The following is a 144,179-nucleotide window of genomic DNA, read 5'->3' as shown; positions in this document are numbered from 1 at the left end:
TAGATTGATTTTAATTTAATGAATTTAATTAAAATTGAATTGAGTGAGAGATTTAAAGTTTTGCATCTAACTAAAATCCAACCCAAATCACATGTGCAAGTCTAATAGACGTGTGATTACAAAAAAAAGTAAAATTTTATAAAAGCTAGAAAAATTTAATACAAGCAAGATTTACTCTCAATACATTAGCAATGAAATTAAGAACTACATCAAAGAGGCATAAAGAATAATGAAGATCAAGCTCAAGTTTCGCTAAGGCATCAACAACTTGATTCGACGCACGTAAAACATGAATCCAACTCACTTTCTGTAAAATTGGATCTGGAATACTAGCTAGTTTACCCATTTTATAAAAGGTTGGTGTGTCAATTTGCATAATTAATTTTAAAATACAAAATATATAAATAAATAAAAGAAAAATTATAATACTTCAAAAAGCAAAAGAAAATAGAAATGAGAGTATTTTTTATCCATAAAAATTGAATTTATGTTTATAATAGTTTATACAAGTTGTTAAATAAACTGGTTTAGACTTCTTAGTAACATAAGCACATGAACGTATAACGGTAGAAATTAAAAAAATGAAATTCAAATTTATGTTAGAGTTTTTAGCTAGAAACTTAAATTGAGAAATAAAAAAAAAAGTCCACGAGTCAAAAGGTTATGAGTCAGTTAATTGAATTGAAAATATCTCGTAAGATTATTAATAGAATAGCTAAGAAATAAAAATGATATATTAATTATTTTCATTATAAAACTCTCTCCTCCTCTCTCTATATATAATATTTTATTTTAAAAAATTAAAATTAGGATAAATTGGTAGATATTTATAACTTTGCTTAATCCTCAATTTTTTGATCCCTTTTAATCATGAACTTTGGGTCGTTGCATCTATTAACTATGACAAGGCTAGTCTTGTCTTCTGATATTTATCTTTAGATTTTTATAAATAAAAAAATTTTATTATCAATAAATTATTATTAAATAAGACCTACCTAAAACAAATGGTTAACTTCAATGAATTTTAATCAATAATAAAAATGTATTCAGAAAAATATATTCTTTAACATTTCTCATAATCTTTACACTAGGCCAATATCATAATTGAGCCCATAATTTAGAAGTTAACAATTATATCCTTGTGTTTGTGATTAGTGTTGAGTGGCATCACATAATCCTCATGTTTTTTTCACAGAGTATACTCGTGCTTCATTTTCGTACATCTATTTTCATTTTAATTTTTTTTTTGGCATTTTCTCTTTGTTTCTTTCTTATCGTAACGTCTATCACACATCGATTAATCCTTTCTGTCTGACTTTTCCTCAATGAAGTATATATACCCAAATAGATTTAAAAAAGAAAACAATTTCCTTTTCTCTCTTAACACCAAAATCCTAAAAAATATATAATAACACAACTAACAAACCACACAGCGCAGCCTCCTCAGTCTCATCATTCAGAAAGCATATAGCTAGCTAGAACTGTCTGGTAGACCAACCAGTCAAAACCATTCTCTTCCGTTTCAAAACCCTATTTCTCTCTCTCTCTCTGAGCATTTCTTACCACCTGAAAGTCATACACCTTTTTAAAATCTCTTTCTCTCCTATACGCAACACACACACATCTGCAGGTCTATACTTAATTTCTTTACCTTCTCTTCTCTTCTCTCCTTGGAAGTTCCCTTTGCCTTATTTTCTCTCTTCTTTTTCATTGGGAATAAATAAAAGGTTTGATTTTCGGCTCAGATCCACGCCAACACTCATTTTCATTGCCTATTTACACTTCACCAAAACTCAGAAGCCAATTTTTTTTCCCACTTCTGGGTAAGTATTTTGAAGGAAGATAGATATGGTTCCAGAGGAGTAACCGAAAGCCTGCTGTTTCAAAAACCCTGTTGGGAAAACAATGACTGCGCCACTAGACACTGGCCTTCAAAGCATGTTGCAGGCTGCGGTGCAATCTGTTCACTGGACTTACAGCCTCTTCTGGCAACTTTGTCCACAGCAAGTGTACGTTTAGTAGTTATTAGTTCACTTTATACACACAAGTTGTCTCATATGATAATGATTCATTAATTAATTACTCTTCTAATTAATGTTTCCTAATTAGTTTCTGTAACCGACACATGTATGCCTATGAGTGTGAGAGTGACACTTGTAACAAATTAAATTTTAAGGTCATATAATTATATGTTATATTGATTTAGGATTCTGGTTTGGGGTGATGGTTACTACAATGGAGCAATTAAGACACGGAAGACGGTGCAACCAATGGAGGTGAGTGCTGAGGAGGCTTCTCTCCAAAGAAGTCAGCAACTTAGAGAACTTTATGAATCATTGTCCGTCGGAGAGACAAATCCGCCGACTCGCCGGCCTTGTGCTGCCTTGTCGCCGGAGGACTTAACAGAATCTGAATGGTTCTATTTGATGTGTGTCTCATTCTCCTTTCCTCCTGGTGTTGGGTAAGTCATGATTCATTATTTCTCATAAAGCTTTTATTGTCTTTACTTAGAAATCTAATTTAACTTTAACTTTATTGGTTCTTTAAGACTTCTTTTTAAATATGAACTATATTCGATGCCATGAATTTTTCTTTCTGATAGGCCATTTTTCTAGATATGTATAGTTTCAGTCCATAATTCAAGTTTCCCTTTGAAGGTAAGTGGAACGGTAGCTTTAGCAAAGGGTGGATAGAAATATTAGAGTCCCCCTTAGTGAAAGAGAAAGGGAGAGGCTAGCTAACGTGACTTGTGAATTTAAATGCAACAATATATAGCAGCTGAAAAAATTTAATACCTTTCCATTTGTGCTAACTTAGCTTTTGCAAACAAGCGCCTTTCTTACTTTGTTTAGAGAAAATTAAAGACGTTAAATCATTTTCTCATAAAGAGCTTTGGCTAGAAGTTATCAATGCAATTTCCCTCAGTGAGAAGTGCATTTTGGTGAGGCATGCAGACTGGCGCAGAGGCTTCAGTGAGTGTAGTTTAAATGCAATATGAGTAGCTTCTAATTTATGAAGTGTCGGTAGGAAGCAAGATATATATACAAACTGAAAAAAAATGCTGATAACATTTTCTTTAATACCCTCTCTATTATTTACAGAAATTTATTTAAATTTACAAATTTGTGAATAAAATATTTTAATAAATAAATAAGAATTAATACTCGTGTCCTTCAATAAAATCTTTTAATAAATCCTAACACATTTGAATCAATAAAAAAGTTTTTATTCAAAATATTTTATAAAAGAGATGTTACTAAAAAGGACGTTTTAGTGTGGATTCTATATTGAAAGGAATTTGTTGACAACAGACGGTAAAACATTTCGCAATTTCACTCTGTTGGAAGTTTTTCACGTATATATGGCATCAATTTGTCTCTGCCAAAAGGTAGCAGAGGGACTTAAACTTCTTCTTCCAAGATTCGAGTGTTTCTCATATTCTTCTTCCAGGAGTAAATGAAGCGCAGTTAAATTACGTAAATCTGTCAAACTGACAACATTTATATTGAGAGTTATGTTAGAATGTGTTGGGGAATATATCAGGCCATTCTGTCAAAATAGAATTTGCTGAGCTGGTCAAGTATTTAGTTGCGCATTAATTATATGCATGAAGAAAAGTGCTGCTAGATGGAATTGCCTATTTTGAGAAACTAGACAAATTAATGCCTTCAAAACTTATAGCAAATATAGCTGCAAAAAAATGCCACTACTGCTTGCTAGCATCCTGCATTCGGAAGCTTTCGCAATCACAGTTCCATCTTCCTTTCCTTCTCCCTCCTCTAGGATCAAACTTTTTTCGCCATAATATTTTCATTTGGGAAAAATAAATACTAGGTGACTTGATTATTTTCTGTTTTTATTTTTAAATAAAAGTGAAATATGTTTGCTTAAAATTTAGAAAATATTTTCTCCGAACATATTTTAAAAAATAGGTCTAAAACTGAAAATAACAAATTAACATTTTTATTTTTTTTAAGAAATAAAAATACGATAACATTTTAGAGTATTTTTTTATATTTATTTTCTAAATCTTAAAAGTTTTAAAATAAAAATTATTTTCAAAATAAACACTCAAATCAAACCCAGGGACACCTTTAGAAATCCGTTTTTGGTTGATTGATGTTTCGTCTATAGCTTCCTAGTTTCTCCCAAATTGATGATACCGTTTTCGCACCCATCAAGGGGATATACAACATCAATTGGTCCTGATATAAGATGGGTGCATGTTCCTACCAAATATTGCAGCAAGCTATTTAGTTGTCAATTATGCAAGGGTAGGCTGTGAATTTAGGCTGGTCTATACACACACACACAAAGCTATAAATGATAGCGTTGCTTATCTATATATATATTCTGTAAGAGACGCTATTGTTGGGAGAAGGACAAATAAAAAGTTTAGTAGAGCTTAGTGGAGTAGGACTATATTAGGAATGTAATAATAGTGCAATAACTTAATGGCACTATCGGATTATGTGGGATTTAAATTATTTCATGTTAACGTAACAATGTTATACTTTCTCTGAACCAAAACTTATGATATTTAAAGTTACTGTGCACAATTTAAGAAATATTTAATATTATTCACAAGCTACGTATTTAATTTAAAATATCTTCATTTAATGTTTATGATGAGAGTAATTTTTAAATCTAGGCTATGTCAAATAGAGATATAACGTGGAAGAAAATAATTATTAAGACTCAGAATCTTTAAAACATCAAAATTTTAAAAGAAAAAGAAAATAAGAAGAAGCTAAAACATCAAGAGTTTAATTTGACCGCAGGAAGTATATCTTATACGAGAGAAATATATAAAAACTAAATGAGTGAACTACATATAGACAATTGTAGATATCACTATAATTGTTTTTTTTTTTTTTTTATCTTTGTCTAATATTATAATAGGACATTATTGTGTTCCTTTTTAACATATCAGGATCTTCATCTGTCTGCACGAAGCAAATCATTATTTGTGATTGCTTAGATTTTATACAATTATCGGAAATTTTGGTAACATACTTTTAATAATTGTTTCTTTATTTTTGGTTTAAAAAAAAACAATTTAATAGTTTTGATAGTTTAAGTATTGAATTTTTAAAAATAAATAATCCTTGGTGAAATGATAAAGTGTGTAAAAGAGTAAAATTTACAATGAAATTACTTAGGTTACAAATAAGTGTGTCAAGAGAGCCGCTAAGATACTCTTGGTGCAAATAATGTTGCGATAGAGGCAATTTTTAATTCTAGTTTGATTTCAATAGTACTTGTAGTAGTTTAGTTATTGCAGCATAGGATTTGCGAAAATGATTGGATTTTTTTGTGTTTGACACATTTTACTGAATTTCACCACAAGGTTGCCTGGAAAGGCATATGCCAGGAGGCAGCATCTATGGCTCACTGGTGCAAACGAGGTGGACAGCAAAACATTTTCACGAGCTATTCTAGCCAAGGTGTTTTTTCAGTTACATTTACGTATAATTTTTGTAATTAAAAAAATATATTCACTCAATAACTTCTTACACGTAAAAACAAGTGTAAACACGTAAAAAATTATTTATGTGAAATAAAATATTTTGATTATTCAAAGGAATTGATCTGAAAATTTTCACATGTAAAGGAAGTTACAAAAGGTGGTTTTTCTTTTGGATTTATTAACTGACATGAAGGTTAATTGTTGATTAATTTATTTACTAACTTGTATTCCCTGTGGTTTCCTGTTGCAACATTTTCCACGGCTAGAGTGCTCGTATACAGGTAACCAACCATTCTTTCTTTTTCATTGGTGTTTTTTTTTTTACACATTTCTTTTAAAATCCATTCAAGTTTAGCTAATATAAGACAGAAAAGAATTATCAAAATAATAAATAAATATTTTATTTTTATATAAAATGATGGATTTGTGATTTGTGCCATACGAATTGCAGACCGTGGTGTGCATTCCTTTATTGGATGGCGTCGTTGAATTTGGGACAACAGATAAGGTAACCAACTAGTCCTCACTTTGATCACCTCGTGAATCCTAAAACCCTAAACCCTAAGGATATGTAGCAATGTGAACCTAACCTAATCACCGTGCCTTTTGTCTTATATATGTTAATTTTTGTTGCTTAGGTTCAAGAAGATCTTAGCTTCATCCAACACGTGAAGACTTTTTTCATAGACCATCTCATCCCTCTCAGGCCAAAGCCTGCCCTATCGGAGCACTCAACCTCCAACCCTACCTCCTCCGACCACATCCCCACAGTCATGTACACCATGGTGGACCCACCTGCCGCCAAGTGCAACCTAAATGATGACATGGATGAGGATATTGAAGAGGAAGAGGAGGAGGAAGAAGAGGACGAGGTGGAATCCGGTTCCGAAGATGAAACTGGAGACGGTATTGCCTGCCAAACTTTGAGACCATCAACGGTGGCAGAGCCCAGCGAGCTGATGCAGCTGGAGATGCCAGAGGACATTCGACTCGGGTCGCCGAACGATGGATCAAACAACCTGGACTCAGACTTTCATTTGCTTGCGGTGAGCCAGGGTGGCAATGAGGCAAGGCAGGCTGAGTCAACTCGAAGGTGGAGCTCAAGTCAAGAACCCATGCAAGTTCAACTACCGACTTCAGGTAAACTGATAGTTATTTAGTTTGACATTAGACACATACACACAAATTATATTTGGCTTCATATAACATAACAACTAGCAGAGCCACTCCATCAACCCATCAAACTTTCAACACCTAAGAAATACGGTATAGCATACAGTAAGTTTATTAAATTTGAAAAACGAATTGTAGCTTCTAGCTATGTAGGCCATTGAAGTAACTACATGACCACACTATGTAGATGACTGACTAGGAAGAAATTATTAGATAGTGCACATTAATATAATATACTATAGTTGGAAATTTTAACGCATTCATGTAGTTAGCTATATAATGATGATCATCTAATGAATATCATACGAATCATATTTTAACTCATAGGTGAGACTTAAAATAAAAAAGTCAAAATATGAACTGTTCAATCTTCATTAACTGTCCAGATTTGTGACTGTGTAATTGCCTGAATCCACTAAATCCAATTCCAATAATCTTACACTTGGTAATAATTTCTGACTAACTAGGGCATGTGGTCCATCCTAATAAATTTGAGGTCTTGGACCATTTGGTGGGGGTCCTCATCTAAAGTTCGAAACCATCCAATTGAGTTTAATGCTGAGCCACCGAAGGTAGACACTTCCTGACCACTTCCCCCGCACAGTATATATGTACGTAAACACACTTTCATGCTCCCCATGCAAATATGTCAGAATCACGATAAAGATGCTTTACGCCATGTCCATGTACACACGTAAAGACTGTGACAACAGAAAGAGAAGAGAAAGTGATAGATAAAAAGAAGACAGAAAAAACAAGGGGTATATGGTGAGTGTTAAAAAAAAAGATAGAAAATGATCGTATTAAAATGTTATAATAATAGCAAAACTAAAGACAAACAAATAGTTTTAGTAAATATTAATTATATATTTTCATCATGTGTATACTGTGATCCTAAATGAAAGGGAAAAAAAACCGACGTAATACTCGTTAAATAATAATTGTTTGAGTATCTTCTCTAGGTAGGAGCCTTGTCTAACTTAGAATTAATTAATTGCCGATAAGTATATATTGTCTGGCATAGGCAGAAGAAGGGGAAAGATTGATCCGGTGTGTCGAAAACAGAAGAGTAAGAAAAAAAAACATTGCTTATTGAATAGATGCATGTGTGTATAGATAAGCATTGTCTGGATCAAAAATTCCAAAAATCAACCAACCTAAGCATTCGACAAGTTGGAAGATAAATCCAAAACATCGTAGATATTATAACCTCAACAGAAAATGACAAATAAGAGAAGATGTACAAAATCTTCTTTTTATTTTCTGTTTGAGGGAAAATACATATCTATGTTTTTAGCCGATACCGCTACTTCAAAACACCACAAAATCTCGGACGGAATTTAAAAAAAAAAATAATTTTAGACATATTTTTTAGATGTATAATTAATTAGAAGTCCTGATTTATTAAATCAACTTTTATTACACTTCGTTATACATCTACTAAAAAAAATAGGGAAATGTTTCATGAACAACAGAAATGGACAACAAATTAGTTTTTAGATATATTTTCGAGATGTGTATATAGACTGTAGTAAAAGATAAATAAATGGATAAAAGTTAAAATAGCTATATATAAATGCTATCTTCTATAACAAATAATAAAACAATGAAATAATAGTTCATTTTACTCAAAATAATGATATTTAAATATACCCTTTAATTAAAAATATCTCATCAATATCTATTTTTTTAATTTCTCTTTTCATATTATCTCATATCGCATATCATATCCTACATTTTTCTATAACATTTTTTCATCTCAATAAGTGCCAATTATGTATTCTCACTTTTTATTATTTTTTATTTCTAAAATTATTTTATATGGCGTGTAAGGGAGTGTTATTAAACCTTGCATGAACAAAACATTTTTTTTACTTATAAATACATCTATAAAAAAATTAAGAGTTTAATAATGATACATTGACAATATAAATAGAATATTATTCAATTAAAAACTACCAATTTATATATCTTTTAAGACAATTTGATTAAAGTTCACAAATTTATCCTAAATATTGATTTCTAATTGGACTACAATATAATTTTTTTACATTGGCAGTATAATTTTTTTCTCAAAGATTAATTATATAACAAAAAAGAGAAATATAATTAGAAGACTTGACCCAAGAGGACACTCACTACTCTCAAACGGTGTCCAACATCCTTACTTTGAATATAATTAATAATTTTAATATGTTTACATGCATATATCTTTACTTTGAAGCCCTTCATCCATTAGAAGACTTGACCCAAGAGGACACTCACTACTCTCAAACGGTGTCCAACATCCTCCAAAACCAGACCACACGGTGGCTCGCCTCACCCTCCTCCATTGGCTACAACACATACTCCACGCATTCGGCATTCGCAAAATGGAGCAGCCGCGCCAGCCACCACTTCCACCCGGCGGCGGACGGCACCAGCCAGTGGCTCCTCAAGTACATCCTCTTCACGGTCCCGCACCTCCACGCCAAGAACCCCGGCGAGAGTTCTCCCCATACCGCGGCGGACACCAAGCTCCGCGGCAAGGGGACGCCGCAGGACGAGCTCAGTGCGAACCACGTGCTGGCCGAGCGCCGCCGCCGCGAGAAGCTGAATGAGAGGTTCATAATCCTGCGGTCGCTGGTCCCCTTCGTGACCAAAATGGACAAGGCGTCGATATTGGGAGACACCATCGAGTACGTGAAGCAGTTGCGGCGGAAGATCCAGGAGCTCGAGGCGCGTAACCGCTTAACGGAGGAGCGTTCCAAGCTCCCAGAGGTAATTTTAGAATTAACGATGATACTTAGATACAGGTTTGCATTAAAATATTATGCCTGTTATTAAGATATTTTGATTGAAAACCACCGCAAATAGCACTTTTTTCAAGCAGTGTTCTTTAATTAGAGTTTCTCAACATAATTTTTTAATGCAAATATTTTTTGTACAAATTATATGAAACTATAAGAGCGTGTTTGGTTTTACAATACGGTCACCACCCATCGATTATTTTTTCACGGTAAGAGCAAAGCAACTTTTTTGTTGTTCTGATTTTTCAATTATTCACCTTGATTTTGGAAATTAAAATCAAAGCTCATTGATCATTCTGTATCATTTTTATAAACAAAATATCAACATTGATTTATTTTAAAACAATTTATCGGTATGTGTTTGTTTTGATCATTGATCGATTAATAAATTTAAGAAAAACATAACAGGTATCATATTCTCTTTAAATTTGTTGATCAATCAGAGATAATTTTGACTGATTAATGGTTAAAATAAACTTATTGACAATTATTTTAAAACAAACTCGTATTAATATTTTGTTTATAAAAATATCCAAACTAATCAATTAACCTAAAATTCGATTATGCTTGGTATCTAAACATACACTAATTCTAACCACATAATAACAGTACAAATACTACTTACAGAATTATACCTAATTAAGTTTTGTCCTTTTAGAATTTAAGTTAGGGTGAATCTCGTCAAAAGTTAACCTAGGGTGTCCCACTTATATATATATATATATATATATATATATATATATATATATATATATATATATATATATATATAATTATTCATTTAATTTTATACTAATATAATTTTTATGTTTTAGTTTCCACGCTAAGGGACTAATAAAATGAAAAAATATATAAAACCTAAATGAGTAGTTTTTAAGTGTTAAAACAAAAACATAAATATTATACATGTAGGAGCAAATGAATGATTAAACTTATATATATTATTTTGACCACAACACTCTTGAATGTGAAATCTCTAACAGGTAGCAGTTCAGAGGACGAGTAGCAGTTCGAGCAAGGAGCAACAGAGGAGTGGGGTGACGATGATGGAAAAGAGGAAGGTGAGGATCGTGGAAGGGGTAGCGGCGAAGGCAAAGGCAGTGGAAGTTGAGGCCACCACGTCGGTGCAAGTTTCGATCATAGAGAGCGACGCGCTGTTGGAGATTGAGTGTCGTCACAGAGAAGGGTTACTTCTGGACGTGATGCAGATGCTGAGGGAGGTGAGGATAGAGGTTATAGGGGTGCAGTCTTCGCTTAACAATGGGGTGTTCGTGGCGGAGTTGAGGGCTAAGGTGAAGGAGCATGCAAACGGGAAGAAGGTCAGCATTGTGGAAGTGAAGAGGGCACTTAACCAAATTATACCCCATGCCGTTGACTAATACGATTCTAATTTGGGCTTTGCACAAAGAGGGGGTGCATGCATCAATTTTCATGGCTTGCTTTATGGATGAATATTCCAAGTAGAATTAACTGGCTATTTCTCTTGCAAGCCACACTATATGTACGTCCAATCACAATGGCTTGATGCATGTGTATCTATGATTCAAGCCAGATGTGAAGCCTAGTAAATAAACCCATAAGTGTTGTCAGGAAGGCTGATTAAGTAAAAAGAAACTAGGGAACAGTAGTGTTGTCTTTAGAGTTTTAGTAGATTAATTAAAATAGTTGACATTCTATAGTTTTAGTGTAGTAATTATGTAATGATCGATGTAGTTAAGAACAATTGAAATTAATATAGAAAAAAGTATGTATAATTTGAAAATTATTTGTCATTAGTTGGATATTGCGGAATGTTTTTTAAAAAAAACTCATCGTTCTTTAAATATGTGTTTTTTTTTTAAAGTATGAACATAATGATGAAATAAAAATAAATTTTAAATAATTCGTACAATTAACTATAAATTAAATAAGATTCAAAATCAACATATAATATGTCTAGTAGGTGTCTATTATTCTTTATCCAACTCATAAATAGTGTTTCTTTTTAGTCCAGGCTAGGTGACACATAGGCCTTTAAGCTAATTATTGGTGGACTACTTTGTTATACTCCTAGCTTGAAGAGCGGGGTGAGGCCACATGCAAGGATTTTGATGCATCAGTTAGTCAACTTTTTGGAATTGTTTTTATATTTTCGCAAAGACCTTTCCAAAAGTATATATATAAAAAAACAGTGTATTCTAGAATAGGGTTAACTTTTAAACCTCTATTTTGTTCTCAATCCCATTTGCGGCTCCACGCTTTCTTTCATGCATTAGGGTGCTTTGGCGGTTGTGTAAGGTGGTGGCAGCAGTGATGTTTGGGTCACGGTGATATTGAGTGGAGGAAAGCCTTGCCTGGGAGAGACATGAGTATTTGTGTCGGTTCGGGTCCTTTGGGGGTGCAGGAAGTAAAAGCCGTCATAATATAATGTCTAATCATTTTGGTTTGAATTGATGGGCTTTCATGGGCTTCGCCCATTAGTTTTGGGGCATCTGCTCGGGACACCCAGCATTTTTGAGTATCTTTAGTTATAAATAATAGGTTTCATTTTTCATTTTTCTAGTACCTTTTTTTTCTCGTAAAATCTAACTCCTTTAGTGTAATTTTCTTCCCTTAGCTTCCGTTAGCCTCCTATTTTGAGCATTTGTTGTCTCTGATGGTGTACGTGTGTTATTTATGAATATATGATGAAATTGGGTGATTTTTCATCATCGAAGAAAAAAAGATGCATAATTTTTTAAAAAAAACATACAGATTGGTTCATACGAATTGCTGATCCGTAGTTTTTTTTTTAAAAAAATAAAATTGTAAATATATTTTTTTATTCGTTTTGTAGTGTAATTTTTTTAATAGTTTTAGCAATTTTATAAATACGGATTTTAAATTTTAATTTTAAAAAAAATTTCATAGATTGATGATCCATATGAGTTACATGAATACGGATCAACAACCCGTATGAATTATAAAAAAAAGCTCATACGGATCGGCGATCCGTATGAGTCATATGAATCGTCGATCCGTATTTAAAGAAAAGGTGAAGGACATTTTAGCCCTTTCACCTTTGTTGTTGGGTGTCCCAACAAAAATGCTGAGTGCCCAAAGCAACTGCCTAGTTTTGAGATTGTTTCCTTCCTTGAGTTGCATAAAGGCACCTGCCTAGTTTTGATATTGTTTCCTTCCTCGAGTTGCATAAAGGGGTTAAGAATAATTATTGGCTCTCGATTTTTATAATAATATTTATTTGGCCTATGAAAAATATATTTAATGAATGTTTGTTTTTTAATTGAATTTTCTAAATGCTTCAATTTGGTATGGCAAACTATTGTACGATTATAGGTTTATGCTTGAATTTGGTATGACTAACTATATAGTAAGCTTTTATTGGGAGAAACAAAACTTATTGTGGTGATTTGTACATTTGGAGGATTAGTCTTTTAACTTTTTGGATGTGAGAATATTTTATTTTCAATAAAAAAAAGGACTATAGATTTATTTGGATTGAACAATTGATTTTTGATATAGGCTATATTTAAGGTTCATTTCCAGTTTTTTTTAATCCTAAAAGGATATATTTGGTTAATAGATCTAAGGTTTATTTCCATTACTTTGTTGATTCTAATGTTCATATATTTCGATTATACTTGAGTCCAGTATTAGTTCCATGTTTTAAAACTTGATGGCCTCTTTATTTATTTCTTTTTTAAATTTAAACTGTGCAATTCGGCCTTAAACTTGATGGTTATTGCATCTCCCTTCTCTTGATTGTTGGAAAACTCAAACTTTGCTTTCTATTTAATTCAAGTCTACCTTTTCTTTTTGTAGTTAGTCAAGTGTGAGCATAGAGAAGGGGTCCCCTACCCCGAGTGATTTGTTCTTAGATACTCTCGATCCTTGCACTTGAATTTGAATGGAATTTATACACTTGCCAAGTCCAACCATCAAGTACCCTTACAAAAAAAAAAAAAGGTATAAAAGGAACAATACTACTGAAATTACTGTATACTTACTGTAATATCAATGAGAACCACTGAATATAACTATATTAATACTGAAGCAGGCAATTACAAACAAGACCCTCTTGACTCTTGAGAGTTGAGACTTAGGTTGCTAATAATCTATTATTGCAAAACTACACCTATACATTATCAAAGAATCTAACAGAACAGCTAGCAGTAAATTAATTGCACTTTTAAACCATCTCAGCATTCAGCATAAAGCATGGTTTTCATTTTTTATTTTATTTATATGCACGGTCCTATGTTAACTCCCCTATGTGTGCTTCTCAAATTTAATTTTTCTCTTTGAAAATGAGAAGCTTGCTAGTAAGTCCATTCCTTTGGGAGAAATATCTCTGGAGAAGAACATTCGTTTTGAGAAATAAAACGACATTGCTTGGACGCATCTTTCTGATCACTTTTCTTTTCTGTTGAATTATTATTGTATGCTTCTCTGCATCTCGGGTTATATCTCTGAACTGCAGCCAGATAAAAGGTCAGGGTAATTAACTTTTCTGTCAACAATATCACATGTAAAAAGCTTAAATTTATAAGGGTATTGGCTGTACCAAATATTTAAAACTTCAGGATACTTATAAAATTATAATTAAATATATAAAATTTGAATGAATATATGAAATTCAATTCAATGAATTAAAGGTTGGATTTAAGACCTTGCGGGGGTGAAATCAGCACACCTAATGCTTGCACATTAAGATTTAGAGCTTGAACAACTCGAGCTGGAAGGAGGATAGGAGCACAGGCTGCAAGATAATTACAACTGTAAGGTGTATATATAAATCCAAATTCTACATGTTTGCGGATGATTGGTCAAGCAAAAAGCAGAACTTGACAAAAACTTTGACTGTGGCCATGTTTCAAGTTATAATAGAAGACATATTATATATAGAAGATACATTTGCTCTTAAAACATAGATTTTGGAATATGCATACGTAATAATCAGTAATTACCATTCAGTAATACAAATTCTTGATGGATGCAGAGTCTATTATTACGTCATTTGTATGCCAAAAATCTTTAGACAACAGAAAATATATGTGATTCAAATAATTGAACTTCCGCGCAAGTTCTCAGCTCTAGGGTACAATTGAGCATTTAATTTGTGTAGGCATTTAATGTATGTGCATAAAGAAATAAAAAAACTATATGCATCATGATTACATAATTGTTTACACGAGTTTCAATATTTCCCAGACATGCATGCTTGAGAAAAATAACACAATTCATTTTTCATGCAGGAATTGGTGCTAGGCACATATGTTCTCCTACCTGGCCTCTTGCTTGGTTGAAAGTTTGTGCCTGCTCTTTGGGGTAAAAATACGCCAGTGCCACATGATCTATGCCCGGATCCTAAGAAAATAGCTCGCATTCCAGGTCCACCATTGGTGGCAAGTTTTGGCCTTTGATACGCAGATTTTGAGTACTGGAGAGGACATTTCAGTAAAAGAAGAAACTATTAGGTATAAGTGAATGTATAAAGACCTAATTAACAAAATGTGAATACCGTATCTCTTTTTTTTTTCTTCTTTTAAATGTTTCATTCGATCCTGTTTCTTGTTACAATTCTAAACTATGTTTCTCTTCACTCATCTTGTATACAGTCACACACACACCTCTCAAAACACTCCAAATTCCATACCAGATTGAGCCCGTGCATCCTAACATATATCTAATTTAATGTTATTACGTTGCATGCTTCAGAACCTTTCTGATGTAAGCCACTAAAGTTATGTGCTTGTGTAGGTATGCCTAATTTTTTTTAGTATCTTTTATGTTTTTCTTTATGACTTGGTTAAAAAGAATAAAATCCAACTAATTTTGGGAAAGAAATTAAATTGCAAAAGGCGTATTCTTTCTGTTTCCAGTAATAATTTACTTTCTGCATCTATAATAGACCCCCAAGAAAAAGGAGCCTATAATGCTAAATCTTCAAAAATCATATGGAATTGGACAAATGCCCTGAATATGAGGATAACGTATGATTAATCAGAATGTCACTAGCTCGTGGGACAAGTGGAATATGTCCTCTTACACGTCTTTTAAAGTACCACACTACAACCTAATCAATGGTTAAGCCTACTAGCTAATCTGCCTAATCATATCCTTCATTCCTTCAATTCATACCTGCATTTTCCTACCAAACTCTTACACACACAGACACAAAAGAAATAAAAAAAAAAAAAAAAAGTATCATGTTGGAGTCTTTGTCTCTTGAACCTCGTAAGCCACAAGCAGAGATGTGTTGAATGGATGCAATTAAATAAAGCAGTACCTGTGATTTTGGTTCTCCAGGTGATTTATGATGACGCTTCTGATGCATTTGCTGATGGTTTTGGAGCTTTTGGTGGCGGTTCCTCAAACATACCTGCACATAAATTGAACCACATATAACCCAATTCAATAGCAGTCAAATTACTAGAAAGTACACTATAAACTATAAATAAAATCCAAAAAGAGAAGCAAGCCACGCATGATTAACTTAAATGTTAACTAATGTACTTAGTGCATTAGTTAAGAAACTTAAAATAAAAAGAATTTTATTGAAATGTGTAAAATTACGTCTTGACATGACTTTTTTATGCTCTTGGGTGATTAGAAAGTCATAGCCATAGAATAATCTCGCAAAATAATGTCAACCAAGGTCTGTTTTGAGAGCTTTTCTACTCAAATAAAGAGTTTTTTCCATAGAAAAACTCTCACGGGTAGCAAAAGAACTTTTAGCCTAGTATCTAAAGAGAAAGAGAAGAGAAAAGATGACCTTAGTGTCGCATGCCTCGTCCAGAACATGAGAGGGTAACCATAGCATTCCTTCTTCAAAACCAACTTGACCATCATCATGAATAGCAGCCATAGTCAGAGAGAGAGAGAAAAAGTTATTGTTGTTGATTTCGAAGACAGTTTAGTTGGTACCTTATTCTGGAACGGTTGAGACTAGACAGGTTTTTAAAGCTCCAACTTCTAACCTGCAACATAACTATAGTATAGACACTTACTACGTGGTGTTAGTGGGGTGAGAATCTCTAGTTTATTCCTACGCTCCTCAGACAGCGCGTGCGTTGTGCATGCTGTTCTCTGCTACCACCGAACCTTAAACGACGATGTCGTTTACTTGCGCGTACCGTTAACGTCCTCTTGGCGTTGGGGTCTTTGGTGATTTCATAACAACATTGGGACTCGACGTTGTTGGCTACTTGGCATGGTTATTCGTGGGTGTGGGTTGGATTCGGTAAACCCCTCCATGTATCTCTAGTTGTTGTTGTTGCAGTTCTCGTGTGTTTTTTGTCACACTATCTCCTCGGACCTTTCTAAATAATTTAATTTTGAATCTCAGCTTGTTATTTTGGTTATCAACCTGTATTTGATTTAGAAGATGGAAACAGAAATGATAAAATTGTAAGTAAATTTTTTAATTAAAATAGAAAGTAAAAAAATATAAGTTTTATAGAAAAGGTATAATTTTTTTCAGTATTATTTCTCTCTTTGAAACCAAACAAAATATAAAAGATGCATCTAATCATCCCAATTTGAGTTATCAAAAAAGTGTACAACACAGACAATGATTAATAAACTAGGAACAAAAGCAAAATAGTATGAAAGAAGGTATTCGTATGTTATCTAAGTTTTCTGTACGTATGCGGATGCTCCCAACTAACTTTCTAAACCACCATACTAAATTCTCCCAACGTTATGAAATTAATGCATGAAGCAATTGTCTAAGCTGCAATAATAGTAACTAACGAAGTGACAATTCTCTGCTTTGTTTTCCTTTCCTTTTACATTTTTTGCACTTCTTTTTGTAGTTGTCATTTTATTTTCCACCAAAGTTGGCGAAATGGGTTTTTTTTTAATGTTTTTTGCTTAATTAGAATATCATTATTAAGCCATGTCTTATTTAATTAAGAGCAAATTATTTATCCACTAATATATTATTATTTAATCATAAATTATTATATATGATAAATTTATTAATTTTTATGATAATTAGAATAAAAATCATGTCAAGAATCATTTCTTATTAGGTAATGATGTAAACTTTTTTACATTAAGAGTACACAAAATATAAATACAAAATATATTTAATGTATTTAAATTTCAAACTAAGATACATAGACACGTATAAATATAAATAATTGTTAAAGTCCTCTAAAAAAAGGTAATTGTTAAAGAATATAGGTAATCTCGCCAAAATAAAAGCTATATAACGACCCTAGCTGGCTAGCTTCACGAAAACATTAAATACTTCTGGTGCCATAATAACGTAACTAATTAAATGTTCATTGCGGATTAGGCAAGTTAGAAGGAGACGATAAATTGATGATAACACGTGTATTCAATCATAGGAAAGTATATGATAATTGTAGTAATATTACAAACGGGATTTGTGTGAAGCAGGTAATTAGAAAAGTTTATACATGAAAATTTTGAAAATCTATCATCACGCTAATATGCTGTGTAGTGTGGATAATGGTTGGTGTACTTGAGTCGATTAAGTTTGAGTTTCTTGGGTACGTATGTCCAAAAAAAAACATATATTCACACACCAAATCGGGAAAAATAGCGAGCTATCCAGAATCAAGATTTAGGTGAACAAAACCCTCATCCTTGGTTGGTTGAGAGATTATGCAAGTAATTGCAAATTTACAACACCACCAAATCTATAAACGAAATAGTATACCTACACAAAGAAAAATTAACTGAAAAACTGTATTAAATATGGTAATTGGGAAATGTACGTCATCCACTGCATATTTGAGAATCAATGAAACCAACTTCAGCGTGCAGAAATGTTGGCAAACTTAACCAACTTCCAAGAATTTCTGAAGCTTCCAAATTGGAATGAAACGAGGATCAGTAACGGGATGCCCTATAACCAAAAAGAAAATGGAACTAACACAATGAAAAATACTTTTGGTATGGGACACTTCTGACGTCCTTTATTAGGACATACATATAATTAATAAAAATATATAAAAATTTATAATTTAATTAAATCAATTTTATCCAAATTGCTTAGATAAATTCACATAAGTAAAATGATCATATTCACTTCACTACTATTAAATAAAACTTATTAAAAATATTTTTAGTTCAAAAAAAATATCATCCAAGTTTACAAAATGACTCAAGTTAAGCAGCGGGATAAAATAAAGTAAAATATATGTTTGAGATATTGTGCAATTAAAACTGAAATTCATATCCCAATGTCACATCCTACCAGAGCATTGTGTTCTACCATCTCTAATACGAGATCTTTGAAGACATTCACTTGGTTATCTGTTCCACAAATATAAGGTTCGAGATCATCATAGGATCCAAATAGAAACAACACATAAGAGAGTGAGTTATCGCACCTCTAAATAAAATAGAGGTAAACAAATACATAAACAAAATATATTATAAAAATATTTATCACATGATTCAACTTAATACAATCCACGTCAATTCACCATTTTATCATTTAAAACTTTTTTTTCAATCAACAATCACATTACATATGAATCACACACTTGATTCATGACGTAACAACACTCATCAATTTCATAATAAACAATTCACAAACGTTATTTAACCATTATACTAAAACTTAAGCTCATATGTAATGTGATACCATGTTAGAAAAATAATACCAGGGCACTAAAGATTATATAACAAGACATGACACACAATGAGTATGTGAGGTTACTCTCACTAAGTAAAATCATAAGATGACCAATCAGGATAACTTTATTTTATTTTTATGAGAATGTTCCAACGAGATCAACATAGGATTAAAGGAGTATTCAACTCAAGTGTATTTACCCTCAATGCCTAGATTTCGAAGAATCCGTTAGGGCCTCACCTTTTTGATTCAGGTTCAATTCCTAAAATAACTTTTTGCACGCAAACACTGCTCATGAATTATACAATACTCACAACCTCACACTTATTTTCAAACACGTTTAACACATTATGTTACAATTTAACATCTTTTGTTCCTAACCGGAACCCTACACTTTTCTTTTAACACCTCGCGTGTTGTGCTACAATTTAACACGTGAGGTTCTTAACTTGAAACCCTACACTTTCCTTTTAACACATTACGCATAAATATTTTTCTCAAGGTAAACACTAGTTGTGTTATTGTATAATTCACAACTTATAACATAAGTATTATCATATCAAGTATTAACCACACAACTATTCACAATCATATCTCATGTTCATAATTTTAATATCTCATCATATCACAACTCCCTATCACATGTTTACGTGTATCTCACACATTAATACATATTCAATTTATTTTTTACACACAATTTTGTGATCCCAATATAACAATCAATTACGCTAATCTAGTAGATCTTGACTAAAACACAAACAAATTATATAAAAATGTTTCTCACAACATGGAGAGTAAAACCCCTCAAACAATTTCACATAATCATATTAAAATCTAAGTAATTAAAATCATAGGTCAAAAATATGAAAATATTAAAAACACTCAACAACCAACACACATCAAAAGATCAATTAATCCGTCAAACACAACAATCTTATAATTATAATTATGCAGAAAGAATTACAATACAATAAATATCCAAAAATAAATTTCAATTTAATTTTCTAAAGATTTCTACACATGTTCATTCTAACTCCAATTATAATAAATGCATTCCTTTAAACGGACTCATGTGTGTAATCCGGAAATGATACTAACGTCTTAGTTGTTTCCTAAGATTCTTCAACCTTTTCCTCAACCATTGATAAGGATAACCAACAACTCTTATGCTCCTTCAGTGTGAGCTTGTTCCTCAATGATTTTGAATGCTTCTTGTACTAATGTTTGATCCGGACTCCATTTTGTCACACTAGAAATAGCTTTACTAAAATAATCCAGAAAATTTTCCACACCCTTCCTTTTCAAATACTCCCATGTAGAGTAACAAGGAATGACACCCTTTTGCACTGTCTGGGAATCAACAAAAGCAAAGATTTAAAATAAGATTAAAAACACTATTTTTTTTCTCCCAAAGAAACATTAACTAAACAGTTAAGAAGAACATTTTAAAACTTCTAAAAATTAAGACACGTCTGCTCTGAACTTTTTGGTCTCTTTTTCTTCGTTTCCCGCTTTGATACAATGGTAGGCCCCTCTAGCGCCGGCGGCCGTAGGGAAGTTAGAATCGCCGTCGTGGGCGACGGAGCCTTTCCCCAAGTCCGTTCCGCCCGTGCTGCCCCCTACTCGCTTGCCCCATAATCTCTTCCCCGATTCCGTTCCTCTTACCCTCATTGAGTCACCTTCCAGGTCCCTACCACACTTGCATTCCATCACCATTGAAGAAACTAAACCAAAATAAATAACAAAAATCGTATTCCTTTTCCGAAACAACTGGTTAATCAAAGATAAGCCCTAGATTTAACTGAAATAGTATGATTCAATTTTTTTTGACCTAAAACCTACGTGCGAACCTTCTTGACTGAATTACCACTTTCGTCGAGACACCCGCATTGCTTTACTGTTTTTGTAGCTCTCGAATTTTATTTGAGTAAGGACGTGTGTTTTGTTGTGTTTTTAGCTTGGCAAAACAAGGCGCGCGCAATGAAGAATTGAAGCGAGCTGATGCGGTGGTTTTAACCTATGCTTGTGATGAACCGGTGAGCTTTGAGCGTGTGATTACTTACTGGCTCCCTGAATTGCAGAAGTTGGAGGTTGGTTTTGCTTCTTGTTTTTAGTTACTGGCATTTTTGTTGGTTCTGTTCCTTGTTCTGCTACCAAAAGAACCTGCAAGATAAAAAAAAAACAACAACCAGAAAACAGAAAACAAACACAGCAGAGCAAGAACCCAAAGATTTACGTGGTTCGACAATGTGCCTACATCCACCGTAAAATGCAGCTCATCATCATCACATTGATCATGAAATTATAAGTTCAATACAAGCAGCTTTGATCTCTCTTGGCTTCTTTCTTTTCAAAACCTCTCTCAATCACCTAGCTCACTATCTCCTTTATGAACTCTCTGAATTTTCTGCAACTCCTCAGTTTTTCAGCCAGCCCTCCATGAATTACACGATCAAACATATATACACTCTAGATGCTAGTCCTAGGAACAAAGACTATACTTTGGTGCCAAAACTAATTCAGTTATGACAGCACCACAAGAAACCTTCCCGCTTGTGCCTTTAGTGATTTTGAGTCACATACCACAATTTTCAGTTTAGTAATAACGAAGTGTGAATTGAACTGCACCTGTGATTGTTTATCGTGACGCAGGTGAAGGTGCCTGTGATTGTGGTTGGTTGCAAGCTTGACCTGCGGGATGAAAACCAGCTAGTGAGCTTAGAGAGTCTCACCACTCATATAATGAAACATTTCATTGAAGTTGTCACCTGTGTTGAGTGCTCTGCAGCTACACTTTATCAGGTGTGTTGGTTTGCTGCATCATTGTTACTTGCTCATGCTCAAGATTTTAAATTGTGTTCAGGGGTGCGGTTTCATTTTGTTTCTTGATATTGTGGGAAATTGTAGACAAATGTGGCCTATGTTGTCACAATTGCAGTGGTGGACACCCCTAAAACCTCTCAACATTGTGGGTGAAATTGCAGACGCAAACGTTTTTTAAAACCTTGGTCATGCTTATCTATTGTTTAGCCTTGCAAATTTTAAGTTTATAGTTAGTCTGTTATAAGGTTACAAAACAATGTCAAAATGCACGAGTGGATTGTATTTTTGTTGTTTTAAAGATCACTCATTCATGTGTTTTTCTTAGAGCACCAGTCATTATAATAATCCTAAGAAACTTGAGCATTTATGCGATAGTGCAACTGTTTTGCTCTAGGCATATAAGGATATCTTCTTGATGATGTTGGAGTTATAATTTGACTCCCTATTTTGTAAAACTCAGGTGCCTTATATTTAATTATTAATTTTGATTATTTTTAGGTCCCTCAAGTTTTTTATTTTGCCCAAAAAGAAGTACTGCATCCAGTAGATCCATTGTTTGATTATAAAAGGCATGCTTTAACAGATCCATGTGTGAGGGCATTAAGAAGAATATTTGTTCTTTGTGATCATGACATGGATGGTGCCCTCAATGATGAAGAACTAAACGAGTTTCTGGTTTTTGATAAACTACTCTCCCAACCATTTTTTTTTCAATATATACTTTGAATATTTAGTTAGTTTTATCCCCTTTAGTTTTGATAATGCATATATCAACAGGTTAGATGCTTCAGTGCACCATTGCAGCCTTCTGAAATAGCAGAAGTCAAAACAATTGTAGAGCAGAAAGTACCTGAAGGAGTCAACTCTATTGGTCTTACATTTCCAGGGTTTATTTATGTCCATAATATGTTTCTAAAGAAAGGGCAAACAGAGACATTGTGGGCTGTTCTAAGAAAGTTTGGATACGATAATGATTTAAAACTCTGGGATGATTTCCTTCCAGTTCCATCTAAGCAGGCTTCTGATCAGGTCGTGCTTTTTTTTTCTTTCTTGGTTTTGGCTGTTTATGAAGTTCCATTTTGGTCTTCTTGTTTGATTTAGTTGGAAGAGGTTCGAGTACTGGACCAACCATTCAATTGTTGTAATCTCTATACTTGTATTTACCATAACAGAAATTTCTGTAATTGTTAAATGAGGAAAACTAAAATGTTACATATGGGTTGTACTTATTTTATTAATATTAGCCATTACTTACTAATTCTATGTTTTCTCAATGTTGATTGATGATTGCCAAAAACCAAACAAGTAGGAAATGTTAGCTGACAGCTGTGAACTACTCAGATCACTAGGATTGGAGATTACATATTTGTTCTAAAATATAACTCTTATATGATGTGTGGTATTCATTGCCTTTGTATAAGTATGGCAGTTTGGATTTCAATTAGTTTACAACTAGTACCTGATGTATTATAATATTCTTCCTTTTTGCTCATTGTTGAATTGAAAAGAGGATGCAAATATTTAATGGTATAGTTTAATGATGCATGCCTTCTCAATCAGATGATCATTTTCATAGAATCATTAGACATAGTTTCTCTTTTTAGTTTTTACCAAGCATTACATTTCCCCTTGTTTTAGGGCATCAAGTCTTAGAAAACATTTTTGTAAAAGTGTTTTATCATTTGTGGTTGTTGTATAACTTGTAAATGATATGCATGGATTTACTGTCTTTAGACATTATCTTGCTGAGTTTGGAGCTGACAGGTGAAGCTGTAGAGTTTCTTAATGGTATCTTTCGGTTGTTAGATACAGATAAAGTATGTATAACTTTTTTGGATTATCTTGACCACTACTAGGTGCTTTAAACATCCCCTTTAGGTGGCTTTCCAATTTCCATGCATAACAGCAATATACTTTTTCTAATTTTCTTTTTGGAAACTTGATGCTTTTCTAGGATCGATCCCTACGACCTGCTGAAGTTGATAAGCTATTTGATACTGCTCCAGAAAGGTGACCTTTCCCTTAATAGTATCATCCTCATTTTATGTTTATTCTGCATAGTTGTACTTTCTTACCTTGATGAAGTAGTCTAGAACTTGTTGACTACCTCTAACGGCTTGACTTATTGCTTCAGTCAGTAGAGGAGAGCTTTAGATAACTTCCTAGGTTCAAAACTTAATAACATACTAATAGGACCCTTGAGGACATAATGATATACAAACTTGGTTTAGCAGCAGAATAAAAGTAATTGCATATGTTGAGTGGGTAAGAGTATTTATGGAATTTTTCAGGTAGTTAGAGTTGTAGGAGCAAGGCAAAGGCTTCTCTTAAATAGTAGGAGGGGGATCCTTTCCAAATGTTAACGTTAAGGAACCAAGCTGTTGCTCTGTTGTCAAAGGGGAAAATCTTGGAAGGAGAATTCTCCTTTTGTCTGTAAAGATTCAGCTATCATTGACAGTCTCTATTGAATCTTTCCTCTTCCATACTATCTCTCAGATATCTCATTCATGGGTTCCTAACACATACTGCAATAAGAACTGCCTGAATAATATACTGGTTGTGCATCTGGAGAATTACTTGTTTTTTTGTTAAATATTGTGGTTAATTTATAAACAACTTTCTTCTTGAACTTGCTAAAGTTACCCCTTTATATGTGTGTGTTGTTTTGGGGGATTTTGTGCAATTCCGCATGAGGTTTTGTAAATATAGTGTTTCATAACTTCTATGGGAGATGGACAAGAATTAACTCAAAATTACTGGAGGAAAAGGAAGGGGAAAATATGTTGAGTTAAATATGAAACAAATAGTTTTATAGGCTAATGGTAATGTATGCTTGAATTCAACTAAGTTCTTAAGCTATTGTCATTGTTCACGTCACCTTGGTTGGTAATGCTTAAATAATAATGATGAGAGCTTAGGGCTGGTAAGTTCTTCTTTTATTTAATTCATCAACTCAAGTTATGCAGGGTTCATTTTCGCTTTTATTAACATTCATTTGATCCAGTCCTTTGGGCTTGTTAGCGTCTTGTTTTTATTGATTGTGAGCAAGGTTTTAAATTGTGATTGCGGTTTCTTCATGATCTGATGTTTTGGGAAATTGCAACCACAATTGAGGTTGCAGTAACTCCAAAAAACCTTAATGTTGCAGTCAAAATCACCATCACAGACCTTTTTTAAAAACATGACTGTGAGTATGGTTATAGCATTTCATACCGGTGTTGTTATAACTGCTTGAAAATCTCTCTTACTTTGGGGGAATGGATTGTTTCAGTTACTGAGAAATCTAAACATAAAAAAATGTGATGCTTACTTTTTTTAGTTGCGATTACTTGAAAACAATTAGAGTAATGCGTTGATTTGTTTGTCTTTTTCTTGGCAAATACCATTGCTCTTGATGGTTATTGATGCAGCATGTCAAAAAGTTGATGTTACCCCATAATTTCTTTAATTTATAATTGATATAAATCTATCCATGATTCATTTAAGAAAAATTCATCCATTAACCATATTTTAAGGATAAATATTCAACCCATCCATTTAAAGTATATTGTATTTTAAAAAAAATATTTTTATAAAATAAAATTTAATATTCATACACATTCTTGTACATGTGTAGAGTCAAGGCCACGACAGACTCTACATTCATTGGCAATGATATAACCCATCTCAATCCAAGAATTTGCCAATCCACCATGAAATGATATAATCCATTTGTTGTTCTTTGAAAATGACTTATGTGCTCTAATATTGAAGAAATAAAACTTTCAGATATGAGAGTTCCACCCTAGTCACTATGGAAGCATTGGTCCAACTGACATGTATGAAGGAATCCAATGTTGGACTTATTGGGTCACTAGCAATTCATGTGAGGATTGGTAGTTAGGGGCCAATGGAAAGTCCAATTTATGAAATCTGGTAGATAAAAAATAATTCACATGCTTTATTTATCACCAAGTAGAGATGAATACTATATGGTAGCAACAGAAAATTCTTTGGCATATAAATTGAGATATTCAGGAGGAACAAGTTTTTTGTTAACTTTCTCGTATGGGATTTGGCAAGCCTTGCTTGAGGAGATGTATGGAATAAATGTTCCAACAATGAATGCTTTCTATGTAAAGTAGTGGTAGAAATAATTTCTAGTAGTTCATTCTCTCGTGTTTCCCCCAATTAGTGAATACAACATCATACACATGTTGAAATAAATCTATAGCAGTCTCTCTCAGTTTTTCCACCTAAAGTTATGCATCTCAAATTTTTTACTTGTTTTTTGAATTTCAGTCCATGGAACGATGCTCCATATAAGGATGCAGCAGAGAAGACTGATATGGGCTATATCTCTCTGAACGGATTTCTGTCTCAGGTGGATATTTTATTGCTTTCCTTTATTCTTCAATCTTGACTCTTGGATAAATCTCTGAAATGATTTCTGTTTCCCAATTCTAATTGTCAGCATTATTTATTTCTATGGTCTATAATGGTTTTTTCCTTGTTAGTAATAGTGAACAGATTGTGAGGTTGAGAGTTGAGATAGGCCCTGAGTCATAATTTACCCAGTTCCTGGAATAGTTTCACAATGATTATTATAATCAGAACAAGGACAGATACAATAACATGTTGTCTTCTCATCCAATTATAGAATCGACATGTCTATCAGACTATCACCATCAGTTACGTTCATTTAATTGCTTGGAAAGATACATCAAAGGAAGTTACATATTGGTTACTATCATTCAGTTTAGAAAACTCCTTTGTGGTTGGGCATTGTATTCCATCTGTTACCCTCGACAAACTATTCCCTTGTGGTTCCTTGCAGGACCTCCCTTTCATTCCTTTGTGAAATGAAACAGAGAATATATATATATATATATATATATATTCTCTGTTTCATTTCATCTTTTGGAAGGGATGGATTGTTGTTCCCTCTAGCCATTTAACTTGGGTTCCTTCGTTTATATTTTGTATTTCAGGCAAATTGAAAAGAATTGTGCATATTCACAATTGTTCACATTTAGTTGGAAATTGTTTTTTTATTGATATATCTTTTAAATTGTTTCTTGTTATGGGCCCTCAAGACATTACTTGAACCACAACGTAGCTTGGCTAATTTGATTGACATTGGATATAACGGCAATCCTACTGCAGCACTCCGTGTCACTCATAGAAGATCAGTAGATCACAAGAAGCAAACAACAGAAAAAAATGTGTTCCAATGCTATGTTTTTGGTTCTAAACATGCTGGGAAATCTGCTTTGCTGTATTCATTACCTGGGAAGGTATGCTTCTGAACCAATCATCATAGTCAATGTGTCTGAGTATATTTTGCTTCCTTTTCTTTTAATCTATATCAGCATGTAAAATTTGATATACTCACTGTTTATCGCTGTCTTCCTCCTAAACATCAATTAACTCTTTCATTTTCGTAGGCCTTTATCAAATAATTATACTCCCAACAACAGTTGAGCAGTATGCGGCAAATGTCATTGAACTAAAAGGGGTGAGGGTGATAATATGCTATGATGAGAAAACATGATTATCATTTTAATGATTTTGTAAACAATATTATCTCCCTCTCACGTTTTATCTCAATATACTCTATTGCTGATTACTATAGGAAGGTCCATATGTGGTGGAAGTTAAGTGGGTACAAGAAGCATTCTATATACTCATAATCCTGATGTTTGCTATATAGGTAACTAGGAAAATTCTCATATTGCACGAGATACCTGAGGATGGACTATTGCAATTTTTGTCAAATCAGGATTGTTTGGCTGCATGTGATGTAGCTGTTTTCTGCGGGACATGTATTTTTTATATTGCACTGGTTGTTTAAGGTGAGGCTATCTTCTCTAGCAAACTTCATCTTAAACTATTAAAGTGAATCTAATGTATTAGATAAGTTTATCTTGGATAAGTATTTGTGCCTTTTCAGCTTCCTAAGAAAAATTTTGAAGAGAAAAAAAGCAATTATTTTTTCATAAATAATCTCAACCAAACATACATTATCAGATTTTGTGGTTTTACTACTGGATGTTTTATGTTGGGTCCATGGATGGAATAAATTTCCCCAGTCTAAGTAGTATGTCTTAATTCTTTGTTTTGTAGTACAACTATTTCCTGCACTTTGTTCCCGTGTCAATATTTAAAATGTTTGTTCCCTGTTTTCCAGCTCAGATGAATCTTCATGGAAGAAATCCAGAGATTTGCTTGAGAAGGTTGTTAGACAAGGAGAACTAACTGGTTATAGAACCCCTTGCCTCCTTATCGCTGCTAAGGATGATTTAGCTCCATTCCCAAGGACAGTACTAGATTCGGTTAAGGTAATGCGTTTTCAGCTCATGATTACCATATAGTTGCATACATGATAATTATAATGTTCTAGCTACACCTATGAGTTCCGTATTTTATCATCTCTTTATCTTTATGTATAGGTTACTCAGGCACTGGGAGTATTCACGTAAGTATGAAGTTAGGTGATTCAAGTAATGTGTATAATAAAATTGTTAATGCTGCAGAACACCCTCATTTGAGCATTCCAGAACTCAGACTGCACAGAGAAAGAAGCAACACCACCAGCTTCTTCACCACTCTCTTATTTTTGCCTTAGGTGCGTTTATTTTATCTACCTCTCACCGGAACTTGACAGATTGACGCATACACTACGAACTTGCACAATATTCATTTTTCCATTGCAAGTGTTTAACTTTTAAATAACTTTGTATCTCGAATTTACAGTTGGGGCTGCTATGGCAGTTGCCGGTTTGACAGCTTGTCGTGTGCGTGCAGTGAAGAAGAATACTACTGCTTAACAATCAAACGACCGTTATACAATTTGATGTATAGTAATTAAGAATCACATTCATTGTTGTTGTAAGATTGCTTTAAAAGGCCTTCTTTAATATGATTTATATCTATTTTTTTAGTTTTCAATTGGGTTTTCATTGTGGACACTTTAATCAGATCAAACCATTTCAAGCCCTGTTATTTTCTTATTTTCATTTTTTCCCCTCCCAACGCCCCCTTTGGAAAATCAATGTTTGGAGGAAGGCGAGGAAACATAAAAGCCAGCTCCAGGTATTTAACAACTTTCCTCTCACAAATGGTTCATGTGAAATGAGTTTTTCCAATAAACTCTCTGCTTTTCTTTCTTTATTTTTTCCTATTATGTATATTAATGATATTTTTTTCTGCTTACTTTCTTTTTCTTTTTTCCCTTTGGGGTGTGGCACTAATTCTTGGGCAGAACAATATAGTTAGATTTTATGGAGTAATTAGGATTTTTCACCTCGTGTGTAGATTGTAGAACAATATAGTCGGATGCAAATGATGGGTGTTTCTGTAGTTCAGCATGGACACGACAGTCTGATCAATTCAGTTGGCTCTCTCGCTCGTTACCAATACTTGAACTAGGATGAAAGTCAATAAATTTCTAGCTCGAAGTGTTTATCTAAGATTGAGTAATGTTTGTTTCACAAACCACAAACTACTCAAACTTTATGCATGAAGTAATTTTGGAAAAAAAAACACGTAAATTAATTTTCATGTGATGATAACTTTCATATATAGACACAAACTGGGGAAATGTTTTTATAGTTTATACATTCATTCAATAATAGATTTTTTTAATAATTACTTTCTAAAAAAACACGTAAATTAATATTTTATGATGATTTTTAATTAGTTATGTAAGATTAATTTCCATATATACTATTTAATGTCTTTATATAGAATATCAAATTAATTAATCTAACCGTAGAATTGAAAGTTAATATTTTTTTTATCATACTATATTTTCATGTATAGTATATTATATATCATTTAAAATATTAGTAAATGTTTATTACTAGATAACAAACGAGTAAATATTTAATTTATATAAAATGATATGTATAAAATTATCCAATAGTTGGATTGGTTAATTTATGTTTATTCAATATCAACTTAAATGGTGTTCCTTGCACATAGTAAGAAGACTTTTATTATGATAGTGAGAACAATGAATCATAATTATTAGATCAAATTATGAAAGATTAAGATTTGAGAGTCAAACCACTTTTTCAAGTAATCATATGAATTAATTTTTAATTTTAGTCATTCATATATAATTGTATGATACAAATTTATTTCTTTTGTTCTCATAAATACTCTTTTTATTTGACACGTTCTGGTATCATATATTAAAAAAACATTATTATTCAATAATAGATTGTTAAATATCATAAGTTTTTGTAATAATTACTTTAAAAATCATATCTTCAGCCAAGTGTATCAAAATTGAACTCTTTCTAAAACAAAAATATCATGCTTCTAAAAAGGAGCTTAAGAAAGGTAATTTATTTTGTAAAATGAAAAATTATCATGGTCCAGAATTTGCCAAGCTAAAAACCCTGCATTGAAGGACAGCTTTCTGCAAACTTGTGAGATTGTTGTAGATAGTTAAAGATCAACGGTCAATTACGCTTCTTCTTCTTTTTTCTCCTTTAATATATAGGTATATTAGAGCATGAAAGTAAACCTATGTGGTCAAAATATATTACCGAAAGTGAATTCCCCAATGATAGATGCGAAGAATTTTAAGAACTAGACAACAGGTTGATGTGGAAAGATAGCAAGCGATATCTATAATAGTTTGAAAGAGTTAAACTACAAGATCATATTGACGTCCCCCATATCCAAAGAGTTCATCCGGTCGGGTTCAAAATTATCTGTCCTCTACAAGCTAGAGTGTGTAACTGACTTGAATTTGTCCTCACCTCGTAATTTCATGCGGGTTTTCTTAATTACCGTTCTATTTCACAGTACAATGCTCACTGAATACATAATAAAATTACAAATGCACTGTATTTAAGCATTTACTTGTTCTTTTTGTGTCTAAACTACATGTATTTTTTTAAAAGAAACAATTTTATTTGAATCAAATAGAAGACAAAACTCTCTCTCTAAATATTTAATACATCTGCATAGAACTTGAAGTTGAAATCTCTTATTAAAACATTTACTTGTTTTATTCATGCATGATAATAATGCACTGTATCATGCTAATGTTTCCATCCATTTAAAAATAAATGCTACAAGTGGGTTCAATCATTCTTCATATTAAGAAGGATATGATGGGATGGGAGCCTCGGTTGGCTGCGGAAAACGATCCCTTTCCTATTTTGTTAAGGTGCTGCATAAAGACAGTTGGAAGAAAACGATAATAATCCAGATGAAAATCTCCACAAGCCACCCCGGGCTTTCGACACGTAGCATATAATTTCATTTTCTGTACTAGTTTGTACCAGTCCCCTGATCGAGTTGAATATGGAATTAGTGCTGTATGTTCAGTTATGTTTCTGTGCATCTTTTATAAAAGCGAGTGGTCCACATAATTCAACTCTCCCCATGAGTACTCACTTGCGGAGAATCTAGCAGCAGAAGAGCACCAAACAGACAAGATAAAAGGGCTTTGAGTCTATCAGGAAAATTTGATGTCTAGTTTAGGTAGTAAGCCTATTTTTGGCAAGAGAAAGTGGGCTTGTGTTTCAGCATGTTTTGAACCCTTTGAGTGGAACTTTTTTAAGTACCCAAATGCTTGCTGATGCCAATTCCTTGTGCCTAGGCCATTTATTTATGATTTAGCTTGAATTAGGGCAAAAACACAATCAGACCACCGATATCATCAAGTTTATAGAGCATGCAAATTAGATCCGTAGAAGTCTAAGCACTGTCCATAGATGATGGGAGACAAGAGGGGCGGGGCTTTCTTGTATTGTTCTTCCTTTGTTACTTTTTACCTTACATTGAAAAGTGTCAAATTTGATTTCCTTATGTACATTGACTAGTGGGCCACATATGTTGATTGAGAGATCAAAGTGAATCCAATAAAAACGCTTTTTTTTCTACCATAAAAAAACTCCTTTTCCTTATTTTTTATTTACACTTTTTAATTACAAAATTATCACTTTATTTTCAATATGTTTCTTGTTTTCAAATATTTGTAGAGAAAAATATTGAAAACAACAACTACAAATATTTGTAGTATTTTTTTTTTGTTTTCTCTATTTACTGTACAAATATTTGAAAACAGGAAATTGATTAAAACAAGATGACTAATTTTGTCATTAAAAAGAAAAAACAGAACCTAGAATGTGGAAAATTACATACATCACATAATAACGTTGGTAGTATTTACAGGACTTAGAAATGAACTGGATTCTTGACACACAGCCCCTGGCCTCACTATTACCCTGTATTGATGACTTGATGTAGTGATAAGGCTCCAAACCAAAATACTATACTCTTATCGTAGGTACCTTATATTTGGGTGTTGATTTCGGTCAATAATTATACTTTTTATTGTTCCAAATATAAGCAAAAAAAATTGTCTTAGGTGTTGGTGTTAAATAAAAATAAATTTTAACGAATTCTATCTTATTTAATGAAATTATTTTTAAAATTTCTTTCATTTAATAGAGACTTTATTTTTAATAATTTTTTTATTTTTGATATCAAGTTTCATGAAAAATTAATTCAAGAAAAAATATTTTTAAATAAATTAATACATTAACTAACTTTTTAATTAGTGTAAGTTAATTTTCTGTTTTTTTATTTACATTCGACATCGGAAGGAATATCTTTATACTAATGTGATCCATGCTATAGGTTGGGCCTTAAGCCCAATCCGTATTACTAATTTTAGAAGGATGATTTATCTTTTATCACCTTTTCTAATCTTATCAATGGATGAATTTTGTCAATCGAGAATATTACTATATGGGTATTTTGATGGTGGTAGGGCCTTAATGGATACCCTTTTAGATTCTTTAGTTGGCATCAATTTGTCATCCACTGAGAAAAGGAAAAGAGCCTGTCACCTTACGGGTTATTATATTAGTCAAATTGTTCATCTTATACTAAGCTCCCCAAAGTAATAGCAAATAACAATAAAATCTTAAAAAAGGAAAACAAATAAAGCGATCCTGAGCATCATGTTGCAGCCTAAGAAGCGTCGGATACTTTAAAATAATTTATAATAATTTAAATATTATGTTCAATTAATTAAATTAGATCCTTGATTCTTTAAAAGATTGCTGAGTTAATATCATATACACATCATATCAGATGCTTGTAAAAATGATTTTAAATGTTTTATTTTTAAAAAAAAGATTGTATAGATACAAGTAAAATACTACCATGATCATATAAATTTTTATTATATGTATAATATTTAATGTTAATTTATGAAACATCGTTTTCTTTATTTTAATTTAGAAGTTACAATTTTTGTTGTATCTTGTCGTATTATATCCTACATGTGGACGTGTGGTCGGATTAGTTTTCCCAACTAGCTGGCAAGGGTAGGGTAGGCATACGCATGCCTCCATGCAAAATTCAGATTAGGATAATTAAGGATATATCTCAAATTTTAATTGTCTTAAAACACAATTAGTTTTTTTCTGTGGATTATTCTGTTTCTTCCTCAATCCATGCATGATAGAGCTAAAGATGGGATCCAAAACAGTTATCAATAACACCAACTTGTCATTAAAATTAATTAATTCCCACCAACTTAGGCTAAAGATGGGATCCAATTAATACAGTTTTGTATTTGGTAGTGGTTAAAAATCTCGATCACCACCACCAACTTAGGCTTTGTATGATCGATCCCTGCTTCATGGACCCTGTTCTTGCACAGTATATATATAATGGTTCTGATCTTATTCCTTTCTCTTATCATAGCTTATTGTTATGTGGTCTCCTCACATAATTATATGGCTTTAAAAATGCTAGGAATAGTCTTGCCTACTCCTCTTATATTGGCCATGCATTCAGCTTAATCAACAAACCAGCTACTTGGGGATATGTCTTGGAGATGTTTGGTGTAATGGATTTGATCTAAATCAATTTTGGAACTGAAACGAATTCAATGCTGACCTCTAGGGCACTTAAAACCCCTGAAGAAATCACATAGCCAAACAAAATGTGGATTAGGCCTAGCTATGACATGGATCCAACAATAGGATTGATATAAAAGGAGTGAAAGGACTGCTAGTATGCACGTATGGTTAGGGTACACGTGTCAAACAAGGAGAAAAGGTGAAGTGCCATAAAATCCAGAGTGATAAGAGAGGAAGAAGACACTTAATCATATACTACTCTTATTCTTGTTTAGAAGAGTTAAATTTAAAATAATGTATATTTTTTTTATAAGATTCAATCTATTTTTTTATTAATTATTATTATATTAAAAATATCTCTCATTAAAAGAAGAGAAAAATATATTGACAAATAATTAGAAAAAAGATAAAAAATAATGATTAGGATAATTTTAAAAAAAAGTTATAAATTTAAGATAAATTTATTATTATCAATTAAATTAATTATTTTTTAATCTTAAAGAAATAAATAATTAGATTTTATATATAAAAATGAATGGAGTATACTGGTAAGGTGGGGGATACTACAATTTTTGGGTTTTGGAATGAGGACTTAATTACTCAAGGTACATTTGGAATAATATATATTAGTAGTTGATAGATAAGATATCCATGTGTCATGACTCATTCGTGTTCAAGCGGTTCTCCTTAACCCCATTCAGACATCATGTTTTGTGTGCCTCTTATTATCCACACACGGATAAGATATGCATGTGTCATCACTATTTTATATGTTATATATTGATAATTATTATAAATAACTGTTTGCATTTTCTTAATTTTATGTGAAAGACTGATTATGATAGCACTAGAGGACAAATGGATAGCATGCCCAATATGATGTAGAAAACAAAAATTTATGTCAACAATTATACGTAATCTCAGCCAAAGGATACTCCTTACTTTTTAGCAAACTTACAACAAATTTCAAATATTTTTATGAATCTTTTTATTACCTTTTTGTCCTTTCTGTTGTTGCCTATGATTGGAAATATCATAAAAAGGAAATAACTGTGCAATGACATAACAATAAGAATTTCATTAAAAATCATTTTAATATGTTCTTAATAGTAGAAATTTTCTAGTTTTCTCTATTAGAATGTGTTGCCAAAATGATGGCAGTGGTACATATTTTTTATTCAAAGTAAAAAAACACTTGTATACACAATCATATACATGATAGTACATTCTGAAAAAATATTAATTAATTGACATTATGAAATTCTGTATAATTTATAATACTGCACACATGCTAATACAAATATTATGGTAGTTGATTTCACTGAGGTCTATAAGTCCCACATTCTCCTTCAGTCTCCTTAACCTTCTAATTAATTCTTCAAAGGAATTAAGGTCATCACTAACAAATGATGTTTTTGAAGAATATTTTTCTTTGATTCAGACATTATACTTGCTCTCCATGAGCAATCATCTAAATGCACATACCAAAACGGTTAAATTTACTTCTAATTGCATTATCTACTTCTAATTCTACAAATTAAAAATAAAGGATACAAAATATAATGGTTTACAAAAAATAGAGAACACAACTAAATATTCGAAAGCTTAATCAGTTTGTCCATGCATTGCACGAGCTCTAATACTAGTTATTCACACAGACAACAAAGAAAACTCCACCTTATAAGGCTAAGATATCCATTATCTATTAATAGACACAAATTTTGGATGGAGATGAAGATGTATCGAGAGCAACATGTGTGATCCATGTCTCTAAAGGACTCAGAAGCCACATGAGAAAATACCATTTTTTGTATTTATTTTCTAGCAAAAAGTTTCCAATTTTGCGCAAATTGTCACTGAGGGTTGTGGTTTAATTTGTTGAGTAAACTTATTGATGAGTAAGGTTGATTTGAACGGAAAAGTAGGCATCTTTCATTTTAAATTGTGTTTGGTATGTAAGAATAATATGGAAAGGAAAGAAAGAGAATGGAAAAATATAAAAGAGACATTCTTTTGTTGGGCAAAAAAGAAATGGTGTAGAAATTTTAAAATAAGAGTAAGGTTCACATGTTTTAACTTTTAACGCCTCTAAAGTGTTTGGAAATAAGAAGAAATAAGTATTCTACAACAACTTTTTCCATCTTGCCCTCGTCTTGCTTAGGCAACTCATGATAAGTTACTTTTGGTACGAAAATGTTTTATGAACATTCAAAATATTATCCAACATCTAGATGTGTGTGTGTGCAAAATTGTTTATGCTTGTAAGCATAATAAATTGTGCTTACATACATAATCAATTATGTTTTCAAACATATTTTTCATATATGAATTGAAAGAAAAATATTTTAATGTATTAAAATTATAAAGAAGGCATGGAATTAGTTAATATAACATTTTTAAAACATGTGTCTAAAATTTCAAATATATATATATAAATGAATTTAAATAAAAACTTAAGAATATTTTTTTAAAAAAATATAGCCATTTTTAAAATTAAAAAGTAAAATTCAATGTTTTAAAATCAATTGATTGAAAATATTAGTAGTTAGTACAACTAATATTTAAATAATATTATCTATGAAAATTTATTGTTTGATATTTTCAACTTTTGATCGACTTAAAAAAGACATAGGTATCAGATTTAGGGGCTGTTTCATTTATTAAAAAAATTATTATTAGTTTCACTTTTAGATACCAAAGTCTTACCTTATTTTTACTTTATTTTATAATTTTAAGAGTTTATAAAGAAAACTTAAAAAAATATATTTTTATTGTTTCACTTTTTTACTGTTTCTTATATAAAGTTTAGAAAATAAGAAACAAATCAAATTGAAAATAAAGTAATTTTTTAATTAAAATAAATATAAGTTTTTCTAAAATCAAACAACCTATTATCTTTTTAAGTAATAGTCAAATAAAGTCCTCTTCAAAATAGTCTCATATAAAATTTGTCTAGAATCAACTCATTTCTTGATTAAATAAAATAAGAAATAAGAAAATCAAAGATTTTTACAATCATCCATGATAGATGATCGTAGATAATTTTTACTTTTTTTTTAGTCAGAATAAATATGTTTTTACTAAAAAAAACAAGCCAATCAAATTGCACACTATTTGGTTGTTCTATCTTTTTCTCTTTTAGACAACTAGATTGAGGAGATCCCTTTCCAAATGGACCAAATGATAGCTGATGATGTACTTAATGTTTTTTCTTTGCTGCAATAAAATTCAGCAATTCCTAGTAAAAAAAAAAAGGAAGTCATAGGTTAATAAAAGAGTATTAGAAAATCATTTAATATATATAATTATTAATTACATAATTATGAAACTAATTATTTTTATAAAAAAAATTTATTAAAAGAATTCAAATGTGATTATAAATCTATTTTTAGTAGGAATGTTCATAAACTAATTTATTAAAACAAAGGTTGAAAATACCGATTAAAAAACCAAAATTTTATTGAGTTTGATCAAATTTGGGATCTGAATTTAAAAACTGATTTAATTTAATTAAAATCGAATTTATGCAAACATATAGATTTTTATTTATGAATTTATGATATTTCTCTTATTTATATTTTTATTTATTATACCTATTTATGAAATATATATTTAATTAAAGATATTATTTGAGTAACTATTTGAATAAAGGTATATAAATATAATTATCAAGTTGTATAAATTTACTTTTAATAGTCCATATCTGAAAAATTATCCTATTATTAGTTATATCATCACTTTTTTTTTACAAAGTTATATAATAACTTATAGATGGGATATTTGGTATTTTTATTTTTTTAAAAGAATTTATTTTTTGTTATTTTTTATTATTATGTTGATTACATAGCTTGTTATTTATTTAATACTTTTTTTTATAAAGGACTAAAATTGAAAACAATTTCATCCAAACAGTTTTAAATTGGATTTGATTATTAGAGTGAATTTAAATTTTAAAACACATTTATCGGACGATGGATTGAAAAAATTGAAGTGATTAAATCAAATGATTTTTTTTTTCCTTCTAGTTCAATTCAGTAACAAGAGCGAGTACCCCTCAATTTTAGATATAAACCAAAATAAAAGATACTATTTAAAAATAACCCTTAATATTGTATTAACTTTTAGAGTTATAAAATATGAATATTTTAAGACAAATTTAGAGGACACTTATGAAACCCAAAGAGAAATATTCAATCCGCACCCATGAAAAATGACGCTGCCAAGATTGCAAGCAACATTGTCCTGTCATTTGATTTGATTTAGTGGATGTGTGTTTTTCAGTTATAAATAAACCTTTGGAATAAAATAAAGTTTGAAATATTTAGATCTTTCTTCTTACAAAATTAAATTTGTGAACAATTATTTACTTGAGAATTCATATAGCGTATTTTAAACTGAAATTCAAACATCACCTAATTACTAGTTACTGGATGCAGATTCTCAAACGGTAGACGACAAGAAAACCAAATAATCGATCGTGGTATATGTACATCTATAAATACATATTGAACTCAATAATTCGATGAGCATAAATTTGTCCACACAGAATCAATCTGTCACATATATAATATACCTGCTAAGTGCTAAGTCCTTAATTACCTTAATTTATAGACCCTGGAGATTTAGTTTATCATTTGTACTGAGCGTGGCGAAGCCAAGTTAGGGAATCATACAAAACAAGGGGATCAAATACGTCATTACCACCCTGGCAATGCTTTTAGAAGTTTCTTTACCTAGTTATATGGAAATATTTGCTACATATGGACTTTCAAATCTGAGTACTTTGAATATTTTTAAATGAGTCTAAGATCAAGATCTTAGATTTGAGAGAATCGTTACATGCATTTCCATATGTAAATATAATGCGGACAAACATTAATTTTTTTTTGGATATTAGTAACAATAAATATTAAATTTTTATAAAAAGATTCAACAAGTAGTTCTTTTATTTTTTTTAAAAAATTCTCAAAATTTACTTTAAATCTCATTCATTGTTGGACTGTCCGTCGGAGGTTTCTATTTCCGCAATTAATAGTTTTTTAAGATATTAGTAACTTGTTTTTAGACAAAAGAATTTTCAAGAAAGTAATTTAGTATAAGTGATTAATATATTAAAGATAAGATTAAATTGTTTGATGAATACTTAAATTTGATTATTGATGAAAATAATTTTTGACTAAACTTTACTAACATCCTGATGGAACTCTGCACTAGCCAATATCTTTTTTTTTTTTTATGAACCGAAGAGTTAAAATAAAAAAATTCTCATATAATTTAGTAGTTGATATTTAAAAATTGTTAAGTTAACTTATTAAATTATAAATGCTTATTAAAATTATATGTTAAAGTAGTTGATAAATATAAAATAAAATAAATAAACATATTTATATAATACTTTCATATGATTTTTAACTTTATTTTATGTTAGTTTGTGTAATAGTCAAAATATTTTGAAATATAATTAAAAAATAATAGAATGAAAAATATAGATAGTGAAATGGTTAAACTAAATAGTATAATATAAAAAATATTCAAAAAATAATAGAATAAAATCAAATAAACATATCATCTATTAATATCTTGAAGTATAATAGTGAAATAATAAAATACATATGTAAATAATATAATGGTTAAAATAAAGATTATTGTAATATAAAAATATCCAAAAAGATATACATAAAACAGAATAAATCTATTATCTATCTTCATTAATATCTTATGTAATAAAAGGCTGAAAAAAATAAGTTCATGCCTTATATATGTAAAAAAGGGTGAAAATAATAAAGCTCTACACCTTATGAGTGGAAGAAGAGAAACAAAAAAATATAACAAAACCATGTCCATATAAAAAGGGATGAAAAGGAAATTTAATAAATATTTTAAAACCAAAAATGAAATAAATATAAAAAACTACAAGATAGCATTTTAATGTTACTTAAAGTGACATCTTAAAAATAAAATACAACGAGTTACTACAAAAAAATGTTTACCAAATAATATTATTGTTAAATAAGTTTTTCAGTTAATAAAAAAATTAAAAATAATTAAAATAGCACATGACAAACCTTAGTCTTTTTCACAACTAAACCCAAATGTACATCATATAACATGATTTTAATCATATTTGAGAAACATTTCCAAATGTAATTCAAATATGCTCTGATGGAACATTTTCATTTTTTTAATTAAAATTTGTACATAAGTTTTACTAAAAGGTCAATATAATAAGTTTTTTTTAAAAAATATTAATGATTTTTTCTTCTAAATTAATAAAGTTACATATTTAGAATTTGAATTTGAGATGTCTAATGAAATTAAAATAATCTCACGTCAATTAATTTATGTATTTGGTGGTTAATCATGACTTCATTTTAAACTCAATTTTAATGAAAAATAAATTTTACAACTCACAATAAACATCTAAATCAAGTTTATATTATGTTCCTGTCAATTGGTGGTAGTATACTATCTCTTTTGCCGAAAGATTCTTGCTTTTGCTTTGTCCTGTGTTTGGCCTCAAAATAGAAGTATATGTAAAAATTAAAGCATTCCAACACTTAAGTAAAAATTTGGCCGAGCAATAAATAAGATAGTAAATGTGTAAAATGAACTATAATTTTTATCTTAAGGTCTTATTTTATGCATACAAACATTGTTGAACCTAGACCTTGGGTCTAACGGTGTCAATTACCACTAAGTAATTTGTCTCCTAAGTAGGATTAGATAACATTCTAACATTAGAACCCTTCTTACCTTCCGGCACTGCAGACCTAAATGGCGGATTTGAAGAGGAGCGATCTTATTCTGATCTCTCTATCAACATAATATTGTACAGAAATGAGTACAAACATGAATAGTCTCATTCTCTATCAAATCCTAGTAGTATTGATGCAACGTATGCAGTGGTAGATATAAACCTTGTTAGGAATTTAATCCTTGATGCCCTATGTTTTTTTAATAATAAAGTAAAATTCGTTTCCTTATTAATAACCTAGATGCAAGTACAAACGTGCGGACTATAACATGGTTCCCAAAGGCTAAAACACTATGAAATGTACGCAAAAACCATCCCGAAATTGAAACCTTGATTTGGTGTCGACAAAATTTGTGATGACAATTAAAGTCATGCCACAACAGGAAGAGCATAACCCTCCATTTTTCATCACTCAATTGTGCATGAATCTCATCCTTCTCGAGTGTAAAAAGGTCCCACGTGTCGCTTATTGCGGTCATGCTGAAGATTCCACTGAGTCTACCTATGATGAATGTTAAAGAATTCAAAAAATTGGTTTGTAGAACACACTATTGCTAATCTCATTTGTTAATCTTTTTGGCTGAACTAAAGTGACATCATGAGAAATTAAGCTTTAGTTGATAACTTCTAATATCGTATGTTGCATTTATTTTCTTTTGGGTACACAATGTAGGTCGACATTGACAATGAAACCTCAGAAAGAACCATTTGCTAAGACACTAATAAGTACCGAATCGAAGAAGAGGTGAAAAAAAAAAGATAAATAAAAAAACGGGGGAGGCCATGTGACATTAAAATTAGGGGACATGCTGATTTCCCCGAAGATTTTTCTTGCTGTGACATGATATGGTGAGAGAATATGTGCTTAAAGGACCTATATACCCCACAAATAAGGTTCCTAAAGCACATGATGTTTGGGACAATGGTGCATGTGATGGTTGAAATTGTGTTTCGCTTTCATGCAAACACCAAAACAGGTTAATGTATGGATACCCAGACTCCACGATTAGCCACTGCCTTCCTCTATTACTATTGCTTTTCCTCTCTAACCAACCATCTCCCCCATTTGTTGTGATATTTCAAATTCTACCAATCATCCTCATTATTCTCTTTTAGGCCTTTTTTATCTTCTCTCTCTCCCCCCCCCCCCCCCCCAATCGGGGACTAAACTTATCAAACAAACCAAAAAAATTAGTAACCAATTTTTTTTAAACTACTTTTTTTTTTATTTGTAGTAGTATTTTAAACTTTTGATGATAATAATCATAATATGTGTACATTAGATATTTTATTGTGATAAATTATGTTTAAAAATGGTCAATAATGCACTTTTTTATATAAGAGGTTGTAGTGCACTTTTTAGCACGAGTGGTCTTTTATATTACTTATGTAAATGTCATTTCTAATAATTGATTATGACTTGGCAACTAGTCATTAGTTTGTTAGTTGTGAAATTAAAAAGTAATTAAAAGTGATATAGGAGTACCTTAATTTTAAAAATGTCAAACTAAACTATAAAATATCAGTTTAATTTGATTTAGATTTAACATTACATTCCAATTGAACTAAATTGAATTACATATTTTTATGTTTAATTTGAATGACCTTTTATTTAAAAATTAAATCAAATCAAACATAAAGTAAGGTAAATATAAGTTTATTTATAAGTATTCTTTAAGTTAAGATCGATTATATATATGCACACACAACAAAAAAGCCCATCAACATCAAACAAAAAACTATAAACATATTCTAACTAAAAGCTCAGTGAAACTTCACATTCTTTAACAACACTACAAATTTTGGACTTGACTCTTCTCAATTAAAAATGTATATATGTAGAGAAAGTAAAAGTCTATTCATCCTTTATTTGAATCAAAATACTTGTAAATTTAACTAGGACTTATCCAGCCTCGCGCAAATGAGACATAAAACAAATTTTGATATATCCTAGATCTTTTTGTCAATATATATATGTCATCTTTTACTTGATAAAAACTAATAATAAATAATTTTTCGTTAGTGGGTATAAAGTTTAAGCTTGAACAATTCTTCACTTAGATGGCACTGAAACATTTAACCCCCTAAGTAAAAACTGGACATAACCTAACATGGGAAAGAGAGTAGGACCAAATATATTTAAATTTACATTTGGTTCGTTGTAACAGTCATAACACGATGGTGTCTGAGGAATGGTTGGGCAAGCACATGGATGATACTACGTGAGGAAGTCGGTCCATGTTACTCTTTTGGGGTCCCTCCGTCCTTTTTGATAGTTACCAGGCAATAGTACACAGTCCGTACGCCACAACTTGTTTTTAGGTTTTCTATTGCTCTTGTCTTCTTGAGGGAGAGTAGTGTACATTGCACGAGAAAGAAAAAAAAATCACTTTCAAACGCCTCTTTGATTTGTTACCTGATTAAGAAGCCGTGCATTATTTTGATCTCTAGCTAGTTCACTGCAAACCAACTAACCTTCCATGACCAAGATTCCTAACCCACCCATGTTGCTTTAACTGACATGTATATATATAGCTCTTGGTGTGACTCCTTCTCTCCATGCTTCTCCAAAATCATCAAAGGTTTTCAACATAAGACATGCATATGACTTAATTAGACTATGAGGACTTATAGTAGTCCTCCTTTTGGCAAAAGTATGATTAAAGTGAACTACTATTTGTTACAAAAGTTGGTTTGCATAAATGTTAGCAATGAGTACCTGTCTGTTAATTTTAAGAAAACAACAAATGATCGTGTGGTCGTGTATATTTAACACTAAACAAAGATCGACTAACAAATTAATGTAAAAAGACACTGATCAATCGCAAACATTCGTCTCTTTTTATATTTATTTTTTACGCAATTCAATATTTTCCTTGAATAAATAGCTTAATGAGGCATTCAATTAATATATTCTTATTATATCAGAATTTATATTATAAATTTAAATACTGCGTTTATTAAAATAATAAGTATTGTTGTAAATTCAAGAAAAGATTTACAAAAGTTCTTCTAAATATTTTATGTAAGCTTAAGTACTTATCTTAACAAAGTGCCTACAATAATTATGGGAAGATATAAGCAAATGGATTGCTCCCTCACTTATGTAATTTGAATTTCCGACAAGTTCCATAACAAAATATCTAATCAAATCGGTGCTTGGGTCCCAGAGTTCAGTTCGTAAATTTTGTACCATGATAAACTTTGCTCTCTTCTGTTTCATTATTATTATTTTTGGGAGTGTATCTCTCTGTCTGTTCGAATATCAGTGTTTTTCCCCCTCTCAAGGAATTATCCCTCGGAGCATTCTAGAAACACAAAAGGTATAATGAATAAAATAAAACAGAAACAAGGGAGAGAGAACAGACGAACGACATCCAATGTAACTAATAACTATAATAACTACCCTTCAGAAATTTCAAGCACCAAACTTCCATTCATAAAAGCAGAAAATCCTAACACCAAAAAAAAAAAAAAAAGATAACAGTAGGAAAATAAGTTATGCTCAGATGCTAATGCTAGATTGCTAGCTACATGTCACGTAAAGATTGATCAAATACCATATAAAGGTTTCTGAATACTACGATAGAAACGTTCCAGACTATCTAATAATTTCTCCTCAGAGACAAAGAGAAAGAGGGGGATGCTCAAAGTATCCATCGCCAAAAATGACTCTTTTCCCACTTTCCTTGCACCTGCTTGGCCTCACTAACTTTGTCATACCAATCTCATCCTCAGCATTTCCAACGTACTCTTCCAAATCTTCTTCTACATCAGCATCTTCTTCTTGGTTCAAGGCTTCATCTTCATAAGCTGAGGCCACACTCTCGAAAAGTCGAAGCCTAAGCCTTCCGTCACCGCGCTCGGCTTGAAAATAGGGTTGGGGAGAAGAGGAAGTTACAGCTTCCAAGATAAGCTTACCATCTTCACGATGAGACCTAACTCTGACCCCCCCCATTGAAGTCAAAGGAGGTGGAAAATTGCTTCCTCGGTTCAATCTTCTAGACTCAGAATTTTTGTTAGTTACTGAAGTGTTGTTGCTCCTTAAACTAGGGCAACTTTCAAGTGAAAATAAAGACAAGTCATCAGAGTTATCACTGGCATTGCTACCAGTTTCGCAGCCTAAACTTTCGGTGCATAGTTCCAAGCTCTTTGCACTGAGCATTGAAGAGGAGCGCTTAACAGAAGGGTGGACGTAGACATTCTCAGTTTGTGGCTCCTTGCAATGAGAAATGTTGGAGAGTGATTGAAGGAAACTCCAGTTGTTGCAGCCACCTTGTTCAGAGTGGTTTTTGTTTCCATGTTCATTGTTTGTGTTGTTGGGTGGTGGAGTCACTGGAGAGTGTGTGGAAGTGTTGGAATTGGACCCTGGTGGAGCCAGCTTGAGTTTTAGCACACGTGGTTCCATGAGCCAGGGTTCGACACTTGATTGCAACCCTTGACAGATACTTGAGTAAGACATTTTTTTTTGTGTTATCCACAATGGAAGTGTCCAAAGGAACAGGGGAGAAACAGAGGAGTTCTGTTTTACACAAGTGGAGTGAGTGAAAAATTTTGGGTTTGGGTGGGGGAAAGCAGAGGGGCTTAGATAAAGTGAACAATATTGATTTGGCTCATACACTGAAGATGGGTTCCTAGGAAAAGAAAGAGATCCAGAAGTGAGGAATAGACATGAAAGAGAAGTGTAAAGGGTGGGCCTCTATTTATAGTTGGCCACTCGAATGTTCCTTTGTAATTTTTCCTAACAACACTGAGGAAATGATTTTTCTTTTTCTTTTTTTGTTTTAAAAAAAACTTAGGTGTAGGTTAATAGGTTTTTTAAGTGTTTAGGATTTAGGGTTCTTAGTTCTTAGTGTTTTAGTGTTTTTAAAAATTGAAGTTATGCATCACTAGTTACCTTAATAAATCTAGAATTTCAAACCAAAAGATAAGATACGTATATATTAGGAATTAATTTTTTTTATCACTGAGGTTTAGGTAATTTAAATGTAAAATAAAATATTGTATTTTATTATATGAACCTTAGTTGAATGGATACATTGGAGATTATTTTTTTAAAATTTTCAAGAAAACTTATTTATTATAGTTGGTGACAATCTTCAATATAAATAAAAAAAAGAGATTGTAAAAAAAGTCACTTAATTGAGAGAAAAATATCTTTATGTCAGAGTGTTATCATTTCTTATAACCATTGAGTGAGATATTCGGATTTATAAAGTGATACACTATTTGGGGTGATTTACAATCTTGTAATCATTTTCATGATAGTAAAATACTTCTTAAGATAATTTCTTCTACACAGGTAAGAGGTGTCGAATTAGTTAAATTTTTGCATTTATTATTATTTTCTTAGAGTGTAATTTTTATTGTGTTCTTATAATCTTTTGTGGATGTGAGTAATTTTATCTGTTGGAGCGTTGATTACCCAACAATGAAGATTTGCACTACATCTCATGTTAGTCAAATTTCAACTTTCATAAGAGAGAAATAAAAAAAGAAGAAGAAGAAGGAATTGCATCTAAAATTACACACATTTATTTTACTAATTCCACAGGTTATGAAGAAGTTTTGAGCTTGATTGCATAATTACACAGCAGTAACCGTTTGATTCAAATTGTATCCATCAGATCCCTTGATTTAATTGTGATAATAACTCATAACGAAGATGTAAGAGGTTTGCAAGAAAAATTCAATTTGAAATCAAATTGATAAATTCCTGCTTGATAATTTGTGCTAGAATTTTTTTTATATTTGGTAAAATACTCTGCTAAAGTCCATCACAACATCTTCCTATGCTTAATTGAGGTGATTAGGTTAAAATTATACATCCGAAGTAGCACTCTAATTTTTCAATAATGACAAACGAAAAACTACTGAAATCAATGGCCACAACAATATTTCAACAGTAACAGTCGAAAGGTAAACTCTGTACTGGAATTCAGATCTCAAAATATTGTACTAGTTCATTGAAAAATTTCGAAGCTTAGAGACTCTCCTGAAATCAAATTGCAGGGAATAAAATAAAGGAAAAGGTAGACCAAGTGGGAAGAAGGGGAACACAATTCTTGGGTGGGAACTTCGTAGTTCAGACAAGCGAATCAACCTAGGTACATTTTTAACATAGCCTATATGAGTTTGTATTCACAAATTAAGGTAACATCACGGGAAAGAAAAATATAGGCTATGGTTGCATTGCATGGAGTTTGAAGTTGAGGTTATCTATTGAACAGTTCTGTTATTCAAAAGAAGTTTGAAAAATAATTGTATGGTCATTCAGCTTATGATCATTACCTATTCCATTCTTTTGCAAAGTGCAATTTTATTCACTCAATTGAATTCCCATTAGAGATGCCAATTTGCTGACAGTCTGACAGAAAATTGAAGGGAAAAATGAACATGTGGACTGTGGACAGATCTTAATAACTGTGGTAATAAATTTTGGTGTTACTATATATCATTTCTTTCCTTTGAAGATTCAAATAGCAGCCACTCTCAAATTTGAAATTTGGGTAGGTCCTGCTGGTTTCCACTTAGTTACAAGAAGTGGTAGTGAACGCGTTTCTGCTGTTTGCTGAAACCCTCTGATATTCTGAGGGAAGCCATTGAGCTTTTCTTTGAATAAAAGATAATAATAGTAGTATTTAAAGTCAACCGACCAAACAAAAGGAACCAATGAAATAGATAAATAGTGCCTCAATTGCTTTTTATTTATTTATTTTTTATTATCTATCTTTTAAAAAAATTAAAAAATTATTATTATCTTTTAAAATATACTCTTATTTTAAATTTTTTTATATATTTATCATAAACAGTAATAATAATAATAGTGATATATTAATTGTATTTTTGAATTGGACAACCATTTTTAAAGTACATAAATAAAAGGAAATATAAAAAGTAAAATCTTTGGAAAATCTTCATCTCCATGTCTTCTAAGCGAAGAGAGTTCTCTCCAACTTTCATTCAATTCTTCCATTAATCATCATGAAGATCAGAGTTATTTTTAAATTTCTTTGACTTCTTCCATCAGTCATTATTTTTAAATACCATTCTTCAAAGGGATTGCTAATGCATATTCTATAAATATTAGTTAAAGAACATTGAATACACTTTATTAAATACTTCTAATCACCTAAGAAATTACTATAAGTTAAATAAATTTTACAACTTTAATACAATATATTTTTTTTGCTGTAATTATTTTATTTTATTTTCTTAGTTAATATGCTAAGGCCTTTAATTAAAAAAAATTAATATACTAAGGACATGTTAGTATTTGAAGATTTGCTTAAACTAGATTGTTAAGTACCAAAAAGTTTAGCTCACTTGCTTGATAAGTGTATCTGATTTGTAAATTTTTTGATACATGTGTTTAATCTCTACGTATAAAAAGAAATGAATTGTTGTGTAAATTTTTAATAAGAGGAAAAGACATTCTGTTACTTTTCCTTCTTTGTCCTTGGCCTTTCTAGTTTCTAGGCTTTCCATTGGCCAAATCTGGACTTAGCAAATGGCAAAAATTGTACGGAAAATGCAAGAGTATATTATAAGCGTTAAAAAATTCAAGAAAAAAAAATGCTCTTGAACATATATGTTGTTTATGGCTGTTGAGGTGGTATTCATTGCACCCTAAACGTGCAAAGTAGGGCAAATTTTGGCTCAGACATGCAACATTAAAGGTCACTAATTAACTGTACACATCACTTCCCTAACATCATAATAATCTACGTGAAAATGAATCAGCAAACCGAGAGGAGAGTCACATGCAAATTCACTGTGTGAATGCATCCACACACTGCACTATTGTGTACGAGGTATCATGGATTATAAGTTGTCCACTTGCACCTGCGAAGTCACGAATTCACACACACAAAAGGACCAAGTTGTATCTGTGTGGCTCTTATATACTGTGCAGGAGCTTATGCAATCTAGCATAAGACGTGCACCACCTTGTATCATGATCGAGAATTAATGACAAATAGACGAGTCAGTTCATTATGGCAGATGCAATGAATGAAACAAATGCTATCCTGCACTGCTGCGAATAATTAATCGTTCACCCTAATGGTGAATTTGGCAAAACCGTGGAAATAGTGTTAAAAATAATATATAAGTTCTTTACAGAAAATTATACTTCCTCCTTTCCAGATTATATGACATTTTATAAAAATTATTCCAGATATATGTGGTTTTAAAAAATTAATGTTATATTAAATATCTGTGTATCATTGATTAAGGGTATATAATTCCTCACTTTCTTTTCACTATATAATGCACCACTCACTTAAAAAGAAAAAGTAAATTATACATAATTTTTCACTCATTTTCAAATTTATGCTAAAATCATGCATATGACCTTAAATATATTGGAAATAATAATCCTCCTTTAACTATTCGTGTCTGGTCATTTATATGATGTCCATCTAACCCTTGGTACTATTACAATCTTACATATTGATTGGCCTCCCGTACTGATATCGCAATGGTGATTAGGATATGTTTCTCCATTATAATAGTTTGAATTTAATTAATTAAGAACTTTTGCAAACTACAAATTTCTCAACATTAACCTAATCTCAATGTTTTCTTCTTCATTAATTTTTTATATAGATATAAGTGGTTCTACACATGTAAATATCCATTTCGCTTCTCAAATTGCAAACATTACCAATTTACGACTAGCATTTAAGAGCAGTTAAGTACAAAATCGCACGCATTCATTAGTAGAGGTCAACTCAACACAGCTTAATTAATCGATTGATTGCGCGGTTCCCCTTGACTTTTTTCACCCTACTACATTGGTGATCAGACAAAGGGTGACATAAGATATCAATTATACTGTACCAGGATTAGTTTTGAGACATATAACATTGCTGTCTATAAAGGAATCTTATTCCAATATTAAAGTACTTATGTTTATAAATGCTGAAACCGATTAAGGCAAGAAGAGAGGGGCTAGAATACCGTGCTGATTTTGGCACATCATACTCACAATGTCTTCTTAAGCAGTTGCTCTATATATATATTAAGAATTTAATGCAAGAAAAACAGGGAAGTTAAAATTGAACACGAGGAGAGCCCAAGGGAAACAAATATGAGTAAGGAAATAAAGAGGGGACAAGAATATCTGCGGCCATACACACTTTCTCCCCAGAAGTTCAAGTCTTCATAATCGAATATGCTCCCATGATACTCCTTTCATGGTTCTAAATGACCAATCATGGGAAAACATTATAAACCTTTGCCAGGGTCGTCTTCAGATATTTTGGAGCCTTAGGCAAAATTAGCGCATTTTAGTGTAATGTAAATTATTAATACAATTTTGTATAGATCTTGTAACATTATAGAATTTAAATAATTTTTAATTTTTTTTTATAATTACAATTTGTATACGTGGTGTCCATAATATTCTATAAACAATACTTTCAAATATTTATAACTTTCTAATTATATTTTTTAAAACAAATTAATATTTTGATATAACTTAATATTTCTATTAAAATAGTAATTTCTTCTATTAAAACTCCACTCAATACTTTTAATTTTAAAAATAAAATAAAATAACATCAATATCAAAATGGTTACTAAATTTAAAATATACTAATAAATAATAAAAAAGATCGGTGTTATTTAATATTCAAAATAATTGATTATTACATTGGGTCATTTACGAATTCCTGCGCATTGCCCCAATCAAAATTTGAATAACATTTCCCTTTTTTCCAAAAAAAAAAAATGTTATTGTCATATCTCTTTTGCATTTCATCTATATACTACACAAGAAATCGTTAACTGAAATTGGGCAACCGTGCAAGGCTGCAATTTGATCTTTGTCAAAAAAATATTTCTGTTTTTTGGGGGGAGAGGATGGAAGCTCATGTTAGTTAGTGTTGAAGAAACCCAGCTAAGGTGGGTTTGGAGGCAAACCTTGTAATAAATAGGACATAAGATTGCTTGAGATTGATATAGGGTATTAAACACTATCCAGTCTTACCTTCTTTAACCCACTTATGGAGATCGGGGACTACATTAATGTATAATGGTTTCCAAGAGAGCTGATTCCAGAGAAGTGGTTTCTTTGTTTGTTCTTACCTTATTTTGGAGCAAATTGGTTTGTAGAACACACAATTCCTAATTAAGTACACAATTCCTAACTAATTAATCATCACATGACATGTAATAAAGTATTATTAATTTTTCTTATAAATTAAAAAACTTTAAATGTCATGCAAAGATTAGCTGGGCCATGAATACTTAGTAATTGCTGACTATCTAAAAAAATTTCAATTATATATTAATGTTACATGTTTTTCCTCATTTTCTTTTCATGACACTTAATAATGTCACGCCTCATGATGTAACATTTTTGGATGACATAACATTTGATGATGTAAACTTGATTATGTCATCATTAATGATGTGAGAATTAATCACATCATTATTTATGAAGAATTGTCAGCCACATTAACGTTTATATTAAATACTGATAAGAGGAACCAAAGGTACAATCATTCGGAAAATTCAGAGACAATAAAAAAATTGTAAAGACAAATTTTTAAAAATTAAAAATATATTTAAGCTTTTAGAAAAACAACGTAACAAAACAAATGGGAGAAGCGTAGTCCGAGTTGACAATTTTCTTTTCTTTTCTTTTTATTACCAGAGTTGACAATTTTCCACTCGCATAATCGGATTGCCAATAATATACTCCAAAATTGTGAGGCTAAGATAGTCGGTAAGGTACACAACTGTTAGAAAGGACGGATTTCCTTTGTTTCAATAACGTAATTGGATAGTCCAAAGTCATGACACGTTAAGATTTTGAATGTCAATTTGTAGCGTTCTAAGTTTTTTCTCAACATTTGACAATTCTTCTTGAATCTCTACTAGCCTGTTAAGTCTATTCTGCGCTTCATCTTGGTAAGGTTTGCTAAGGACTTTCACAAAGGTATCCAAATTTTCTATGGCTTCAGTCAAATCCTTCTTCATGGCCTCTTCAAGTTCATATGCCAAGGTATCTGCTTTTCTTTTCACCTTATCTATCACCTTCTGCCTACGAGCTGGAAAAGTTGATATAGCTAGATACCTGCAACAGAAAAAAATGTCAATCCAGAATTCCAGATATCAGCAGCTAGTCAACAACCCAATCATGCAACCAACTAGAACTATCTTTAACCATCATACACGGAAACCTGTGACACAGCAAAAGAATTCTTAAATGTGCTTTTAACGCCAGCAATCATTGAACTCGGACTACATTTTCGCCCGTAAGAGTTTACAAACTGATCAATTTACTAAATTTTTAACCATATATATGATCAGTTTGTGAACTCTTATGCCTGATAACAATTATAGAGTACGAAAAATAAGGAGTAATGATCCATGATCATGAAGCAGGTTAAGAGTGGTCTGATATTCTGAATTAAGTTGTGGATGTTCATGTTCCTGTTGCGGTAATAGTGCATATTACAGCATAAAGCAAGCTATTTCTTCTTACAGTAAAGTGCACTCTAAATATGTTTTTCCTTTTATAAAGGGTCTATGATCAAAGTCTCATCAATCATTATATATGCACATATTTTGAAATAAAACCCTAAGCAATCAGAAAGGAAAGGAACTCTAATTGAATATATTACCCGCCAGCAGAACAAATGCCAAGAGCAAGAAGATCGTCCAAGGTGGTTTGCAGCACAGATGTCAGTAGCGAAGCAGATAAACCAGCCACACCTAGTTGACCAAAAGTCCCCAAAATCTAATTTAAAAGGAAAACATTTAAGATCAGATTCGCTTAGCAAAAATAATAATAACAATATGATGCTAAATTTCAAATCACAAAGGCAAAGTAAAAATATAATAATATTTACAACTCAGGAAGATTCAAACAATATTCACATTAGCATATGGATTGCCAGGGTCAACACAGACTAAATAGAATAATTTTTCAGAGATCCCAAAAATAACTTACTGTTAACAAGAAAAACGCATTATTAACTTATTATATAGATCCATGTTGTTACGTATCACAAAACATTCTATGGACAACTTGAAGGCATCATTTGTGGCATTTCAAAACTATAATAAAAATAGAAAGACAAAGCAGCAACCTGACAAAATCATGTAGTGGCAAGAATTATTTCTGACTAGCACAGTAGCACCACATTTAACAATAACTCTTTCTGAATAGCCTAGACATACGGCAAACTCATTTTTATTGGTTGATTCAGCTCTTCCACAAATTTATATTTCACAAAGAAGCAAAGTCAATTATGCTACTCTCCAACTAATCATCACCACATGAAGACTTTTTGCAGATTGCTTATAGTGTGTTTGGTTTCATGGGGGGAGTCATGAGAATTGATTTTGATTCCAGTCAAACTTGATTTTGTCAAAATATAGATGTTTGGGTATTCCAACTTTTGTTGGGTAAAATTGATTTTTCCTAAAAACCTCAGTTTGACTAGAAGTGATGAAAAGTAACTTTAACATTAGGTTGAAAAATTTACCCTAAGTTTTAAAGTAAACTTGTATCCAAGAAAAAAGAATCCAAATATAAATCACTTAACTTGAAAATCAATTTTGCAAACACTCATCCAAACACACTTAATTGACAATTGTTTGAATTTCCACTTAAATTTCATGGGAAGTTAATTGCACATTTAGTCCCTAGTTCCACAAAAGCTTGGTTATGGTCCCCAAGTAAAAGCAATATTTCCCATGTAATTTTTAAATTGATTCAATTATGTTCCTCTATCACTTTGTTGTTCAATTGAGGTGACATGACCATTATTTTGCCGATATGGAGATTGAAGAGCTCTCTCTTTTCTTTTAATGACATAATGGTATTCTTGCTCACATAAAACAAATCCACATTAGCCCAATTGCCTTCAATTGAAGGCAATCTGATGAAGGAACATAACTGCATCATGTGAGCAAAACTAAAGCAATTGAAACAAGAGGGCCAAAATTTAACTTCTCTCAAACAAGGGAACCAAATTGCACTGAAGGACCTAAGAAAAAACAGTGATAAATTATTTTACAAAGAATTCCAAGCTTACCATTTCCCGTACTTCTTGCTCAAATGACTTAGAAACTGCATTGCTGCTGAAATTGTCAATCACCTGGCTGCCAGCTTGATCCACTTTCTTTAGCAACTGGTCCGTCTCAAAATTTATCTGACTACTTTCATGGCTCAAGGAGGGCCATCGTTTTTCAAAGGATTCCTTGTATAGTCTCCCTTGTTGGGTATATTTGGAATATAACCAATTTCCGTATTCTTCTAGAATTTTCTATGGATAAAAACTATTTTAGCATAACATACCCACGTAACTTTTACTAATAAAATATTATTCATTTAATCCAGCATTTATGCCATTTGATGTCTTGGGGCTATCCCAATCAAAAGCAGGCTAAAGTGGATAGTTAAATCAAATCATTCTGACAAGCAAGAGAGGAAATCATTGCAATATGATGATCAAGATTCACTAGTTTCCAGATCAAATAAGATGGTAACAATGCAATACCAAAACTAAAATCCTAAACAGATTACAGTCAGAAAATAACCTGGACAGCGGAGACAGCAGGACCAATTATGTCATTCTGAATCCTTGAGGTAGTAGGCATTACATTTTTTTCTCCTTTGAAAGCATATGAAGCAATAATATCAAAATTTGACAATTGCAGATTAGCTTCAACAAGCTCTATGACACGTGATTTTGTAGTTTCAATCTGATGATGTGTACCAAGGCATATTTAAGAACATATCCATCAAGAGAAAATCAAATTGGCCTGAATTTAAAACGTTATAAACATCATATAACATACCAAAGACAGAGTTTGTCTCCTCCAAGAAAGGCTCTCAGTTACCATATTCAAAGCAAAATCATTTACATTATTAACAATGTCTTCTACTGCAGCCAAATCCTGCTTGGCATATCGGTAGTCTTGTGTCACAAGAGTTTCACATGCAGAAATTAGTCTATCTGCAATTGCAACAGGTGTTTCAAGTTTGAGCCTCATTCTGTCCATTCCTGGGATTGTTGACCCATCTAGAAAGCTATACAAGAAGTTTTCAAGTTCAAAGAAACTGATGGCACCATAATGAGAATCAGAGGTTGATAATTCTTCATTTAGCCTCCCAACATTGGTGGTAGCCATAAGTTTTGCTTCAAGAGCAGACCGAGCAGATACAGGATATAATATGACATCTTCAGTATTCAGCAATCTCTGTATATTGTCCTTAATGAAGGACATTGCTTCCTCAAGCTGCATTGAATTGTGAAAATATAATGTAAACCTAGTTCAGCAATTACACTACAAAAAAACTTGTTCATAAAATATCAGTATGCCAATAACTAATAAGGATCAAAACACAATGCATACCTCATGATTATTCTGATATATGTCAGCTTTATTCAAGACAAAAACCGCTTTCTTTTTCCACTGCTGAGAATAACGAAGAAAAGCAATCTGAAAACAACATAAAACATGTCATAGCCCTGCCTGGCCAATGATAACCAATAATCAAAACAAGAGAGTATGCCCCATCCAGAATGACTGACCATACCTCACTTCCAGTTAAAGGACGATCAGCAGAAATGACAAAAAGAAGTAAATCTGCACGGGGTACAAATTCCTCTGTAAGACGCTGCTGCCTCTGAAGAATCACATTAGTTCCAGGTGTATCAACAATGGTCATCTGTTTTCAGAAGAACAAAAAAAACTTCTGAGAGCATTCTAATTACAAACAGAAAATGGTAGTTAGAGGCGATGATATATAAAACTGAGTCTTGAATCTTGATACACATAAAGGACATAAAGGACATGAAGGAACCATAAGGAATTGACTTACCTCCTTAAGAATTGGAGCAGGAATGTAGCAAATATATTGACCATCTGGATGCCTTTCACACTGTTGTTGTTCAATATCTAAGTCAGTATATCGTAAAAATGTGATCTCATTAGTTGTTGGAACAACTCCCTCTTTGAGATATCTTTCTCCAAGAAGCGCATTAATCACAGTAGATTTACCAGAGTTGAATTCCCCCTGGTAATATCAAGATTTAATTTAAAATAAAAAAGATAAAAGGCATGATATCATGTCAATTAACTTCAGCACTTTGGCATTTGTATGAAGTCTATATAGAAAGCAGGTGATTTTGGAATTTCACCCAATTAATTCCCTTTTTGAGTTAGAATAAAAATTAAAGGGGAGCAGGAGAAACAGAAAAAACCAACATATAGCATTGTTCCAAGTAGAATAATAAGAACAAAGAACAGAGACCACATACTATATGAAAAAAGACTACTGAGGACAATAGAGTTTCTGAAGTTTGTAAAGACAGAAGAAATAACTACTCCCCATAAGTAAACCATGGTTCAACACTATAGAAATGCTTACATATGGAGGTAATCAGACGTTTAGGTGAATTAAAAGCAGAAATTTTTCACGACAAATAGCACTTATTAGTTAAGTAGTTTCTAACTAAAAGAAGATTTCTTTTTGAAATTTAGAGCTAATACCAATGTATATTCCAGGAACCAGAATTTGTTGAGATTCAGCACACAATTACCACTATAACCAGTAAGAATGGCTCATCAATTTGAGAAACCGCATCATTAAGAAGTGAAACCTCCTCCATCTGTCATTTGAAACGAATCCCAATTCAACACAAAGTAAAAAATATACTGTCAAAACACAGAATAACAAAAAAAAAGAATTACTTCAAATACCAAATATTTTAATTAAAAGATCACCAGAGGTGCAGCCCTCTTGATAACTTCAATAGCTTCATTCAACACCAATCTCTCTGTTTCAATTAATAGTTTTTCCCTATCCTCCAGCTTAACAAACCCAGCCACAACCTCTGTCTCACTCTGAAAACCATTATCTACATTCAGTTTATTCTCACTCATCCTCCCACCATCATCACTTGCATACACAGTGCCAAATAGTTTGTGCAAGAACTCATCGCCAAACAAACCAAAATTCGCCAAACTAGTAACAAAACCACTAGCACCAGAGGCAAGCAAACCCGACGCATCAGCATAAGACATGTTGTTTTTCACACACGAGACAAAAATAGGAATCTTCACACTCTCATACAGAGAACCAACTTCCTGACCAACACGATTCAGGTCACCACCACCATATATAAGAAAATCAGCACCTTCTGATTTAGACGCATTCACCGCAGCATCCACGGTTTGAACAATCCTAGCAACCAAGGGAAGAACCACCAATTCAGACTTTGAATCCAACATCGTATTTCTAGCAACAACGGTGGGAAGGCCTGCATGAAATATATTTCTTATTAAATAAGGCTAATCTGTTGGACAAAATGCTTAAGAGAGAAAAAGAGAAATTATTAAAGACATACAGGTGAGTTTTATTAATTCTTTTTTGTAAATTGAAAAACTCAGATACATGTGTCAGTGTCACCCTTAAAGATAGGGATGGGCATGGATCAGGTTCAGGAAATATTTAGATCCAAATTGATCAATGTTAATCAGTTTGGGTTGGTTCAAATTTTGTTTGACAACCTGAACCAAATCAACTGATCATATTGATATTGGTTTGGGTCGGGTCATTGTGTCTATTAATGAAAAATAAAAAACATGGGAAAACTATAAAATTAAAGAAAAAAGGAAATCATAATAAAATTAATGAATAATATTGAAACTTAAAATTATAGAGTGAGAAAAAAAAAAGATTATGCAAAATTATCTAACCGTGTAAAATAGTTTCACCATCATCCAATCGCAACCCATCATCTATAGTAGGTTTGTTGACTTGTACAAAATTATCTTAAAATTGTCGGTGCATCACCATTAAATTCTTATAGAATTACACACCATAAAAGTTATATAACTATAAAATTGCATAACATACAAAATTTCTAAAATGGTACAACTGTAAAAGTTTGGATTTGTGTTCCATGTGCACAGATCGAATGCCCGAGCCTATATAATTGAGTTTGTAATTTCAAAATCTGAACTAAAATAATGGTCCAAACCAACCAAACCGAATTTTCTTGTTCGGTTTAGTTTGGGTTGATCGAGTTGACCTGGACCCGTGTGAACTCCTACACAAAGTTAGTCATATCAAACTATGCAATACTTAATTTGGTAGAGTAAAGAACCTTGGTCAGAGAGCAAAACTCCGCTAGCGGCGGTGGCGGCGGCGATATCAACGCGCTCAGCGACAAGCAAATAGGCGCGGTCTTGAATCAGGGACTTCAACGAGCATGCAGCCTCGTAGAGCTTGCCGCCGCTGGCTTCGTTGCTAGCGAGGACGACGATTCCGACCCATTTGGAGACGGCCCTGTCGATCAAAGCCAAGGCGTCGGTGTCGGCGCTGAGAACCTCGGCGGGATCGAGTTGGAGGACGAGAGTGGGGACCTTGAGCTCGGGCCTCTTGTAGCCGCCGGGGAAGAGGGTTCGGGGCTGCGGCGGGTCGCGGGGCCGGAAGAGTTGCTGGTTGAACTGGGAGGAGGAGCCATTGGAGAGCGAGTTTATGGGAAAAGCACGTGCGCGGCGAAGGGGAAGAGAGGAAGAGCGAGAGAAGAAGGTGTGGCGTGGGATGATTGCAGTGAACGGTGACGAAGGGGATGTGACGGAACAAGGTACCATGGATTCGGGAGGAAGAGAGATAGGGGGATGGGATTGGATTGCGTTTTCGGACTCCAATGTTCCTCCGTCACTCAAATCTCACTCTTTTATCTTTTCTATATCCAACTCTCTCAAATATCAACAACTTCGTCTCGCCCAACAAAATCACCACCTACTAGTACCTACGTCAAATCTAATTTACATTGTTTTTTTTTTTATTTGAGTTGAGTAAATTATTTATTTATTATAAAATTTGTTCAAAGAAATTAAACAAAACTTAATAAAGCTCACAAGTTAGGGTTAGAGTTAGGGTTAACGCAATCCCGTAAGATTTCATGGCATTCACTTGTGAGAATGCGTGAATCTTTCATTCTTACGCATAAGAAAAAATGGTTCTTAATTATTAATATTTACTATGTATATTTTCTGTGTGCATTAAAATTATTCTCTAACCAATATATAGTTAAAGTAACACATTTATCAATATTAGTTGTTATAAGCTGATCAAGAATTTGGAGCTAGTATATAGTTAAAGTAAAATCATTTATACAAATGTAGGTTTTTTTGGTTCAAAAATGGCATACCCATACATTGAAACGCGTGCCAACTGAAATCGAAACTCTCATCAGATCCATTTCGATGACTATTTTTGACTGTATGAGATCTCGGTTATTTAGTCATAAAAAATATTATTATTATTATTATTATGCATAAAAAAGATATTAGTAGTGTATAAATCTCAGCGTTGACAATAAAGGACAGTTAAATTCTTAAATTATGGTGTAAAAGTAAAATAAAATATAAAAAAAAAGTTAATTGAAATTTATAATCAGTTTTAATTATAACAAATTAAAAACAAAAACAAAACTCTTCAATTAAACAATAAACATCCATAATTTGTGGACTTCATTTATGTTCATATTAGTTTAGCCTCTTTGAATAGGAAAAGTGATTAACATCCTAAATTTGTGTAGTGTCTATGACCACATATGTTGGTTGGTAATGAGAAATGAGGATGGTAGATATCAGTTAAGTTAGCTTTATCTGGAACTGCTGGTTCTCATAGTCTCTGAAAGCAGAGGAGTTACCGACCAATGGCCACCATTGCTTCTTCCTCATCCACTGTGCTCTTCTCTGCATCCTCTTCCAACCTCCTCCCATTTTCACACCCTTCTACTTCGCGCCTTTCTTTCTCTTCTTCCCTTCACTCCTCATCCTTCTCTCTATCAATTTCTCCTTCCTTTTTGTCATACTATTCTTCAAGTTCTACACACTTTGCCACTCATGCTGCCTTCAGCATCAGTGCCAGTGCCGCCGAGAAGAAGAAGGTGCTCATCGTGAATACCAACAGCGGCGGGCATGCCATCATTGGCTTTTACTTTGCCAAAGAGCTTCTTGGTGCTGGCCACTCAGTCACCATACTCACTGTTGGTGAAGAAGGCTCCGACAAGATGAAGAAACCTCCTTTCAACAGATTCTCAGTATGTGATCTTTAAATTTAATTCTTTTTTCGTATTAGACATATTCATGTTGTCTGGATTTAGCTACTTGCATTGATTAAAATCAATAAATGTTGTGAATTCCAATCACCATGTCGAGATTTTATCGTGGAATAATCAGGAAATTGTGAGTGCCGGAGGGCGCACGGTGTGGGGAAATCCTGCAGAAGTAGGGAGTGTTGTAGGAGGGGAAGTGTTTGATGTGGTCTTGGACAACAATGGCAAGGATCTTGAGACTGTGAGGTTTGTTATATTTAATTCTCGTGCACTTGTGTATAATACTTGACTTGCATGCCTTCTTGTTAACTTAAGTGGCATGTAACACATACAATTTGTATTAGTTCCATGCTACTATGATAGCATAATGCAATTGTTAGAATTCTGTTAAAGAAACAGAACTCATGGACATTACTAGATGCAATATCTAAGACAGACATGATAAATATCAGACTTCACTTGTAGGCCGGTGATTGATTGGGCCAAGAGTTCAGGTGTCAAGCAATTCCTGTTCGTCAGCAGTGCTGGAATCTACAAACCAACAGATGAACCTCCACATGTTGAAGGCGTATGTTGAATATTCTTATATTCCCCAATTAGCATTTGTAAAACTACTATGCCAATAGCAATTATATAAAATTGAAGTGAAAATGCACTGTGGTGTAGGATGTTGTTAAAGCAGATGCTGGTCATGTTGAAGTGGAGAAATACATTGAAGAAACCTTTGGAAGTTGGGCAGTGTTCCGGCCACAGTACATGATTGGGTCTGGCAACAATAAAGACTGTGAGGAGTGGTTTTTTGACAGTAAGGGGAACTTTCTAAACAAACTTTATTATTAGCTTTTAATACTACATATGAATCCTTGTTTCAATAAATAATCTTTTCTAGAAGGATCAATACTAAAAACAATGTGCAATGTCATATTTGTAGGGATTGTTCGGGACAGACCTGTGCCAATTCCTGGCTCGGGACTGCAACTCAGTAACATAGCTCATGTTAGGGACTTGTCCTCAATGCTTACTCTAGCTGTTGAGAATCCAGAAGCTGCAAATCAGACCATTTTCAACTGCGTAAGTGACCGTGCAGTGACTCTAGACGGAATAGCCAAACTATGTGCTCAAGCTGCAGGGCGCCCCGTTAACATTTTGCATTATGATCCAAAAGCTGTTGGAGTTGATGCAAAGAAGGCTTTCCCTTTCCGCACCTATGTACTTACTATTACCCTATCTTCTGATCTAGTTTAAAACCTTATTGCATAATGCATGGAAACGCCCTAATGCTGAACACAAATCATTAAAGTGATTAACAGGACAGGGTGATAATGCTCCCTTGTTAATCAGTTTTCTGACTTTGTTTTGCACACTAAAAAAATTACGCATACATAGTTTTGAATACTTGCAACAAAAATATCTGTTTAGAATGTCTTGTTTAACACAAATTACTACTAAACGAATTAAGCTCATACCAAGAAAAGTTACACATACATTGTATTGAATTCTTGCAACCCATTTAGAATGCTCTATCAAGCTGACACATATTGTACAAATATTTTCAATTATTCAACCTTCTTGGTTATAGCCTTACACTTTATACAATCTTCTTTATGTATTATGCAGCACTTCTATGCAGAACCTAGAGCAGCCAAAGCTAAATTGGGATGGCAATCAACCACAAACCTCCCTGAAGACCTAAAAGAACGGTTTGAGGAGTACGTAAAGATTGGGAGAGATAAGAAGTCCATCCAGTTCGAGCTAGATGATAAGATATTGGAGGCGTTGAAAGTTCCGGTGACTGTGTGATCCATTTATATCCAAAATGTGTAAAAACAATTCAGACAAGACTGTAAGATTTTTTTTGTCGCTCAATTTAAATGATGTGCAATGAAGAAAGTTACTTCTCTCCTTATTACATAAAACAAAAGAAACTTACAGTATCTCTAACCCAACAACAACTCACTTCGGGTGCTTAAAATGGAACTCACATGTATATATCACTCACTTTTATTCTTTCCAATTCAAGTATCTTTGAATACTTAATTCTCACAATGGAGCAACTCTCTTTGAGTGCTTCCAATGGGATTCACAAAAATTTATTTTATCTGCAATGTAACAGTCACTTTCATTCTTATAATCATTTATGTTTATTTTTTATTTTTTTTAATATCTTAAAAACAAATAGTACCGGTGCTACAATAAGCAATCGATACTTAAAGAAAAAAGTAACTAATGCGTGTATAGTGAGAAATGCTTATTAAACAAGATGCTTGCAGAGCTCAAATACTTGCGGAGCAATATGTTAAAGTTGGTTTTATGGTGCTTAAGCAGCTCAGTTAGGATATCATGACTAAAATCATTCCAAATTCAGTCCGATGCTATCTTCAAACTATAAATAATAAAAGCACTAATCCCCGTGCAAGGAGGAAGAAAACCGTTGGATATGAACCACCGGTTCAACACAACCAAAGTAACCACTAACCACTATCCAATTATAATTAGCATGGTGAGTACCAGATCCATGCCAAGTGGATAACCAAATAAACCATCTATAGTCGCATTCTCCCTTGAAAAAAATACACCCGATAATAAAAAAATTGAAAACAATTTAAGCGCCCGTTTGATTTATCCGTTTAATTTTGATGGAATTAATTTCAGTGAGTAGTCTTTTTGAGGAATAAAATGTGTACTTAAATTAATCAAAACCACTAATTTTTATTGATAGTGTATTTTTTTATTGAAAAGTATGAAAGAATAATTTGTTTACTTTTGGCCACGATAACGTTCAATTGAAATTTCCTTAAAATGCGCAAAACATCATTTCCATTCCAACTTGCACTTGATCTTGCAACCCATCATTTTACAAAACGTACAAATTTCAAAGAGAAAACATAAGGAATCATGGATAAAGAGTCAATATTTAGGTCTGCCAGCATATTTTTCAACTAAAGCACCGAGATACTGTAACTACATTCAAGTTAGCTACGCACCTACGCCAATTACTTTTAGATCCATTGCATGCAATTGGTCTGTGTTGTTTATAGCCTACAAGGCACAACCACAAAATATGATGCGGTTATTCAAATAATCTGCGAATGGAATCAATTGCCAAAATATAGAGAGACCGCAGAGACCCAGCAACGAAAGAAAACAAATTGCCAGCAAAAGCACAATAGAACCCAAAAATTTCTGCAGCTAATACCATTCTTGTTTTGCCAGATATATTAAGAGCATACATCTAGTAAACTTCTAAAATGTCGGGTCATGGAATAGAATATCTAAAATACAAAGATCAAAGCTAGCTATTGTGCATGAAACAAGTGTGTCTGTTGAAAATATTAAATGGCCTACAGATTAATCTTGAGTAAAGGTTGCATGTTTGTTCCTGCGAATCTTCCTAAATCCCAAGGCCCTTCAGTTTTGATTCCAATTCATCATGATCAGCATCTTCTTCAGCCTCCTCATCAGTGTCTTCTCCATCAGGATTATTCTCATCCAAAGGACCCAGCATATCAGGTGAGTTTTTGAATATATTTTTCAACTCATCAATTCCTTCATCAGAAATGAAGTTAGCATTAATGTTAAGCAACTTAAAACCTGGTTTTCCCACAACAGCTTCAGCCACCAGCTTAGCTCCTGACCATGTGATCGAGTTAGTGCTCAAATCAACTTCAATTAATTGGCCGTGACCTCCTTCCAGTGCCTTGCTGATCAAAACTGCACCTTCATCCTTCAGTTCATTCTCAGATAAATTTAACTTGGTGAGGAATTGTTTTGATGATATACAGGCAGCCACAGAAGCAGAAGCTTTTGCAGTAATGTCATTCCCAGCCAAATCCAAAATTTCCAGTGATGGTGCAGATTCCTTGAGGGCATTAGCAAGGGCTTCTGCACCATCATCCTCCAGGTTCAAATAACTGAGGTATATCTCTGTAAGATCTGTAAATGCAGGTATAACTTTACTTAGAGCAACTCCAGCTTCTTCTCCAAACATGTTGTCACGCAAGTCAAGCTTCCTCAAATGTTTACAAGCCCCAAGTGCTTCAGCAAGGGCAACTCCACCATCAGAGCCTACTCTGGTTGATGAGCACCGAAAATCTTCCAAAGCTGGGGAATGTTTCACAATTTCAGCAATAGCAATTGCCCCTTCATCCCCAGTCATGTTGTTATGGAAATGAAGAACCCTAAGCTTCTCAGTGGAAGGAAGCAATTCAGAAACTGCTTTTGCAGCTTCCTCTGATATACCATCATTCATCAAATAAAGCTCCTCCAAGCTAGTTTGTGATTTTAGGAGTGACCGAAAAGCTCTAACCCCTTTTTCACCCATGGCATTATTTGACAGGTTCAGATACCTCAAAACACTACCTTCCAGTGCAGAAGAAAATATAGTCATCACTTCAAGAGCCTCTGCTTCTGGTCTTCCAGCAATGAAATCTGAAAGATCCACCTCTTTCAATTGATCCTTAACTGATAATAGAATGGGTTCAGCAACACGGGCAGCATCCAAGCCAAAACTTCTATTGCTAAAACATATCTTGGTATAATACTTTGGTCCCGTCAATGGTTTCAAAACTTCTGCAGCTTCCTCCCCACTAATAAAGTCTCTGCGACCCCCAGATATGTCAAAAACAGTTTCAGCAGTTGAACCAGACTTTTCAGTTATCAACTCTCCATCCTCCTTCACTTTTGGGCCTCTTTTCAGAGCCTCCAACATGAGCTTACTTGATTCCTTAGCATAAATTTGCACAGCAGAACTCCCATCACCATCAGGCTCCTTCTCAAAATGTTGGGTTGCAGTAGCAAAAGCTACATCCTCAATGTGTTTCGCATCCTCCTCAGCCTCTTCCTTGCTAAGAAGGCCATACTTTCTAGAGAAAATTGACGGAGTTGTAAGGTTCTTGGTCATCCGCTCTACAAGCATTAGCCTAGTACTCTGGCTAGGAGGCCATAATTTGATGGTAAGGGGGCGATGTTGGTATGCCTGACTTGTAGAATCCATATCAAGGCAACCTGGAAACAAGTATAACAGCAATTTTACAGGTCTTTGATAAAACCATACATTTCACTACAACCAGAAAACAATAGAAGACAGAAACTGCTTACGGAAAATCTTGAATTGGAAACTCTAAAAATAATAGCAACAACCCAATAAAATCAAAAACAAAATCAAAAAATCATAATATGAATATTGTGATATACTGTAGAAAAATCTGGTTATTAATGGCCACAAAAAACCTAAAATTTAACATTCATTCATTTGCAAAAGTCAACAACTACGATATAAAATCCAAAAAACATATCACATAAAATACATCGACCTAGTGCGTGTAAAACCAAAAGGGACAAACTACATGAATTCCAAGAGATAATAACACGGACCTAAAAATTTACGGATCCAGCATTTGCGAACATAAATGCTGTTTCAACATCTCAAGTGAACATTCTTGATAATTATAAAGAGCAGTGAAAGAAATTACAAAGATCCAGTTCGGGGAGAAATCCATGAATCGAAGCATAGTTTCATTTTCTAAAAAATTGAGAGTAAACCAAACAGAACAACTACGACACCACGCCGGAAAGAAAGTTAAAATGAAAATGGGGGAAAACCCTAAAACCCGAGAGAGAGAGAGAGAGAGAGAGAGAGAGAGTATTATAACAACGTTATCCAGAAGAAAAAGTGAGCAGAGAGAAACGAGGGAACGGATTGAGTACCTCGGCGAGAATGCAATCGCGAAGTGAAACCCTAGAAAGAGTGTGAGGGAGGGGTTTTTTTCTTCTTCTTCTTCTTCTTCTGAAATTGGAGAAGTTTGAAGAGGATTGGTTGAGTGTTTTAAAAGATGGTACTGGTATCTGGTGGAGCGGGGAAAATTAAAAATCAAGTAAATGCGGGTCGATATTTTTCCATTAAAAAAATATGCGGATATGGAAAGCAGCGCGTGCATGTGGAAAAAACTGGAGGGAAATCATGCAAAATTAAAACAACCGTAATGATTCTAACCCAACCTTTTTTCAAATAGGGCCAGAGAATTTAAAAACCCGAAGCGTGGGTTTTTCGCTTCCCTTCTCCACTTTTTCTCTGTCCAATTACAATCATACCCTCGACTCACCGTTGTATTTACGCTTTCTTTTTGCTCGAACCCAATTTGTGCTCGTGTCAGACAGTAGATTGGGCCTTGTCATGGGCCCTGGTGAATCCGTTGCATGGGCTTCAATTCAGGAAGGACGTCAAACCTGCCTAGAGAATTATTTTATTTACGGAAACAAAAAGGAATCGTGTTTTTATTGTTAACTGAACATCCCCAATACCAGAAGAGCAGTCACTCATCCCAAACCCATTGAGAACAACAACACCAACTCAAAACACCTCACCCCAAATCCATAAACCCCTCAGCAAAACCTGCAACAAAATCCCAAAATGGTGGTGCAGGAAAGTGGCACCCATGATGGTGGGGTGCACGGATGACACGGTGGTACAGCAAACTCACGCATGCGTAGCCTTGAAGGTTGAGGTCATGCATGCATGGGTCTATTAGAGCATGGTGGTGCTGCACACACCCAAAATTGGGGTCGCTGGGTTCATATCTAGGGCAAAAATGGCGCAATGGTTATGGGTTGGGTGGTGGCAGGGTGAGGAAGTTGCACGCAACATGATGCTACTCGGATCTCAACTAGGGAGTAGGGAAGGGCAAGGGTGCTTGGAGGAGGGAGTTAGGGGAGTTGGAAGTCATAGAGGAGGGGGGAGGAGTAGTGGGTGTAGGGATTTGGACATGTGGGCAAAAGAGACATTTAATCCCATTTGGGTGTGTCAATAACACTTTTAATTCCTACGGCTGAACCACGAGGGGATACTGTCTAATTCTTAAATAAATCTTCATAACTTAGGCTACTATAATGCTACTACGTAGTCTTGTAGTATCTCACGTGTGTGTCACTGTTATATTTTTCCTTGTTTCTTAACATCGGGGAAATGCCATATTTGTCGTCTAACTTAGATAGGGCATAAGCCCGCACGCCTTCATTTTCGTATTAGGTCGCGTGAGGGGTGACTTTTTTCTTTATAAAACCTATAATATTACAGATATTGTTGATATTATTGTCTAATCAAACTTAGCATTGCATTTTAAGTAATCATTATTTCATCAGGATAAATAAAATTAAGTGTTAAATTTGGTTTAAAAAACAAGTCCAAACGTAATGATACGAAGGGTCTATTTCATTGTTTTTTTACTTTTTTAAAGTATACTCTGTAAAATAGTTCTGAAGAACTGTTATTTTATAGAAAAATATAAATTTGTTTGATAAGTATTGATTTGGAAACAATTTTGATTTTTTTTTAAAAAAAAAAAAAAAAAAAAAGAGGCCACTCAAACAATTTTTATTTTCACTTTTGATTTAAATTTTTTTTATCAGCCAATGAATATTATTATTAAAAAACTTGGTACCAGGGGTACCCAAAAATAAGAAGTTTCAGTTACTGGTTAGATATAATTACACCTCTAGGATAATGTAATTACCACCAACCAATAACAACATAACCCCTTGCCACAGCAATATATATTTTATTTTTTGTTTATTTCCTTTTCACTTTTTGTTTTTAATTTTTTTAAAATATTTTCATGTTATTGAGCAAATCAATTTCTCATTCAAAAACATCCTAACTATACACGCAGTTGCATCCAAGTACTGATATTTCATTGTTTTCTTGGCCTTTCTAAACTAACATATATATATATATATATATATATATAACTTCGTTTATGAATGTCGTTGTTAGATAAGTAGTTGAAAGGGAAAGAAAAATGCATGATATTGTTTCTTTTCTTTAATTTTCCTAAGGACAATATATGTTTCCGTATTAAAAGAAAGGAAAAATTAAACAATGTGTGAAGTTGTAACTCCACACACTCTTTTAATTTGTCCTTTCCTTCTTTGGCCGCCCCACACAGAACTAACCTACTAGATCACTAGAGTCAAACAATCATAGAGTAAATCTTACGTATGTTAATTTATTGTAGTTAATTAGGTGTGGGTCAGCCGTAGGAATAGCAAAATGGATTCTTATGGGTATCTTAAAAATATTCATAAGTTGGGAAAGATAATTACTTATTTATGAGAGCAAATGGATAGGGTATGAGTATTATAGTGTCTACCTTATCTCGTCATGCACAACATATATATTATATATTAATGTAATTGAGATTTGTTACTTAATTAAATAATTTATATTATGCATATATTTTTTTATTAAAAAAATATACTTTTTAATTCAATTAATATTTTAAAGTCGCGATTCATGCATTCTAATTTAAGTGTGTTACTAAGTTCTATATAATTAAGTATCTATTATTAATTTTATTTCATGTAAGCATTTTTATGTTAAGACGATGAAATATAATTATGGTTTTAGTTTATAAATTTCATATTAGCAAATTTATGTTGAGGTCAATATCATCCAAATGCTTCCAAATAGCATTTTGGTTTTTATTGACTTGTAAATCTTGAATATTATTATTTTCTGTATGTAGCATAATAATATTAGATTTAAGATGTCTTATATTATATTTGTTTCGCTTTATTTAAAAATAATAAATTTATGTATATTTTCATCAAATGATGTCCGAATTTAATTAAAAAAATTTGTTAAGTGGTTAGAATATTAATGTTAAGAATCATTATGTTGGATGATTACTTTTGTAATGTTGTTTATTTATGACTTAAGTTTGAACAAATTGATGTTATTTTTGTTTATATTTAATATTATGTGTGGATGTTTAGATTATTTAAAATTGGATTTTCAATTTACATGTAGTAATTTTTTAATTAATATATTTTTATTGATTTATAAACTTTATACAATAATACAATGTGAGTCGCAAGTGCACTATGAATATATAAGTACCCTAGCACAAGTATGTGTGTTAAATTTGTTACATGTATAAATATGAGATCAAATATGAATATTTTTTTTTGAACACATGTATATAAATCGATACTATATGGTTCTACATAGACCCTATCCATTAGTATATCAAGTGAGCAATCAAAGAACACTTATATTTACCATATGTTATACTCAGTCATGACAATCTATTCATATACGTAAGAAGAGCATAGTCTAACATGTAACCAAGTTCTCACGCACGTTTTTATTAATCCAAACACAAATATTGCTACACTGGTTAGTTGTCGCAACAACAGTTGTGAAATTCGGTCTAGTCATTGATCCGATCGAAGTAGTGAGTCACTAGGTTAGTGATCCAACCGGTGAACCAGTAATTGATCCAGTTTGACCCAGTATATATTAAAATTTTAAAACTATATATATATTATAAGTATATAACTAATGTTATTTAAGTAAAAAAATCCATCCATATTCAAAAATCCAAAATAATAATTAATAATAATAAGACATCAAAACGACATTGTAGAAGTGATATTTTTTTTTTTTTGTAAAACTGACTAATCCAATCGAGATCCAATAATCTAATTGGTCGGATTTAACCGGATCAATTGTATGACCTATCTAATTATAGAACCAATCCAATTGAACTAGTCCAATCGACCGAACTGAACCAAACAAGGTTTCACAACTATGGTGGCAGTGGTATATAAGTGTATAGAGTATTGAAGTAGTAGTTAGTAGTTATATGGTTCTACATTGACCCTATCCAAGTAACTAGATCAAATACGAATATTTTTTTTAAACACAAGTATAAAAATCAATACTATATGGCTCTACATAGACCATATCCATTAGTATATCAAGTGAGCAGTCAAAGAACACTTATATTTACCATATGTTATACTCAGCCATGACAATCTGTTCATATACGTAAGAAGAGCATAGTCTAACATGTAACCAAGTTCTCACGCACGTTTTTATTAATCCAAACACGAATATTGCTACACTGGTTAGTTGTCACAACAACAGTTGTGAAATTCGGTCTAGTCATTGATCCGATCGAAGTAGTGAGTCACTAGGTTAACGATCCAACCGGTGAACCAGTAATTGACCCAGTATATATTAAAAATTTAAAACTATATATATATATATATATATATATATATATATATATTATAAGTATATAACTAATGTTATTTAAGTAAAAAAATCCATCCATATTCAAAAATCCAAAATAACAATTAATAATAATGAGACATCAAAACGATGTTGTAGAAAGGATATTTTTTTTTTTTGTAAAACCGACTAATCCAATCGAGATCCAATAATCTAATCGGTCGGATTTGACCGGATCATGCCGGATCAATTGTCTGACCTATCTAATTATAGAACCAATCCAATTGAACTAGTCCAATCGACCAAACCGAATCGAACAAGGTTTCACAACTATGGTGACAGTGGTATATGAGTGTATAGAGTATAGACTATAGAGTGTTGAAGTAGTAGTTATATGGTTTTACATTAACCCTATCCAAGTAACTAGATCAAATACGAATATTTTTTTTAAACAGAAGTATAAAAATCAATACTATATGGTTCTACATAGACCCTATCCATTAGTATATCAAGTGAGCAGTCAAAGAACACTTATATTTACCATATGTTATACTGAGCCATGACAATTTGTTCATATACGTAAGAAGAGCATAGTCTAACATGCAACCAAGTTCTCACGCACGTTTTTCTTAATCCAAACAAGGATATTGCTACATTGGTTAGTTGTCGCAACAACAGTTATAAAATTCGGTCTAGTCAATGATCCGATCGAAGTAGTTACTCACTTACTTGCATCCCGTGCCGCAGCTGCCCTACTCGCAGTGTTTTGGGTTATTTTGCAGTGGTTATTGCTCTTTCGGAGTCTGTGCTTTATTGGAATTGAGTTGTTGAATCTATCAGCTACACACTAATAATACTATTAAAGTTAAAGGAGTTATTATTATAGTACTTTTTTAACTCAGTAACACTAGTTAGTTTCAATAGAATTAATTAGTTTTAAATTTTTTAAGTAAGTTTTTTTTAATATTTTTAATTAAGTTCTAATTTGAATACCGCGGATGAAAAAAAAATATAATAAATTACATGAGTCTTTCTTGATGTTTGTTCTAGTTACACTTGATTCCCTTCATTCTTTTAAACATTATTTTGAGTCTCAGGGGAGGGAGGTGTAATGCTTTTTATGCATAAGAGAGGGTCAATGTAACAAAAACTCAAATTCAGAAATTTTCTTTAGGGTCCAAAAACAGAGGCGTAACGCGTGTAATAAAGATAAATCTTTGAAAGGGTTCTTATAATTTAGAAGAACATGACTGAAAGATTTTTTTTTATTAAAGATAGTTATTTAAATTCTTTGACATAGATTAATATAAAAAATTCGTTAAAAACTAGGCACTTGTAAGATATGGTGACAAAAAAAGTCTCATTTTCATCTCAGTTTTTTTATATGTTTAAACTTTTATCACATTGTTTATGAAGAGTATTACTCGCAAGAATTTCGGCAATGGTTTGGAAATCGAAGTGATTATTCTGTTCTGACATCAACAGATGCTGAAAATCATGTATAGGAAACACCATAGCTTCTCTACTATTCAGTGAGTACTGAGTACTCACTACTGATCTCATCAGTCATATTTGCTGAAATACCATGTGTTGAATGCGTGAAGATTATTGGGAGGACATGTGGCATACATGCAATTACTGTTAAAACGGGCTTCGATCGATGCAACTAGACATAATTCCTTGAAAATGTTTTTATGTTTAAAATTGGTGAGGTCAATTAAAATTTTAGATGATAAAATTAATTAAATAAAAGAGATTCAATTAGAAAATTAATGGGAATGAAAATGAAAAAATAAACCCTCTAAACTACAAACTAATTAAATTAACTTATGAATGTAAGTAAGAAGTTATTAAAATAATAAGCTCGAGAATCATAAAAAAAATTAGTCAAACCAAGTTATATACTAGCCAAACTAGCTTATAAATCATTAGAGCAAATTGTCAAACACATTTTTAATCTTTAAACTAAGTTCATTATTTATTCTAACAAATTAATGAACATATATATTTGTTTTAATCTTTTTATGAATTATATTTGTTTTAATTTAATTTCTATACAGAAACAGTTACTTTCTAGTATTAATATCATAAAACTTATTTGGTTATTTAAGATAATAAATTTGCACTTATGATATATAATTCTTCATTCTGTTGAAAATATAGAAATTACTGGACTGCTGTTTTGATTTTTACTGTTTGGACTGGATCAAACTTGGTCTTGAAATCTCTCGTGTTACTGCCAAGTGCCAACTGATAAGACAATCACCAAGTTAAATCTATATGCAAAAGTTAATAGAAAGGTACAAAACCTCTGGCTCTGACTATTACATGTTCGTGGATTTTTTATCTTTAGATTGTTTCAATGCCAGAGATTCTGTACACAGCAAAGCAAACTGCTCTCATGTTATATCCATCGCTTTCTTTCCATCACTTTCATGGTATACCACCCAATAAATATTCTTAAAATTTAGTTTGGAATTTTCATATTTACTAAACTCATACAATTTTTCTGTTCCTCTGATATTTTGCACGCATACGGCCACCATCATTAGTATTCATATAAAAATTAATATAAATAAATATATATTTTTAAAAGTCTAAGTTCGGAATGCACCGATCTCTCAATTAGTTTTTACTTTATAGCATAATGGTTAATGCCTCACTACACATGCATCAAATAATATGAGAAGGGGTATAATTTTCTCACCTTACATTCGCCGCAGCCAGAAACGTATTTATAAAATTGGACGTGAATTTCGTTGCAACGTGGCTGAGATAACAGTAAAAAAATCTTACCCTTTAGTTCCACTTTAGGTGTTAAAAATCTTATCTTATTCAATGCAAAGCATGAATCCTCTAGACCCGCCACAGAGGGCCCGGCCTAATTAATTTTGTATGAGCAAACTGTCAAAGCAAGGTAGGTTTTGGTTATTATTCACGTTAAAAGCTGTGTCTGCACCCTTGACATTAAATTTTCTCCTATAAATTATAATGGCTCACCAGCTTTAGATTTTTTCAATATTCTTGCAATACATGTTACTCGTACTTTTACATGGTTTTTAACTCTCTTTTTTTAATTAAAAATAAGAAGGTACCAACCAAATAAAAATAATAATAATTACATAAATATAAATAAGATCTTGATAACCAGTCTCCTTGAAATATTAGTTAAAGAATTAAAAAAAATATTTATTATCTAAAATATAAAAAAAAACATAATTTTGTGTATCTCAAATAAAAAAAAAATCTCTTTTAATTTCTGAACCAATGTAGACACTTGTTATCATATAAATACTCCTTATTACTATGGTACCAAGAATTTACCCTTGAACGACAGCATAATATGTGGAGAGAGACTTGTTTGGCTATGAATGGATTTACGATTTACCTACTCAGAAGTCAGAACTCTGGAGATTCAATGGCCTTTGCTTCCCACAATCAGGCATGCCCTGACATAACATCGATTGATACCCAGACATATAGTTGTTATAGTACAGTATCTATATATAGTACTTTAAGCCAAGGTGATGAAAAGCTCTCTTCTACGAATAATAATACATCAATGCCAGAAATCTTACAATGAATCTACGTTCACAGAAGAGAAGAGATATTGTTTTTATGATGTAATTGTACAAAAAAATTATATGATTATGAAATAAATAAAAAAAACAAAAAATGTGAATAAGATGGATAATATAATGGAAAAAATGTTAAAAAGAGAAGTTACTTACCGTGAATCACGATGAATATAAAGTATATCGTAACTTGAAATTTTAATTAATAACACAAAATCGTGTAACTTCATTAACCCATGTTGGTAGAGTGGGGAAAAAAATGCTAAAAAAGAAAACCAATGAAAAGAGATTTTTTTCTTTTATAATTATGATATTGGTATGAAATATTTATGGACTTTGTTGATAACTAATATTTAGGAGAGAACTTAACTAAACATTTTTATTAGAATTTTTTTCCTTTTAATAATATTTTTTTATTTATAAAATTTAAACTCAAGACTTTATTTAAGAGAGTCAAGTTCAATACTACTCAACAACTTATTGGTAATGAATGAAAAATGATAAAATAAAGTTGGAAAAAAGTGAAAATAAGATTATTTAGTTTAGATGAAAGAGATTAAAAAAGATAAATCATTTGAGTTAAAGTAATTAGGTATGTAAAAAAATTAATATTAAATAAAAATACACTTTTGTTATTATTTTTATTAGTTGTAGTAATTCAAAACAGAAGCTCCAATTTCTTATCTAACAATATATTTTATCTAAAAAAAACTAACAATGTATTTTTTTATTAAAAATAAGAAATGATTAAAAGATGTAAATAATTGTCATGTTTGAAGAGTTATCTATTACAATAACCGTCTAATTTAGGGTTAGTTTTTAGAATTAGCTAGAGGACAAAATCCTCTAAAAAATACATACATAAAATGGGATAATTTTCATTATAATAATTGAGTTAAAATAATTAATATGTAAAAAAAATAATATTAAATAAAATACACTTATTATTTTATCATTAGTAGTAATTTGAAATCAGCACTCAAATACTCAATGCCATAACTAACAACATCTTTTATCTGAAATAACTAACAATATCTTTTTTTTAATTAAAAATAAAAAATGATTAAAAGATGTAAATAATTGTCATATTTGAGGAGTTATCTATTATAATAACCATCTGATTTAGGATAGTTTTTAGAATTAATTAGAGGACAAAATTATCTAAAAAATATATACACAAAATGGAGTAATTGTCATTATAATAGTTGTTATAGATTATAGATAATGGGAGGATAATTGATTGTGCTTGACCATAATTGGCTATCAATGGTGATGTTCACGTCGTAATTATAGGGGGAGGGGATAACTGATTATGGTTTTACCATGATCGATTATGATGCTAACAAAAAAAAAAGTATGTTGTACCATGTACTTTATTTCACTTTTGAAATAAAAGTTGAAACAGTGGGTCTCACGCAAATTTTAAACAGTTTATTTCTTTTTTAGTTGAATCTTTTTTTCATTTTTATCTTTTTTTATTCCTCTTATACTTGCACACTTAAACTTTTGCACGTAACCAAGATGTAACTGAAAAGGATGAAGCTCCTCTAAAGTGCTTAGAAGGTAAAGTGCACTTAACCATTTATTATATTAATGGTTCAGATTTTATCAATTCATTTAAAATTGTCACCTAAATTTAGGTCTAATAAAGCCTTTTAAAAAATAGGTATAACAAACAAACAAACAAAATTATCCTGGCTTCATCTTCATTACCTACGTCTTCTAGAGCATTCTTAGGAATATCAAGTTGAACACCTTCAATGGTCACCTACATATCGATGAACCCATATATCAACATTGATATAATTAAGAAAAAATTAATTAATGATAATAAAATAAATATATATTATACAATGGTGTGTGTATAAATTAGGGATTGTGTGTGTGGTGTTTCAGATAATTTGGAATGGCAACTGTAACGTGGTGTAATCCTTCTTACCCTGATTGTGTTTGTGGATCGCAAATACAAATTGGAGAAGACACTCACTTCAACTCTTATTGATCCTTATCTGTTGAAGATCACATCTGTAAATCAATTATCCAGAAGGAATGTAAATGACGAATGTGAAGTGAGGGATATTTTTTATTCTTATTTGATGGTATATTTTTATTTTATTAAAACTAAATTTTAAACTAATTAAAAAGATTTGAAGCATTAATATAATAAATGGTTAAGATAAATGCACTTTATCCTCTAAGGTGCGGTGCATGCTGCACTATAGAGGAGTCTAATCCAACTGAAAAGTACAAGTTTTTCTTTCTTTTTTTTATTTTTGCATGTTTGTACGCAATCAAAGTGATGTTTAAAGATTTTAAACTAACTACTTGCTACTTGTACCACACATTATACTACAAAACCCTGCGTTTTGGTTGCGAGTTGTCATGATGATTTGGAAACTAAAAATAAAACGAACTTGTGTATGTAATGAAACAGTCAAATTAGTTCAAAATTGTATTCAACTTTCTCCCTAAGTAAACTGTTGAGGATATCTTATCTCTTTCTCCACAAGCTACTATCTAACTTGGTTGATACGATATTAGTCTAATACAATGCCTTTAACTCTTCATTAGCCTGAAAAAATTCCTTGTATGCTTCATTATTGTACTCATCGGTCAAGCCAAAGTGGGTCTATGTAATTTGAAGTTGTTTACACGCATGCCCAAATCATTGTTTTATTATACTTAGCGTTTATCAAATTCTATCTTTCATTCTTTTGAGAAGGACAAAATCGTAAAATTGTGGAGCTACATTCTCGTTGATTTGGTTTTGTATATTAAGTACTGTCTGTGAAAATTATGATAGTGTTGAATAATAAAAATAATTATTATGTTATGATTATAATTATAATATAGATTAATTTTATGTGATCAATTTTTGTTGGGTGAACTGATTGATATATGCTAATTAAATTTTTGGTTTATTAATTACAATTAAATTTTTATTTTGTTAATTTGTGCATAACGTGAATTATCAGGAATTTTTTTAATTTTAATTAAATAATATCACTAAAAATATTTACAATATTAGACATTTACACTTATAATTTGTCCCGTTGATAATGTAATTTCAGAGAGCATGAATTTAGATTTTTTTTTAGCCGCTTGTACTATCTAACAAAGGGGAAAAAATGTAAAATAAGTGACCTTATTTAATAGTTATTAATGGGGCTTACTTTTTTCAAATGGAAATTAATGGGGTTTAACTATTTCGTGTCTCTTTCGTATTTATGAGAGCATGTTGAAAAAAAAGGAAGATATAATATGAAATAGTACTTGCCTATGCTTTTTTTTAATCTTAAATATTATTTTAAAATCTAATAAAATTTTAAAATAATGTCGTTAAATATGAAACTAAAGTTGTTTAATTATCAATCTTAATATTTTTTAATTCAAAAGATGCTTTTACATTATGAGGAGAATAATAATTCCAAAAAAAAATTGAGGCAATATTTTCTTAAAACCCTTTTTGCGTCATCAAAACCTCTATATTTTTTTATAAGCTTTAAAATTATATTTACTTCAACTTCTCTTCTTTTTTAAAAAGAGGATGAAATAAAAAATACATTGAATCAAATGTTATTACCTTTATCCACTTTTCATAAAATATTAAATATTAAAGCAGCGTCGATGCGCTTGGTTTGGTGCAATTCTAAAACATAAAATATTCGTAGTTTTCCTATAGATTCTTCAAGAATAGAGTTAGGAGAAAGGCACATTCTTAATCAATAGTTTTAAAAAGTAAAGCAGGAGTCATATTGTGTCAATGCTTGGTTTGGTGGGAAATGTTTGGAATGGAATAAGACGAAATGACTTTATTTCTAAGGTGCGACACAAGTGATTAATAATTTAAGAAAAGAAATATAATTTGCACTTTACTTTCTAGTAAAATTAATCTTGTAACTTTGAACTGCGAGGATACATTACTTACTTTCAACAAAACATAAAAGACAGAATGATTCTTATAACATCAATATTAATTATACATTTGTAAATAAATTGTCAAAATTAAATTTAATAAAATCAGTTTTAATTATTTATATGTAATTGTATGATTAAAAATATGTTTTCTTTACTGTTATAGAAATCAAAGTAAAAAATTACTAAAAATGTATTCTTATGATGATTTTTAATACACGAGAGCATAACTTGGGTCTCAATTAAGTAGGTTCTATATTGCCCAACCCTAATCGTCACTTCAACCTCTCAATGCGTCTTTCCTTCTCATTCCCTTTCGCATCTTCAACTTCAATTTTTTAAACGTTTTGTGAAATTAGAGGTAATAAAAAAATTGTGAATACTGAACGACGTCGTTCACCAACTTATTAGTTAAGCTCAATCTTGCGCTCCACCGCTCCCCACATTGATCTCCAATGTCGTTTAAGTAACCTTTTTCATTATTTAATTGGAGTTTATAATTAATAAAGAATGAAGAAACAAAAAAAATAAAAATCGAAGGACCAGAAACCAACCATTTAAAGACACACCACCCGTATGACACTATAAATTAGGGGTCCTCGATTTAACAGATAGTTTATTTACACCCAAAGCAGCAGCTAACTTAATTGATATTTCTCTTCTCTTTAATATTTTGTTCTTATGGTGAAGTCAATGTTCTCAATTCTTATCGGTCAAGTTTGTCTTGGCAAAATTTATCAAATAGAGAATATCTGCTTTACAAGAGAAGGAAACTAACTCCTTTTAAAAAAGGCATCGATGAGAAGGCATTAAGGCACAACCTATGCATTTATAAAGATTTATGGTGCAATAAATCTTTTGAAACTTTTCAACTCTTTGAAATTACTACATTAAAAATGACAATTGAAGCAATGAACTTAGAGCTTGAATGCTTTACTAGGTGGGGGTTCTTTCAGGGTTCACCTTTGGAGGGGATAAAGGTGGATTGGATGGTTAAAAGAAAAGAAAAATAGAAAAAGATCACAAATTTAATCCCTCCTACTAATAAAATTAACATTCTAATAACTAACAATTGCTAATAAAAAAAAGATTTGTCATTGAAAATTCATATTTTGTGGCATTGCTAATTGAAGAAGGTGATTCTGAAACCTCATCTAGGTTAATAAGTGTCATAATGATTAAGAAAATAAATATATATTTTTAAATATATTTATCATATTAATAAGTATCATGTTGGTAATTATTTAACACATATTCCTTCCTTGTCTAATTATTAAGACTTTTTTTTAGAAATTTGAGTGTCCCTTTTTATAACATCTATTTTTAATTTCTAAATGTTTTAATTATTTTTTTCTACATATCCTAAATTATTCTTTCTCGAAACATTAAAAAAAACAATTAAGTGGATAAAGAGATAAGAAAAGAATAATTTTAGAATGATAGTATAAATAATTGACCAATATAATGTGTTTAATTAAATTAACTATTTTTCTTAAAATAAATGAATTAATTGAAAAATTCTCATGATTAGGAATAGAGAGAGTATTTAACAACAAAAAAATGCTAAAAATTATCTTGCATGAAAGAAGAACTAGCGAGTCACTCTAGTTTGAGACTTGATTCTTAACAAGAGATAGGTGGGCAAACCACCTTATTTACCAAATAGACCAACTTGGAGCCACTAAACCCTTGACTATACCTTTCCTTTTTCTCTAGGGAAGTTCATGGGTAAGTGTAACTTGGAGATTCAATTTGACCCAATTCGATTCAAACACATTGAGTTGAATTTTAAGTGTTTGAATCAATGACTTTTCAGTGCAAATTCAATGAATCAAACACATTAACCCTTTGTTTGGTACATGTGAATTAATTAAGTCAAAAAGAAATGGAACATGATAAGTCAATAAAAGTTACTATATTTTTACTTTTTAAGTAGGAGAAATTATTAGGTAAATCGTAACGACCACATAGTCTATGATCCCAACCAATAACAGCATGATGATAATTTAATATTTTAAATTGATAAAGAATAATTTTTAATTTAATAAGATCCTTTAAACCAAGGAATAACAATATTAATCCTTGTTAGGTTATTAGTGAGTATATCTTTGATTTCATGAGTATATATTTGATTGTCAACATGTAACATGATTATTGATTGAGATATAAATGGTATCATGATCTTAAACCATCTAATAATTTATTGTTTGATAGAACTAAAATTGAAGTGAAAAATAAAAATTATTATGAGTTCTACTATGAAGAATTTCTACTCAAATATGTGCATAAAAAAGAGGGAAAGGACATTAATTTTAGCCTATCTTCTTCTAAATCTCTCCATCCTCCTTGACATCTTTTATATTACTAAGATTCTTTGTTTTTTTTAATGTTATTATTATTATAATAATAAAAGTTTCTCTTTTTTTTCTTCTCTTTTTTACGTGTTAAACAACTTTAATTCAATTTTCTTTTCTATTTCTATTCAACTAGAAAAAAAATTCACCCCATTGCTCACCTATTTTTTTTCTTTTATTTTTTCTCTTATCTATTTACTTTCATTCTCTCTTTTTCTTTCCTCAAAATCAAAAGAAGATTATGCAATTTAACGATATTTGATCAAAAGTAAATATGGTACAAGATAGATCCATTACATTGTATTGTGATATTATGGTTAGACTACTCTAATAAATCCGAAAAAGTGGTCCCTTTGCCTTTAATTACTCCAACACAATCGTATTCGCAAAATCAATTTGTGGGTTTGAGAAACCGCATAGGATGAACCCTTGTCTTTTATTACTAACCAAATCTAGTCGTGAACAGTACATGTTCTCACTTTATCTTCTTCACCAAAAAATTAAAACAGGAAAAGAAAGTTATGACTTACAATCATGGAAATGTTCAAGATTTGCATAAAGGGCCCCGGTTGAAAGCACTAAAGTTATGAATTCCATTTAACTGATTTAAGTATTCGGACTCAGCAACCACGGAAAAGGGTGGTCTGAATCTCAGATGAAATGCAGATCCTCGTCAAAAGAGAGAGCACACTACATGGAAAAAGTAGTTGATGGGGAACTAATTAATAACTGTGAAGGGTGAAATTTGTCACACACTGAGGAATTTCTTAGGAAATTCTCTTTCACATGGACTAAAAAATCCGAAGCACACTAGCTGATAAAAGGTTGGGGTCCCCCCTCGAAGCCTCCACTACTCTTACGATGAAAACAAGAACTTAATACCGTGAATGTCGTGGAATCCTAGATTATCACATAGGTCTGTCAAAACACCGTTTTATTTATATTGGCTAAAGAGCTAAGTCGTGAATAATGAATGTTGTCTTAAGTTACTACCTTAATGTCGTAATCGGTTCAGTTAATGATAGTGAGGGAAGGCGTTTGCTACAGTGCTACCTAACTTGTAAAGCCTTCCCCTGCAGTTAACAAAGGTTTTCAAAAATATATAAATCTGCCACAAGGAAAACCAACAATGACAGTGACATAAAAAGGCAACAGATATTACAAACTATTTAATGTCGTGGCATAAGCGACCAGCGGGGCTAAACCACCAAGAGCCTAATTTTTTTTCTAAATTATCAAATGACGTAAAATTTAATGTAATATGATATAAGTACTAAGATATCTTATGATGACTATAAGTCATAATTTTTTTATATCTGTTGACTTTTTTTTTTTTTTTCTTTTCGACTGTACAAAAGTTTGTTATTTCTATTTTTTTAAAATACGAATAATAATTCTTAACATTAGTGAAAAATATTAAATAAAACTAAATATGAAAACAAATTAAATTCTTTAATAATTAATTTTTTTAATTACAAAACAAATAATAATCCCAAAACATTAGTTAAAAATATAAAAAATATTTTAAAAATAATATAAAATAAAATAATATACAAAATATTAAAAATATATACAAAAATATAAAAAAATATTAAATAAACTTCGTATATCATATTTTTTAGATCCAGAAAACATAAACTTAAAACCTTATTTAAAAAATTAAATTTAATACCACTCATATCTGCAACTTAAGTGTCTGTTTGGATTTCAATTCAAAATATGATATACGAAATCCAAAATAAATCTAATAATTCAGAAATTCAATTTTACAAAATGTTTTTGTAAACTTCGTTTTACTTCAAACTTCGTGGACGCTAAATATCTATTTATTGGTACTTCAAACACAAGTTTTGAAAGTAAAGGTAGTTTTAGTAAATTTCCGAAAACAAATCATGACAACGGTGGTTTGAAAAATGAATAGTTTTTAGTCAGATTACTTTCTGGTGAAAATTGTTTATCTACCGGATCTATAATGTTATTTTTACTTTAAATTAACTTTGAACTTGTAGAATGTTGTCAATTTTCATGCCAACATTACACTATATTGTTAGTTACATCGCAATTGCGTGGCATCCTATGCCAACAATTTTATATATACACACTCGAGATGAATTAAGCGTGACATGACATAAACCCAAAACGTCATCATTTTTATATTTTTGCCTTCCCCTTCACTTTCGGCCATGGCATGCGTCAACAATCGAAGTGAGTACTGACTACTGAGCATCGTTGGTCCCGACCGTGTCCACACACTATAACTCCTCTCAGCCCAAAATGGTGGCACTCAGCTCAAGAGCAAGAAACGACAATATAAAAACAATATTTTTTTCACACTTCACAATATGATAATTTGATATTATAACCGTATACGTTCTTTCAATGAAGGTTCTCCAATTCTGCTAAATTTTAACATGGATGCATCATATAAATGTTGAATGTACCATATATTCAGTCTCGAAAAGAAAACAGATTCTGGAACATGACCCAAGAAAAACTTCAGCAGCCTTTCAACTTTTTAAGAGTATAAAATTAAGCTGGTCTCTAGAAGAAGAAAAATTATTTTCAGACAAATAAGTAGAAAAAAATATATAATATAAGTGTAAAACAATAAGTTATTTTAAGAATTTCATAATTACCGTTCCAAGACTAGAAACTAAAATAAGAACGGTAAACTAAATAAACAGCAGGTCCAAATCCAATCCTTGTGTTGTGTCTGTGTTCGGTAAAACCACACCCATCATTTACGCCACTAATCCAAGAAATCATAATCAAAATAAAGTGAGGAAAATTGTAAGAGAAGGCAATGAGTAAATATACCAGGTAGCAGTGGTAAATTATTAAATGCTATTAACTACGACAGCTGGCATAACTAGGTAAAAACACTAGTTACACTTTACACCGCTAAAAGCTAAAAAAAAAAAAAAAAAGGAAGCCAAAAATTTGATAAGTAAAAAAAAACTAGCGGCCATTAGCGAGAGGGTTGACGGCGGAATCCTTGCAGGGACTTGACGGCGGGCTTGGTTTTCCGGTAGCAACAAGACGTTGCACGAAGCTATCTATTCTGTTTCCATTAGTCTCCGTCAGTAACCGCTTCCCGCCAAACGGTAACGATTCGAGTCCCCTCTCTTGGAGAAACTCTTCCTTCTTCATTGCTTCATTTCCCAAGCCGAACGCCTGTCATGCAACACACGCCGTTAATTTCACTTTTATTTTCATTTTTCAGGAAACCAAACAGTGTCTGAATTCTGAGCACAACGCAGAGAACAGACATATAAAAGATGGAAGATAAAAAAGGTAGAATTGAAGCAGAAGCAGAAGCATTCACTTTCACGTACCTGGATTCTGACGTAGTTCGTACGGTTCCAGCAGAAGGCATTCCCCAACATCTGGTCAATGGTCTCGGAAACACCGTCGAGTACAATGTCAACCACCGACGGCGTTGAGCACGTGCGACTCTCGCACGCTTTTGCGTTCGACGATCCGTTCCCCAAGGAGAGGACCAGGAGATCCTCCACGCCGTTAACCAACGGGAAATCGCGCTTGTTGTGGAGGACGTGCGTGACGGCCGCCGCCGTAGGGTTGTTCATCACAAGGCCGCCGTCCACGGCGGAGCAGGAGGTCTTGCCGTCGACGGAAGCTAAGTCGAATGGCTTGAAGCGGCTCGGCGTCGCTGACGTGGCTCGGCACACCTTCCAGAGCTCGAAGTCGAAGCTCGGAGACTCGGACGCGTCGGCGCGCGAAAACACGAACGGCGCGGAACTCTTGAGGTCGAAGCAAGGAATAAGGACCGGTTTACACGTGTCCTTCAAGGTCAACAACCGTCCGTCCTCCTTTCTCCGGAACACTTGCTTCAACGCGTTGTCCATGCTACTGGAGGAGAATCTCCGGCGCCGGCGGAAGATTCCGCCGGATTTCAGCTTGTAGAGTTCGGAGTTTCTCTCCGAAACGAGACGGACGGCTTCCCTGGCGGTGTAGAGCGGCCTGCCGAAGGCGTCGCCGGCGGTGATCATGGCGGCGAGGATGGCGCCAATGCCGGTGCCGGCGACGATGTCGAAGAAATCGGCTACCTGAGCGTGAGGATCGGAGGTGTGGAGACGGATCTGATCCTCGAGGTAGATGAGAGCTTCGCCGGCGACAATGGCGGTGGTTCCTCCGCCGTCAATGCTGAGAATGCGGGTTTTGTTGGTAGCTTTACAATGAGAGAGCCATTTGTGCTCCAGTTTGGAGAAGATCTCCAGAGTGACTTTACTAAACTCCATTGACTCAGTCTCTTAGGTTAATTCTCTGCTTTTAATTTTTAGAAAGAAAGAGATTTGAATAGTGTGGCTGTTGCAGAGAGAATAAAAGAATGGAAATTGGAAGGTAAGAAAGCAAAGAGAGTGTCACGCTTTGGTGCTGAGAGGAATAAATGGCTTAACTGAGTAGAGTTGGTGAGAGTAAAAACAAGGTTCGTTTTTATATTTAATTGCACACTTAGGCACTTGTTTATAATAACTGTGATTTGTTTTTATTTTTCTTTGTTTGGTCCCGTGTGTATGCACGTGCAGGCGCGCGTGCTGTTATCGGGTTGCGGGTAGCGCCAACCTCGGCTCGGCTCAGTAAGTCAGCGTAGTAGCAGCCGCAGTCATTACTATTATTTTATTTATTTTTCTTGATTTAGTCTTCCATGTTTAACTGCAGAGGAAGTCTCTTGGGGAGAGGAGTCATGCGTTTTATGTAATTACAAGTTTCTTAGAAAACCACAGACGCCAAGAAATTTATGTGAAGATGATACTAGGTAAGGAACTATCAATCTTCTACTACTTCTATATAAACGGATGAGTGAAGTAATTATAATTATTAGAATATTTTGTGTTTCATTTTGTCCTTTGAAAATTCAATAACTCAAACTAAACCAATCCAACATTAGTTGGAATGATATGATTTAAAGTTAGTTAAAGTTTTTTATAAGATCAAACTAAACCAACCTTACATCATAAAAAAACAAAACTAAACCAATCTTATTGAGAGGCCATTTTTAAAAGAAGTGATTTTAAAAGTACATGTAAAGATGATTTCTTTAGTGTTTCTATTTAAAATAAAAGCTATTTTTGTTTATTTATATTTGGTTATAATTATAGGTTTTTAGAAGATACTCAAAGCCCTTATCAAAATTATCAAAAGTCTACCCACCAAAAAAATGTCATCAAAATCTGATATTTTTCTTGAAATTTTCATTTTCATTTTAAAATTTAAACAAGAACAGTAAGCTTTTTTAAAAATAAATAAAAGAAAAAAAAAGATTTTTCAGTATTTCATAGGGTTGGATTTTTTTTGTTGATATGTTGAAATAAAAAATGATACTATTCTCGCCATCCTCATTTTTAAGAAGTATTCAAATATAACTGGCAATTGTTATTTTTTTTTACAGAACTTGACAATAATTTACATTAAAACCATGTTTTTAAAAATAGTTTTTATTGCAGTAATAACAATAAAAACAACGATATTATGCTAGGAGGTATGTTTGTTAGTTGTTCACACATATTCATCACTTTCTGCCTTCTTAGTTGGAATGTTAGAATGGGGTGGAACCCAGTAGATAAAAAAGAAGAAGGTTAAGGAATTAGCTACGAAATTAGATGCCCAGTTTATACAGCTTTAACGGCCCTAGAATGAAATTGCCAAAAACATACCTAAAGGTGTAACAGTAATACACGATTTTAGGAGGATTGGTCTTTTGGTCCTCTTAGTTTTATGGTTTTTTTCTCCCTTCAACATAAAAAGTCATTTTGGTTGACTCTAAAGCTTGCCTGCCACAAATTCAAGAGGTCAATGAAAATTATTGACTCATTTTGGTGAGATGTCCTACTTAGTTAAATGGACTAGTGTCCAGGATGATTATTGGGCCAGTATTTTGACTGGTACTGTGTCCGATCGGCAAGTATAGAATCACATGTTAACATGTGAGGAAGTGTTTAATTCATTTTAAGTATTTTTTTTTAATCTTTCCATTTATCAGAGAAGAAAGATTATGACTAATAGAAGTTCAACTGAAAAATAAGTAAAATCTGATAAAAAAATTATTTTTGTCAAAAATTAAATTTGATATTACTTAAATAATTAGACAATAACTTCAGCAAATTAATCATTTATATCCAAACACTTAAACACTTGCTTAGTATAAGTAGGACAAATATTTTCTTTGTAGCAGAAAAATGTTTGAATTAGTCTCACGACACGAGGATCTCTTGATATGATTAATAGAAAAATTAATGAGCATAATATACGATACATTTAATTAAACGACAAGTCTCCTAACAACTGTTCTAGTCTTAATAAATTTTATTTATTGAAGAGATTACTAACAATGAAGTTGTAATAAGATTCAAAAGATCTAAGTAAACCTGAAAGCAGATCAGATCATGTATTTTATTAGAGAATGAAAAAAAAAAAAAAGGGTGTTCGACAAATCATTTAAAAGAGTTCATTTACAGGTGCCTATCCAGCTATTATGCGGATACGAAATATATAACATTATTATCAATTGTTAGGAATAAAGAATATCACGTGAAAAACTGGATCCTCGTATTGAAGAAGATACTTATTATAGCAAAATAATTATGTATTCTATTAATATATAATTTGGATACACCGGAACTTATAATCGTTAAGCCTGACTATGATGCTGAGCAAATGTAAATAAAGATGCACAAATATTGGGTTGAGGGTGTAAAAAAGTATACATATATACTGATCTAAACATGCAAATAAATTTAAATAGCATATTTAGATCAAACAGTGGAAATTAAAAAGAATTACGAGCGTACCTTCAACCATTGCAAATTGAATGGGAAGCGGCGCACACACGAACCTGAAAGATAGTTTTGTTCTTCCAGACCCTTACTCACTCTGAATAGATGGTGTATTTTTTGTGAATAGAGAAGTAGGTTTGATGATACAAAACTGAGAGCACCAATCCTATTTATAGAGTCTGGCTATCACATAGCTCTCAACTTGTTATCATCAGAACGTAGTCATAAACTTAAAATAACAAACATGAGAACAAGCCCCGCTGCAAAAAATAATTCTTCAGGCAGATTATCTAACTGAAATGCCGTAAGTGCACGATATATAAAAAATAAAATGCAAGGGCATGATGCAGGAACATGTGCAACGGTTTGGCAAGACGCTCTGAGAATATATATTAACATGAGTAATGGTTACTTGCAACTTGCAAGATCAATTTTGTTTTGATGATGCATATATATTAAGATATACGATGATTATTGATACGTGTGCACCAACTTGTGCACCTTGTAATATATAAATTTGGAAGATATTCATCACATCCTATTCAGGATTTAAATGCATGATAAGTGAATGGCAAATGTGCCATATTCAATAACACAGTTTAAGGAATATGGAAAGTAAAACGAAGATGCGGAAGAAGGAAGCACTTAGATTATTGTCAACATGGAAACTCTTGGTATAGAAACCCACTGTTTATAGGAAAGTATATGATAGTCCACCCAGCAGCATTCGTGGAAGCCACAAAAAGACTAATCAATATCACCATCACTAACAAACGAATCACAGCCTGATAGCCATTAGATAATTTAGACTCGTACGTGGTTGAACCTATTAACTGTGAGCCCATCAAACAAATATGATATATAATGTAAATATCCAAGTTCATTTAATAAAGTACTTAACTATTTAGCAGTTTTTTTTAGGTGTCTAGGAAAATATGTAGATTTACTAAAAAAAAAGTTCGTGCTTCATATATGTGCAGATTTATTAGATTTGCTCGAGCCAAATAATATTATTATAGATAATAATTTTTTTTTAAGTATTTAACATAATAATATATCAAAGACTCAAACCCGAAATCACTTATTTAACTAAAATAAATTTTTTTATCTCAGTTAATTCATATATTTGATCGTAGATCTTTACATATGCATATACATGTGCACACAATGCATATATAGGAGTTACATCTTCTTTATCTTTTTTTATGTTTTTAATTTATTTTAAAGTAATGCGATGTTAATACGTGTTTGAGATATTCAGGTCATCCCACCTCATTAGAAATGCATAGCATTTAATTTAACATAGAGTTATAGGCATTCAACAACAAAAAAACTCTTGTAGCCAATAATTTGGGCGATGACAATATTTATTGAGGATGGGCTTTAGGTTGTCTCAGAAAACAAAAACAAGATGGGCTTTGGGTTGTTGCCGAAAACAAAAAGAGAATGGGCTTTAACTTCAGCTGCCTACGTTGAAACGAGTGGCACATAGGGCATTCTGTGTACTCTTTTTTTTCTTCTCATTGCCCCTTCTTTGATGATTTTGTATTTGCTTCTATTAAAATATCTGTTTTAAAAACTAAATTTTGGAGCGTATATTTAAAAACGAGTTTATCTTTTATGTATAGAGTGTAAAAAAAATTACATTGTTGACCAAATAGATACTAAATAATAATTATTATAAAAATCTAAATTTATTTTTATATAACAGCCATAATTGGATAATAATAATGTAGAAATATTTTATATTGTTAATTTTCGTGATTGAGTTTATGTAACAGGAAATTAGATTAATGTGAGATTCTTTTTTCTTAAGTTTTAATCACAATTTTTTTCATTTATAAGATGGATAGAATCCAATACCGTAAGACTAACCACTTGTTTTCTTAAAAAATAATTTTTGGGAATGAATAAATTGGTAAAATTGTAATAACTCCTGGTTGAGCATGGTTGTGGCCTTAGCAATTTAGGGGAAGAGAAGAAAGTGCTGAAAAGAGAAAGTTGTTATCCACAAGACAACGTCATCAACATTACACAAGGCGCAGGGTGGTCTCTGTGATGGCAACCTCTTTCTCTCCGACAGCCTCTGTCGGCTCCATCATCTTCCAAAACCCTCCCAAAGGCCTTCTTCTTCTCTCCCAGCAGCAGCAACAACGCTCCTTCGCCTCTTCTGCAAGCTATGCAACTCTCAAGCTCCCTCGCGCCTTCGCACTTTCTCCAAGACCCCTCCTTTCCAAAGGGAGAACAACACTTGTGAGGGCTGCTACTATCGAAGAAATTGAAGCCGAAAAAGCCGCAATTGAAAAAGATGCTGTAATAAACTTCTCTCTCTCTCTCGCTTTGCGTCCTTCAATTCTTTAATCTCTCTCTCTCTTTCCCTCTCTCAGAAAACCAGGATGGATAGGACTATTGATAATGTCCGTACAAATTTCAGTTCCATAAGGACAGGGAGAGCAAACCCATCCATGCTTGACAAAATTCAGGTATACATACACTCTTTTAATCTGCTACCACATTCTAGAAAAAATGCATGTTCAGTGGACTTGGTTTATTTTGTTGCACTCAATTTGCGCTTATTTGCTCTGAAATTTATCTCTTTTTGTATCACTTATGTACTGATTTAAGCATTTGATTTTATAATCGAAAACAATTCACTTGCAAATCATTTTTGTTTCAATGATTCCAAAAGTAGGGTTAGCTGATTTGTAACTGGATGACACGTATATTTAGGATTCTTAAAATTGTATCGTATACGGTATGTCGTTTACTCTTCAGTACTGATGAATGAACTCAAAGTTTAATGCTCAGTGTTTCCCGTTTGTCTGTCATGGTCACATTTTCTTGCATGAAGCCTATATGTTATTATCAGCTTTTGCTTTGTTACCTTTTTTTTTTTCATTTGATTTGGATTTGTTGAGTGTTTTTCAATTACACCATGTTTGATTACTGGAGTTATAAGGTTGGGTTGGTGGTTGAAGCCTTGAAGGGAGAGGGGGGAGGGAGAGGTCCTATTGAATCCCTCCCACTAACAAATTAACAACTAACATTGGCCTTTCAAAAAAAAAAACCACCATGTCTGATTACCACATTGTTCTTTAGTAATGATGATAATAATAAGGAGCCTCCAACTTCCATAGGAAACTGACCCATCAAATTGATATCCTGGCTCTACTATTGATTTGGTTCAACTACTATAGCTCACACAATCACATCTAGTTAATGATAAAATCTCAGATATGATTGTAATCACCAGTTAACTAAGTGCTAAAATGAAAGTGATCAAATGTATTTAGTTTATTTTGTAAAGAGTTATGTCCTGTAGATGAGCTGTTTCATAACGTGTTTCTAGGTGGAATACTATGGAAGCCCAGTTAGCTTGAAGAGCATCGCTCAAATTAGCACTCCTGATGCCAGTTCTCTTTTGGTACAGCCATATGACAAATCAAGGTATACCATACATGACATACCAGACAGGTTGCCATAGACAACAAACATCAAACTGATCTTATTCAAGCTTATTGAACGTGATGATGTGCTATCCTGTGTGTAGAGTAATACTTAGCAAACTCTTGATTATTCATATTTTTTTTAGCTTGAAGGCTATAGAGAAAGCCATAGTTAGCTCTGATCTTGGTATGACTCCAAATAATGATGGAGAATTGATACGACTGAGCATCCCACAGTTGACATCTGATAGGAGGAAGGTATTCTCCAGTTCCATTGATGCTGCAGTGTCTAAGTTTATTTTTTCTCTGTCAATTACATTCTTGTTCTCATTGACTGAAAGTAATATTCTTAATTGGTTTTCATTTCTTATTTAACTATTAACAAAATCGCATAGAATCACCTCTTCTACAGTCATGACCCATGAGAAAACTGATCTCTACAGTGACTTAATATGTTGTTTGCCATGATTCCAATAGTTTTAGTTATCAATTTATTTTGTTTATGAGATTGTACCGTTTTATATAAAGGTCCTATATGCATAAATTTTAATGAATATTTGAAGGTCTAAATGAATATGTTGATTTCTTGATGTCATCTGAATAACTTAGGGTCTGTTTGTGTTTTTTTCCCAAAGGAAAAGTGTTTTTTTAGTAAATAGTAATAATATATGTTCATAAGTTTTAGAAAAGAAACTAAAAAAAATTGTTAAGTGCTATCTTTAGAAGCCAAAATATTAGCTTATGAAAAAGTAAAGCTTTACAATAGATTCACTTTTTTTTTGTTTAATCTTAAACAAACTAGCTCTTAAGCTATAATTTTAATTTATATTGCTTTTCTTTATAGGAACTATCAAAGATAGTGGCTAAACAAGCTGAAGAAGGGAAGGTATATTTGCTGAATACTTTATTTTTGAGATAGGGAACTTGCTTGTTTTTTTCCAATTTGAGGAATTTATTCTCCCTAAAACCTCTTTCATGGTTAAGAAGGAACAAACTTCAGCCAATTGTTGAAATGTAAATACCAAATTTTGTTTTCTTTCCCTGTTATTCTGAAACTTGTAGTTGTAATCAGGTGAGGGATACAGGTTATTACGTGAACAATTAAAGTTACTAACGTATGTGAAGAGTGCTTACTGTTCGGATGTAGTACTGCAATACGACTTGCTATGTAAATCATATAGCTTTATATCTTGTAAGCTTCTAGAATAAGTGATAAATATTTCAGCTAAATTGCATGTTTGTATGTATTTTCTTTTTTTTATAGGTGGCTTTGAGGAATATAAGAAGAGATGCATTAAAAGCTTATGATAAACTTGAGAAGGTTTGAACCTCAAATTACTCACCTTATTAGCTCTCTTCAGCAATTTCTTTCTAGTGTTTGTGCCATTTTCCTCCTTTTTCAGTTTTGTTGGATTTCATGTTTTAATTATTTTTTCGGAATTTTCTGATAGGAGAAAAAGCTCTCCGAAGATAATGTGAAGGATTTGTCAAGTGATTTGCAGGTAACTTGAGAGCACTTATATAAGTTTCTATGTACTTTTAGTCCATTTAAAATTCCAGTTTCCATCTCCCTTTTCTTTTTTTCTTGGGGATGGGGCAATTGTGTGAAATGGAGCAATCACAAAGCCAGGCTGGAATATGCAATGAATATACCACTGGGGAGTAGTTTTTGCCTGCTTTGCATTTGTAACCTGCCCAATATAGTGAGAAAATGTTTGGTTTCATATGTATCAAAGAATGGAATTGATTTTTTGTAAGTTGTAGGCTAGACAACTTTTATTTGTCTTTTATTGTACCTTGGGGATGTTCTTCATATTATATTGTAGAAAGCAATTTATTTTTTACCTGTCTGTTCAGTATCTCTGAAATTTTCTTGTTAACATAATTAATTTAATTTTCTCATTAGTAAATGATGGATTTATAAGCCAAGATTATCATTTCAAATATAGAATAGACAATTTTCCTTTATTTTCCTCATGTTAATTCTTATACTGTGTAGAAGCTGACAGATGAGTATATGAAGAAAGTTGACACCATCTTCAAACAGAAAGAAAAGGTATTATATATTTCCGCCTAACTGAGATCTTTACTAATAGCTTATGACAGATGGTAAATTAATGAGGTACTTAAACATGGATTACATGCCCAAGGCCACATGTGTAATATTACTTTAGTAATTGCTTCTATGACATGTTCCCCCTTTTTCTATGTCCACCACATTAGTCAATGTGTTCTAGAAATTGGCGTTCTAAAGATCTACAAATGATGTTTCATTTGGTCGTGGTATCATGGGTAAAGGGTGTTAGAAACTGAGTTCATTTGCACATTTAGACAATGGTGCTTCTGACTTGACTGTGGTCATCAATAACCTGCTGGAGATTTACATGCTTTTGTGGTTGGGAAGGGAGATATGCAAACAAGAAGTTATAATTGACTATAACTACATCTAGCAAAATCAAATTATGCATTACTGTATGATATTCATCACTCATCTGTATTAAGTATTAACTGTTTTCAAATTTTTTGTTCTATACTCCATGATTTCCTTTTAATTATTTGGGATTTGGCAAGTAATTTCTTCCAACCTGTATTTCAGGAGTTGCTCACAGTTTGATGCTTTGTTGCAAAAAGTAAATGCTGAGTTCTATCTAAAGAAGGTCAAATTTTGTGCCTACTTTGCTCCAGGGTTGGATGATGAATGCGCATGTTCATTGGTTATACAGAAGACAAACTTTTGAATTAAATAGATGTTTTTCAAATTGGAAAGGTGAGTTCATGTCTGTAAATTGGATTTATTTCACGTAATTCTTCATTGAAATTAGACCCTCACCGAACCATTGTTGTCAAACTCTTGAGGCTATGGTAGACTCTTACAAGTTTATGATTCTAGGTATAAAAATCAAGTTAGCTGACTGTCAGACTCATTTATGGATAACAGGGTACGTTCAGGAAAATAACTTAATTAAGCACTTAGTGATTAAGTACTTATAATATAAGTATACGTTGTTTTTTAATCATAAAACAAATATAATTAAACTATTTTCATATATATAAGTTGTATTCATAAGCTTCCCCAAACACTTACGCCAGTCCCTGTGTCATAAGATAAGTCCAAATAAGTTATAAATAAGTTTTTTTAAATGTGTAGTTAGTAAACATGTGCAAATAGAGGTGATAGAATGGAGCAGGCCAGCAGGACTAAATGTAGGGTTTGAGTTTAAATTTTAGTCCAAATTAAATGCGAGCTTTTTAGCCTGACATAATTATGGCCCAATGTGGACTATAAGTCCACAAAAACCTATTAAAAGTTATCGGACTTTTATAGGGCTTGGACTTCATTATTTAGGCCCAAATTAAATCTGGATTTTTTATGCTGCCTATTATAGCCTACAACCCGCATTAGACCGGCTTGTATTGGACCGGTTAGCTCGTTTTGCCACCTATAAGTGCAATCATTCCTAAAATTGAGTTAAGAACGAGCCAATGAGTCTGAAGGAACAAGGATGTGAACTAACATCCATTGTCAACCCATTCTGAGGGAGTAAGGTTTGCACAAAGAATAAAGACCTAGTTATTGTGCTTTGATATGGAATACTTTTTGGAACACTATGATATCCTTCTAACATACCATGTTGCAAAATCTAATACAAAGACAATGTGACATTTGATACCACTGCAGACATCTGTGACATTTGATATGACTGTAGACATCCTTTTACACTGGTTTTGGAGCAAAATCAAATAACTTGTCGTCATGTGTTCTGTCTTTGAGTCTCTATTATGACTTGTGATGGGATTTTACCTTATGTCTGAATATTATCAGAGTTTGTTGAAGCGTTTTGAGTTTACTTAGAGTTTTGGCTTTTACAACCTTATGTGAAAATATCCAGCTGTGCCAGAGCTATTTTCTTTGGCTAACATTTATTCCTAGTTGAATAACTGGACCAAAATTAAGGATGAACTTAGAAGAAACAGCTACAACAAATTTAACAAAAAGTTTTATTCTATTTGGTGGGGATGGTTACATAAATGATAAAACGCCATTAAATTTATTTAAAGACCAAAATTTAAAAAAATATTATTCACCATAAGATTTCTTTTAACACTACATTTGGGTGCCATTGTAGCTGCTCTAACTCATTCGACTCTATTCTTGAGCTATACAACACATTACTTCCAGGAAACAATTTAGCCTTAGCATTTATGGTAAAGCATACAGTCTTTTGTGTTGACTGTCATGGACTTCAACATAATCCTCTCCTTTATTCGGGTTTGAAACCGACTTTGAAACCATAAGGAAGAACTGGGATTAAGAAGAAAAAAAGTCAAGTTCATTACTATGATAATCCACCTGCTTGGATTCAGATAGCATTGCTTGAAGATATGTCTGCTGTTTCTTTCTTTCCTGGTTTTTAGTTTGGGCTTATAGCCCCTTTTCTGTTCCCAGGAAAAAAAAAAAGTCATAAAACCCAAATTTTTCTTTATCAGTTAAATATATTTATGTGACCGAATCAAGTGGTATACAATAATCTTTATACATAATAATCTTGAGCATTAATCTGATCAGCTCGAAACCACTGTTGGGGGTTCAATTTGAGCATTAATCTCTGTACATAATAATCTTTATACGTCATTATTATTTTTTTTATCATTTTTATATACATGTATTTAAAAAATACTTTAAAGTTAAAAGAGATATTTTTTTGTTGTCTCATTTCATTCTTAACAAAATATTTTTCATGTTTCAATCCTTTTTCCTTTATCTCACTTTCAGCAAAAAAGTTCAATGGTGAGATAATAATTTATTATAGTAAATGTTCAAAAAATCGTTTTGACGACCAACGGTCGTTAAGATATTATTTATCATTCGAAACATAGAGAACTCAAAGTGATGTGATCAACAAAGGTGTGCACTTTTGAAGCCAAAATATTCCGGAAAAGAATCCAAAATATTAAGGTAAGTAAACCCTCAATTCTAGCTATTTCAAACAATATTTTTATTTAGAAATAGTATTTACAAAATACTAGTTATCTAATGATTAGTTTATGAGATTGGTAAAAAAAAATATTAGTTTATTAGAAGTCTTATTTTTTAAAATGTCCTTCATAACTTTTTTTATTTCCATTTAAAATATTCCACCAAATTTTTATTTTTTAATCTCTATTGATTAATAATTTTTCTACTATGTTAAAAGATTATACTTCCTATTTAAATAAAAAATATATATATTAAGCAAAAATAATTGCAATAATATATTAAGGGGGTCTTCAGTTCTAAAAGTTTGAAATATTTTAAAAAATAAATTATAATAAATTAATTGATTACCATTTATTCAATAAAATTATTATTTTTTAATTAAAAAATCATCCTAAAATTTGCTTTTGATCTAAATAAACATGGGTTGAACCCTATATTTTAAGTCAACGATAGCAATGGCAAGACTCTCATTTCATAGAAAGAAATTATATTTATGATTAAGCTAACTAAATAAACCCCATCTAAGCTGTTCTATGTTATAACTATTGGGTGATAAATGTAAAAGGGCATATTTAATTATTGGTCACTATTTTTTTATATTTTTAAAATTTGAATTTATTTTAAATAACTTATTATGTTAAAAATTAAGATATTTTTTTGTGACGTTTACTTCTTTTTCACCAAAAGCTATAATTTAATTAAATATATTTATATTTTTAATAGTTGAATAAAATTTGTAATAATATTATTTTAAAACAAAAATAATAATAATTTTATATTTTCAAGTTTTTTTTATCAATTTCAGTTAGTGACCAAATATTTTAATAGGAATTAAAAATTAAAATTAAATTATTAATTAAAACAAGTAGTTTGAATTTAGACAAAATAATCTTAAAAATAGTTGTTCAAATTCCACAATAAGAATGAAAACAAATATGTCAAAAAGTATTTTTCTAAAATGAGCAAAAAAAAAAAGATAAAAAAAATTCAAATAAGTTATAAGTTATTAAAATAAATTTACTTATCAAACAAGCTTATTTAAACCTACATTTAACTACTAGGGTGACTTGTAAAACACACCATATACTGTATGTAATTCATCTTGTATTTCTTATGCGTTATTTCTCATGATTTGCAGGCATGCACTGGGAAAGTGCTTTTCCTTTTGGTTCCCTTCATTTGATATATTTTTTAAAATTCTTATCTCTGTTGACCAAAAATATTTGTTTACTTCGTTGGAATCCGAATATATTAAAATTTCGGGTGTAATGGAGAGTTGATAAGTGTTAATGAAATGAAAACTTCTTAAAATACATTTTATATAAATGAATAAAAAATAAAGTCACAAACCTAACATTGTTTGAACATTGGTCTAGAGCGTTCCATTTACAGCTTGTTACAGTCTACAAAAACATTATTAAATAGTTTTGTCATCGTAAACTCATCTTGAAAGAAAGAAAAATAAAGGATTATCGGAACTTTTTCTTTGAAAAAAATAATAGTCCCATAGTAGAACAGTAATGAATATTTTATTGCTGTTGCTTCGCAGTGTAATTAAATGCTATTATATTTCCTAATCACAGAGATCTCCACGATTAGAAACGAAACAAATTCACATTTCCGGAATCTTCACTATTCAAGAACACAACTCTGATGTGGAGCAACAAGTGCTTGCCACATCAACAGATACGTCCAAATAAAACTAATATTGCCACTTTTGTGTGTGAAGACAACTTGAATCCAACAAATTTAATTAATTAAAGATTAGATTTCTTTCTTCGGTTTTATTGTTTGTTTAAGTTGAATGAGTGCGTTTGTCTTAACTCGCTAATATATGCCATTATTTTATCGTCAGTTGTGCATGTTCGTTAAAAAATTATTATACATGGTAACTAGCTTAGGTCAAAATGTATACAATAAGCTCAATTAGCTAGTTTAATTAAAAAAAAGTATTATATTAACATCCAAATCGCGATTGGTCATGTGCAGGTAGAGTGAGCCCATTAATCAATGACCAAATCTGATTGAAGGTGAGCATAAACTTAGTTTTATATCTTAATAATAAGGGCATTACCATTAAATTAATAGTATAAGACAAGTGGGAAGGGGAAGGGGATACCTATCGTAGCTTTGCATATCATATTATATGCAAATAAAAAGTGTCGGAAAGCCAATGAAGGACGCTTTTATTTTTTTTCAATTTTATAATTGAATCATTTTTTTATGCCTTAGTAGTAGAACTTGTTCATGCATTATATTTGTATAATACAGTTTCAATAACGTCTACTTTATTAAATAAAATACAGTGCTTGCTTTTCCTTGTGTCATAAAAATATACTTGCTTTGATTTTTATCAATCTTTTAATAAAATAATGCCCCTTTCTCTTATCCAAAGGATGCAAAGATTAATTGAGGAGTTAACTATAACCGAAGCTATTAAAAAAGGATAATGGCATCTTTGTGCATCGAGGAACATGCTTTTGAATTTTGATCACTAAGATGTGTGTGTGTGAGTGTGTCTTATAAGGGTATATGTTCAAGTTACTACTTCATATTCAACCTTTTACGCAACTAAAAGAGGGGACGAGGGGGTCATATTAGGTCATTGATTGGTAACAATAGTTTATTACAGCATTATTTTTAATCAGACACTACTAGAATATAAGGAAAGTTCTGTCACATGAATATGGTTTACAGAATTCTCATTGAGTGCAGGAAAAAAGTAAAGAGAATAAAATTAATTTATAAGAAAATTTTGAATCTTCTATTAATTGAGATCTCTGAAGTGGAAATTTTGATTAAGGGAATTAAACTATGTTTGGCAACAAATTTAATTTCACTCACGCAAAGTCGCGAACTATTTTTTTTCTATCACGAAGATAAGATGGACCATAGCCGTGGGACAGACTTTGCCACATGTGACAAATAAATTATAGAAAACGTAAGATGCGGTCTAATGAAAGACATTTTATATGAAATAAATAGGTGTTTTACATTTTGAGTTAATTAATTAATATATATACATTTTTATAAACAAAGTGGCTGAGCTTTAAAAAGACAAAAAAAAATAAAAATTAATCCTTTTATTTACGTTCAAGCTCTTATAAGAAGTTTTTTTTTTTTTTATGCACATAAGAAGGTTTGAAAATTCAACATAAATGTTAGAGAGCAGATCTAGTCCTGTAAGTAAATTACAAATATAATTGCGCTTTAAAAATTAATTCTTAATGGGAAGCCATTTGAAAATCTGTTTGCTTTGTTTTTCAATTTTTATAAAATTTTAAAATATCAGGAAAATAATCAAATAAAAATTTATTATTTTTAACAAAAAAAATTTCTAAAACAATATAAGGTTAGTCAAGCTTTTAGTCCCTCAATTTTTTCAGATTATAATTTTTAGTCCTTAAAAAAAAATTTAAACAATTTTTAGTCTTCCATTAATTTGTTGATTTTGATTGCTCAAAATTGGTCATTGCTTTGCTCATTTTTACTCTCTCATTTATTTTATAATTTGGACTAATTTTGAACAATAAAAATAAATAATAGACTAAAAATGGAAAAAAATTAGAAAGACTAAAATGCCAATGAAAAATTAACAGAGGACTAAAAATTATTAAAAAAAATTAAGAGACTAAAAAATAGAATTTCAAAAAGATTAGAGGCTAGAAACTTAATTAACTCAACAATATACTATTGTGATTGATGTTGTTGTGTTATGCTAAATTTTGTACAAAAGGTTTTCCCTTTAAAATGTTTGTTCTAGCAAAAAGGTGTAATTTTTTTACTAATAGTGTTTGGTTCTTTCCATGAATTGAGTTTTGATATTTTGTGGTATATGTTATTAGATGAGTTTATTATCATCATATGATGTATATTTTTATGAATTTCTTAGTTGTGGTGGAATACAAACTATTATTGTTTTTTTAAGGAAAAAGCTAATATTGCTTGAATGCTTAATATTTGGTTATTTGAGTTTGAGAAGTACGATAAGATAAAATAAGTGATATAATAACAATATTATTTTTGTGTATCATTTACTCATAAACAATTAATGAGAAGATATGAACTTAGTTGACAAGTAATTTTATATTTTTATTATTTATTATTTTAAAATCTAATGATTATAATAAATATTTAATTTTATTTTTTAAAATTTAAGAAAATAAATAATTAAGATAAAATGTAACTCTTAGAATAATTTTTTTACATGATTAATATGTTATAAATTTATACACTTTTACAATAATTATTTTAAAAATAATAATAACAGAAAATGTATAAATTTTAATGGGCTTTGATGGCTACTGGCCCACTAGCGTCCACGTTGCCGCCTCTCTGAACATGCTAATTTTCTGACTATCCGATTCTGAACCCCAAAAATCGTACGGTTGATAAGAATTCCTTGGAAACACGATGTTGATGGTTGGCGGTGCCACGTAGGACGACAATCAGAAAAAAGCAAAAGAAAGGAAATAGAGATGTTACGTAGGATTTTAAAGTGGTGGGTCCCCACTTTTGCAGATGAATAGGTTTTGGTTCTCTAACCTTAACCTTAACCTTAACCAGGTCCCACCATGCAGCCCCATGGGATGGGTCCCATACACACCAAAGAATATTAGCAAAAATCACAAGAATAATAAACTGCTAGTATTCATTATACAATTTATTATTTAATTTAATAGTATATGTTTGACTCATTCCTCACTTTGGGAAGGGAAACCACCCACTTCACCATCAATCACCATTTCATGTCCTCCTCCTTATTCTCCTCATGTCTTTTTCAATATTTATCTTCAATTCCAATTTTCCTCTATATTATATTCTATCCCTCTACCCTCAAACTATGCCACAAGATATTTTTGTGTGACCTCCCTTTTTTGCTTTAGCTTTTTTTTTTTTTTTGAAGAAATGAAAATATCTTTATTTACAGAAAAACTTAATTATATTCTTAAAAATAAAAAATAAGCATTTCAAGCACCGGTAATCTTTTTATGATTTTTTCTTCTTTTCGGAAATGATTCTCTATAATTGCAATTAAAACATGTTAACTTGTTATTAAATCAAGTGAATATATGCTTTCGTAGTTTTTAAGTAATAGTATGACTGAATTTTCTTAATACATTTTCTTGAATGGTAATATGATTAAATAATAGTATGCTTTTGTAGTACTACATATTTTATTATAAGATTGACCATTGACTGATACGTGCAATTAATCTGAAATTATTCAACAGTATTCGATGAATATTTTAATTAATTAAACAATGTATGAACGTCATTGTCATTATCATGATATTTTAAAAGAAATTATATAAATGAATTAGGCAGATGATGATTTTTTAAATGATACAATTAAACTAAGTAATTATGTAGACACTTTTTTTATTGACAATTCAAGCAGCGAGATTAAGCAAGGGAATTAAAAAAAATTGAAAAATCACAATCTTGCCAACTTAGGAAGACATGGAAGAAACTAGAAGAGTTGGCTAGTTCACAATTTAATAAAGCTGGACATTGCGAAAAAGATGTCAATTTTTTTTAGCTATAAATACGAGTAAGATTAAATGTATTTCGAACTTTTACACTCATTGTTACCCATATATATACGCACACACTTTTTTTATACAATACACAAATATATATTCATATACATAATTTTTTTTCAAAGGCATATTCATATACATCCTATATGTTTATTCATCGATTTTATACGTATTTGAAATACAATTGTGATAATTTTTACATATATGTTTTTTTAGATAATTTTATTTAAGACATTATCACATACTAAATAAAAATATTCTTCTCAATAAGAATTCAAACTTTAGTTTACCATAGTACAGGGAGTAGTCATTTCTGTTGGACCAACCGTCTTACTAATACAAGTTTTAACTTTTCATTATGAAATCTATATATATATTTTCAATAAAAAAAAATAGTACTTTGTATATTTCAATAAACTAAAAATCTTTATTTACCTTATGAAGAAAATACTTCAAAGTGATAAAATAAAAATAAACTCTTATTGATTCATTGAGAATATGTGAAGTTTTCTAGCTGTGTTAGCATGGACACAGGTTTTTCTTTCAACACATGGTTCTTAGTTTTATTCCTAAATTGAAAACTACTACGATGCTATAGTTTGATCTACGTTTATTTTTCTGTTTGTTTCTTTCATCTCATAGTTATTTTCTATTTTTATTTTTTTATATTACTGTATTGGATTGCTTCAAGTTTAATTATTTTCTAAAATAATGTTGTTTGAATCTTTGCTTTGATATGTTTGACTATAATATAGCCTACTTGGTCTTTAGTTTCGCTTTTTTCACGAACATTGCGTTAATTAATTGCATTGTTAAAATGAGTGGCATGATGACATTAGGCAAACCATTCATTCATTCGTGTATTTATTTATCTCTCTTTATAATACACTAAAAAGTACGTGAGTATCGAAGAAAAGAAAAATACTACATGAGTATATTTTTTTCAATGTTATTAATAATTTTGTATGAAAGATAATTTTTTATCAATTAAACTATTAAATTATAACTACATGTTATGTTATGTTATGCATTTATAATACTAAAAAGATAAACAATTAAATAGTTTATATAAGAATACGTGTAACTCAGCTTATAACAAAAAAAATGTTCAAAATTATAGACAACCAATCATGTCACAATGGGTGATCCTCATCCTCATTTAAATATTTTAATTATAAATTATAAATTAATTTAAGAAGTGTTGGTAGTTTAGTAATAGTACTTACCACTTTCTATTTTTATAGTATTATTCACCCCACCCAACTGCACGTCTGCACCCCACTTCGGCAGAGCTGGGGCCTGAGTGTGCCGACGCTTGCGTACACGCGCATCATGATCGCGTGAGCATGGACTATGGAGAAAAAATTTATTTAATATTATTATTGTGTAAAGAGGAAAAAGATATTGAATAAAGTGAGACATGGCCACTTTAAGTTGGCATTCCTTATTCCATCATCGGACAACAACTTCTCTGCCATGTTGGCACTGGCTTAGCCACGACCGTCCGATCGAGACTCATCCAACGGCGAGCGTTGCGCCGAAAACCTCTCCTGCAAATCCGAGCCGTCCCTGGCTGCGCGAGTGTGATGTGTGAATAGTGAAAGTGAAACATTCAACCAAATTCTCCTTTTCCACACGCATATGGAAAAGGGAAAAATCAAATTAATTATTGCATTTAATAATTGTTATCCCTTTAAATAAAGCGAACGGAATGAAAATAAATAGAGAGAGAGAGAGAGAGAGCATAGAAGAGAAGAGAGAAGTGTAAGGCTCTGCATAGTTTGAGCGCCGTCGTTAATGGCGGAATTCCGGTGACGCGCCGTCGCTGGTATTAAAAGTGGTTTTGATTGCATGAGATAAGAAAGAAGAAGATCATGGATAGAACCAGAGAATCCAGAAGATCATCCATGGCCACCTCCACCAACGGATTTCCCAGACGCAGACATCGAACTATTGCTCTCAGAGACTCTTCCGGTATATTAACACGTTTTGTTCTTCTTCTTCTTCTTCTTCTTCTTTTCCTTCTGTTTCTTACACGATTTCTGTTCCGTGACAGAGGAAGGTGCTGTGGAGTTGAGAGAAGGTGCGAGTAAGAGAGGAAGGAATCGAGATAGGGATAGGGATTCGGCGAACAGGAGCAAGAGGAGGAGAGGCTCTCACTCGCAAAGCACCGAAGAGAGCGTCGGAAACGAACAAGACGTCGACGTTGTGGACGTTGGCGTTTCTAAGATCCGTTCCCCTAATTATACGACATCGTCGTTCGCCTCCGATCACAACCATCGCCGGAGCTTCACGCCGGCGAAACCTCCGTCGTTCAAGATAACGGATGAGATGATCGGCGTGACCGTTCCGAGAAAGGCTCGTTCAGGTTTGCAACGATATGAATACTCTTTGTTTTCCTTTTTCTACTTCCATTTTTGTTTTTCCAGTAACTGACTTTTACTTTTTTTTTTTTTTTGGTTTTTGATGTGTTTTGTGCAGCATCTGCGAAAAGGTCTCACGAAAGTTGGATTTCCGCAAGCAGCGGTGGGGAGGAGCTGAATTTCCGGCAACGGTCGAATTCCCCCGGAGGACAGAGTGTTGAACCGGCCTCACCTTCTTCTTCGAATGTTTCTCGTAGGAAGAAGATGGTCTGTGTGAGATTTTGTTTCGAGTTTTTTAAAAGGATTTTGTTTGTATCTTTAGACTGAGTTCTGAGGTGTTTGTTATTATGTTGCAGAAAGAGATTGAACCTGTTTCTAAGCCATCAAAATCGTCTTCGTCAGACCTCGAGATTGAGATAGCTGAGCTTCTGTATGGTTTGAAGACTTCGAAGAGCCACGAGTCTTCTAAAAAGTTTGAAGCAAGCGTCAGTCCCTCTGATGATGGTGGTGGGTTTCATTATCGGGAGATTTTCTCTTTTATGTGCTTGTTCTTCCTTTTTCTTTTCTTTTCTTTTTATTTTAATTTTAATTTTTGACTTTTTTCATTGGCATTTTTATCACAGAGAAGAAGAAAATGGAAGACAACGACAATTCTTCCACCCTTGTTCCAAATAATTCAACTAAAGAGTTAAGCAGGATTCCGATTGAGCAACATGCTGATGTGGATTATCATGTTTGTCCATCATTAGAGGCACCAAAAGAGGACATTGGGGAAGACAGAATGAATTCAAGTGCTGGGTTTGGGGATGCTTCAGCAGATGGAAGATCGGTTTCCCCTACTAAGGAATCGCCATCATGCTCCAAGTTGGATGCTGAGAAACCATATTCATCTTCAAACAGAGTGTGAGCACCAATGAATAATAGCTTTTTTGCTTTGTTCCTTAATAAACTTATTTTGATATATGATCAATGTCCCCATTTCGTTGTGATTCAATTTATTAGGATGTCTGCTTTTCCAGAGGCCAAAGCCCAACGAGTAGGCAAGTTTGAGATAGATCTGATGGTGAGAATCCTAGTTCTTCGCTTTCCAGTTATATTTTTTTCTTTTGTTTTTGCTGTCAAATATCTGAAGAGTGGCTTTCCAACAGGCTCCTCCTCCTATGGGGCTGTCCCCAGAAGTGGATGACTTGTCAAGGGGTGATTTCATATCAGAAACTAAAGCTTTGGCACCGGATGTGGAAATGGTGAGTGAGTAGGCTGACTGTAAATCTTGAAATTATTTTTACTTGCTCATTTTTCTGTTTCACGATCCAACTCGTAAAAAATTCTGATGCAGAAGAAGGAAGATAGTGTCAAGGTGGAAAGACCAGTTAAGAAGGAGAAAACTCCAGAAGAAATTGAAGAGGCAAAAATGGTAACATTTAAGGAGAAGTTTGATGTGCTAAAACATGATTTCGAGAAGCAAAACAATGCCAATGACATAAAGACAAACAATAAATTGGAAGAGCAGGATGGGAATAGGGAACTAGCTACTATATCATCAAATCCCAAAGAAGAGATAACCGGTAACTAATTTGATATTTTTGACTTTTTTATTATATTTTTTATTCAGGTATGCATATGTCAACTCTGATCGTGACCCTTTTGTTAATTAGAAGTCTCTAATGTTTCTTTCATTCTTCAGTTCAATCTACTTCAATGCCTTTATCAACAGCTGAATCAGGACGGCAGAGCAGTCTCTCTCCCATTGGGTATTAGTCTATTATTAGATCATCACTTCCCTAGGAATATGCCCTTTTCATCATTCTTATACTTCTAGAATTCTACTTTATGTTGGTTATATCAATAATGTGACTTTGCTAAGGTCGATAACTATGATTGGCAGACACAAGCCGCCCTTGCAGCCAGTTTCAAAGACGGACAAAACCACAGGATCATTGACACTAAAGGTATTATAATTTCTCACAATTTTTTTTTTCTAGTTGTACTTATGCAAGTCCACTATTGATTCTCACTGTCCATCTAATAACTTCCAACCTATCCATATTTAAAATACCCTGCTCATTTCCTTCATAATTCAAATGTGCAGCATGCGAATTTTGTCCTCTCTCAACGGCAACCCAAGAGATGTGCAACCCATTATTACATTGCTTGTAACATCTTACACCAGCAGTGTACAAAGATGAAGCCCCCTTTGCCAGCAGCTATTGGCTCTGGTTCTGTGTGTGACACAAAGCACAATAATGTCAACTGTGTGCCCTATGCAGAAAGTATGGCCTTTGGGAAGCAATCTCAAAAACACTTACCAATTGTAAACCAAAATGCTTCACAAGAGAAAGGGTGGGCTGCGACCAGCATTCCTAGTCTTACTGCAGCCAAAGGTTCTAATAATGTCAAACCAATGGATTCAGCTCATAGGGTGCAGCTTGTGCTCCAGCAAGGTCCAAATCCTGGTCCAACTGGTAATCTAGTGGTATGTTCTTCTCATTTAATTGCTTATATACAGCTAAAAAATAAGAGTGTTGTCTATTTTACTGATTACATTGATGGCTCTTATTTTGGAAAGTAATGTGCTTTAATTTTGAATGTAGCATGGTCCTGCTTTCCTCTATCCTCCAGGCCAGCATCAAGCGTCAGTTACAGCAACTTCTAATCAGGCAGGAGCTGTGAATTCCCCTAACAGCACTTCCTCATATAATAAATCCCATAGTTCAGTTGGCGGATCTCCTGGTACCTCCTCAACTTTGCCAGTAGTTGCTCCTGGAATAAGCTTTAGCTACCCAAATTTTTCAGCCAATGGTTCTTCTCCATATATGACAATAGTTCACAATAATGGGTATTCATTCCCTTTTTCAACTTCTCTTGGAGCAACTGCAGCAATCAGAGGCGCAAGCCCTCCACAAGCAACACATGTGCTTAGTGGGCCTTTCTACTCTTCTCAAATGTTCCATCCACAGCAACACCCTCAGTCACAAGCACTGGTTCAACCAAGTTATCTTAATGCAAGCACATCAAGTAGTTCGTCATCTCATAAACAGTCACCAGGTGCACAAGTTAATGGCAGTAATATTTTGACCTCTACAACTATGGAACTGCAGTCACAAAAGCGACAGACTTCACTGTCTCATCTTCGCAAGCATGAGACTGAGATGGGTGGAGGGAATGCACCTTCAGTTGCTAATCGAACATCTTACTCACAGAAGAACGTGCATGGCCAAAACTTTACAATTCCAGTGCAACCAGTGAACTTTTCTTTTAAGCCATCTGCAACATCGGATATTGTTGGCAATGGTGGATGTTTTGGTGACAAACAACAGCAGCAACAGGCTTTAAAGGGAGGAGTAGAGAATATACCATCTCAAGCATTTGCAATATCATTTGCTGCATTTAATGGGACCAGTGTTCCTTCAAACCTTAACTTCTCATCCATGGCACAGAATCCTGTGATACTTCAAAGCCTGCCTGATATGGCATGGCAAGGATATCAAGCTGCAAGCATTCCTCAGACTACTCAGCAAAAGACTTGTTCAATAACTGAAGCAAAGAGTGGAGGAAATTCTTCACACCAAGATGATGAAAAGAAAATCACTCATGCTAAGTCTTCCAGCAATGGGCCAACGACCCTTGTTTTTGATAATTCATCTAAGAATCTTAACTTTGTGCTATCTACTACGAATGGAAACTGGTCTAATCACACCATTCCTTCAACTGCAATAACAAGTGTGCCACTCTCTAGTAATGCTTCAAGTTCTCAACAGCCACCGCATTTGCTTCAGCTTCCAAAGCAGCATGCTATGCAACAGCAGCAAGCTGCTATGGCATCTCGATATAAAGCATCATCTGCCAATAGCACTCCTGCTGCAAAATTTGCAAACAATGCCCCCGTTTTCTCACAAACTCCTTCTCAATGCAGAAGTTCTAACCAAGCTTCTCACTCTAAGGCCTCGGGTAGAACTACAGATTCTCATGTTCATCACACATCTATCATAACATCAAATGCTCCAACCCTCAAAAGTTTTTCCCAGGAACAAGGGAGAGTTTTGCCAGGTCATATGCAAATTTCTTTTGGGGGAAATTACATAACGCCCCTGCCACCCCAAGGGCAACCACTACTCAGTAACAACCAGCCTTTGTGTACAACAGCTCAAGGAACTCCATATAGTGGGGCCAATGCAAAGTCAAATTTGGAAGGAAGTAAAGCTAGTTCGTCGGTGAACGCATCACAACTGCAACAAACTGAAAATTCAGCTGGGAGTGGCCAAAAATCTTCACCAGTTTGTGGGAGAAATGTCCCATCAATATTGAGTTCATGCCCCAGCCACCTATCAGAGCTAAAGTATTAGAAATCAAGTCATATACGGCACCAAGATCGACGGAATTTTCTGCAGTTGCACTCCTAATCATATGTTCTGGGGGCCCTTGCTGCTCTGCTTCATGTTCACCAACAATTCAGGCTGCTCAATAAGATTGAAGAAAAAAAAGTTTTGGTAGCCAGGTGCTGGAGTTTTGCTTGCAGCTCTTTTCTAAGGTGTCAATGATATGAGGTGTAAAAAGCAATGTTGATGTGGGATATGCTCAACTCAATATCAGTGTTGTGACAAGGCACATGGAATGACATTTGCTGGTGGGATAAGGAAAGGAAGTTGGGATCCATTAGGCCTGCAATTTTGAAATAGTAGGTACCATTATCTTGTCATATTTCTTGGTTGGTTAGCTTCTAGAAGGCCTTTAAGTTCTCGTGGGATCCAATTAATTTGACATATCAAGGCAATTCTATTATGTGTATATAATTATGATATTTTTTTAGTTCCCATAGCAAAAGATGTACTTAAATTCATTTTTTAATGAAAAAAAAACCTGCAAGTATTTCTTTTGATTTTGTTATTAATAGAGGGTGGATCGTTGGGACATTGAGAGGATTGAGACTTGAGAGAGAACACAACAAATGAGAATGCTAAATTTCCGGGAATGGTTCTCTCTTTTGCCCTTTGGCGTTTCCTTGTTTCTTTCCGTGTTGCTTGATTTTTTATTCAATGCAGCTTCAATTTCCCTGAACTCAGCAGCTAGCATTCCTTGGCTATGAACAACAAAACATGATATGATGATGATACCCAGGTGAAAGAAAGTGACTTTACCTATAAGATGATGATCCTTATCTATTGTCATTTTTCTCATGGAGACCCTTCTCATCTGTTGCTTTTATTTCAGACGTTTTGGCCGTGAAGGGACAGGTCCTTTGCATGTAAGGTTTGGAGCAAGACTGACCAAATACTACAGTTTCCTTTGTCGATTGAAATAGAATCAAAGTTCAGACATGATATGCGCCAAACAGTCATAATATAACGTGACACTTGGTCTGTTGGATAAGGGAATAGAGTCTATTTAGGGTCCTGGTGTGTTTCGGATGCTTATAATGCCTCTCGTTTGAGATCATGGTCCTAGGAATTGGAATATATATAAAGGGGTGATCCTTATAACAAGAACCATCGTGCGTATCGAACTAGGCTGAAATTCGTATCATATAAGTGGAGTTGTTTAAACAAATTGAGACTAAATCGAAACTAAGAAACCTCAATAACTTCCGACAAAACATGTAATATGTCAATATAATTGAAGCTCAATGATGAATGGTATATTGACCCAACTTAACATCACTAGAAGCGGTTGGTACAGAAGTTTATAAATAACCAAAAATCAATTATTTCAAAATAAAAAGATATGTTCTTAATACAAATTGTTCCAGCCCTGAAGTCCGCATGTGACCTTAGTAAAACATATCAATGGAATGAAAGGAGAGAAGGTTAATAAACGATTGTTGTTCCTGATTCTTAAGCGAAATAAGACTTTCAGATTATTGGAACACAAATTTAATTTAATTTTTAAATATAAAATGATTGAAATTTAATAGCATAATCAATAATTTAATATCGATATTTTATAACTATAATGAAATAAATCAAATTTTAATGATAAATTATCGACTTAGAAAACACTATAAATAATAAATAATCCAGGACATATGGGCTATAAAAAAATGAGTCAAATGACATATGGGCATATGTACAAGTAATTTTCAATCGTTGTTATTTATCGTCTATGTTGCCGTCAGCAAACAATAATTTAACTTATAGCTTTCTCAATTAAGTGAATGTGTTTGATTCACGTAATCATTCACGTCAGGAAACCTGAAATGTCTTCTTCTAACTGAAATTGGAACTTGGAAAGGCTCCTCACACCGGGTTTGGTGCAGCTATCCTCGTCTTGACAATTCTATTTCTTGTCTCGTGCCTGAAAACGAGAAGAAAAGATTCTCGCACGTTCATCAAGGATGCATGTAAAATACATTAAGGACAAGTATGTACATGTATAAGTAATGCATAAATGAGGATTTAAATAGCAATCCCTTAAAGGATAGGGTGTAATTACCAAATTTGTAAGTAGTGTTTCCTTTAAAAAAAAAGTTTTAATTATAAATTTAGTCTTCTTATTTATCTCAGAATTCGATTTTGGTCCCCTATAATTTAATTTTAGTCTTCCAATTTTGTGTAATCTCGTTATTCTGTGAGTCCTTAACCTCGAAATTGAACGTTGATGATTAATTGTTTACCTTGACCGTCACGTGTCTAGTGCTTTGATGAGACGTTGACCGCTACATATCACGATTTTATCGAAGGTTGTCCAATAAAAATGCAACACATAACGATCAAGTGTCAACATCCAATTTCAGGATTGAGGAATGAAATAACGAGATTGAAAAAACTGAGAGACTAAATTCGTAAAATAAATTATAGGGGACAAAATCAAATTTTGAGACAAATAGAAAGAACAAATTTACAATTTAGCCTTAAAAAACAATGGAAATTTATGCAATTGTGCAAAAATTATAATTGAAAAAAGTTAGAGATCAAATTCACCAAAACATACAATTGAATTATAGACTAGAACTTACGTTGCTTTTTGCTTAACTTTGCTTTTTCTGCATTTACATAATTTTCTTTCAAAAGTCAATTATTCTTTTTAAATCTATCAATAATCAATGGTCATGTATTATTAATAGTCTTTTCTTTAATCAAGCTTCTTATTTGATAATATAAGGAATAAGTTGAAAAGGCATAATTAAGAGATTATACGGAATTTGCAAATTTGTTAAAAAACGATATATATATATATATATATATATATATATATATATATATATATATATATATATATATATATATATATATATATATATATATATATATATATATTGTGTGTGTGTGTACGCCTTATTTACATAAGTAGTATATAAAAAAAATATGCTAAAGAATGTCATGTTTTTCTTACATAAATTGTACTGACCATATTAACTCATAATTGGCACAACATTATTTTAAGTGTAAAATAATTGTGTGACACGCTGATGAAATTAACTAATAAAATAAAATGATGATATATGAAGTGTTTAGTTTCTTTGCACTATTGGTGTGAAATGAAAAAATTATATTATTAACCAGTAAAAATTATGATAGGTATGATTTTTAATATAACTATTATATAAATCAATAAATTTGTTGTATGTAATAATGGAATGAAAGTATAAAAAGATTTTATTCGGGTGCATAAATTGTTTTTACTTATATAAATTGTTGATTAATCTAATTCACACAACTTTGTAATATACGAGCAAACATATTGACGTTGAACTTTGCAATATACGAGCAGCATTTAGGCTAAGGACAACGTTTGGTTGGCAATTGCTTTATGCAACCCTTGTTTTGCTCCATGCATTCCTTAATTTTTTTATATTCCCACATTACCGGTCTACACCACAGCCTTTGGCCCTGCGATTCATCAGCTCTCCATCGACGATTTTGGAAAACACTAAACACAAAATGAATGTTGAAAAAGAAACCCGCACACAGCCAGTTACCTTTAACTATGAAGTGGCTTCAACAATCATGGTTGTAGTGTGGCTATCGTCGTCGAACCACGGATGGTGGAGGTGCGGCAAACTGCTTTTATGAATGAGGGGTGATGGGATGCTATAGATAAAGGAAGTGAGGTGCAGCGCAAGAGAAATGAAATAGACAATGGGGTGTTGGGGTTGGATAATCAAGTAGGGTACACAATAAGACTAATTAAAAGGGTATATTAGTCCATTTGGGGTCATTATTATTTCGAATGGGTGCAACAGGTAATTCTCCGTTTGCTTAATTGGTTCCCCTAGGCTGGGCTGGATCTGAATTATAATTAGGAATTCGGTGTGATTGTCTCTCTATATAAATATGTGCATAATAGGTCAATATAATAAGTTAAATATCACTTTTATTTTTTATCTTATTTATTTTATTCGGTTTGATATCTTATTTTATTTGAAAGGTTCACATAAGTGTGATGTTGGTTAACAAAGAAAATAGAATTAAGTGATATTATATGCAAGTAATTTTTTTTTTCAAATTTGTGTAGAAATCTTTAAAATTCTCGTAAGTAATCTTTATTATACTTTTATTACAAGATTCAGATAAGATTAAATCTTGAATCAAGATTCTTATTCAAGAACTAACACTAAAGTTACTCTTAGAATAAATATTTGAATTAATATATAAGGAGTAAAGTTGAGAATAGGTCAGGCCGGCTTACAGAAATAGACCAGGCTTACATCTATTAAGAAGTCTTCACTTCAAGCTTTGATAGAGGTAAAACTTTAAAACCTTGTCATTTTTTCTTTCACCTTCTTATTCCTTTGACAAGTTTCATTATGATTCTTGATTTAGGCATGTTCACGTTGGTTTTTTGTTACTTGGTGATATATGATTTCTATCAATACTTTTTTGCATGTCATTATAACTATTATATTTAGATAGCTTTTTCATTACAGAGGCAATGTAGTTTTGGGACATTAATGTGAAAACTCAGATGTTGAGGATTCTATTTGGATGTGAGTCTTCCAACATGCAAACCCTGATTTTCATAAGGTTACTCATGAGGTTACTATGACTCATGCATAGGATTACAGTGACTTCAACTTCAAATAACCTTTTTATGATTCTCGATGCTAGTGTTAGATACTCTAACGAAAAGATGAGGGAAATAATTGCACTCATGCATAAGATTACAATGACTCATGCCTTCAAATTCAAATAACCCTTTTATGATTCATACTCTAACGAAAAGATGAGGGAATTTCATAAGATTACAATGACTCATGCTATCATGGTTTATGATTCCCGGTATTTATGTTCATAACACTAATTCTAGTGCTTTGGACTCGTGGAGGAACAATAGCATGAAACATAAGATATTGTCTAAGATAGCTGCTGAAATACTAGCTTCCAATTTGAATTGTGGCATCAGAGTCTAAGTTTAGTTTAGCGTAGGAGGTAGAGTAATTGATGAATTTCGCTCTAAATTAAACGACGAATCTGTTGAAACTCTAATTTGTGGTGGAGATTGGTTTCGTCAGAGAAATATAATGTGAAGAAAAAATCAAAGGTTAATATTACTTATTATAATTTTTATTAAGTAATATTTAATCATTTTTTAGCAACTTGTTCATTTATTTATGTAGTATTTTCCAGTCACTAACATATATGTATTTTTCTTCTTATTTTAAAGGCTGAAAAAGAATTGTGCATGATCTGGAGGATGAGCTAATGATGGAATGACGTTACTATTAATTTAATTTTATTGATAGATATTTTATGTATCAGCTCTGTTGAAATGGAATGGAGATGTACGCTTTATTTTTTATTTGTAATAGGTAATATGTTGGTTTGATATGGAGGTTTTCTTTTGTTTTGAATTATTCTATATCGCTGGTGATTTCAGTCTATAATATTATTAATATATTTGTAGGACTACCAACTAAATTAAGATTAGATTAAAGATTAAGCCAAATTATATATTAAGGCTTGTTTAGGCTACTTTTGAGTAGAGTATCACTGTGCAAGCAAGATTGGTTGGACTAGCCCACTTTTCCACGGTTATATATTTACTTATGTAGCCTTCTTAATTGCCTCGACTTCTGACAAATTTGTTTAATTTCATTAATTCTTTATTATTATATCTTGACATATCATTTCCTTCTATAGGGAATGAAGGTCATTTATACATCTAAGATCCGACTTCTATCATTGATACTAATAGGAAATGAACCACCATGGCAAGGAAAAGTGTAATTTAGATGGAGAAGAAGAGACAAAAATTGGAACAGAAATATCATTTGATTCGTCGATCCTAAAAAAAAGAAATAAGCAAAGTTTCGTCGTTAAGTGATAAATGGAAAATTCATGGAAAATTAGAATCACTACCCCGTAATAGTGCACCTATACGTCTTCATTGATGTTATTTTTTCGATCGGGAAGACCGCGAGCTAATTATCGAGACTTTGGATTATCCGGACACATCGTCAAAAAATGCTTAACTTCTCTAACCCATTCTTCTCTAGTGGGTTTTGTGAAGGACGGAAAGAAAGACTATTTCTTCACAATTGTTTCAAAAGAAGTTCTTGTTCTTGTTCTTGTTCTTTTTCTTTTATTTTCTCTAGTTCATATGTTATGTTTGGCTTCTTCATTTAATTTTTTAGGTCAGGCTGAGGCTTAAACAAAATTTATCGTGATTAGGCTTAAGCCTTTTAAAAACCTGTTATGGCCTATTTCTTGAAGGTGTACAATCACAAAAAAAAAATCGTCTCCTTTTCTCTCTGCATTTGAGCAAAGCCAAACCACGTCTGAGTGAGTGAGTTCCGTTGGATGGCGACGAGCACCACCAGCAGCGGTGGCGGCGGCACCGGCACCCAAACATTCAAGCCGTACCGTCACCTGAAAACCCTAAAAGACCACGAGAACGCGGTATCGTGCGTGAAGTTCTCGAACGACGGAACCCTCCTAGCCTCGGCCTCCCTGGACAAAACCCTAATCATATGGTCCTCCGCCACCCTCACCCTCTGCCACCGCCTCGTGGGCCACTCCGAGGGCATCTCCGACCTGGCCTGGTCCTCCGACTCCCACTACATCTGCTCCGCCTCCGACGACCACACCCTCCGCATCTGGGACGCCACCGGCGGCGACTGCGTCAAGATCCTCCGCGGCCACGACGACGTCGTTTTCTGCGTAAACTTCAACCCCCAGTCCAGCTACATTGTCTCGGGTTCCTTCGACGAGACCATTAAGGTTTGGGATGTGAAGACCGGGAAATGCGTCCACACTATAAAGGGCCACACCATGCCCGTCACCTCCGTCCACTACAACCGCGACGGAACCCTCATCATCTCCGCCAGCCACGATGGCTCCTGCAAGATTTGGGACACCAGAACCGGCAATCTCCTGAAGACCCTCATCGAAGATAAGGCCCCCGCTGTCTCCTTCGCCAAATTCTCCCCCAACGGCAAGTTCATTCTCGCCGCCACTCTTAACGACACCCTTGTGAGTTTCATATTCTTTTATGCTTCAGTAGTGTTGCTATTCACATTTTGAAATGGAATCTCAGACCAATGCCATTTCCAGCACCATACTCATACCCCATTATTCCACTATCTGTATAAGCAATATAAGCATTCTTATTGAGTGATACTTTTATGTTTTCTCCATTCCTCTGCTATCTAACCTCTGCTTAAGTAAAACCGTAATGGAGGGGCAGAAGAAATATGTTAGGAGTCCCACGTCGTGTAGAATGAAAGACTTTGCAGTTGCAAAATTATGTTTGAGGCAAAAGTAATTTTGTCAACTGACCAAGATCCTTGCTTTTGTGTTCATTTTACTTTTATCCATTGAATTTGCATTGGAATGCGCACTGCAGCATTTTCAACTGTAAATTAAACATGCAATGTGGTACTTAAGCCATGAGGATCTCCTACCCAATGAACTAGTCTTTTGTGTTGGGCTCTTCTCTTTGGACTTCTCATCTTGAAGGAGGTGGCAATGTTAGGAGTCTCATCCCATGTTAAGTAAAATAAAAGACTTAATGTGGTATTTAAGTATGAGGCTCTCCCTAAAGGACTAATCTTTTTGGTTGGACTCTTCTTTTGTGTTTAAGTCCTAACAGAATACCACCTATTGAACTATATCCCTCCACCAAATAGAAGTTGGTTTTCTGCAACCCCTATTATTCAAAGGCATTTGGTCCAAAGGACCATGCTTATGAATGATATAAACCTTGAGCTGAGAGATGTAAATGGTTCAGTGGGGGGGATCAATTATTGGACCCAGGTCCAAGTGAGCCACCCAAATGGAAAGTATATTCTAGAAGGGAGGCCAGGTAGTGGGGAAATGTTGCTGTTGCTGGTATTTTGGTGTCTAAGTTAGTTAGATGGTCTGCATTATATGGGAGTGGGGGAGGCTATAGTGGGGGTATGGGAAATATTATTGTGAGTAGTGGCTGAGTGTGTATATTCAGAGGAGCATTGGCTGTGTAGGAGAAATCACCATTTATCTGGTCATCTTTCTAATTCAATAATACTATTTTCATCTATTTCATACTGTTCTGCATGTTATTTTGCATGGGTGATTTAGTGTTTTGTCAATGAGACAACCATTTATAACAAACAGCCTCTGAATCTATTAAGAATCAAATTAAATAGTTCCAGATTTTTAATTCCAATCCCCCTAAGGTCTTAGGTAGACAAACCTTATCCCAAAAGCAACTTTTTCAGGAATAGTGCTACCAACAGTATCTAACCCATTTTATATTATTGGGTAAAATTGTTGGAAACTGCACAATTATGAGTGGAGTTCATTAAATGACAAGTGGAATTTACAAAATTGTGATTTCTAATTAATTTCAATTTTCAACCACAATAGAGTGTGTCCAAAAGAGTGTATTAGAGAATGTAGTGCTAGTATTTCTCTTTTCCCAGAAGTATCACCACCATAACACAGAAAAGATCTTTGATTCCCAATCAAGATATTTAAAACTATGGAACTTGGAAGGAGGACAAAAAAGTACAAAGGCAAGCAAGACAATTTTTTCAGACTTTTTGTGTAATTATATAGGAAGCACAGATCACTTAGGTTAAGATTGCAGAAATATAGATGACTTGTGGACTCTGTTTCTGAAAACATGCCAAGAGGAAATAACTCAGATTAGCTATAACATTGATGGTTTGTTCTGAATGAATTTTATCTTTCTATTTAGTACAGAACAGAAGGAAATGTTGAGATAAGGAATTAATCATTTGTGCTGCCAGCATTTTGTAGAAATCTAGGCTGGAGACTTGTATTCTTCTTCCGGTTCCTTAACCAGGGTGCCTTTGGGACATTTAGCAGATTGATGGTTTTCTTTTATAATTTCCCTGACAATATAAATTTTCTTGATGCAGAAGCTATGGAACTACGGGAGTGGGAAATTTTTGAAAATTTATTCTGGGCACGTGAATAGAGTATACTGCATAACTTCCACATTTTCTGTGACTAATGGGAGATATATTGTTAGCGGTTCTGAAGATCGCTGTGTTTATATATGGGATCTTCAGGCGAAAAATATGATTCAGAAACTTGAAGGCCATACAGATACTGTAATATCGGTTACTTGTCACCCAACCGAGAACAAAATTGCCTCTGCTGGTCTCGCTGGTGATAGAACTGTGAGGGTTTGGGTGCAGGATTCCTGAATAATATTGAAACTGTACGGGGGTGTTGTCTTACTTCAAAATTTCAACTGCACGCCTATGCGTCTGATCTCAATATTAGACACTACTACACATACAAGTTGATCTCATGTTGGCACTATTTCCGTCTTTTGTATCATTTGCAAAGTATAATATGGATAAATAGTCATATTCGTTCATGAATATATAATGTGTTGTCAAATTTATTCCTAAAGATGAAAATTCAAATTTTAGTCATTGAAATTGAAAAAAATGTAATAAATCCATTAATCCGTTAACTTTTGTCTATTACTTTTAATGAAATTATTTGACACATTTAAGGATGAATTTATTAACTTTTTATCCTTTTCCTTTTTTTAATAGTTGCAAGCATAATATTATAATAAACACTTAAAAAATAAAAAATAAACATAAGTTATAACAAACATAATAATAAACATAATCTGTTTGTTGTTTTTAAATTTCTATTGTGGTAATATTAGGTAGTGATAAAATTAAGTTAATTTTTTTTTGTAAGAATTAACTTAAATGATTGTATTTTTTTGTTTAAGTTTCATATTTTAGATAATTTATTATCACATTAGAAATTTTAGAACAATAAATAAATTATGTTTATTAATTAATATTATGTTTGTTTTAACTTATGTTTATTTTTCTATTTTTTTAAAGTGTTTTTTTTGTAAAAATGAAGATTAAATTATATTTTGGGTAAATAGTTATTTTCGTTTCTGAATATGTAAAGCGTTGAAATTTTTTTTCTTAAATGTGTCACGTGGACTCTTTCATTAATAGTGGATGGATAAATTTGTCATACTTTTTTCCCTTTTGAGGACTAAAATTTGAATTTTTATCTTTTATAAACGAATTTAACGTTCTTACACATTCAAAAATAAAAATGATTATTTATCTATATAATTTTCTATCACTTGATCAAAGTCGTACTCATCAAATTTTTAGACATTTTGATTCTTACACAACAACGTGAGATGTAAGGTATGAGCTGTATTACCTTATCTATCTAAATTTCTCCACTATATTCTTTTTTATATATTTTTTCCTAATTAGATGAAAATTTCCCAGATTTTAACCTAAGGTGATGTGAGAATGTAATATATATTTACCAGTTAATATTAGTTAATTTTTTGTCAGAATATTAGTGAGGAATTCGAACTCCCGAACTTTTTTTTTTCTTCTTTTTCCTTCGATTCTTAAACTCTTTTTTAATCATGAAACTAACTTTATAACTCCAAGGATGTAATGATATTCAACAAATAAAAAAATATAGCATACATGAATATTGTAAACCTTGAACCGATTATTTTTCATGTAACATCTTTAGAGATTATGAAAATTCAGTAGGTTTTTGAGATGACATTATTTCGTGTTACCCAAAACGTAAAAGAATAGAGATATCAAATATATTGCCAAAAATCACCTATGTTCTCCATGGTGATTACAAATGAGAAAGTTATTTCAAATCTTGGAGTAGGCTTCACCGTACGTAAATTCAATTAAAACGCAGTAAAGAAGAGTACAGAAGGAAGCAAAAGAATTGTTTTAAAATTTGTCAGGCATATTCAGAGATCATTACAGAGCGTGATGAAAGAGTTACAAAAGGTGGTGGTGGAGACATTTTGTCTTGGGAAGAATCAGTTATTTGTACTATTCCTTCCGTCAAGTTGTGCTCATTGTTTTCCTCTCGTATCTGCCTCTACTTGTATTCTCATATTCAACTGCATAATATTCATTCACATTAATGTTAATTGGCTGGGAGATCATAGGATTCAGAGACATATGCCTTGACAAATCTCTCTCTCTCTCTCATGTTTAAAATTATTTGACACGGCCTTCACTTGCTTAAGTGTTAGATTAGCATTGATAATTGTTCCTTGGATCTATGGAAATAAGAATAAACAAAACATAGGTAAGAACAATGCACTGTAAGCAGCAGACAAAATAGCTTCCATCTACCCAATACTTCTTTGAATCTTTTGTACGTTAGATTATAATTCATATTTCATGTTAGTCCGTTGCCAAAGAGCTAAAGGCCTTATCCCCGCATCAAAATTTAAAAGCTTGTGCTCAATTATAAAGTCCAAACAAAAATAAAAAATCCAACAACAGTGTATGTGATTTATTTTCTTTTCTCATTTGGAAACAAGATCATTCTTGACAGTTATACCATTCAGAAATTTTATTTAGCATATACCTTTACAGTTAACACTCTTCGCAGATCATATGTTCAGTAACAAACTTTGCAAACAGATTCTGGAATAAACAATAAGAGACTACAGACGTTATAGCAAAAGCAAATAAAGCTATGAAAGATCAAAATGAGAAAAAGGGGCAAGTTGATCAGTTTCATTGTTGAAAAATGTGGCTGTCAATATAAATGTAACATTGAGGAATAAGACTTAACACCTCTATTGATTACTCATGTTTCCAAACATAAAAAATGAGAGAGAACCCAAAGCCTTGCAATTGAGAATCCCTAAACTGCTGAGAAGAAGCCCATGTTAATGCAGAGGGATCAGAAACTGATTGGCCTTCCCACATCTTATCATTTGAAATGCATGTTTGGAACATGAACACTGCATTGCCCATAGCATTCCCAAAGAGCCAACTGTGCACATCCCAAAACACTTCAACCGGAACACCATCCACCAAAATGGTGTGATTCCCTCGGAACTTCCACTTGAGACGCTTCACCTGCATCACTGTCTTGCTATCAATTCGAATCACAAGAGAGGGATCGCTGGGCCCCAAAGTGTCACACTCAATTGTGACATCATGCACCTGCCCCTTGTCACAAAACTGAGCCTTTGCACCATAAAACTTCTTCCCAATAATGTGCTCTCTCTTTGCAATGCAAACAGCACCACAGTGAGAAAAGGCACAATCACTCTCAATCTTCTTGCATGCCTCCTTTTTCAGATCCCCTAGGAGCAACACCATCTCCTTGTTGAACACAACCGCTAAGTAGAACCCCTCCAATGGCTCAGGCCCTGAACCAAACTTGGCACAACTCAAATCCCAAAAGATGTCAACTTTACCAGATTGGACCTCCAAATTCTTTGACCCTTTTCTCTTCGAGAAGAGCCATGGCTTTATCTCCACCTTGCAGAGGCAATGGTTTCCCAAGTCATCTATTCCCACACTCAAGCCTTGACCCATCAGAGTTTTTGTCCACCAGACTGTAATCAGGCATGAACGGCCTCTTAATTTGCACTGATAGACACACGTAACCACATTTTGAGCTGCTCTTGTGGTGCTTGATGAGGATGAGTCAGCAATCTGAACCCCATTTTCTCCAAAACAAGAAGGAAACTCCCTCATGGCAACACCAACAACAAATTGTCTTTAACTCCTTATTAGAAACAAAATAAATAAATAAAAAAATAAAGAAGAGAGCTTTTACTGCTAACAAAAGTTGAATAATAGGAACTTCTCCCTCATCTGATTCGAGGTGAAGATGATGAATAAAACTTCAAGTTTGGCTCCAAAAGACTTTAGCTTTGATATGGGGGGTTCTAACCTGTAATTGTGTTTCTTCAGAATGGGATAGGACATAGGAGGGAGGGGTGTGGGGGACAGAGAAAGAGAGTTAGATTTGGTTGATGCGTGGAATTGTGTGGGGAGACTAAGCGGAGTAATAACTAATAACCCAAACAAAAGGGTGAGTGATTGAAAAAAAAAAAACAAAAACTGCAGGGAACATAAAAATGAAGAGTCAGTGAAAGGAAAGGTTGCTTTTCAGCACATGGGGTACCAAGGATAAAAGGCTACAATTGCCCCATGCTATTGCTATGCATGACTTGAGTCAGGCAAATGGCAAATGGCATTCGGTATGTTTTGCTGCAAAGACTGCCATCTATGTTAGGGGACGAGGCCCAGTAAGGAGATGTAGTTATCGAAGAATTAAACGGATTTCAAATATCTATTTTACCCCTTTGTTATTGGTTAATGCTAATACGGATGTGACATTATTCTTATGCAAATTTGAATGATTGAAAATGTTTGAGATATCACATACCACAAGTGTCATGTACAAGTTTTGTGACTTTTTGCTCCAAAAGATGTTTAACATTATTATACGGTAAATTTTGACTTTTGCTCTCTTCATTTTTTTCCAATCCTTTCTCTTCCTATTCTTTTGGTTTAAAAGAAATAATTTAATTTATTAATATTGTGTGATGTGATTGACATGTTATCTTACTCTCAAATGTGATAAGAGATTCAATAAATAAGTTCATGCATATGAGAAAAAACAGTTGAAAAAAAATCACTCCTTAAATGAGGAGTATTAGACATACTTTTTTAAATTAGTGATTTAGACATAATTAGTGACCCATGAGAACAATTGTGTTTAAGATCGATCTCCAAATTTGTTTTCTCTCTTTGCTAGGGTTCTCCCTCTAAGGTTTCCTCGCTTATGAGCCAGCTTTGTTTTACCCATTTTTGATCGTGTGTGTTTTTTTTCTGCATTTTGCTTCTATGGCGTCACCTCTCGGTTAAGGAAATCTAGCAGAGATGGCCAATTCTGGGTTAAGTCAGCCTATTACCACATCACCGAAAGCAGGATTGATAATAGCTACCTCAATGAGCAAGGCAATTGGAACTTCATCTGGGCTCTAAACATCCCGCAACGCATCAAAGTTTTTCTCAGGAAGTTCAATGCACCATGATTTTCCTGCTTTGTGCATGACTCCAACCCAAAGATCCATTGGCATACTTTTTTCGAGTGCCCCATGCAATAAAAGTCTGGACAGAAACGAGTGTTTGGTCTAAAATCCCGCAATCTGTCATAGAAGCAACATCACCAAAGGACTGCATTTTTTCTTACTTGGAAAACCTGGAAGTCCAAGACCAAATCTTCTTTGCTTCAACTTTGTGGTGCTTTGGGAGGACATTGACAAACCCGTTGTTATCTCCATTAAGGCCACTTGAGACTGTGCCCTTCTTGAAGCAGTAACATATATATATGGGTCTCGAACAAGAACTTGATAAATGTCTTGTTCCAAACAAACTGGACATCAGTACTCTGAGTTTGGTTACATTTTGTCGCTCATGTCTTGGCAAGGCTGTTTAGATTTCATACTATTCCTCATTTTTTTAAGCATATTCTAAATTGTCTTAATGTCATTATCTTGAATGAAATTATATAAGCCTTTTGCAGTAAATAGAAAAAAAAAATCTCCAAATTCAGATTTAGCCCAAAATATAACACTAATTAATCGCAAGGTATTGCTCGGTCGGCAACATTCGAATATCGTGTAGGTGAACATCTGTAATGTAAGGCTCAAATCCCATAAATAATCAATTAGGTGAAATTTCCTTTGACCCATGAAATTAAATAAAACATGGTTGCTTCAGCAAGACACCATCCCATTTCTATTATTACGTTAATGCATCCATTGCAAAATTTGAGTGAGAGAGAGATTGAAGACTATTTTTCAAAGATCTTAGTAATGTGTAGTGGCACATTGCAGGCCGTTTGACCATCATGTCCAATAATTAATTTCATGACATAATGAAACATCTTTGTTTAACCGAACTTAGGATTAGGTGCCCCACCATGCAACAATTAGATTTCAGAAGGGCCAATGAATTGGAATTTCGCATGATGGCACTGTTTGACTGTTGAGACCTTTTTATCCCTTCTGAGAAGAAAGTGGGGGAACGGTTACAAGTATCATGGCACAGTTATTTTGAGCGGATCCGCATATTTAATAAACAATTGAGTTTTTTAAGTATGTTATCAAGTTTGATTTCTGGTCATGTAAATAAAAAAAAATTATTAAAAAAGATAAAACTTAATTTGTAATTTATAGGTTTTAAAAGAAATTAATCTCCTCTTGTCGATCAAAAATATTCCTGGTGCAAAAAATAAATAAAAATGACAGTCATTCTTGCAGGTGCTCTGTCTATTGATTGTTTCAGAAGTACTAGTATATGGGAATTGGTCCCAACTTTAATTTTCTAAGATGAGGGAAAGAGAACACTATTCTGATGCCAAACACTAAACAGCCAAAACTATTGTGCGGGTAGATATTCTGAATGATGTGTGTTCTCCTCCTTTTTTTGACTTGGTTCTCATTCTTATATCATAAATTGATCACCACAAAATTGGAATGATTTTAATGGAAGAAAAATCGTAATGGTAATTCAAATGGGACATTGGGCATGACAAGAATTAATGATAAAAAAAGTGTGTCACGGGAAGTATGTAATTGCATTCCAGAAAGTGCCATCCAACAAACCCAGGGTTGGTATATTGCACAGACACGAGTGTGAAACACAAGTTACCTGACAGATTGACAGGCCTCACGAGACGGTATATAAGACCAACTTGTTTCAACTTTTTTACAAAAAATAACTTTAAAATAAACATTAAATATTTTTTTTAAGTAGATAAAATTTGTTTCTTGAAATAAATAAAAATTATTTTTAAAAATAAAAACAGTTTAGACAAAGACTAATTTGTTTAAAATTATTTGTTAAAATAAATACTTATTTTAATAAGTAAATTTTATCTGTTTTTTTTTAAATACTTATTTTATTAAAATAAATATTTATTCCAACAAATAAATTTGAATATATTGGCTCAGTGAGTTTTCAACATAAGAGTAATAGCCACAAAATTGAAACTGGGAAAAGAACAAAGAGAATCATTCAAGTCTCAAGAGGACACAGTCTTTTGGTGCAGTGACAAATTAAAGGCTCGGAACCATAATCCTTTAGTATATGTTCTTCATTGATTGGCCCGAAAATATGTAGTAACATGAAAGAACATTAAGATTATGACAATAGTAATGGATCTTTAAAAGATAAATAAAATGATAATGATAATGTACAGATAAATAGAAATGCATAATGTCTTCAATGTACATAAATATTTTCCTTTAAAGTGTAATTTGTGCCACCAATATCTATAACTTGAGTTAGTTGAGTATAGCTTGAGTTACCGGTGAACTTCCTTCTCAATACATATAAAGACTCTTATCGTGGTTTGTACTCTTAAAAATCAAGGCATGATAACAATAATGTTTTTTTTTTCTTACAGAGGCATGATAACAATAATATTCATAGAATGATAATGTAAATTTTATTTTTTATATGCTACAAATAAAGATCAATAAATTTATCTACCCTAAAGTGTTTCTGTTACCGTAAATGGTTTCTGGAGAAGAAAAAAAAAAGGCTTCAACTCTAAAAGCATAAACAAAGGGATTTGCTTTATGACATTATGTCTTGCTGCCTCCCACCTCCTTTGTAATAGAGAGCACTTAGATACCATCGACCAATTACTCCTAACAAGAGCAATAAAGGATTTATGGTTTTTTGTTGGACTTTATGGATGTGAAGATTAGGAATGACACCAAGGTCTTTGATCTGCCTTTATCAACAAGTCTTGCCAGCCTAGCCTACCCATGTGCATGAAAGTACCAAGTCATCCAAGGTAGTTGTCAACAATTAAGTGTTCAATTGTATCATCAACATGTCATGTGGGTTTTTGTTTTTTGCCATCCACCTCAGCACATAAAATATATATGGTTTGTTCATCACACCCTTGGGGACCTAAAAATTATGAATCCTAATGTTGCTGTTTTTGCCTACATCGATTCTTTTTCTGCATTTTGATTTCGCTCCAAAATTGTGTTGCCGGAGAGACATCCAATTCTGAAGAGTGAAACGAAACCATAAGGGGTATGATTTAGAATCTCTTGCAAAAGTGTGGGGAAAAAGCAACATCATTTTTTACTATAGTGACACTGTGGACATTTCAAAATCAAATCATGTATGTCATAATCCCGGACAAACTTTTAGCTTTATCACATTTTGGCTAAGTAATCATCGTTGGGTACCTCATCATGATATGTCTGAGGTCAAAGCTCAATGGCCCCAATGAGAATTTTAACATAAAAGGTCGTGGAAAAAAAAAAAAAGAGGGTCACGGGATGAAAGAACAAACCTAATAGCTGTTTGTCTCCGTGTGGATTGCCCGGCCTTTTTTTTTTCTTGTATTTTAAGGTTAACGGTATGAAATCCCAAATGTTATCATTCAATTACAAAACACTATATACAGTTAAGTTTGTTGATTATGATAATATCAAAGATAAGTTCTATATGCATTAAAAGTCATCCTAATGATGTTTTTATTGGCTAAAATTAAATTATGGCCAATCTTCTTATTTTATCCATGAGAACTTAGGAAGGGCTAAACCCTTAATTAAGAACTAGAAACCAAGAAACGAGAGAACAAAACACCAACACTGTACTTTCTCTAGACTACATTGAGCTTCCCATTCTCCCCCGGATTGGAGGAGTAATCAAATAATGAAGATGACGAGCATGATATATGGTAAGAAAATAGCAACACCATTTCCTTCGCGATGGACAAGAGTATTCCTTACCTTCCTTGCACGGGATCTAAAATTGTATCCTCTTCATCAACGATCCACATGGAATGTGATGTTTTAATTTAGTTTTTATTTTAAAATTTTTGTTGTTGTTCATTTAGTTACTAATCTGTGTACTCTTAGTTTAAATTAAATTGGAACTGATTTGACATTTGATGATTGCCTAATTAAACATATTCGATCATCACATTCATTGAATATTGAAATATTCTCATCATTCCTAACCCAATTTGAACAAAACAAACCTTTGAGGAGAAGAAAAGACTATGGAGAGTGGGAGAGTAAAAACAGAAAAGTCCATTTCATATAAATTAATTGGAAAATGATAGATGGACACCTAACATGTAAATGACAATTAGAGGGGGAGAGAAATTGTAAATATGATAGACAAGATAATACCATTGATAGAGTGTTTGATATATATGATTATTCATATTTCATATACTAAGCCACTCAAGTTATTTGGACTTGCAGTGGGGGCTTGGACTGGAAGACATTATCACAGGAAAGTCCTAGGCAACTCCAAGCCCATCCAATACAAAACGGACAAGCGCAATGCTACAATACATTTTAGATTGAAATTAATTTGGTTCTCTGCCCCTCCCTCAAAATGGTCTCTTGTTTGGTTGAAAGATTCAGTGAGTGGTGGAATACAGTATATTGGGGTAAAAGTATTTGCAAGCTTGATTTCAAATTATTTTGATTTTGTAAAATAAATTTTAATGAAAAAATAAGTTTGAAGTGCTTTTAGCATATTAATCATTTTTAGATAGTTTAAATTATAACCATTTCTGAAATAAAAATTACTTAAATGGTATAAATTTTATATTTATCAAAAGTTGGATATGAAAAAAATTGAAATCGTCATTTTGTTGGTATTCAAATTCATTTGTAATTATTTAAAATAAAACGATTTGTCAGTTATTAAAACTTCAGGTAACTTGAATAAACAAGGTCTAATCTAGTCAAGGATTTCTCCAAAGGCAGGCATGACATTGGAGAACCGCAACTACCATAGCTCTCGAAAATTCAAAAATACTGTTCGACTCATGATTTGTTCCATAAAGCACCGGGGTTTTTTTAGAAGTAAAATGAGAAGCAGAGGAAGTACTTCAGGGAATGATTGAAGATGATCTAAACAGTGAACAAATATTAAAACCAGGTAAATACTCTAGTTACACTCAAATTTATACCAACGATTGGTTGTCTAAATGCTAGGCAGATGTAAGTTTCTTTGGGATCAAGTTTAGACTACACCAAAGGTCCAAAGTCACCTCTTGGGCAAATTTTGCTTACCGTGAATGTTCATAAAATATATTTTGAGATTGGGCTGTGGCCATTGATGCCTATCAAGTGTTTCCAGGATAGATTTAGTAGCTGAAGTATTGAGCTTTTAGTAAATCTATAAGACTAGTAAGATAGATACAATGAAAAAATAGGAATCGACAATGAGAATATAGTACTGTGTTGCTATTGTTAATCTTCGTACTGCTATTGCAAATCTCAATTTTTTATATAAAAAAAAAGTAAAGAAATTTGAAGAAAAAATTATTCAAACCGGTTTTCAGTAAAGATTCTTGATCAGTTTTGGTCAATTGTGCATCAGTTTGACCGGTTCAGAAATCCTCCAATTTTTTAGAGTATCTTGACTGGTCACCAGACCAATTCCCAATTGAACAGGTCAAATCGGCCGATCTAGCTCAGTTTTAACAACAATGGCTAATCTTCATCCCGTGTTCTCCATGAATTACCATATCAGCACAACACAAAAGAAACACCAGCAGCCAAAAGGTGCGAGCAAAACATGGAATTGTTTTATCCCATCTCAAATGTCAACTAATGATATTGATATAGTAGAAAATAAAGTAAAGCATAAGTTAGATTTAATTCGAATATTCTTCTGAAAAATACTACTTACACGAAGAAATAAGTAAGATGAATTAAAACTTTTGCCACAAGTTAAAATCAAGAATAAGAGCCATCGCTTTATCTCAACCTTGAAGAGGAAATGATTTCCCAAGTCATATCTATTCCCACCCTCAAGCCTTGACCCATCAGAGTTTTGGGGTCCACGAGAGACCAGACTGTAATCAAAGCATGAACCTTAACAGAAACTGGTTCAGATACAAATGAAGGAATGAATTTTATTCAGAACACTCCAAGACTTTCCATGGATCCAAGTCTCTCCCAATTCCTTTACAAATTCCCACCAAATGAATGACTACTCTCGCAACCCCTCTTCCTGTTCATATACATCATCGGCCAGTTGACTCACTAAGTAACCCACTATTTGATTCACTGTCCCCTAACTAACTAACTAACAGAACTATCAAACAGCCTCTTAAGTTGCACTGATAGACACACGGCCTCTTATATATACACGTAACCATATTTGAGCTTCTCCCGTGGTGCTTGATGAGGATGAGTCAGAAACCTGAACCCCATTTTCTCCAAAACAAAAAGGAAACTCCCTCACAGCAACACCACCAGCAAGAAATTGTCCAAACTCCTTTCTTATAATATATATCTATGATTTGGCTAAAAAAGAAAGAAAGAAAGAGCTTTCCTGCTAATTAAAGTTGAATAAGACTACTACATCAATAAGAGGAACTCCTCCCTCGGCTGATTCGTAGTGAACATGATGAATAATCTATGAGATTAGCTCCAAAAGAGTTGAGTTTTAACATGGCTTCTAGTTGTATTTCTTCAGAATAGGATAAGCATAAGAGGGGTGTGGGGGACAGAGAGAAAGAGTTAGATTTGGTTGATGTGTGAATTGTGTGGGGAGACTAAGTGGAGTAATAACCAAAAGGATGAGTGATTAAAAAACTGCAGGGAACATAAAAGCTAAGGGTCAGCCAGGAAAGGTTGCTTTAAGCACATGGGGCACTTTTCAAGCAAATGGCAACTAGCTTTCGGTATGTTTTGTTGCAAAGGCTGGCATCTATATTAGGACTAGATGACGTGGCCCAGTAAGGAGATACAATTATCCAAGAGAAAATTAAAGAAAGGGATTTCAAATATCTATATTAACCCTTTGTTAATGTTGATACGGATGTTAAATAATTGTTATGCAAATTTGAATAAATAAAAATGTAGAGATATTATATACCAAAAGTATCATGTACCAGTTGTGACTTTTTTTGCTTGAAAAGATCTTTAACAGTTATACAGTCAATTTTGACTTTTTTTCTCCCTACTCTGTGCTCTATCTCTGCATTTTCTCTCTACTTTCTCTATATTCCGCCCCACTCTCCCTTTTATCTTCTTATTCTTTTGTTTTAAAAGAAAGAATTTAATTTATTAATATTTTTCTATGCAGCTAATCTGCCATTGTTAATCTACACTAATCCCAGTACAACTAGACAACACCCATGCTGCTGCTGATCCATATAGTTTTAATAACTTTGTCTTTTGATTAGCTTTTATTGAGAATCTAATATGATTCTTCACATGGGTATCTTACTGAGATTACCAAACAAGGGATTGTAATGCTTACATGTAGCTTTCAATCATATTACCAAACAATCTTACTGAGGAAATGGTAGGAGTCAACTAGGCGCACTGAGAAATCTTTCCCTTCTCTAGGACCAGAGGAAAGACAACATTCAGTACAATATACATCTGTTCTGATGCTTGAGTTACAATGAGAAGTCAGAGACCTACTAATGACAGAAAAGACACCATTCACTACGAATTAATGATTCAGTTTTTGCTGTATGTGATCCTCTATGTGTCCAATAAGCATATCAGAAAAATTACATCACCAATCCTGGATATAACATCAACAACACCAGACAAAAAAAACAGTGTTCAGATCCTGAACACAAAAGACTATATAGCATAATTACACCATACAGCAGAGCATAAAAGCAACACCAGCTGCCAAAAAGTGCAAGCAAACTTGAAATCATGTAATCCCACCAAAAAGGCCTCAGCCGATAACCAATCAAAACAACCAGGCGCACATTAAACTAACAAATTGAAGAAGTTAACTTCAACATGCAGCTAGTCCCTCCAACAAATAATCAAAGTTATGAGGAGCAATCAAAACCCATTGGCAGCATAGAAACTTGTTTCTATGATAAAACTCACATGCTTTTGCAAGTAGCTGCAAATCATAAACCTACCAATTGGCCATTCCATTCCATAGCATTACACAAGAAACAGATATTTGTTGTATTAACCAATCAGTTTAAGCAGTTAAATTAGACATGCTATTAAACTAGTAGGCAGTTTGGTTAACTTGTAATATAAGATATAATCTGCTGCTGTTAGCTAACAGTGTAAAGCATATGCCCCACCAACTCACCAAGTTAAAGAAAACAAAGTTCACTAATCTCTCTATTTTCTCAGTCTTAGTATGCCATCTATATCTATTCTCCATGTCTATAAATCCCATAGAAAAGTTCAAATATAGCCAGCAAAAGAAAAGAAAAAGCACAGAACAGGAGCAAAACATACATCAAAATTAAGGATCATGCATCAGCACCATCAGAGGCTTTTGCAGCAAAAGGATCATGAGTTGGGCCAACATCCTGGCCAATGTGCCGCTGCACGAGGCGCTGCAAATCAGCCATAACCTTGTGCTCCCTTTTAGCCTTCTCTTCATAGTTAAACATAGCCAAAGCGCGCTTATCCTCAGCACTATAAACCTGGTTTTCTTTCCTAATACGAATGGCATTCATCCTCTGATGCCTACTACCACTCATCACATAACCAAGGCTCTCAAACTTCTGAATCTCCTCCGCAGAAAGACCCACTTCTCCTCTTCGCGGAATACGCTTCCCTTGTTGAACATACTGTGCAATGGCATCACCTTCACCGGGCCTAAGCGCTCCACCATAGCTGATATGTCCCTCGGCTCTAGGCAACGGCATTGGCCCAACCGCGGGTTCGTTATCCAATGCGGGTTTCTTCTGAGACTCAAACAATTCCTTCAACTTTATAGCCTCCGCGTTAATCTCCGTCTTCATCACCTCATCAACGGTTGTTTTACTCTTAGCATCACCAGAACCAGAACCATTCTCCTCCTCCAAATCAGAACCCTCGCCTTCTGTTTCAGGGCTTCTATTTGTTCTCTTTCTGCTCCTTCTGATACGCTTGGATCGAGACTTTGAGGAAGAAGATCGTTTCTTCTTCTTTCTGCCACTGCTATCAGAGTCATCGCTCTCGCTGTCTTCTCTCTCATCTGAATCGCTATATCTTCTCTTCTTCCTGCTCCTGTTACTTCTTTTTCTTCTATTCCTCCTACTCTTTCTTCGTCTACGTTCCTCTTCTTCTGATTCAGATTCAGATTCAGATTCAGACTCTGATTCCGATTCCGATTCACTCTCGCTATACGATCTTCTCGAAGAACCAGCAGAGCTCTTCCTTTTCTTCTTTCTCGAACGCGAACCGTCTGATTCACTACTGACAGATTTCTCAGATTCAGAATCGGAATCAGATTCTGATTCCGATTTTGCTTTTGCTTTTGCTTTAATCTCCTTATCGATCTTCCCAGCGCCGTCGTCTCGATCAGAAATTTCATCGGGTTTGCTATAATCTTCCGGATCTTCGTTATCGCGCCTCGGAGGACTGGGCGTGACGTTCCAGATGCAGTGCTTCAGCGATTTCCTCATTTTCTGCCTCTTGAGCCTTCGGAATTCCTCGTAGTTCAAACCCTTCAACTCCTCGTCTGACTCGGAATCGGAACGCTGCCAATCCCCGCGGTCGCGATCCAGATACGCGCCGTTTCGGCGGCCGAATTTCTTAGGCAGAGTGTTGTCGTTGTGAGTTCCGTTGGTGTGCCTAGGGCTTCTGTGCTCGGGCGATTCCGAACAGCGGCGGTGGCGCTCCGTGTGGCGGTCGTATGAGTCGTAGCTAGGGCTGCGGCGACGGCGATAGTCGTCGGAGATATCGGAGTCAGGGGTCCGGCGGCCGTTATGTCGGTGGCGTTCGTGAGGGATTTCGATGGTAGAGGATGGTCTTCCCATCGCGGAAAGATGAATGTAACAATATGGGACGTTACTGGCTTTAGATAATAACATTTGCTTGAATACAACTATAGTTTCCTATTTTGTCTACTATTTAATTTTAATCTCTAAATTTCAAAAATAGATATATTTATGGTCTATTTGTTTAAATTGATAAAAAAAATACTTTTTAAAATAATATGCAATTTTTTACTTTCATGGTGTGTTTATTTTAAAAAAAATATTGCTTAAAAAATAATTTTCTATTTTTAAAAAAAGCAAATGTTTCTTTAAACAGTTACCTTTTTACCGGTAAAAGTCACTTCTTTAAAAAAAAAATAACTTTTTACAAATTTAAAAAAATAAGTCCTTATTCTCTTTTTTTAAAAATATGTAATTTTAGTCTAACCATCAATTTTATCTGTATTTATTTTTTATTTTAGTTAATTAAATTATTTATTTATAAAATCTTAAATAAATATGGTGAGTCTAGGATTTAATTTAACCAATATAAAAAATAAAACATATGCAAAATTAAAAATTAGACAAAAAATTATTAATTTTTAGAAACTAAACATTAAATGTCTTTCGATAAAATGGAAAATAACCTTACGAATTGGATCAAATAAGATGACCAAAATTTTATCTTAACCTAATAAAAACGAAATTAACAATTACCAAAAAGTATAATTCACTATCACTTTGATCTTGTCATTAAAAAAAATCATTAAAGTTAAGGTTTGTGCCTACATAACACACTATTCGCCTATGTTACATTTGACGATGCACACTGAATGACAATGTCTATGTCTACATTGTCAAAGACAATTTCTCATGACGACCATTTTCTTTCTCCCTCATTTTCTTCCCTTTTTCTTCTACCTTTCCCGCTTCACAATTCCTTTTCCTCTTTCTTTCTAATTTATGATTTGTAGGTGATTGATGTGTGGTTGCTACATTGTTGGGATTTGTTGATCTAGTGCGAGGGGTGGTTTCATGGTCCTGGGCGATGATGTTCACACCCATAACCACTTTGGTGGTGCCCTTGCGCTCTTACCAATGAAACCAATCCCCTACAGTGCAATCCACATAGCATATCCAACGTTCTTCAAGTGGTAAGAGAGAGGGTTGGAATGATGACCTGGAGGTTGAATTCATCTTGTCTATGCTTGTGCCAACTATCAAGCGAAGGCCACTTGCTAGGGGCGGTTAGGGAAGGGGAGAAAAATGTAACGCTCTTTGTTTCAATAACAACCCATAATAAAAATTTACTTTAAAGCATCCACAACATAAGAATTTAGAAATGGTTCAAAATACGTAAAGTATTATAATAAATGAGTCCCCACATAAATAAATAATTTTATCCTCAAATATGAGCATCTATAAAGGTTAACTAATAGTTAACTAAGTCTTTAATTGTCTCATGTCTCAAATATTCTAAAAGCAACACTTTTAATGAGATAATAATCTTGGTGGATAAAATAAGTTCTAAAAGAGTTTACAAATAATATTGTTCTCAGTCGGTGCGATAATAAAAAAAATCCAACCATGGCATCTGTAAAAATTAAATTAAAAATAATATATACATACTTATAAACAACTACAAATTATTCACACAACAAATTAACACTCCAGTAAATAAACATCAACACTTTACTCCATTCAATCCTTGAACAAATAAACAAATATCATAACACAACTCAATGATTCCCAAATAAAGTCAACGAGGATCTCATATTCTTCAAAAGGTTTATGAGCTCATATTTATGTAATGACGTCCTATTGTCTTCTCCATTATAGATGGAGATATCCATAAACTCTTTCTCATTCTAGATGGAGGTATTTATTATCGCATCTTCACCCCAAATAAAGGTATTTCATATCTCTTCCTCGTCCCATATAGAAGTATCTCATGCATATTTAATTTCCAAAATAAAATATACACTGTCACTACTTCCCAAAAGATGATGATCAATTTACACATAATTACAAAACATCATTTCAGATAACTACCAAATAAATACTTTATTTCCACACATAATAATAACTCACAAAGTCATACCCCAAATTATATTATTAAGTCAATCAAAAATTGACTATGAAATAAAACACACATATGTCTCAAAATATATTTTAGTTGATATATCATAGCTAAACATAAAACTTAAGTAAACTGATTCATTAATTTTAAAAAATAAATCCAATATTTAATATGCAACAAGTGAAGATTTGCACATTGCAATACCTTTTTTTGTAAAATTAAATTAAACCTCACACATAATAAAAACTACATGCTCGCATGATTATATCAAACACCAAAATAATTTCACGCAATAATCAAAATAACAACAATCAAACTTGAAATAGGGGTTGAATACTATGTTAATCAAAGATAATGAATTTTAAAACATTTATCACAGATTTAGACAAATTTGTGTGTGTATATATTTTGAGTCGTCCACCAAAAAGAAATGAGTTTTGATAAAAACAAGTTTAATTGTTTGGTAACTATGCAAAACAAGGTTCTAAAATAATTTTTCAAGCAAACACTTGGTATAAAAAGAATGACAGAAAACTCTAAGAGAATGCTTGATAAAACCATTAAGAAAAGACATATAAACACTGGATTTATACTGATTCACTCAAATAGAGATACATCTCGTTCTCATTTACCTAATAGTAAAGGATTCCACTAATCAAAACTTGATTACAAAGCAAGTATTTTGTCCTATCACTTTTGTCCATACAAATATTCTTCTAGCCATTTTTGACACTATCTTAGACTCCTCATTAATATAAAAACAAACCCAAATATTGTTTAACACTAAATCACTTGTAGCTTTCACAAATAGTAATTTGAATGAATACAAGTATTCAATAACACTCAATGAGTGGATAAAGTCTAATGATTTTTGCTCAGCAAAGGATAAACAATAAAAAGTTTAAATGAATCGTCTAATGATTATTGCAGAGTTTTGCTTTAAAGTTATTCTCGTTTTCTCATAATAACTTTGTCATCGTACTTTTTGGATAAAGTCTACCTTTTATAGACTTCAGTGAATGATCCATTATGACATTAGCGTTAAATCCTTGAAATGACCGTTGTCTCACACTGGGAGATAAGGCTACATGGCATATTTTGATTTGAGAGAATAAAAAAACAAAAATATAGACAACTACATATGCTTTATAGTACTCAATGAAAGAGACCCTTGAGAAATATTTTGTGTAGACCTTTTATTCTCTTCTATTTTGTATTTTTCTTAAATTCAAATATTAATAATTCAAATAAAGAGGGACAAATTGAAATGTCATGAGAGAGAATACGTGTACTTCCTTTTTTGGTTGACATGACTTTTTCGTATGAGACTTATACCAACTAGATGCGAGTGTTGAACATACTAATATAAAAGAAGTGGACACTCTTGATCTTATAGTGTGTTGAATGTTGATTGATAATTAACAAGACATATCCCTCTTATATTTCCTCTTTGAGTGTTGAATGTTGATTGATAATTAACACGACATATCATGGAAGTTTAAAAATAATTATTTTACTCATCTCTTGAAGTGTATAGTAATTCACACGTTTTTCGTTAATTATTCATCTTTTCCATTTAGTGGGTCAATAAGATTCTCACTATTTATTCTTTCTTATCAATTCTACATAGTCTACTAATTTTCTATTTTCTGAGAGAGACCGTTTATAAAATTTAAGGAGAAGAGAATTGTTTATCCTTGTATAATAAAAGAATATATGATTGAAGATTAAGTCACATGAGATTTATTCTCAATAGATTTGACTAGTAAAATCTTTATTTACATTTTTCTACTCTGTTATCTAAATTTATCTAATTATTAACATTATCTATTATTTTATTTTCTTTCAAGATATATTAAGATAAAACATGATACAATTTAAATCGTTCTTAATGATCACAAATTTAAATATAACAAATATCTTATTCAAATTAGATATACAATGCTATAATATGACCACAATAATAATAATAATAATAATAATAATAATAATAATAATAGTAATATTTACAAATAGTAATAATATTTTAATTCTTTTAATCGGATATGGAACTGTCACGCTTTCTTTTATAATTATAAGTAATATCAACAATTTTATATCAATCATCTAATCTTTTATTGATAAAATAATTATTTAACTCAACCAATTTTAAATAAAGTAATTAAAATAGACATAATTTTTGTATTCAATTATTTCAACGATATTTAATATATCATCGCACACACACATATTACCATAGTTATTTTAATTCAAATAATTTCTTATACTAATAGTTTTAAAACTAAAACTAATAATAATTATTGTATTTAAATTTTGGATGTTACAAAAGACGCGGTGGTGTGATGGAACCCTGATTCCCTATCCAATTTTTAGCATTTGGAAAATCAATTTAGGACTCTATGAAATGAGGCAAAAATGAAAATAAAAGGATAAAGCGGAATTAGATAAGAAGATAGAAAGAACAATGCCACAATCGTCTTTTGGAAATTGATAAGTTGAGAATGATTCACAACAAAGTTGGTTTCACACAAGAACCAAAGAAAGACACTCTCTTAATTATGTCTAATCTAAAAAATTTGATAAAAATGTCAACAAAGTGTTTTAAGGAGTCTATTAATAACTCTTACTAATAATTTTAAATTAGGCCCAAACCCCAATCACCAATCTAATAATTAAAAGACTTAAAAATAATAATAAGAAAGATAGCAACCCATTACATGTTCAAAGGTAGGTCCAAAAATATAATTAAAAATGAAAATAAATCTTATTTTCAAAGTTGGTTAAAATAAATGAGTTTAGCTTCTTATCCTTTTTACTGCATGAGAGAATTTAATTTAATTTCTCGTCAAACTCTTCTTAAAAATAAACGATGGCCTAATAATGGGATTATGGTTGAACAATCAAAACATCGGGACAAATGATAGCCTACTATAGAACTTGCACATGAGAGTTCAAAAAGAGATAATTCGGTGTGAAAGATACAATATATAATTTACAAGAATGATGATTCACCATAAATTATAGATTTAAATATCTTTTTAGTTATTACAATTTAGTATTTTTTTTGTTCTTTTCCTTACAATTTTTATTTTATTTTTAGTTCTTATAAATTGTTTATTTTTTTCTTAAAATACTTTAAATAACACTTTTTAGATAGTGAAAAAAAAATTATAAGAATAAAAAAACATAATTTACAAGAATGATTTTTTTTACAAGAATGAAAAATAAAAAAAAACTGAATTGTAAGAATTAAAAAGGTATTTAAACCTTAATTATATATGATATTTCTTTGGCCATCCTTAAAATAATTATGAATTACCCTTCCAATTTTCAAAGTGTTAGTTTTTAATTTTTTTTCCCCGTCCGTTCTGTTTATGCATCTTGAAATATAGACGCCTTTGTCCTCAGCATCTTCTTACGTTTGTTGCAGCTTTAGTACAATTTTTTTAATTTGTCTATATCAAGGATTCTTTTCTTTTACTCTTCTTAAATTGTATCTAGAACATGCCCTTTAAAAGAGAGAAGAAAAGGATATTGACTAATATCAGGAAATTGATTTAGCGAAAAAGATACAATTTGCAGGTTCAACAATTTCAATTCCAGCAAATAGAAAAGGTTCATTTTACATTGTTTGAGCATGGCATGAGACAGGTGGAGTCAGAACAAAAAAGCACCAGCCACAATGGTTAAAACTACTGCTGCACCATTCAGGAACTAGCTGCAGCCATTGACGAAAAAAATAATTTCAAATTCTTATCAAGTAGGTGAGAAACGAAAGAGGGAGGAAGGAAATATATGAAAATTGAAGGCACCATTTTTGTGCAGCACGACGCGTTGTTTTTATTGCTTATCAAATCATCTGCTTTCAAAGCACAGCGAAAAAAAGGGAGTGTGGAACGCAAAAAAGATGTTGTGCGCAGAGCTAAGGAGAGTAAAACGAGTGACTAGTAAACCAAGTCATCTCTGACTATTTTTAAGTATAAATTCTATTAGCACGTAAGATTATATCAATGGTTAATATTAGATCCTCTCATCTCTCCTAATATAACTTTTTCTCTCACCTTGATATGACTTATATATAATATTTATTGATATTTTATTCATAATTTATAATTAAAATAACTCACATGAGATTGCACAAGCAGTCATATTCATTTGTACATGATGGTTCGTTCATAGGGACATGGAATCATCGAATAAATTATATACACCTATAATATTAACATGTAACTATCCCGACCTCCTTAGAAAAAGTCATCAAAATAATTTATAAGGTTGTATTATTCTAAACTTATTAATCACAAAATTAATTTTTTTTATATTTACCTATAATACGTGAATGCTTGAATGTAATTTTCATCGTGGTAAGTACTACTAAGTACATATTTCAGAGGAAATGTCTCATTTTAAGTTATGCCACCCGTTACAAATCACAAATATTTTTAAAAAATTCAAAATTTAATACAAGTTCATTAAAGAAAGGGTAAAGAGTTTTCCTAAAACATGGGGAAAGAATCCCAGTCACAATTTATTTAGAAATTTAGGATGGTTTACATTATTTCCGTACCAAAATACAGTACAACTATTTGGCACCAGGAAAGAGAAGCTAGAAGGTTTTTTGGACTTGGACACAAACACAATACACATACCCCCATGCCACAAGTATAGGACTGCAAGGCAAATGGGAGACCACCACACTACCCCTAATAATTTAGCTGTCTTAGGATAACTTCTAAAATCATGATGAGTTAATTTTAATTTTGACAAAATTTTATGTTTAAATTATTTTTAAAATCACGATAAAATCATTTATCATACATAAAAATTATGATAGAATTAAAATAAATATAAGTAATAACTTTTATTTTTACCAAAATTAATTCTTTATTTAAAATTAATTTTATCATCATAATTCAACCATACACTAAATAACTCATTGCTACCATGCAAAACAAGGAAAATTTGAAACCAGATGAACCATTATATTTTCCCCACTTACAATTATTCTTTTTTTAAAGCAGATATTTATTATCTTCATCCCCCAAAAGATAAAAGAGTTTATCTTCTTTTTTTTGGGTGAAGATAAAAGAGTTTATCTTGTACATGATAAATTGATAAAATGATAATCAATTAGGGCTAATTCTCCTAGTTATTTATTTTTAAATTTTTTATTTAAATAAGTCACTAATTTTATGCAATACAATCTTTTAACGAGGCAACTTAATATTTTTCTAAAATTGAACGCCTCACTTTATTCTATAGGTTATTTTTAACAAAGAAAAATGCCAGAAAGAAATTAATAATAATTGTATAAAAATCTTATATTAAAATATACGAAAATAAAATAAAATAAAATAAAATGATTACTTTTTGGCCGGATCTGATTAATAATAAGGTTTACCAAAAAGAAAAAGAAAAGAAAGAAAAAAGAAACTCAGAAGGGAAGTCTGAACACGCGCTCTCCGGATATATATTTTTGTATTGTCTATTGTGTGCGTCTTCTCTCTCACTCCCCTAAACCCTTCTCTCTCTCTCTCTCTCTCTCTCTATTTGTCTCTTTCTCACTCTAAAACCTTGAATTAGGAAGCAATCTTGGAACGCCATGCCCTTTGTACTTCTACGGAACCGAATGATCCATTGCGTGGTGGTCTAGGTTTCGTAGATTTTTCTGCAATATTGCGCACATTGGTAAGCTTCCAAGCCTTTCCCAGCGTTTCATGTTGATCTGATCCTTCTCTTTGATTTCTCTTTAACGACCTGCTTTTTGTGACGAAGGCTTTGGTTTGAATGTGTTTTGCTTCGACTGCACTGTACCTGTAAGTTTTTTTTTTTTGTTTGGTTAGAATGGACTCGGTGTTTTATGCGTTTGGTTTTTTCTTTCGGTTTGCCCTAACTATACGTTTTTTTTTGTAGAATTAGGGTTCCGTGAAAAATGAGAGAGGGGCTGAGATCGCGGACCCGATTGGGGACGGCTTCTGGTGGTGAAGGAGTTGATCACAAGAAAACGGTTGCTGTGAAGAGTGAGGCTGTTGATTTGGGTGATGAGGGTTTGGAGGTACAGAAGTCAACGATTGAGAAGAAGGGTGAAGTTGAATGCGGTGTGAAACAAGAATGTGGCTTTGATTTGAATGTGAGTCCGAGTGCAGATGTTGACTTAGCTGAGGATGGGAGCGGTAAGAGTTGTTTAAATGGTGGGGGTAGCATTCTAGTAGCTGAGGAAGATAGGAAGGCAAAGAAGAAACACGACTCAAACGATGGAGTATTGGTTGGTGGTCGAGTGTTGCGCCCTAGGTCAAAGAGTGGGGATTGTAAAAGACTGTATTATGGAGAGAATGATGATGTTGTTTCTGGGGATAATGGAGAGCATAGTGGGTGTGAGAGGGTGAAAGTTAAGAAGGAACATGAAGAAGCTGATGATTTTTTGGCCGACAGCTGTGAAAAGGAAATAATTAAGCCAAAGAAGGAAGGGGATGGCAGGAGGAAATTGAAACGGAAGCGTGGGAGGCCTCCCAAGATAGATTTGAAAGGGGAAGATGAACCAGGTGATCAGTTGCCACGTAAGCGTGGAAGACCCCCCCTGGCTGGCCGACAAAACCATCTCGTGACTGTGGTGACACATAATAGAAAAGGAAAGGCGACCCTTCGAAAAGGTAAAAAAGGTTTAACTAAGAGCGATGGTGCTAAGGTGAATGCAATTGGCGATACAAATTCAAGGAATTCTACTGGGGGTGAGTTAGAAAAGAAGGAGGATTCTCTTGTCAAGAGGAATGCAGTAAAGCAATTAGTGAGGGATCAAATAAAGGAACAGCTCTCAGCTGCAGGGTGGACAGTTGACTTTAGGCCCAGGAATGGCAGAGAGTACCATGATGCAGTGTATGTTAGTCTGGACGGACATACACACTGGTCAATCACCTTGGCCTACAAAAGGCTAAAAGAGTATTATGAAGCTGGTAATGGTGAAGGTAAGGCATATAAGCCAGGCTTCAAATTTACACCAATAGCAGAAGAGGATTTCAAAATGCTAACTAAGGTAATGAACAAGCAAAGAAAAAAAGGGGGAAAGGGTGGAAAGAAAGTTGATGGAGTCAATGGTAAAAAGAACAAAGAAAAGTCAGGTTATGGTGCAGGCATGGGTAAGTCAATGAAGAGGAAAATGAAAAGGAAAACATCACCTAACAGGATGCCAGTTGTGAGGGATCATAAGCGACAGAAAACACAAAACAAGAAGCGATGTGCTCCGTTGGCACGCAATGCCGAGGAGATAGATTCAGAAACTGAGGGATATGTACTGTACTGCGGAAAACGAACTTTGCTTGCCTGGATGATTGATTCGGGCACAGTCCTTCAAAATGGGAAGGTTCATTATATGCCACACAAAAGCAAAAGTGCGGTACTGGATGGTGAGATTACAGGAAATGGCATTCATTGTGGGTGCTGCGATAAAATCTTTACAATTTCAGACTTTGAACTTCATGCAGGAAGCAAACTTGCTGATCCACTTAAAAATATATATGTTGGGGAAGGAACTTCCCTTTTACAATGCTTGCTAGATTCATGGAATAAACAAGATGAATCTGAACGTAAAGGTTTTCATTTTGTTGATGTTGCGGGTGAAGATCCAAATGATGATACATGTGGGGTCTGTGGAGATGGTGGAGACCTGATATGTTGTGATGGTTGCCCATCAACATTCCATCAAGGATGCTTGGATATAAAAGTATGTATCTTGATGTCAGGGACATTTTAAATTGATTTTTCATATAATTGATCTTAATAGAACTGTTTCATTGTGAATCTCTTTTTTGGATAGATAGCTCATAGTCTTATGAATTATCTAGTTGTCCCTCATCATGAGTCATGACAGATAAAGGGCTTGAATTTCTGCCAACTTGGTGCAAATTTTATAGCATTTCTGAATACTCATGTCTCTATCTTCCTTTCTTAAACACGAAAGTTGTCTGGAATCAGCTTGTTTTGACAGATGTACAGGGCATGACATGTGCTTGCCCATCCATCACTTATAATCCAACATTGCTTATTTGTGGCCTAGATGGTTCAATACCTAAAAAACGTAATTATCATCTACTGGTTATGAGAAATTCATTATTAGAAAACTTGAGATGGATATGCCTGTAACATTTTGTGAGTAATGGGAAAATCTTATTGTTATTTCTATATCTTTAGTTTTCTGATGTATCCATGATATATCTGCATATGGAAAATTGTAAAGGATCTTTTTTGTTTTCTGCTTCCAGAAGTTTCCATCTGGCGACTGGCACTGCATTTATTGCTGTTGCAAATTTTGTGGATCAGTTAGTGGAAGTTCAAACCAAAGGGATGACAATGATGAACTTATTGTCTCAAAATTACTCACATGCCAATTATGTGAGGAAAAATGTATGTCCTTTACACATATATATTCTTTTGTTAAGTAGACACTCATTTCGCAAGTGGAGTAGCAGTAGCTTTTCCCTGATTGATATGAATACAATTTTTTTTTTTTTTTTTAATCTTTTGTAGATCACAGATCCTGTATTGAGGCAAATGATGCCAATACTGATGATTCCAGGGATGTCTTCTTTTGTGGAAACAGATGTCAAGAGGTATGGTGATGATGATCTATTTTTCATGTTCCTGAATCTTGATTGCTGCTTGTAATTGGTTGATGCTTGATTATTTGGTATAGTAAATTGAATTGTGCTAAGCTTTTGTGTTGCTATAGTGGCTATTTATTGTTTTAATGATTTCTTGCTTCCTGGTTCATGATATTTATCGCTAAATCTTCTAAACATTTTCTCGTCATTGTAATCAAACTAATTTATTTTGTTATTTTGTCCTTCAGTTATCTGAGAGACTTGAAATGCTCCTAGGTGTTAAACATGAAATGGAAGATGGATATTCTTGGACTTTTATACGACGGTCGGATGTCGGCTTTGATGCTTCTCAGATAAAACCTCAGATGGTTGAATGTAATTCTAAGTTGGCTGTTGCAGTATCAATAATGGATGAGTGCTTCATGCCATATATTGATCATAGAAGTGGGATCAATCTGATCCACAGTATTCTGTATAATCGTGGGTAAGGTCACATTGCCTCTTCTATTCACGATCTTTTAGCCACTTTTCTTGCATGTAACACGTGGTTGATTATGCCAATGACTTCTTTTATATGTGTGTGCATGTGTAATTGGTTAAAATACTGTGTTATGTCAGCTCTGAAAGTTTTTCAATATGAGAATTAAGAAACTGTCATGATTTGTGAATGGAAGTTCTGGACTACTCTGGTGAAACTAAATTAGTGGGGGTTCTTGGAGGGAAATGCATAATAATTGAAATATAAGAGGATATTAATTTTGGAGCTTTTTGGCTAGGCCCTGCTCCCTTTTATTACTAACTATCAATGTGGATGTGGAAGTGAAATATGACAATTAATATGTGGTTTCAAAATACTCGTGGTTTAATTAATGTGCTTGTATTTCCCTTCTATTTAAGAAGGAAGCAGAAAAGGTTACTGACAATGATAGGAGTGGTAAAAATAATTCATTTTAAGGATTCTATAAATTTTGTTCTAGGGTTTATTCTGTAGATAGGATAATATACTTTACCATGTGTTTCTAAAGAAAATGAAATAATAATTGAAGCTGATTCAAACATATGGATTCATGATGAAATAATCAAATGGAAACCTGATGTTAGACTATATTCTTTTGTGTGCTTGTTTTACTTCAAAGATAAAGACAAATGTGCAGGCTTCTAAGTTATATTACAGCCATCTGAGCTTGTTGTCTTAAAGAAAATGGAGAGGTGCTTCTAGTTTTTATTATTCTCATTGAGGGTTCTCAAACAAGAGAATGTAGAGTACAGACTAGCTCCTTTAAGGGGACTGGAGGAAGGCTTAGGAGGAAGGCTTAAAAGCATTAAAGCTTTAAAATGAGGATAACATCAGAGGGAAATGCTTGTTTATTTAGGAATAATAACTACTGGATACAAAATTTGCAGTGGCTGCATTCATATTTAGAAATTCAGCAAATATTATAACCTTAGATTTTAGTATTGATGTAATTTAAATATATAATTCCTCAAGCATGGCAAATGGAAAATTGCAGAATTGGGGATCGATCGAGCATTCCCCTTTCTGGAAGTTCATTATCAGTTAGAAATTATACAGATACTGCATTTGACCCTGCTAAGATTCCTTGAGTGGCCGAGATCAACTGGCAAATTTATGTATGTTGTAGTTTTAACCTCTAGTGTGCTGGCAGAATGGCCATCTGTAGGAGCAGTTTCTGCTTGTAAAATGTGGGATTGTGGGCTTCTGAGCACTAAGACCCCCCTCCCTCTTTGTGGTTTAGCTGCCTACACATTGGGGTCCTCTTGAAAGAGTGATCTTATAAGTTAATAGTTATAACTTAGAACCACGAAGGTGTAGTCCTTTTGGGGGCATTCAGATATCTTTGCAGATTAAATTGACAACTTCAAATGTGCAATGGTGATACTATGTTCTATACTGAAAACAAAAGCTAGTTTTAAAAATGTTCTGCAAACTAGTGTCATTGACCAGTGACTGCAAGTGGTAGACCCATTTCACTAAGAAATTGCATTAAAAAAAATCTCTAGATTCATGTTCTGAAATTGAAACTATTCCTACATTATTTCTTTGGAACCCATGACCTATTCAATGGCTCAATTTTTAATAATTATATGTCTGTTTTATAATATATGAAAATTTCTCATGCACACAGCAAGCAATGACATATGCTTATCATGAACTCTCAGAAAATAAGTTTTTTCTTTTTAAAACACTTTTCACTGTTATTACATTTACATTTAAGCAAATAAACAATGGTCTCCAAGTTATCAAGAACATTAATTATTGAATTGTATTAGGATGAATTGGTATTATTCTTGGACAGTTGGACTATATATGCAAGTAATAACATATGCTTATCATCTTTGTCAGGTCAAATTTCAATCGTCTGAATTATAGTGGATTTGTTACTGCAATTCTAGAGAGAGGTGATGAGATAATCTCTGCTGCATCTATCAGGTGAATGTCTACTTTAATTTTGTACTTGCATACATTTTTTCTGGAGCAGTCAATAAAGAGCATATATGCAAACTGAAGACTGCATATGGAATTCTACATTTTGTGTGGCCAAAACACTCTATTGGTATTTGACTGCAAATGGATGAGTTTAATGTTTTTGGTACTTGTTTTGAATTTCAATCATATTATTTTCATCAAAAAAATGTGACAGGTAATTCTCACCATGATGTAATCAAAATTGATCATTTTTTTAATAATGCACAGCTACTCCTAAGGTACCCATGCTATACGTATATGATACTGGCTACATACTCAATAGTCACTTATCACTCAAGTATGAGTTAGTTGATATAAAACGTTTAACTTTTGTTACTAGTAAGTGATTTAGTTTGCTAATAAATGAAAATAATTGCTACACAACTTCTGTACCTTCTTTAGATATTAAGTTAGGACTTGATTAAAATACTTATAGTATTATTTAATCACTTTATTGTTTTTGCTTTATATTTCTGTATATAATGAAAAAAATATATAATATATCCTGCCATACTCATACCCCAGGTTTTA

At 32.7% G+C, this 144,179-nt stretch overlaps 14 protein-coding genes and 1 long non-coding RNA gene across 19 annotated transcripts in view; 8 read left to right on the top strand and 7 right to left on the bottom strand.

Annotated features, from left to right (window-relative positions):
- The first annotated feature begins 1,519 nt into the window (after window positions 1–1,519).
- LOC100786815 (basic helix-loop-helix protein A) lies at window positions 1,520–11,255 on the top strand. The gene is made up of 8 exons (XM_006575011.4): window positions 1,520–2,009; window positions 2,207–2,461; window positions 5,351–5,447; window positions 5,737–5,751; window positions 5,922–5,978; window positions 6,109–6,610; window positions 8,868–9,403; window positions 10,416–11,255. The coding sequence occupies exons 1-8, from the start codon at window positions 1,906–1,908 to the stop codon at window positions 10,809–10,811; spliced, it is 1,962 nt and encodes a 653-aa protein (XP_006575074.1). The 5' UTR covers window positions 1,520–1,905; the 3' UTR covers window positions 10,812–11,255.
- Window positions 11,256–13,429: 2,174 nt separating this feature from the next.
- LOC100786285 (uncharacterized) lies at window positions 13,430–16,378 on the bottom strand. The gene is made up of 5 exons (XM_003520161.5): window positions 16,187–16,378; window positions 15,701–15,793; window positions 14,698–14,851; window positions 14,081–14,170; window positions 13,430–13,885 (listed from the first exon to the last, which is right to left on the bottom strand). Exons 1-5 carry the CDS (start codon window positions 16,277–16,279, stop codon window positions 13,731–13,733), a joined length of 585 nt encoding a protein of 194 aa, XP_003520209.1. The 5' UTR covers window positions 16,280–16,378; the 3' UTR covers window positions 13,430–13,730.
- Window positions 16,379–20,397: 4,019 nt separating this feature from the next.
- LOC100785769 (mitochondrial Rho GTPase 2) lies at window positions 20,398–28,778 on the top strand. Its single transcript, XM_026125570.2, is given in 13 exon segments — window positions 20,398–20,607; window positions 20,609–20,713; window positions 20,985–21,117; window positions 21,680–21,829; window positions 22,349–22,525; window positions 22,628–22,879; window positions 23,805–23,860; window positions 26,132–26,213; window positions 26,926–27,126; window positions 27,543–27,684; window positions 28,020–28,170; window positions 28,282–28,457; window positions 28,586–28,778. Coding segments are annotated over 10 exon segments (1,356 nt in total). The 5' UTR covers window positions 20,398–20,548; the 3' UTR covers window position 27,684; window positions 28,020–28,170; window positions 28,282–28,457; window positions 28,586–28,778.
- Window positions 28,779–43,535: 14,757 nt separating this feature from the next.
- Window positions 43,536–45,477, bottom strand: LOC102661814 (protein FANTASTIC FOUR 2). The gene has a single exon (XM_006575010.3). It carries the CDS (start codon window positions 44,943–44,945, stop codon window positions 44,103–44,105), a length of 843 nt encoding a protein of 280 aa, XP_006575073.1. The 5' UTR covers window positions 44,946–45,477; the 3' UTR covers window positions 43,536–44,102.
- Window positions 45,478–51,234: 5,757 nt separating this feature from the next.
- LOC100785233 (probable transmembrane GTPase FZO-like, chloroplastic) lies at window positions 51,235–58,566 on the bottom strand. 2 transcript variants are annotated; one of them, XM_003520160.5, is made up of 11 exons: window positions 57,622–58,566; window positions 56,237–56,772; window positions 56,053–56,121; window positions 55,332–55,526; window positions 55,047–55,178; window positions 54,863–54,949; window positions 54,305–54,745; window positions 54,044–54,208; window positions 53,539–53,769; window positions 52,120–52,235; window positions 51,235–51,569 (listed from the first exon to the last, which is right to left on the bottom strand). In XM_003520160.5, exons 1-11 carry the CDS (start codon window positions 58,109–58,111, stop codon window positions 51,287–51,289), a joined length of 2,745 nt encoding a protein of 914 aa, XP_003520208.1. In that variant the 5' UTR covers window positions 58,112–58,566; the 3' UTR covers window positions 51,235–51,286. The 2 variants fall into 2 exon arrangements, with proteins under 2 accessions (XP_003520208.1, XP_006575072.1); XM_006575009.4 differs by having other exon boundaries at window positions 55,332–55,391.
- A 466-nt stretch (window positions 58,567–59,032) lies between these two features.
- Window positions 59,033–61,502, top strand: LOC100795966 (chloroplast stem-loop binding protein of 41 kDa a, chloroplastic). Its single transcript, XM_003518876.5, has 6 exons — window positions 59,033–59,571; window positions 59,711–59,832; window positions 60,052–60,154; window positions 60,253–60,391; window positions 60,518–60,795; window positions 61,204–61,502. The coding sequence occupies exons 1-6, from the start codon at window positions 59,185–59,187 to the stop codon at window positions 61,384–61,386; spliced, it is 1,212 nt and encodes a 403-aa protein (XP_003518924.1). The 5' UTR covers window positions 59,033–59,184; the 3' UTR covers window positions 61,387–61,502.
- A 1,253-nt stretch (window positions 61,503–62,755) lies between these two features.
- On the bottom strand, window positions 62,756–65,575 carry LOC100796487 (RAN GTPase-activating protein 1). The gene is made up of 2 exons (XM_003518877.5): window positions 65,293–65,575; window positions 62,756–64,590 (listed from the first exon to the last, which is right to left on the bottom strand). The coding sequence occupies exon 2, from the start codon at window positions 64,577–64,579 to the stop codon at window positions 62,978–62,980; it is 1,602 nt and encodes a 533-aa protein (XP_003518925.1). The 5' UTR covers window positions 64,580–64,590; window positions 65,293–65,575; the 3' UTR covers window positions 62,756–62,977.
- Window positions 65,576–82,115: 16,540 nt separating this feature from the next.
- Window positions 82,116–83,866, bottom strand: LOC100795441 (probable inactive patatin-like protein 9). The gene is made up of 2 exons (XM_003518875.4): window positions 82,778–83,866; window positions 82,116–82,616 (listed from the first exon to the last, which is right to left on the bottom strand). Exons 1-2 carry the CDS (start codon window positions 83,699–83,701, stop codon window positions 82,401–82,403), a joined length of 1,140 nt encoding a protein of 379 aa, XP_003518923.1. The 5' UTR covers window positions 83,702–83,866; the 3' UTR covers window positions 82,116–82,400.
- LOC102661111 (uncharacterized) lies at window positions 83,755–84,444 on the top strand. The gene is made up of 3 exons (XR_413130.3): window positions 83,755–83,889; window positions 83,990–84,040; window positions 84,123–84,444. It is a non-coding gene; the product is annotated as an uncharacterized lncRNA (long non-coding RNA).
- Window positions 84,445–88,158: 3,714 nt separating this feature from the next.
- LOC100794560 (ribosome-recycling factor, chloroplastic-like) lies at window positions 88,159–92,594 on the top strand. Of its 2 annotated transcripts, NM_001254359.1 has the most exons (9): window positions 88,287–88,549; window positions 88,624–88,719; window positions 89,586–89,683; window positions 89,829–89,940; window positions 90,527–90,568; window positions 90,947–91,003; window positions 91,134–91,184; window positions 91,682–91,738; window positions 92,279–92,574. In NM_001254359.1, exons 1-9 carry the CDS (start codon window positions 88,295–88,297, stop codon window positions 92,294–92,296), a joined length of 786 nt encoding a protein of 261 aa, NP_001241288.1. In that variant the 5' UTR covers window positions 88,287–88,294; the 3' UTR covers window positions 92,297–92,574. The 2 variants fall into 2 exon arrangements, with proteins under 2 accessions (XP_006574418.1, NP_001241288.1); XM_006574355.4 differs by lacking the exon at window positions 90,527–90,568 and having other exon boundaries at window positions 88,159–88,549; window positions 92,279–92,594.
- Window positions 92,595–101,908: 9,314 nt separating this feature from the next.
- On the top strand, window positions 101,909–108,046 carry LOC100784698 (protein TIME FOR COFFEE). Of its 3 annotated transcripts, XR_413129.4 has the most exons (14): window positions 101,909–102,177; window positions 102,260–102,571; window positions 102,685–102,833; window positions 102,923–103,073; window positions 103,190–103,469; window positions 103,569–103,629; window positions 103,715–103,810; window positions 103,903–104,131; window positions 104,251–104,317; window positions 104,452–104,515; window positions 104,656–105,039; window positions 105,158–107,241; window positions 107,606–107,681; window positions 107,775–108,046. XR_413129.4 is itself a non-coding variant. In XM_006575008.4 (12 exons), the coding sequence occupies exons 1-12, from the start codon at window positions 102,078–102,080 to the stop codon at window positions 106,907–106,909; spliced, it is 3,642 nt and encodes a 1,213-aa protein (XP_006575071.1). In that variant the 5' UTR covers window positions 101,909–102,077; the 3' UTR covers window positions 106,910–107,440. The 3 variants fall into 3 exon arrangements, 2 of the variants coding, with proteins under 2 accessions (XP_006575071.1, XP_003520207.1); XM_006575008.4 differs by lacking the exons at window positions 107,606–107,681; window positions 107,775–108,046 and having other exon boundaries at window positions 103,906–104,131; window positions 105,158–107,440; XM_003520159.5 differs by lacking the exons at window positions 107,606–107,681; window positions 107,775–108,046 and having other exon boundaries at window positions 105,158–107,440.
- Window positions 108,047–113,008: 4,962 nt separating this feature from the next.
- LOC100794027 (COMPASS-like H3K4 histone methylase component WDR5B) lies at window positions 113,009–116,336 on the top strand. Its single transcript, XM_003518872.5, has 2 exons — window positions 113,009–113,971; window positions 115,864–116,336. The coding sequence occupies exons 1-2, from the start codon at window positions 113,300–113,302 to the stop codon at window positions 116,152–116,154; spliced, it is 963 nt and encodes a 320-aa protein (XP_003518920.1). The 5' UTR covers window positions 113,009–113,299; the 3' UTR covers window positions 116,155–116,336.
- Window positions 116,337–118,269: 1,933 nt separating this feature from the next.
- LOC100793503 (uncharacterized) lies at window positions 118,270–120,059 on the bottom strand. The gene has a single exon (XM_003518871.5). The coding sequence runs from the start codon at window positions 119,485–119,487 to the stop codon at window positions 118,582–118,584; it is 906 nt and encodes a 301-aa protein (XP_003518919.1). The 5' UTR covers window positions 119,488–120,059; the 3' UTR covers window positions 118,270–118,581.
- Window positions 120,060–128,073: 8,014 nt separating this feature from the next.
- On the bottom strand, window positions 128,074–130,614 carry LOC100792985 (NKAP-like protein). The gene is made up of 2 exons (XM_003518870.5): window positions 129,036–130,614; window positions 128,074–128,343 (listed from the first exon to the last, which is right to left on the bottom strand). Exon 1 carries the CDS (start codon window positions 130,598–130,600, stop codon window positions 129,050–129,052), a length of 1,551 nt encoding a protein of 516 aa, XP_003518918.2. The 5' UTR covers window positions 130,601–130,614; the 3' UTR covers window positions 128,074–128,343; window positions 129,036–129,049.
- A 7,443-nt stretch (window positions 130,615–138,057) lies between these two features.
- The window catches only part of LOC100784172 (uncharacterized), an 8,223-nt gene continuing 2,101 nt past the window's right edge, over window positions 138,058–144,179 (top strand). The window contains exons 1-7 of the mRNA XM_003520158.5: window positions 138,058–138,254; window positions 138,342–138,382; window positions 138,480–140,283; window positions 140,822–140,963; window positions 141,087–141,169; window positions 141,409–141,644; window positions 143,526–143,612. Coding sequence (XP_003520206.1) covers window positions 138,499–140,283; window positions 140,822–140,963; window positions 141,087–141,169; window positions 141,409–141,644; window positions 143,526–143,612 — 2,333 coding nt within the window. The 5' untranslated portion in view covers window positions 138,058–138,254; window positions 138,342–138,382; window positions 138,480–138,498. The remainder of the gene's footprint in view (window positions 138,255–138,341; window positions 138,383–138,479; window positions 140,284–140,821; window positions 140,964–141,086; window positions 141,170–141,408; window positions 141,645–143,525; window positions 143,613–144,179) is intronic.

This window comes from Glycine max, chromosome 2 (assembly GCF_000004515.6).
Source record: "Glycine max cultivar Williams 82 chromosome 2, Glycine_max_v4.0, whole genome shotgun sequence".
NCBI lineage: Eukaryota > Viridiplantae > Streptophyta > Magnoliopsida > Fabales > Fabaceae > Glycine > Glycine max.
This window is presented reverse-complemented; position numbering and strand designations above follow the sequence as displayed.

Excerpts from the sequence above, each read along its gene's own strand:
- LOC100786815 (XM_006575011.4), top strand. The coding sequence starts at position 1,906 with ATGACTGCGCCACTAGACACTGGCCTTCAAAGCATGTTGCAGGCTGCG. Across the intron at positions 2,462-5,350 it reads TCCTTTCCTCCTGGTGTTGG|GTTGCCTGGAAAGGCATATG; the intron begins GTAAGTCATGAT and ends TTTCACCACAAG. Across the intron at positions 5,979-6,108 it reads AATTTGGGACAACAGATAAG|GTTCAAGAAGATCTTAGCTT; the intron begins GTAACCAACTAG and ends TTTGTTGCTTAG.
- LOC100786285 (XM_003520161.5), bottom strand. The coding sequence starts at position 16,279 with ATGGCTGCTATTCATGATGATGGTCAAGTTGGTTTTGAAGAAGGAATG. Across the intron at positions 14,171-14,697 it reads TCAACCAAGCAAGAGGCCAG|CCTGTGCTCCTATCCTCCTT; the intron begins GTAGGAGAACAT and ends ATTATCTTGCAG. Across the intron at positions 13,886-14,080 it reads GCTGATTTCACCCCCGCAAG|TTCAGAGATATAACCCGAGA; the intron begins GTCTTAAATCCA and ends ATCTGGCTGCAG.
- LOC102661814 (XM_006575010.3), bottom strand. The coding sequence starts at position 44,945 with ATGTCTTACTCAAGTATCTGTCAAGGGTTGCAATCAAGTGTCGAACCC.
- LOC100785233 (XM_003520160.5), bottom strand. The coding sequence starts at position 58,111 with ATGGTACCTTGTTCCGTCACATCCCCTTCGTCACCGTTCACTGCAATC. Across the intron at positions 54,209-54,304 it reads GGAGACAAACTCTGTCTTTG|ATTGAAACTACAAAATCACG; the intron begins GTATGTTATATG and ends ACACATCATCAG. Across the intron at positions 52,236-53,538 it reads AGCAAGAAGTACGGGAAATG|ATTTTGGGGACTTTTGGTCA; the intron begins GTAAGCTTGGAA and ends CTTTTAAATTAG.
- LOC100795966 (XM_003518876.5), top strand. The coding sequence starts at position 59,185 with ATGGCCACCATTGCTTCTTCCTCATCCACTGTGCTCTTCTCTGCATCC. Across the intron at positions 59,833-60,051 it reads AAGGATCTTGAGACTGTGAG|GCCGGTGATTGATTGGGCCA; the intron begins GTTTGTTATATT and ends CTTCACTTGTAG. Across the intron at positions 60,155-60,252 it reads AACCTCCACATGTTGAAGGC|GATGTTGTTAAAGCAGATGC; the intron begins GTATGTTGAATA and ends ACTGTGGTGTAG.
- LOC100796487 (XM_003518877.5), bottom strand. The coding sequence starts at position 64,579 with ATGGATTCTACAAGTCAGGCATACCAACATCGCCCCCTTACCATCAAA.
- LOC100795441 (XM_003518875.4), bottom strand. The coding sequence starts at position 83,701 with ATGGAGTTTAGTAAAGTCACTCTGGAGATCTTCTCCAAACTGGAGCAC. Across the intron at positions 82,617-82,777 it reads CGAACTACGTCAGAATCCAG|GCGTTCGGCTTGGGAAATGA; the intron begins GTACGTGAAAGT and ends GTTGCATGACAG.
- LOC100794560 (NM_001254359.1), top strand. The coding sequence starts at position 88,295 with ATGGCAACCTCTTTCTCTCCGACAGCCTCTGTCGGCTCCATCATCTTC. Across the intron at positions 88,550-88,623 it reads CCGCAATTGAAAAAGATGCT|AAAACCAGGATGGATAGGAC; the intron begins GTAATAAACTTC and ends TCCCTCTCTCAG. Across the intron at positions 90,569-90,946 it reads AACAAGCTGAAGAAGGGAAG|GTGGCTTTGAGGAATATAAG; the intron begins GTATATTTGCTG and ends TTTTTTTTATAG.
- LOC100784698 (XM_003520159.5), top strand. The coding sequence starts at position 102,078 with ATGGATAGAACCAGAGAATCCAGAAGATCATCCATGGCCACCTCCACC. Across the intron at positions 103,470-103,568 it reads TATTCATCTTCAAACAGAGT|GATGTCTGCTTTTCCAGAGG; the intron begins GTGAGCACCAAT and ends TCAATTTATTAG. Across the intron at positions 104,318-104,451 it reads AGCAGTCTCTCTCCCATTGG|ACACAAGCCGCCCTTGCAGC; the intron begins GTATTAGTCTAT and ends TATGATTGGCAG.
- LOC100794027 (XM_003518872.5), top strand. The coding sequence starts at position 113,300 with ATGGCGACGAGCACCACCAGCAGCGGTGGCGGCGGCACCGGCACCCAA. Across the intron at positions 113,972-115,863 it reads CCACTCTTAACGACACCCTT|AAGCTATGGAACTACGGGAG; the intron begins GTGAGTTTCATA and ends TTCTTGATGCAG.
- LOC100793503 (XM_003518871.5), bottom strand. The coding sequence starts at position 119,487 with ATGAGGGAGTTTCCTTCTTGTTTTGGAGAAAATGGGGTTCAGATTGCT.
- LOC100792985 (XM_003518870.5), bottom strand. The coding sequence starts at position 130,600 with ATGTTATTATCTAAAGCCAGTAACGTCCCATATTGTTACATTCATCTT.